Genomic DNA, 144,179 nt, shown 5'->3' on the forward strand with positions numbered 1-144,179 from the left:
GAAGGCAAACCCTCAAAAGTAATTGTGATCATACCACCTCTGACAGTACCGACCCACTCATGCCAAGGGTGGGTCTCACAAGAACCCACCAAGAAAATGGACCATGCTGTAACAACTAAGACCAACGCCAATGTGCCTTTGGCGTCCAAAGTAAAACACAAGCTGGACTCTTAGTCTATGTGGCTTTTAACACACTATGAAATAGCACAACATCCGCCCACACTGCATTCCTCATAATCATCAAGTCCAGGTCTAGGTGAGTCAGTACGGTAGGCATCTCACTCGACGCACCCGCAGCCCACAAGTCACTGCCAAACATGAACACACACACACACATCCACGGTTAGCACTAGGCGATTAGGGTCAGTACGTCCATTTTTATATTTGTTCACCATCTTGCACGATGGACCTTCACACCCCCCCCCCCTCTTTTACTTCTTTCCATAGTTAGTATCCCGCTGATCGTGGCTATAGCAGTATACCACTGATCGTCACCATCGACATATCCCACCAACCGTCACCATCTTGGATCACACCGACTGTCGCCATCGACAAATCACATGGATCGTCTCGCCATCCCAAATCTTGGTAGGTGGTGCCATGAAGTATCCCGCCGATTGTTGCCAAAGAAGGATCCCCCCAACCGTCGCAATTGCGGATCCTGTCAACCATTGCCATCGAAAGATATCCCGATCGTGGGGATGCAAAATCTATATAAACAGGTCCTATCCCATCGGGTCATCATCATAGCAGTTTACTTTAGAGTCTTGCAAAATTTGCCCAGAATTCTCACAGCGTCCTGCCCTCTTCCACTGCCATCCAGATCAGTATGTTTATGTCCTCTTGATCTTCCTCATCCACTGACTCCCTCATCACTCAACTGCCATCACTCTTTCCAATGGATCCTGAATTCAAGTTCTTTGAGTTCGAAACAGACTTGGTTCTCTGCCCCCACCCTATCTCGCAAGCCACTGGCCCCTCAGATTCTCAAAGCACTCCTTCTGTGACAATCTGCATGCCTTCCAAGATCCCCATAGAAGATCTGCAAGGGGAAGAAGAAGTGTCCAACAGTCAGGCTACCCACGAAGGTACAACAATAGTTGGTACACCCCCCTCAAGATCAAGCGCACCCCGGCTCCAATAGCAAGCGAATACAAGATCGTGTGCTCCCAATCACACCACTTGGAGAATCATGGCTCCAAGAATTGGATGCGTGCATTGTGCACTCACGCTTCGCTTATGAGGGTCATGACTATACCCTCCACTACCATACAGTGGCCGTCTATGCAGCACTGAAGTAGCCAGAGGTTGAGGAGGCGATTAGAGTTGTTGGACTGAGCAAAGTGATAGACGGCCTCCAATACCACCTGGACATGAAGCTGTTGGTGGAATTCCTCCAGGCTTACAACATCAACACCAACATTGGCATCCTACGAGATGCAATAGGCACCCCCCACCACTACCACATCAATCAAGATGTGGTATGGGCAGCCAGTTGTCGGTGAGAAGTAGTCCACAAAGAAGAAGCTGGATGCCCTCAGCAAGGTCTGCTATGATGACTGCCAAAATAGCAAGGGCAGAGTCCAGTTCACTGCCATTCACAAGCAAGAGGTGGAAAAACCGCTTGCAATGGCTCACCCAAGTCAAGCACACAGACCACCATCAGTCCGTCATGCCCAATATCCTACTGCGCTTGGTGGGGCCCCAGGATACAAATTGGGCAGACTACTTCTGCAGCCAAATGAGGGATGACCTCAAGACACACGGGGAAGTAATCAGCAACCCCATGTTGTACATGCTGGTCCTCTACTACTTGCGGCAGCAGCATCCACCAATCAGCTTTGGGTTGGCCGAAAAATCCACATAGGGCCAGCGTAGTCAGAGCCCGAAGAGATAAAGGTCAAGCCCAAGCGGGGAAGGACAACACCCACCACCACTCCGGCCGGTCATGTGCAACCGGACCCAAGCCAGCTGCTCGCACAATATGAAGACCGCCAGATGCAAGAATTCATGAGTTGACAACTGCAACTCCAACAGACGGATCCTCTGAACAAGGACAAACGGGTTTAGGAGGAGCCCATCCTCATCGAAGACCTCCAAGGTGATGAAACATTTGCCATTGGCCTCCATCCAGGAGCCAAAGCCACGCCAACCATTTCCGTTGCCCCCTATGTCTCAGTTTCCACAACCCCCTAGGAGACCACATCCTTCACCATCGGCACCTCTTCCTCTCCGCAGGCAGGCCTAGCAGAGGCCCTACAGTTTTGCAGCGCACCCCAATATAGGGCGCTAGGTGGCTATAGCCACATGTTGGCCGAGCAATTATCGAGTGCGGACCTGATGGAACAACACCTATTTAAAGCCATGGCGCAGCTCCCACAGGTCGCACGCACAATTTTGCAGAGGACGAAGGAACAAGCCTCACAGCTCTCAGCTAGTCTCCTTCAAGCACAGCTCTCTGCACACGACAGCCAATCCGTAATGGTTGCAACCCAAGCCACAGGTCAAGTAGCCGTACAAAGAGTAGAGGAGTACCGAGCCAAAGCTAAAGAGCTCGAGCTGGCCCTAACAAAGCTCAAAGATGACCTTGCCACAAGTGAATCCCTAGTCCAAACTCTCATGGACCAGGTTGACAAGGCAGAGTCTGGCCTACGAACAACGTTGGAGCAAAAGGCACAAGCACAGATGCAGTACACCTGAACACAAGAGCACTAGGAATGACAAATCCAAACTCTATAGGACCTCTTAGCACAAGAACGGGAACTTACGGTGTCCCTCCAAGTAGAGAACGAACGACAACGCGCCCCCGACCAATCAAAGGAATGAGGTTTGGAAGACTGGGAGCAATAGGAGTTTTGGATGTATAGGGAGGTCTCTGCATAGTTTGCCACATACACACTTGCACCACACACTATCCCCCAGACCCTCCAAATGCACTTTGATGCACTCCGCACATAAAACTCATCTTGCACTTAGACCTCACAGCACCACTTTCTCCTAACGCCCTCCAAACCATCCTCCGTCGTAGCCCCGACCACTGTTGCCCCATCCTAGCCATGTCCTATTTCTCGCTAGATCTCCAACCCACTTCTCTCTCTCTCTCCTCTGCCCCTCCGACCTCCAACCACCCCATCCTTCTCAATTTTCAAGCCTAGAGCCGCATCATCACGGAGTCCCTTAATTAGCAAATGGACGATGAAGTGATGCAAATCGCAAAGCCGAAGGAACTCACACCATGGGTCTGCACCCCCGAAAGTCAGCATGCAGACATTGATTGGATGCAGACCTACGGCCGAGCCTTTGCAATCCAATCTCAAGGGCAACACTGCCCAAGTATTCTTCTAATGCCTCCAACACCACCATCGCACAGCACGAGACCTCCCTGTCCATCTCCTCTACAACTCCGATCGACCTTCCGGATGCAGCCTTCAACATGCTGCTCAAGGCAGCAAATTTTGTATAGGCAGTCGAAGTGACAACGCCAATAGGCACAACAAAGCCGAAGCCCATGCCCATTGCAAATGATGACGCTCCGCCAACTCCTCCTACCTCCCTACCTAAAGATGTCCAGTGGTGCCCTGACTTGCAATCATTTCAGGAGCTGCTAGACAGTGTGCTGATGCAGCATTGGAAGCGCCAACTCAAGGGCTCCCACCTCCATCTATACAAAATCCTAGAGGTGCATCCCCTCAAACAATTCATCATGTAGTCCTTCGATGACTGGTGATGCGCGCATCCAAAGCGCACAAGAGTAGGATACAACCTCGCCCCCGATGCTCCAGTCCCAACAACTGATGCAGATGTAGGTACAGCTACACTGGTGACTCCCCTTCTTGAAGCTGGAGAATTTTTGGTGGTACTACCGTAGTGCCCACATTGATCGCCGCATCCACCCCCTATATATGCCCATGGAACGACGATGGACTTGGGTTGAATTCAGAGAACTCCAGAAGAAGGATCCCAACATGTTGTACAACTTTCCAAAGTACAACTTCCCTAAAGAGATGACTCAGGAGGGATTTCGCTACTGCCTCCAGTCATTCAACGACACGAACGGCTTAGTTCCAAATCCCACCATCGTCACAGCGGTCCACTCCAACCGCCTTCTCCTCTTACTCCTTTGTGATCTCCCTGCCCATAGCCGCTCCAGACGACCACCTCCACAATCTTAACAAGAAGATTGTCTTCAATCCCGATGTCGGTCCTACATAATTCCAGGACTCTGCCTCTACCTCCACGTCCGCAATCTCCACAAACATCACATCTGCACGTACGAGGATATGCACAATACCCATTTTTGGTGATATCACTCATACCTCACTCGCCTCACTCCACAACAGCTGGACTGCTATGCAGTCCTATAGACATCCTCTCCACACACCTCCTCCAACATGGTTGACTCGAGGGCGGATTAGCAACAGGAAGGGGGGCATGTTAACATCCACAGAGTACAGTCACCGAATGCAAGGTAATCAGTGATTAGAGGTGATTAGGCTTCATGATCTACTTCAACGGACAAGCTCAGGGAGTTTGATCCCCAAATACCCCAAGTCCAATGATCGCAAGCAACGTGCGCATGGAAGGAGTACAGCTCAAACTCAGGGATTTTGATCCCCAAATATCCCAAGGCCAAGGATTCCAAGCAATGTGCACAAATTGTAGGTTCCAGCTAACAACCCAAGGCCAAAGATTACAGGCAACGTGCACATTTCAAGTCTACATCAATGGAAATAGCCATGGAAGGAGTACGGCTCAAACTCAGGGAGTTTGATCCCCAAACATCTTGAGGCCAAAGCATCTAGGCAACGTGCACAGGTTGTATGTTCCAGCTGCAAGCTAATGTTAAGTGTCCGTGAAAGTTAAGCCTCGCCACTCCAGGTTTTGAGCCTAATGCATGGGATTTGAACCCCAAATGACTTACGGGGTGAGGGTGCTCAGGGAGTTTGAGCCCCAAATCACCTAAGCCTTAGAGGCGCGAGGCTAACACATGTGCTATTTGGGGGCCAGTTGGGAACACCTCCTAATGCTAGGCTTTATCCCAAGCACTCTAATATGGTTAACACAAGCGCTATTTCTACTAGTAGGGAGAGATGGAAAGAATAGCAATATGCCTTGGCACCCTATGGGCCCAAGAGCCTTTGGTTGTAAAGAGGAGAGTGCTAAAAGGAAAAGGGTTGGCCCTCCCTTCAAAAGGTGACATGTATAAAAGGCCAAAGTGTTGACTTTGGTCTTCATTGTTGTTTGCACAAGTTTGAATACAAGCTCCCTCTTCTTTTCCAAGAGAGTGTTTGGGTGTTCTCTTGTTTCCATTGTAGTGCCCTTGTGTTTGCCACTCCATCCCCCTTCACCCTCCTCTTCCCTTCTCCTTCTCCCTTCCTTCTCCCCTCTCTTCTCCCCTCTCCCCCTTCCCTCTTTCTCACATGGAAACACATTGCAACAATCCGGAGGCCGCTTGAGTGACACTTGTGGATGGCTCGTGCCTTGCATTTATCTCACAAGGAGTAGCTTGGAGTGGAGGCTCCATCGGCATCTCTTCAACATCCCCATGACACGTGAGTCACCATTGAGACCCACACAACAAGATATCAAGGCAAGATATAGCAAAGAAAAAGGATTTTTGAAAAAAAGCAAAAAGCCTAAAAGGAACATGCCACAGATGGGACATGAGTGTACAACGTTAATTTATTGGTGCAAGAGAAGTGAAATTTTGAATGCAAGTGCAGGAGATGTCAAATATTATGACAGCTTGGTGGCTAGATGTTTTTTCCCTCCAACTATACACATCACTAACTTGTGCACCCTAAACATGCAGAAAGAGGCCCAAAATGACTATAAAAGAAATGGCTTTCTAGCAGGTTTGATGCTGTGTATTAAGAAATGGAGGCACCTTTGGCATGCTTATGGGCCCCATTGCAAGAAACCAGTTTGAAAAAAGAGCCAATGAAATATGATAAATACTATTGGATTTATTCAAAGAGCATTGCACATGTACGGATTGAGTTTTTCCTATTGCATCCATTTACAAATGAATTAAGCTACAAATATCACTAAAGATCAATGTATTATGACCACCATCGGAAGCTCCATAAGTATGGGGCACTTTTTTTTGAAAAATTTACCTTTCCAACCAAACATAAAAGATTTATTGAGCTTGCCCTCAAATGTATGTGCACAATTGCAGTGCCAAATATTGGAAACCCCGTAAAGCATAGCAAATAGTCTCAATTTGTTGCCTCCTTTTGTACTTCGGAAGTTCAAGGAATGCACTTTTAAGTGAAAAATTGCTCCCATCTATGTGTATAATAATTATTTGATGTTCTTAAAATAAATTGGATATGCACTCTAGTCTATATACATCCATCACAGGCATAATATTATTTGCAATAGTTTTGAAGACACCAATCATGTAATGTTTTGATCTCACCTTCAATTTCAAAAATATGTAGATTAGTTTAAACACCAAGTTTGTCAAATTCCATTAAGTAATTCATAAGTTATGAATTGAGCAAGCTATCCATATGCAATATATCCCTTGAAAAATTCACAAAAATTGGCTACACCAAATCGTGCTTTGACCTCGTCCTTCTAAACAAATGGTCCATCTTTACACCATGTTTACATGTTCAATTAAAGGGACTTTTGAATTACTCTATTGAATTCATGATTAAAAATTCCATGCAATATGTATTCACTGTGAAAAACTTAAAAAAGGTGTGGAGATGATCTACATATGAGTTTAATAAATAACGATAGAGTGGAGGTTAGCAATTTATGGATTTTTTGAATTTTTAGATTTACTAGGCCATATTTTTGTGGAGTTGACACATGTGGTATAGAAAATATACCCAAATTTAGAGTTGTGTAGGTCATTATTGATTGGAGGATCAGAAGCAAGCCAGGAATAAGCTACTCTTCTCCTCTCCTCCCCTCTCAATGCTTTTTCCCCACTCTTGGCTGGGCTGAACTTTATGGCCCTGCCTAGGGGATTAGAATTTAGCTTGGAGTTCTATTCAAGTCAATCTCACTCAGTTTGATCTCTAGGAGGCTCCTCTCTGGTCGCCATTTTGCTCAAAGTCACTGCTTCAAACTTGTTTCTACATAGTCAAAGTATCAACAACAACTTTTGGAGGTTTGCTCAAATCACTTTAAAGTAAAAAGAAAGTTTATTCTTTGGAAGATAAGCTGCATTTTTTTCCTTTGGTTTGAAGTCAAAATTGGTGCCATTTGGTTGTGGTGGAAGTTGCAAGAAGAGGGGGTACTGGTATGCTTAAGGAGAGAATCAAGAGAAGCTCAAAGGACATGTAAAGAGCTCCTTCAATGCACAGATGTCTACTCAACTACAGAAGGAAGTTAAAGAGTAAGCTAATAGATTGTGCAACTCAAGAATGCTCAGGATCATCGGAGATTTACCTAACAACTGGTACATAGCATAAGACTCTTATGAAGAGACTCATGAGAAAATCAGCAAAGCTTTAGCAAGAGTTTAATAGGAAAACTTGGAGTTTAATATTGGCCAAGATGGAGCCTAAACTTTGAGTCAGAAGCTAAACAAACTCAGGTTATTAGACAATCTAATTTTTGAAAGGATTCTGAGTGCGGATGGTAGAGAAACTCAAAAAATCTCACCTACAGACTAAGACCTCAGAGCTTGCAAAAGTGAAGGTAGCCAAAAAAGAAGGCAAATGGGTTGTCTTTCAAGACGGCAAGGCTTTGATCAGAGACTTCAAAGCCAACTCCAAAGACTCTCTGTCTATAACTGATGTATGACCTGATTTTTGATAAAAACAATAAATAGATTGGAGGTGACTATTTAAGGAAACACTCCAAATGAAAATCAATGAATAGTGAAAATGTGAAGTACATCAAACACATTAGTCCTTCCAACATTTTGTTCCAAAAGTCTCCACTCCAAGAACCTTGGCTCATAAACAATAATCTAAGTAGTTAACATTGATTTGGAGGTGAAATTACTAACCCTGCTCTTCATGATTATCTTACCTTTTTTAATTGTCTTTAATTTACTTGATAATCGATTGAGTCTCTTCTTGCTAGATTCACTAAAATGCTCATCTTGACACACTTGATATCTCTAACAACAATCTCTCTGGGCAAATTCCTACTCCACTACCTACCAACTTCTTATTTTCTCACAATGCTGCACTTTGTGTTGGGTCTCTTCCAGCTTGTTCCCTTAGCATGGTGCAAATCACATAGGATTGCAATTACTCTTTACAAGCATACAAATTTGGCAAGAGGCAAAGGCTATAAGCTTGATTTGGGTGCACATCTATAGCAAATCCTCCCATGTAAAGTATCAGGGAAGTGTCAAAGGATATAAGAGATGGTGATTGTAGCAATATGAGGGGAAAACATGCATCTTTTTGCAAGCTGTAGCCATGATGGGTTTTGAGATTACCTTTGATGTAGTGATTAGTTTTTGGATTTGGATTGAAAATGGTGGCTATGAAAAAGTCATATTCTAGTTTTAAAACTTCCTTGATCCAACCTTCCACCTTGTGATGTTACGTTTTGACTCTTAAGTATGCTTGCAGGCTCAATGGTGCCACTAGGGCTATATTGCATTCCATGCTTCTAATTACTAAAAGTCCATTTATGGTGATGTCATAGATAAGTCAGCCCTAAAAGTTCCATATTTATTTTTCCTTTGTGGTTTGCCCCTTTGGATAATGTTTGAGAAGTAATAAAGTTTCCCTTTTGTACAAGATTGAAAGGATAATTTTTTGGGAACCCTTTCAATGCTTGCTTGAATATTTCAATGAAAAGGTGTGGATGTTAGTTGCTATTCCAAACTTATTTTATAAACATTATAAAACAAGTTGAGTTTGATTTTAGTATCAATTTTGTGTTATTGTGCATTCTTTCTTATTAAATGATTGAATATATCTTGCTTATTGATAAAATTTTCTTAAATGTACATGCCCATTCTCCATGCTTGAATTGACTCTGTAGCTACTTATGATAGTAAAGTATAGTAGAATATATTAAATTAGGTATGTAGTTTTCAATGAATGGAGTAAGACAACTAATACTTTGAAATAAAAATAGCGCTAAGGGAACCCTTATCAAAATAAATACAATTATTCATTTCATGATTATTGTACATAATTACATGGATAGCCTTGTAAGAAGAACCAAGTCCCAAGAGATATTTTATCCATTCATTTAGCCTAAAAGTTGTAGCTACTCATGGGTTTTAAGAACTCATGGGCCTACTATGGTTTTGTAAATTCCAAATTCTAAATCACTAAAGAGTTTATATAGGTGCATTACATATGTGCAAAGACCCATGAATAATGAATTGAAAATATCAAAGTTTGTTCCAAGAGGAAACAAAGGAGTACCACTAATCAATCTCAAACACTAGCCTCCACATTAGAAAAACAAATTGTCTAAATATAACCCTCTCAAGAAATGAAGAGATCCTTAGCTCGAGGTAAGGTCTTGTCTCTAATGAAGGTAACTTATTGTATAAAATGAAGAATTGATAGTCTTAAGGTTGGTTACATATTTATCTACTTATTCATGTCTATTGGCCAACTAGATGATGATTTGAAGCTCGTAATGTGTACACACATGCACATATATGTCTACATATGTCACATGCATCATATAACCTTTAGAGAGTATTTTGAAGATAACTTTGTAATCTAGCACAACTGTAGTAGCCATTTGAGATCATGCAAGGGTGTCATGTTGGATCTTGTAAGCTTCATTTCTAAACCAGTCGTGATGAAGAGAATAGATATGGGTGATTGCCAAGGTAGATAGGAAAATTTCACATAAGAAATGTAATATGAAAGTTAACCATATAAGAGGTGGACATGTATGTCCAAAGTCTTCTCAAAGAAAATCTATGTAACACTGCTTTATCTCTGGGTAGGTTTGATAGATCCTAAAACCTACGATGGTATGTCAAAAAGAAATTACAAGCTGGTAGTATCTAGTCAAAATGATTAGATCCAAAACGTAATCAAGAATGCGATGCTTTCTTATGTGTAGGATATCTAGGAGTTATTAAACATACGACCAACATTTTTTAATTTAGTTGTTTAAATTATACTAAAGTAAGAAGCGTCTTGTTTCTCTAGTTTGTATTGATGGTAAAGATTTTTCCTTCTTTACTATAAGATAATAGTGGTTTTTTGATGGAAATATTGACAGGATTTGTGGACAAAAGGCCCTTTTTCTAAGAGTAGAAACACTGATAAAATTGGTAGTTTTAGGGTCGGTCTCAATGTGCTGGTATAACCATGGCTATATAAAAAAATGGTAGGTTCCTTTTTCATTTGTATTAGCATCACAATATGCCATCGATCCTTCTATTCGTATATGCATTGGTATTCTATCGGTGTATATGCATATACTGATGGTAATTCTAATGAAAATATCCACAAAAATATACTTAAGGGCCATTCACTTCAAAAGAAAGGGTGAATAGTTGAGGCGTGTCGACATTGGCAAAATGGTGCTCTCTTGACCCTAGGAAATATGATCTTTAGGGCCATTCACTTTAAAAGAAAGTGAGTAGTTGAAACTTGAGGCGTGTTGACATTGGCAAAATGGTGCTCTCTTGACCACAGGACCCTTCACTTTAAAAGAATGGGTGAGTGGTTGAGGCATGTCAACATTGGCAAAATGGCACTGTCTTGACCCTAGGAAATATGATCTTTAGGGCTATTCACTTTAAAAGAAAGTGAGTGGTTGAAACTTGAGGCGTGTCGACATTGGCAAAATGGTACTCTCTTGACCATAGGACCAAATGACCCTTAGGGCCCTTCACTTTAAAAGAATGGGTGAGTGGTTGAGACATGTAAACATTGGCAAATTGGTACTATCTTGACCCTAAGAAATATGATCTTTAGGGCCATTCGCTTAAAAAAAAAGGTTGAAACTTGAGATGTGTTGACATTGGCAAAATGGTGCTTTCTTGACCATAGGACCATATGACCTTTAGGCCTATTCGCTTTAATAAAATGGTGTTTTCTTGACCATAGGACCATATGACCTTTAGGGCCATTCGTTTTAGAGCCATATGACCTTTAGGGCCATTTCCACAGATGCATAATCACTAAGGCCCTCATCACCTACCATACCTCATATAAGGAATCATTCAAGGCCCCCTAGTCACCTAATAGAGCCGTCTTCCACTTGATCTTCATATGAAACCAGAGAGTTCAATGCGCACGCCGAGGGACCCTAATCTCTCACCTACCATACCTCATATAAGCACTCACCTAATAGAGCCATCTTCCACTTGATCTTCATCTGAAACCAGAGACTTCAATGCGCACGCCGAGGGACCCTACCACCCAGCCATCTCTCAATGGTGTGATACTCTTAGAGTGTAGACTTAGCGGACATGGAGACTAGACGTGTGTGAAAGAGGCCTAAGAGTTATAAGAGGGGATATGAATGACCCTTAGGGGCATTAGAAAGGGTGAGTGGTTGAGATTGGCCTAATGGTGCTCTCTTCTGCGCTACCCTTCTTCTTGTTATTCCTCAACTGCATCACTTCCTTGCTCTTGCACACTTCTACGGTGGAAGCTCTATCGCAGGAGGGCCACGTCCTTCTTAGCAGGAAGCTCTATCGCAGGAGGGCATCATCGAGTAATGGCCATGTGCCTGGGTGGGAGTGCATTGCGACACAAATCTCAATGTCGACAAGCTCTCTCTCCCCGGCTGGGGTTTATATATGGACTCCACCAACCGCTCTTTTGTGCTGCTGTTGGCCTCTTTGAAAAGCCTCAAGTCGTTAGATCTCTCGTCGAACACTCTGCTCACTGAAATCCCTCCGGAGATAGGCAATTTGACTGGCCTCACCTTGCTAGATCTTTCAGGAGCCAATCTTTCCGGCAGCATTCCAAACACACTCCACAAGCTCACCAACCTCCAGTTCCTACATCTTTCGGGCAATCAACTGACTGGCCCGATTCCTCAGCTGCACAATTTGACCAACCTTGTGAGCTTACAACTCTCCAGCAATCGACTTCCCGGCCCCGTTCCCAGTCTGCAGGGTCTCAACAAGCTCATCTCCATCCGTCTTGGAAACAACAATCTTACTGGGTTTGCCGAGTCTCAATTTCCGAGTTTGGCGAGTCTCTACGAGCTTAGAATCAGAAACAATCAACTAGAAGGACGGATACCGTCCGGGTTTGGGCATCTGCCACAACTTCAATGGCTGGACCTGTCATCCAATCGCTTGGTGGGCGAGATCCCGTCGGAGATTTGGTCGAATACTACTTTTTCTTTTCTGTTTGTAGATTTCTCTGGAAATCGGCTCAGTGGCAGCATTCCTGCCACACTACTGCAGCCTGGGAGCAATTGGTATTCTGCGAATCTTTCGAATAATCTCCTAGACGGAAGGCTTCCAGAGGACAGCCTTAATTTCTCAGTTGGAAGCCTCGACCTGAGCCACAACCAGCTGGAAGGCCCCCTGCCTACCAGGTTTGCTGCAAATTCCTCCATCTTCAAGCTGTGGGTTCAAAACAACCGTCTCTCCGGCGATATCAGCCAGCTACTGGACATCTGCTTCGCAAGCGCAACAGACGTTCGACTCGCAGGCAATATGTTTAGTGGTGACATTGCCGGAATGCTTGATGTAACATGCCAATATAGTAATGGATATCCTTTCGAGCGCCTAGACCTTAGTTACAACCCTCTCAGCATGACAAGCACAGCGAAATACCCCAATCCTTTGCAACTTCTTCTCCAAAACATTACATTCGTGGATCTGCTCCTGGTGGGCAACAATCTGACGGGCCTCACCCTACCTCGTAGACTCAATCTAACATATTTTCGCTACCTGGAAGTCCTCGATCTGAGCGACACCAATCTGGAGGGAGAATTGCCGCCTGACCTCTTCACCTCCACGTCCCTGCCTTCCTTGTCCTTCTTAAATTTATCCCACAATCGACTGAGCGGGCACGTTCCTGCTGGCTTCAAGGGTCTACTAAACTTGACATATCTCAATGTCTCTTACAACAGTCTCTCTGGGCCTCTTCCTGCTTCGCTACCTCCCAATCTGTGGAATCCCGACTCCTTTTCTCACAATCCTGGACTTTGTGGTGGCCCTCTTCAGCCTTGTCCCCTCATTAGCAACAACGCAAGTCATATACGATTGGGGCTAGTTGTTGCTGCATCTCTCTTCATATCCGTTGGGAGCTGTTTACTCCTTGGATGGCGATGGAGCGTGTATTCGAGACAGCATCGGCAAGATGTGGATTTGATACAAACACTCATGAACAAAGACGCCGCCACATTGATGCGTCTTCGAGAGCTTCAAAAAGCCACGGCCAACTTCGCTGAGAGTTGCCAGATAGGAGTGGGAGGCTTTGGAACGGTCTACAGAGGTAAACTCAACGATGGAACGGCAGTGGCCGTTAAAAAGAGCAAGCGCGCAGGATCACCACAAGACAAACAACAGTTTCTAAACGAGGTAACGATCCTTTCGCAAGTTAATCATCGGCACCTTGTAAAGCTCTTGGGATGTTGCTTAGAGCACAAGGTTGCATTGCTTGTCTTCGAATTCATCTCGAATGGCACGCTTCTAGAGCATCTTCAAGTGAAGAAGGGGCAAGCCGCATTGAGTTGGAGGCAGCGCCTTCGCATCGCTCTTCAAACAGCAGATGCTTTGGCCTATCTTCATTCAGCAGCCAATCCTCCAATCTACCATAGGGACGTCAAATCTACAAACATTCTCCTGGATGAAGACCTAAATGTTAAGGTAGCAGATTTCGGAATCTCCAAGCTGGCTCCTCTCGGGGCTACTCACATCTCAACTGCGGCCATCCAGGGCACTATCGGATACATTGATCCTCAATATTACACTAGCTTCCAAATCAATGACAAAAGCGATGTTTATAGCTTTGGCATTGTGCTTTTAGAGCTCATCTCTGCCCAACCTGCCGTGGATTTTAGTAGAAGTTGCGAGGATGCTAGCCTCCGGAACATGGCAGTACCCCACATCAACAATGGGGATTTACAAGGGCTACTTGATCCAGTTCTTGTGGAGGCTTACAATTCTGAAATTGTGAAGGAATCAATTTTAAGTATGGGGAGGTTGGCAGTAAGGTGCTTAGCAACGCGGGCAAGGGAGAGACCCACTATGAAGGAGGTGTGGAGAGAGTTACAAAGATTGTGGCTAGAGGCAGAAGTCAACTCTAATGATGTGGGCTACATGCATTTAGAAATGTTACAAGGTGAGGATGAGAGTCTTCAAGACAATAGGTGTTTGCTTTGGGATACTTCCTTGAGTGATCCAAGCATAACAACAAGAGGACACTCGGGCATTCATGACATTGAGATGGCAGATCTTCGTGAACCGAGTATGGCTCCTGCAAGCTCTCACGGAGCTCCACAAGGGATGAGTTGCCCTTCATGCTTCAGATTATGTGAAACTACTTGATGAAACTCCTCAATATCTCACTCAAAAGTTGATCCCTGCAGCTTTTAAGTCTTCAAAGGAGAAGCTCATCGGCATCATGTTCATTGTCTCCTATGCTATAGCCTAGATCTCACATCCTCTTCATTTTGTGCAATGTACTGGGTGCGCCAATCATAACCCCTCAAGATTCATGTCTAATGTAAGGGCCCTTGTTACTTCAGATGAGAATATATATACATATATAGCTTTTAATTTATTATATTTATATGAATTTTCTCGATATCAAGAGAAGCCTCATTATATTTTGTAGAACCTTGTTGAAATCTAAGATTGCAGTAGGGGCATCTTTTTTAATTTTGTGTCTACCCCCCCTGATGCTTCATTACTAGCTTACCGTTACTTTGTATTTATGGATGTTCATAGTTGTTGTATTGTATTGTTTCTCTTAACTTGAATGAGTGCCTTGTGAGTTCACCATTGCCCATTGGCCATGGCTTGAAATGTTCACTAAAAGGGAGGGACGCTATTCTTTTCTCCACTCATCACGGTGTGCGTAAAACTCCACCTAATGTTTTGTATGTGCCAATTGTTGCAAAGAAGTTGCTTTCAATCTCTGCTAGGAACAACATAAAGGTGGAGTTTGATGATGAGTAGGTTTTATTGAGAAATAGACAAAGAAATGTCATTGTCGCTCGAGGGATCAAGGATAGTATTCTATCTCAGATAGTACATTCTTTTCTCTTATTGAAAATTCATTTAGTATGTTGTGGCACAAGCATTTTGGGAATGTACCACCCACCACATTAGTGGAGCTGCATCAAATGAATAAGGTGACAAGACTTTCCAAGCTTTCCCCACATTTTTCTATTGGCACAACTTACCTCGAGGGTAAGAAATGACAAGAGCCCTTCCATAAAGCTAGAAATAAAGACGACACCCTTAGAGCTAGTTCACTCTGACTTGTGTGGGCATATGTCCACAACATCCTTTGGTAGCTATCTATATTTTCTTACCTTTTTGTTGTGAAGAAGCTCTTGTATGGTTGAAGTAGGTCCCTAAGCTTGGTGTCATAGGATTTATCAGATATTCACCACTATTGGACTCACTTGAATTTCTTGTGATGTCAACCTCTACACGCTAGTACAAGATGATCTTATCATGCTCATTGTATTCTATGTTGATGACTTTATCATCTCTAGCAATCATCATCGTCTGATAAGAGATACACAAATCATGCTTCAAGGTGAATTTGAGATATTTTAAAAATGTTAAAATAACATGCACAAATATATTTAGACATAAGTAAGCCAAGTTACAATTTAAAAATAGATTTTTAAAAGATTAAAATGATAATATATACCAAAATCATACACCAATCAAAAGTATTAGTAAATGATGCGAAAGATTAATGCTCTTCTTCCAACCTCTTTTTGGTAAGTTATTAAAATAATATTATTTATATAAAAAATAAAAAATATAAATGAGTAAATATTTAAATAAGAATGAGGCATGCATTAGGCATGAATATAAGAGAATATATATATATATATCCAACATTCTTTAAACTTTCTATCCCTTGGCATAGGATTTAGTAATTTTATGCCATCTTTGGGAAAGGAAGAATCTTGAATCTTTCTTTATGATCATCAACGCATTTAAACTCTTCCAAAGCGCTTTTGCCACATCATTACATGCTTGGCTAATCCATGAGCCAATTTAATAATAGCATCTAATTGACATCTTCTATTTAATAATTCTTAATCTCCTATTTATATTATATTGATTGTCATGGTGAAGTTTGGAATATATAAAGCATGTGAAGAGTTCCCATCACCTTTACTACAAGGCATATCTATGAATTCATCTTATACAATATATTGATGTTTGGATTATCATGATAAACATCTTTATATTTTTTTCTAAGAATAAATATTATGGATTTTTTATCAATTGTCCATCATTTGGTTCTCATTTCTACCTTCCACCATGCACCACTAGGGGATTCATTCCTAAGTTCCATTTCAACCACATGCATGTAAGAAAATGAATTTTCTTGAATGGTCTTTAATGCATATATATGAGTTATAATTATGCAATGTTATGTTGATTTTATTGTGAAAATTGTTATTTCTTGTGTTGAATTTGAAGTTGACTTTATTTCTTCTCATCCTCATTGAGATTGTGAAATTCTTTAAAAAGTTTAGCACTAAATCCACCAAACCTTGATTTTTGGTACTAAATTGAGAAAAATTTTGAATTCTTACAATATGTTTTACACAATCCTAAATTTCATGCCATAATTTTTAAAAATTATAAGATTTGAACAAGAGGTTTTGTTGCACCCAAATTGGCTCTTCCCCCAAGTTGAACCTATTGTGAGAACAATACGTTGGGGTGCAACATAAACTCTTGCTCAAATCAAGAAATTTTTCTTCATTCAAGAAAGTGGTTTTATTGTTCCTCATCATAGGTTGGATCTAAGTTCTATTTCATGTAACCTATGGCTCAAGCAACACCTTGAACTGAAACACAGCCTATTTTGCTAAATAGAATGGGTGCCCCATCCATGCCCCATAGATTGACTTGAAGGGTTGTAAAGCTCCTCAAGCTACCTCTTGAGCTCTAAGTTCTGCTAGTAAGTACACCTCTACCTTGTGATTGATCTCATGCTTTAGTGTTAACATGCTCAGCAGTGCCTCTGACATGAATACATGAAAGCACCTCGAATTTTGGTAGGTTTAGAGGGTTAGGTTAAATATTTAACCACTCTTTCATCTTCAGTAGCTCCCACACAATGGCCATTAAGGTTTTTCCCACCTTCTAGGATGCACACTACAGCTATAGCATTATCAACAACAACTTAGTTGCAAGACTTAGGTGTTTGTTGTTCTTTAAACAATTTACCATTTATCATCTTCCATCGTTGATAAAGAGGAGCTACTCCACTTTTGGGTCCAAGTTTTCCCCACATTTCGTGGACGAAGGCTTGGAGTGGCTGCACAAGTACGGTTGAGAGGAAGCAGAAAGGATAAGAAACTATCTTTTGCAAAACAACAGCACTTAGTATTACCCCTCAAGTATTCTAATATTATATAATAAATTATTGGAGTCATTGAAAAAAAAGCTCGATGAAGGCTTTAGGCATTTTGAGACTGAGCATGTTGCCTACCCAATACAACTAATAGAGGAAGAGTTAGATATATCTCTTGCCATCTTTAACTCCACTGCACATCCTGATACATTGCACTTGCCCCACCCCTCCACCAGGGATGTTTTTATGGAACGTATACTTATATATTAATATAAAATCTTGGCAAAAGTTTATCGAGCTAGTTTTTTTTTTCATAATGATGATAGAATATATTATAATTTTTTATATTTTCTTTGGAAATTTGAACAATAAGTTGTAAATATTGGCAAAACTTTAAATTTTTTCTCATAAAAGTTTCAAATCTTGGCGAATGTTTCAAACCTTTATTTTTATTTAGGCATACAAACTTTCAACACGAATATAAAAGTTTCACCTCTTAACAAAACTAACATAAAAAATCATCCATGCCCTCCATCAAATATTAACCGCCCACCTGCTTCTCCCCTCAATACATATCTTAATTTTCCCAACCCCTCCACTCACTCCAGACCACCCACTTCTTCCACCCCCACATAGCCTTCTGCCTTCTAGCCCTCCACAAGCACACATCTAGGGTCAATGGAGACCCTTGTAGGACAAACAAATGATCAACCTACTAAGTTCACGCACGAGGAAGTCCAAAAGAGCTCGGTTCGTGGTAAGGAGCTCAAGAAAGGAAACCAAGTTCGTGGTGTCTTGGTAAGAGGATCAGTGTCACTTTCCTTTTTTGAGTTTGGGAGCAAATCTCTGCAGGTAGCACAGCTGAAAAGTGCAAGAGTGCACTGTCTCAGATTGGGATGCCCTTCGCGATGTGGCGAGAGGGCGGTATATGCTGTAGGAGTTTTCCAAGGCCATTTTGGGGCCTGTTTTGGTGGTGGAAGTTTTCTACAGGCACTCAAAAAAGCGCCTTGTTTTTGCTGGGCGACCATTATTCTGCAGGTCCATGAAAAGTTACCGCAGAAATTGCATCGTATGCCTATGCGCAAAGATATTGGGAGTGACAGAATCATTCTTATTGTCTGTTGATGCAAAATCGTCACTAGGAAGTGACTGTGTGGTCAAATACCACTTTCATCAATTTTGTAGATTTGCCCTTGTGAGGTAGAAAGTGGTGTTTTTTTGCAGTGACAATATATTTTGCAGTGTTCTAAAATGGCGTCTGATGCTCTTTCACAGATTGTCATCATTAAGGCATATCAGGAGGACACTTTGATTGGCATGATTTCATGCAGCATAACACATCTTCTGAGAATCTGGTCATTGCCCATCTTGTGTAACTAACCTGCAAAAATTAGTTGGTAGGGGGCAGCTTTAATAATTTCCTTACCTCCACTGGTCTCAGTTTAGGGGGTGGTCTTCCTATCATTAAATACCCAATGATGTTTGCACACCACTCAGGGACAACATCAATTTGAAACAAAGCAGCATTTAGCAAGTCGTTTTCTATTCCTTTTGGCTCTTCTCTTGTCATTAATCATGACATATGACGTGCAATGTAGTGCTGAGCTCCTTCCTTTACCACTATCTTGAAGTTGAATTCTTGGAGTAGTATAAGCCATCTGGTGATCCTATCGGTGGTACATGGTCAATTCACAAGATACAATAGGGTTTGATGATCCATATAAAATACAAAGTCAATGGCCAATAAATAATCTCAGAATTTCTTCACACTATAGACCATTGGTAGGGCTTCTCTTTTAGTGGTAGTGTAATTAACCTCCGTGTCATTTAACTACCTATTTGCAAAGTGGATTGGGAAGTCTTTATTGTACTTGTCAGGTTGACATAGCACACTCCCTATTGCATATTTGGAACCATCTATATGCACATGGAATTCAATGTCCTAATTTGCAGCCATCAATATGGGACTTGTGATCCTTCTATGATCACTCTCCACTTGAGGATTTCAAAATATTGTTTGCATTCTTCTACCCAGATTAAATTCACCAATAGCTTATAGAGGGGTCTTGAAATCATGGCATACCTAAGTATGAACCTTCTATAGTAACTAGCATGGCCCATTAATACTTGGACACCCTTAGCATTTTGTGGGGGGAAAAGCTCCATGATGATATTGATTTTGTCTATGTTGGTAGCAATCCCATGTTAAGAGCCTATGTGTCCCAAGACTACTCCATGTGTGACCAAGAATTGACATTTGAGAGGTTTAAGGAGATTCCCTACTCCTACATTTCTTTAGTACATCTTCATGGCATTTTAAGTTATCCTTTTTGCACGAGTGTATGCACAAGTCATTGAGGAATACTTGTAGGAACTTGTTGAATAATTCCTTGAAGGCGGTGTACATGACCCTTTTAAAAGTGGATAGAGCATTGCATAAGCCAAATGGTGTCTCTTTATGAAAAGATGCCCCATTCTATAGCAAAGGATGTCTTTGCCTAATCCTAAAGTGCAATTTGTACTTGATTGTACCAACTAAACCCATCCAAGAAGCTGTATAGTTCTGACCTTGCTACCCATTCCAAAAATGTCTGGCAATGGTAGGGGGTAGTGATCTCTAATTGTGGCTACATTAACGTTGTATGATTCACACATATTCTCATCTTCTTGTTTTTCTTTAGGACGATTACGATTGGTGCACCCAGTTGGTGTGCTCGATCTCATAAATGAAACCGACATCCAATAAATTTTGTAGTTCTTTATAGACATGGGTGCCATACTTTGGATTTTCCCTATAGGCTCCACATACTTGGGACATAACTTAGGCTTGGATCCTTCTCTAATTGGTATGGTGTGTACTTCAACTTGAGGGGAGATCCCTTTCATCCTTATAGGACCAAGCCATGCAATACCTATATTCCATGAGCAACACTTTTAGTTCTTTTTATTCCTCTTTAGTGAGTTGCTCGCCGATGTACACAAGCCTTTCCTCTTCTCCTTCCAAGGCAAGATCCAATTTTTTATTCTTGGTTGGTCCCTCATAAACTGACGTTTTCCCTAGTCCTTTTTTTTCCTTGAACTTTGATTCCTTGATTGGTCTAGGCATGGCTATTGTTGTGTTTCCCCTTGTATACTTTTTGAAATAGTCAGGTACTTACCTAAGGGTGGGTGGTTTGGAGTGAGTGGAGGGCTTGGGAAAATTAAGATATGTATTGAGGGGAGAAGCAGGTGGGCAGTTAATATTTGGTGGAGGGTATGGATGATTTTTCCATGTTAGTTTTGTTAAGAGGTGAAACTTTTATATTTGTGTTGAAAGTTTATATGCCCAAATAAAAATAAAGGTTTGAAACATTCGCCAGGATTTGAAACTTTTATGAGAAAAAATTTAAAGTTTTGCTAATATTTACAACTTATTGTTCAAAATTCCAAAGAAAATATAAAAAAGTATAATATATTCTATCATTATTATGAAACAAAAAAAACTAGCTTGATAAACTTTTGCCAAGATTTTATATTAATATATAAGTATACGTTTCATAAAAACATCATTGGTGGAGGGGTGGGGCAAGTTCGATGTATCAGGTTGTGCAGTGGAGTTAAAGATAGCAAGAGATATATCTAACTCTTCCTTTATTATTTGTGTTGGGTAGGCAACATGCTCAGTCTCAAAATGGCTAAAGCCTTCATTTAGCATTTTTTGCATTGACTCCAACAATTTATTATATAATATTAGAATACTTGAGGGGTAATACTAAGTGTTGTTAGTTTGCAAAAGATAGTTTCTTATCCTTTTTGCTTCCTCTCAACCGTACTTTTGCAGCCACTGGAGGCCTTCGTCCATGAAATGTGACTGCAAGCGCATGATGGAAGGCTATAGGGTTTAGTCAACTCAAGTAAATCTATGTCAGCAGGAGAAATAGAGGACTCTTGGATACATCGACACTAGCTCCTAAAATTGAAGATTATCGGGTGAAGAGGAACAATCTAGTGAATTCCAAGGTCTAGAATAGGAAGGTAGCATATCTCAATTGCTTGAGTCTATAGGTACTTAGGAAGAATGGGAAGGTAGTGAATTCCAAGGTCTAGAATAGGAAGGTAGCATATCTCAATTTCCTGAGTTTGTAGGTACTTAGGAAGTCTAGTGAATTCCAAGGTCGAGGATAGGACCATATCTCAATTGCCTGAGTCTGTAGGTACTTAAAGGGTGAGGCCAAGTTAGAACGAGATTTCTCCCTTAGTTTCTCGTTTCAATTCATCTTGTTTTATCGTGTTAGGATTTGTATAGACTAGAAGGAGTGGAGTCTTACTACTTTTAGAGAGTGTTGAGCCTCAATTGAGGTGAGCACTAGAAGGAGCATTTGTCTGTAGCTCTCACAGAGTGTTGAGCCTCAGCCAAGATGAGCAATAGAAGGAGTATGCATTATGAGTATGTAGCTATGACTATTGTATTCTATGTGGATTCTCTAATAACACAAGTGTGTGGATTTCCAATTATAAATTACATTCTATTTCTACATGTCTTGTATTTACTGATACACTCGATCACCCATCTCCATACGATTTCACCTATGCAATAGAAACCTCTATGTTCTAATTCTTGATGTCTTGATCTACAACCCGAGCACTCTGGAAATCTTGCACAGCTAGTAGCTAATGGATAGCAAGAGAGGACATCTTCCTACTAAGAATTATGCACACACCATATCGAGCATTGGGTCACTAGTCGAATGAGGGGTGGGAAGAAGATTTAGCATAAATGCCACTTTGATGATGGTTGGTCAACCTCTATGATGGTTTGACATCGGAGCCAGCCACAACTTCATGAGTTAGAAGAAGACCAAGAAGCTTGACTTTCATGTGGGAGGAAGTACAGGATGGACCATGAAAGTTGTGAATGCACTAGGCTAAGCTGTGACTCATTTGGCATGGCATATGTCCATCATGTCATGACCCTAGAGTGGGTCTAGGAGCTTGTCTTGAATGTTAAAGCAAGCATGGGGTGGACCATGAAACTCATGAATGCACTAGGCCAAGTAGTTCTCACAAGGCACAACATGTGTCATGGACTATGGGAGAGTGCAATAGCATAATGTAGTAGCATGGAGGTCAACATTGTATCCATGGATGACTTCGATGTCATGGGGAAATATTTACTAGCTTGGCCAAGTAGGAGCATATCCAAGAATTGGAATGCTAACTTGTAGCAGACGTCCAAGTTTCCAAAGAATCTTGAGAGAGGTCACAACTCTTCATGCCCCTCGCCCAAATATTCAAAAAAGAGCTTGAAGAAGTGCAGATGAACCAAGCTCTCAAAGCCAAGGACAAAGCAGTGCCTGACATGATTTCCAATCTCCAACAAAGACAAATACAGGTGTTAGCTGAAGTTCATGCTATGACAATCCTCCAATCCTCCAATGACCACTTGACTCGCAATCCATGCTTAGCAAATGGAGGAACTTGTGCAAGCTAGGCTCACACTAGTCCAAAAAGAAGAAGCCCTTAGGACTATTAGGACAAGCTTGTAGAGTTACAAAAGACTCTGTAGGCACATACTTTCCGTGTTGAGGAGCTCACAAGGAAATGCCTTCTACTCAAAGAAGAACTTGCCACCAATTTACAGGCAACCACTACTCAAGCCCAAGTCTAATCCATGGTCAAGTACCACTGGGGACATTCCCCAACAAGAAAGGAGTCCCACATCACTACTCTCAGGTAACTCTGTCTGCAACTGCGTCATCACTCCACTCGAACCAGTAGTTGTAGTCATCTCTAACTGCCTCTTTTGCATGAACATCTTCAATCTTCGATCCTGCTCCAGATCCATGAGCCATTCTAATGGATGAGGCTTGGATCTATCCACTACCTGCTGTTCAGACCACTGCTCTATGGGTAATACTTCATCTATCCATGCACCCGACGATAATTGCTGCTGCCATCGTTCCTGTGCCATCGCAGGTCTTGGAATCACCATCGGCTCATAGGATGGGGGATCTGGTAACCCCAGAAAAGGTGTGTGCTTATTATAATACCTCCCCATAAACTTATCTGCCTCTTTCCACCAAGGAGGATGAGGAGGTGATGACAGACAAAGAATGGGCACACAATTCCAACCATAGACAAAGTGAACACCTCTGCCGCTTCAACGCATCTATTCTTTTGCTATTGCGGAGAACGGATTCCACAATGCCTTGCGGACCCTGTTGCTGATCAGAACCCGCCGCACCAGCTCCTGCATCTCCGTTCGTCCTGGGTTGTTGTTCTTGTGGAACCAGCTCGACAGGTCTGCGGAACAACAGTCGCACTCCATCTTGCCACCTTCCTATCCCATTCCACCCGCACATCATCCTGAAGAGCTTCCAAGAGCGAGCCCATCTGCTCCATATTAACACTCACATTCCCTGAAAAAGCCTGCAAATACTCCACCAATGCATTGATAGTACATCGACGTAGCAACTCATGCTCAATGCTTGATACATACTCTGCATGTAGCTACTGCATGGCCTATGAATGTGCTTCTTGCACTTGAACTCTAGCTTCAAGGACTGTCATCCGGTCCTCCACTTGTCGCACCCACTCCTGCTGACCTTGCAGAGACTCATTTTCCATTCGCAACTGCGTGATTTCTGCCTCCAAACTGGTCACTCTAGCAGATTCTCCCCCTGCACCAATTTGTGAAGCTATCCGTGCAAGCAAATACGAACAAAACTGTAGCTGCACATGCATAGGCTGCATTTGAAAATTGAACCCGATAGAAGACACTGGAGACACACTCGCAAACTCCAAGATTGCCGTTAACACTTCTATTGCCGACACCGTCGCTGCATCAGAGACTGCCACTGATGTTGTAGTAGTCACCGCAGTCGTTGTTGCTGCACTCTGCTGAAGCTGCTCCATCTACCGCTGCATAAGGGAACCTCCCACCACTAGAGTATTGCCTGGGATCACTGCTGCAGTGGACACTGGAGTCACCATCACTCGCTCTGCCATGACTGGTAACGCCACAGGTGGACACCGTAATTTGTGTCGTTGCCACCCCACTGGTGGAAATGCCCTCCACACCACCAGTATGTGAAGGAGTTGAGGGTGCAAGGGGAGATACCACCCCCTGGCTAAGGCGAGGCTTCTTCCTTCACTGTTTCATAGCCACTCCACCAGAATATCCCTTAGCTTCATCCTGTTCATCCTGTGCAGGCCCCTCAGGTGCTAGAGTGAGCACCAAGGCAGTCGACCGTTGAGGCGCTGTGTAGACTCAAGATGTATGGGAAAAAAAATCTCCAAGACCTACCCAATCTTGGAATTCACTACCTGCTTCTTATCCATGAGTTGCCACCCGTAAAGCCTCTGCATGAATCTGCTCCTTCAGGATTGAGCCCATGGCACTGCCCTCTCCTCAGCAACATCATCCCTTGGGTTCGAGGAGTGATGGTGTACGTTTTGGCCTGCAAGAACAACGACTTGAGTATCCAATGATACACGTCCCTCATCTAAGCATCTGAACACCTACTCAACTTGTATTCACCCCTAGTAGGAGCTCCAAACTTCACCTCCATCACCGCCGGTGTACACGTTGGTTGCGCGATCATCCCTCCATTCATAAGCAAAAAGAGATGTTGATGAATGAATTGCATTGTCAGCTCTCGATGCTCATCCAAGAACTCCATAGCTGATCCTACCACCAAGTACTGGCAAAGCGCTGATGCTGATGGATGAATAACCACCAGCTTAGGGTTTGGGATCTGCATATCCACCTGGGGTCTCCAGCTTATGGGCAACCTACCAATGTCAAAAACTTTTCTAGATAAAAGTGGTCAGGATCCCAGACGTCCATCATGTCTATAGCCTTTAAATCAAAACTTTACATCTTGCCTTTCCATAGACTGAGATTGGTAATATCTTCAAAGGGTATGCATTTGTGCAGCACACAGTACCACTTGGGGTCTTTGATTGGAATGTCTCCAACTTGGTCCTCCCCTTCTATTGGAAAGTGGTGTGTCTCAATCAGAATTAGCTCCTGTTGGAGAGTCTCACCTGAGAAGGAGGCTAGCCATTTTATATTTTGGACTTCCTCGTGCAGGTTGATCATTTGTTTGTCCTACAAGGGTCTCCATTGACCCTAGATGTGTGCTTGTGGAGGGCTACGAGGTAGAAGGCTGTGTGGAGGTGGAAGAAGTGGGTGGTCTAGAGTGAGTGGAGGGGTTGGGAAAAGTAAGATATGTATTGAGGGGAGAAGCAAGTGGGCGGTCAATATTTGGTGGAGGCTCGAGGGGTGGGGCAAGTGCGATGTATCAAGATGTGCAATGGAGTTAAAGATGGAAAGAGATATATCTAACTCTTCCTCTATTAGTTGTGTTGGGTAGGCAACATGCTCAGTCTCAAAATGGCTAAAGCCTTCATTGAGAAATTTTGGCATTGACTCCAACAATTTATTATATAATATTAGAATACTTGAGGGGTAATACTAAGTGCTATTATTTTGCAAAAGATAGTTTCTTATCCTTTCTCCTTCCTCTCAACTATATTTTTGCAGCCACTCGAGGCCTTTGTCCATGAAATGTGACTGCAAGCCCATGATGGGAGGTTATGGGGTTTAGTCAACTCAAGTAAATGTATATTAGCAGGAGAAATAGAGGACTCTTGGATACATCGACACTAACTCCTAAAATTGAAGATTATGGGGTGAAGAGGAACAGTCTAGTGAATTCCAAGGTCTAGAATAGGAAGGCAGCATATCTCAATTGCTTGAGTCTATAGGTACTTAGGAAGAATAGGAAGGTAGTGAATTCCAAGGTCTAGAATAGGAAGGTAGCATATCTCAATTGCCTGAGTCTGTAGGTACTTAGGAAGTCTAGTGAATTCCAAGGTCGAGGATAGAAAGGTAGTATATCTCAATTGCCTGAGTCTGTAGGTACTTAGAGGGTGAGGCCAAGTTAGAATGAGATTTTTCCCTTAGTTTCTCATTTCAAGTCATCTTGTTTTATCGTGTTAGGATCTATATAGGCTAGAAGGAGTCGAGTCTTACTACTTTTAGAGAGTGTTGAGCCTCAACTGAGGTGAGCACTAGAAGGAGTATGTATCTGTAGCTCTCAGAGAGTGTTGAGCCTCAGCCGAGATGAGCAATAGAAGGAGTATGCATTATGAGTCTATAGCTATGACTATTGTATTATTTGTGGATTCTCTAATAACACAAGTGTGTGGATTTCTAATTATAAATTACATTCTATTTCTACATCTCTTGTATTTACTGATACACTCGATCACCCATCTCCATATGATTTCACCTGTGCAGTAGAAACCTCTATGTTCTAATTGTTGACGTCTTGATCTACAACCCAAGCACTCTAGAAATCTTGTGCAGCTAGTAGCTAATGGATAGCAAGAGAGGACATCTTCCTACTAAGCATTATGCACACACCATATCGAGCATTGGGTCACTAGTCGAATGAGGGGTGAGAAGAAGATTCAACATAAATGCCATTTTGATTTAGCATAAGTGCAACTTTGATTGCTTATAGCAATGATTGAGATACAAATGGCACCAAGAATCTTGTATGGTTTTGCGATGATAAATGGTTGGTCAACGTCTATGATGGTTTGACCTCAAAGCCAGCCACAACTTCATGAGCTAGAAGAAGATCAAGGAGCTTGACTTTCATGTGGGAGGAAGCATAGGCTGGACCATGAAAGTTGTGAATGTACTAGGCCAAGTTGCGACTCATTTGGCATGGCATATGTACATCATGTCATGACCCTAGAGCGGGCCCAAGAGCTTGGCTTGAATGTGAAAGAAAGCATGGGGTGGACCATGAAACTCATGAATGTACTAGGCCAAGTAGTTCTCACAAGATACAACATGTGTCCATCACTGTGGGAGAGTGCAATAGCATAATGTAGTAGCATGGAGTTCAACATTGTATCCATGGATGACTTTGATGTCATGTGGGGAAAACTTGGCTATAGGGTAACAATGCCCTTGTTGACCCAAAAGTGAAGTAGCTCCTCTTTGTCAACGATGGAAGACAATAAATGGTAAATTGTTTACAGAACAACAAACGCATACATCTTGCAACTAAGTTGTTGCTGATATTGCTATAGCTATAGTGTGCATCCTAAAAGGTGGGAAAAACCTTGATGGCCACTGTGTGGGAGCTACTGAAGATGAAGGAGTGGTTAAATATTTAACCTAACCCTCTACACCTACCAAAATTCGAGGTGCTTTCATGTATTCATGTCAGAGGCACTGCTGAGCATGTTGACTCTGAAGCATGAGATCAATCACAAGGTAGAGGTGTACTTACTAGCAAAGACACCCTATAGGTAAACATAGGAGGAGAACTTGGAGCTCAAGAGGTAGCTTGAGGAGCTTTACAACCCTTCAAGTCAATATATGGGGCACAGATGGGGCACCCATTCTATTTAGCAAAATAGGGTGTGTTTCACTTCAAGGTGTTGCTTGAGCCATAGGTTACATGAAATAGAACTTAGATCCAACCTATGATGAGGAGCAATAAAACCACTTTCTCGAATGAAGAAAAATTTCTTGATTTGAGCAAGGGTTTACGTTGCACCCCAACGTATTGTTCTCACAATAGGTTCAACTTGGGGGAAGAGCCAATTTGGGTGCAACAAAATCTCTTGTTCAAATCTTATAATTTTTAAAAATTATGGCATGAAATTCAGGATTGTGTAAAATATATTGTAAGAATTCAAAGTTTTTCTCAATTTAGTACCAAAAATCAAGGTTTGGTGAATTTAGTGCTAAATTTTTTAAAGAATTTTATAATTTCAATGAGGATGAGATGAAATAAAGTCAACTTCAAATTCAACACAAGAAATAACAATTTTCACAATAAAAACAACACAATATTGCATCATTATAACTCATATATATGCATTAAAGACCATTCAAGAAAATTCATTTCCTTACATGCATGTGGTTGAAATGGAACTTAGGAATGAATCCCCTAGTGGTGCATGGTGGAAGGTAGAAATGAGAACCAAATGATGGACAATTGATAAAAAAGCCATAATATTTATTCTTAGAAAAAAATTTAAAGATGTTTATCATGATCATCCAAACATCAATATATTGTATAAGATGAATTCATAGATATGCCTTGTAGTAAAGGTGATGGCATGCTTCACATGCTTCATATATTCCAAACGTATTAAATAGAAGATGATACCTAAATGCTATTATTAAATTGGATCGTGGATTAGCCAAGCATGATGTGGCAAAAGTGCTTTGGAAGAGTTGAAATGTGTTGATGATCATAAAGAAAGATTCAATATTCTTCCTTTCCTAAAGATGGCATAAAAGTACTAAATCCTATGCCAAGGGATAGAAAGTCCAAAGAATGTTGGATATATATATATATATATATATATATATATATCGCTTCTCTTATATTCATGCCTAATGCATGCCTCATTCTTATTTAAATATTTATTCATTTATATATATTTTTTATTTTTATATAAATAATATTATTTTAATAATTTACGAAAAAGAGGTTGGAAGAAGAGTATTAATTATTCGCATCATTTACTAATACTTTTAATTGGTGTATGATTTTGGTATATATTATCATTTTAATCTTTTAAAGATGTATATTAAATTGTTACTTGGCTCACTTATGTCTGAATATATTTGTGCATGTTATTATATTAACATTTTTAAAATATCTCAAATTCACCTTGAAGCATGATTTGTGTATCTCTTATCAGACGATGATGATTGCTAGAGATGATAAAGTTATCAACATAGAATACAATGAGCATGATAAGATCATCTTGTACTAGTGTGTAGAGGTTGACATCACAAGAAATTCAAGTGAGTCCAATAGTGGTAAATATCTGATAAATCCTATGACACCAAGCTTAGGGACCTACTTCAACCATACAAGAGCTTCTTCACAACAAAAAGGTAAGAAAATATAGATAGCAACCAAAGGATGTTGTGGACATATGCCCACACAAGTCACAGTGAACTAGCTCTAAGGGTGTCGTCTTTATTTCTAACTTTATGGAAAGGGCTCTTGTCATTTCTTACCCTCGAGGTAAGTTGTGCCAATAGAAGAATGTGGGGAAAGCTTGGAAAGTCTTGTCACCTTATTCTTTTGATGCAGCTCCACTAATGTGGTGGGTGGTACATTCCCAAAATGCTTGTGCCACAACATACTCAATGAATTTTCAATAAGAGAAAAGAATGCACTATTTGAGATAGAATACTATCCCTGATCCCTCGAGTGACAATGACATTTCTTTATCTATTTCTCAATAAAACCTACTCATCATCAAACTCCACCTTTATGTTGTTCCTAGTAGAGAGTAAAAGCAACTTCTTTGCAACAATTGGCACATATAAAACATTAGGTGGAGTTTTATGCTCACCGTGATGAGTAGAGAAAAGAATAGCGTCCCTCCCTTTTAGTGAACATTTCAAGCCATGGCTAATGGGCAATAGCGAACTCACAAGGCACTCGTTCAAGTTAAGAGAAACAATATAATACAACAACTATGAACATCCATAAATACAAAGTAACGGTAAGCTGGTAATGAAGCATCAAGGGGGGTAGACACAAAATTAAAAAAGATGCCCCTACTACAATCTTAGATTTCAACAAGGGTGTACAAAATATAATGAGGTTAAAATTCATATAAATATAATATATTAAAAGTTATATATGTATATATATTGTCATCTGAAGTAACAAGGGCCCTTAAATTAGACATGAATTTTGAGGGGTTATGCTTGGCACACCCACTAGTCTACATTGCACAAAATGAAGAGGATGTGAGATCTAGACTATAGCATAGGAGACGATGAACATGATGCCGATGAGCTTCTCCCTTGAAGACTTGAAAGCTGCAGGAATCAACTTTTGAGTGAGATGCTAAGGAGTTTCATCAAGTAGTTTCACATAATCTGAAGCATGAAGGGCAACTTAGCCCTCGTGGAGCTCCGTGAGAGCTTGCATGAGCCATACTCAATTCACGAAGGTCTACCATCTCAATGTCATGAATGCCCGAGTGTCCTCTTGTTGTTATGCTTGGATCGCTCAAGGAAGTATCCTAAAGAAAACACCTACTGTCTTGAAGACTCTCATCCTCACCTTGTGACATTTCTAAATGCATGTAGCCCACATCATCAGAGTTGCCATCTGCCTCCAACCACAATCGTTGTAACTCTCTCCAGCCCTCCTTCATAGTCGGTCTGTCCCTTGCCCGCGTTGCTAAGCACCTTACTGCTAGCCTCCCCATACTCAAAATTGATTCCTTCACAACTTCAGAATTGTAAGCCTCCACAAGAACTAGATCAAGTAGCCCCTGTAGATCCCCACTGTTGATGTGGGATACTCCCATGTTCCGGAGGCTAGCATCCTCACAACTTCTACTAAAATCGACGGTAGGTTGGGCAGAGATGAGCTCTAAAAGCACAATGCCAAAGCTGTAAACATCACTTTTGTCATTGATTTGGAAGGTAGTGTAATATTCAGGGTCAATGTATCCGATAGTGCCCTGGATGGCAGTAGTTGAGACATGAGTAGCCCCTAGAGGAGCTAGCTTGGAGATTCTGAAATCTGCTACCTTAACATTTAGGTCTTCATCCAAGAGAATGTTTTTAGATTTGACATCCCTATGGTAGATTAGAGGATTGGCTGCTGAATGAAGATAGACCAGAGCATTTGCTGCTTGAAGAGCGATGCAAAGGCGCTGCCTCCAACTCAATGCGGCTTGCCCCTTCTTCACTTGAAGATGCTCTAGAAGCGTGCCATTCGAGATGAATTCGAAGACAAGCAATGCAACCTTGTTCTCTAAGCAACATCCCGAGAGCTTTACAAGGTGCCGATGATTCACTTGCGAAAGGATCCTTAGCTCGTTTAGAAACTGTTGTTTGTCTTGTGGTGATCTTGCGGGCTTGCTCTTTTGAACGGCCACTGCCGTTCCATCGCTGAGTTTACCTTGTAGACCGTTCCAAAGCCTCCCACTCTTATCTGGCAACTCTCAGCGAAGTTGGTCGTGGCTTTTTGAAGCTCTCGAAGAGCCATCAATGTGGCGGCGTTTTTGTCCATGAGTGTTTGTATCAAATCCACATCTTGCCGATGCTTTCTCGAATACACGCTCCATCGCCATCCAAGGAGTAAACAGCTCCCAACAGATACGAAGAGAGATGCAGCAACAACTGACAAGAGCAGCCCCAATCGTATATGACTTGCGTTGTTGCTAATGAGGGGACAAGGCTGAAGAGGGCCACCACAAAGTTCAGGATTGTGAGAAAAGGAGTCGGGATTCCAAAGATTGGGAGGAAGTTGCCCTGAGAGATTGTTATAAGAGACATCGAGATATGTCAAGTTTAGTAGACCCTTGAAGCCAGCAGGAACCTGCCAGATTCAAGTAAGGCAGGGACAAATTTAAGAAGGATAAGTAAGACAGGGACATGGAGGTGAAGAGGTTAGGCGGCAATTCTCCCTCCAGATTGGTGTCGCTCAAATCCAGGACTTCCAGGTAGCGAAAATATGTCAGGTTGAGTCTACGAGGTAGGCTGAGGCCTATCAGATTGTTGCCCACCAGGAGCAGATCCATGAATGTAATGTTTTGGAGAAGAAGTTGCAAAGGATTGGGGTATTTCGCTGTGCTTGTCATGCTGAGAGGTTGCCTGCGAGTCGAACGTCTGTTGCGCCTGTGAAGCAGATGTCCAGTAGCTGGTGGATATCGCCGGAGAGACGGTTGTTCTGAACCCACAGCTGCCAGATGGAGGAATTTGCAGCAAACCTGGTAGGCAGGGGGCCTTCCAGCTGGTTGTGGCTCAGGTCGAGGCTTCCAACTGAGAAATTAAGGCTGTCCTCTGGAAGCCTTCCGTCTAGGAGATTGATTATTCGAAAGATTCGCAGAATTCCAAATGCTCCCAGGCTGCAGTAGTGTGGCAGGAATGCTGCCACTGAGCCGATTTCCAGACAAATCTACAAGCAGATAAGCAGAAGTAGTATTCGACCAAATCTCCGACGGGATCTCGCCCACCAAGCGATTGGATGACAGGTCCAGCCATTGAAGTTTTAGCAGACACCCAAACCCGAACGGTATCCATCCCTCTAGTTGATTGTTTTTTATTCTAAGGTCAGAGAGACTCGCCAAACTCGGAAATTGAGACTCGGCAAACTGAGTAAGATTGTTGTTTCCAAGACGGATGGAGATGAGCTTGTTGAGACCCTGCAGACTGGGAACGGGGCCGGAAAGTGGATAGCTGGAGAGTTGTAAGCTCACAAGGTTGGTCAAATTGTGAAGCTGAGGAAACGGGCCAGTCAGTTGATTGCCCGAAAGATGTAGGAACTGCAGGTTGGTGAGCTTGTGGAGTGTGGATGGAATGGTGGCTCCTGAAAGATCTAGCAAGGTGAGGCCGATCTGTCTCCGGAGGGATTTCAGTGGGTTCAACGAGAGATCTAATGCTTATAACTCTTAGGCCTCAATCACACACGTCTAGGGACAAAATAAATATTAGTCTCCACGTCCGCTGAGTCTTTTCTCTAAGAGTATCACACCATATATGGCGATGAGATACGGCAGGTGATGAGGGCCTTAGTGATTATGCATATGTGGAAATGGCCCTAAAGGTCATATGGTCCTATGGTCAAGAAAACACCATTTTATTAAAGCGAATGGCCCTAAAGGTCATATGGACCTATGGTCAAGAAAGCACCATTTTGCCATGTCAACACATCTCAAGTTTCAACCACTTTCCCTCCTTTCTTTTAAAGCAAATGGCTCTAAAGATCATATTTCTTAGGTCAAGACAAGATCATATTTCTTAGGTCAAGACAGTACCATTTTGCCAATGTTGACATGCCTCAACCACTCACCCATTTTTTTAAAGTGAAGGGCCCTAAGGGTCATATGGTCCTATGGTCAAGAGAGCACCATTTTGCCAATGTCGACACGCCTCAACTATTCACCCTTTCTTTTAAAGTGAATGGCCCTTAAGTAGATTTTTGTGGATATTTTCATTAGAATTACCATCAGTATATGCATATACACCGATAGAATACCAATGCATATACGAATAGAAGGATCGATGGCATATTGTGATGCTAATACAAATGAAAAAAGAACCTACCATTTTTCATATAGCCATGGTTATACCATCACATTAAGATAGGCCCTAAAACTACCAAATTTATTAGTGTTTCCACTCTTAGAAAAAGGGCCTTTTGTCCACAAATGTTGTCAATATTTCCATCAAAAAACCACTCTTTTCTTATAGTAAAGAAGGAAAAATCTTTAATATCAATACAAACTAGAGAAACAAGATGCTTCTTACTTTAGTATAATTTAAACAACTAAAATAAAAAATGTTGATCGTAGGTTTAATAACTCCTAGATATCCTACACATAAGAAAGCATCGCATCTTGATTACGTTTTAGATCTAATCATTTTGACTAGATACTACTAGCAATTTCTTTTTGACATATCATCGTAGGTTTTAGGATCTATCAAACCTACCCAGAGATAAAGCAGTGTTACATAGATTTTCTTTGAGAAGACTTTGGACATACATGTCCACCTCTTAAATGGTTAACTTTCATATTACATTTCTTATGTGAAATTTTCCTATCTACCTTGGCAATCACCCATATCTATTCTCTTCAACACTACTGGTTTAGAAATGAAGCTTACAGGATCCAACACGACACCCTTGCATGATCTCAAATGGCTACTACAGTTGTCCTAGATTACAAAGTTACCTTCAAATGACTCTCTAAATGTTGTGTGATGCATGTGACATATGTAGACATATATGTGCATGTGTGTACACATTACGAGCTTCAAATCATCATCTAGTTGGCCAATAGAGATGAATAAGTAGATAAATATGTAACCAACTTTAAGACTATCAATTCTTCATTTGATATAATAAGTTACCTTCACTAGAGACAAGACCTTACCTCTAGCTAAGGATCTCTTCATTTCTTGAGAGGGTTATATTTAGACAATTTGTTTTTCTAATGTGGAGGCTAGTGTTTGAGATTGATTAGTGATCCTCCTTTGTTTCCACTTGGAACAAACTTTGATATTTTCAATTCATTATTCATGGGTCTTTGCACATATGGAATGCACCTATATAAACTCTTTAGTGATTTAGAATTTGGAATTTGCAAAACCATAGTAGGCCCATGAGTTCTTAAAACCCATGAGTAGCTACAACTTTTAGGCTAAATGAATGGATAAAATATCTCTTGGGACTTGGTTCTTCTTATAAGGCTATCCATGTAATTATGTACAATAATCATGAAATGAATAATTGTATTTATTTTGATAAGGGTTCCCTTAGCGCTATTTTTATTTCAATGTATTGGTTGTTGGTCATAATTATGAATTTCTTACTCCATTCTTTGAAAACTACATACCTAATTTAATATATTCTACTATACTTTACCATCATAAGTAGCTATAGAGTCAATTCAAGCATGGAGAATGGGCATGCACATTTAAGAAAATTTTCTCAATAAGCAAGATATATTCAATCATTTACTAGAAAGAATACACAATAACACAAAATTGATACTAAAATCAAACTCAACTTGTTTTCTAATGTCTATAAAATAAGTTTGGAACAACAACTATCTTACATGGAGCATCCACACCTTTTCATTGAAATATTCAAGCAAGCATTGAAAGGGTTCCCAAAAAATTATCCTTTCAATCTTGTACAAAAAAGAAACTTTTTCTCAAACATTATCCAAAGGGGTAGACCACAAAGGAAAAATAAATATGGAACTTTAAGGAAGACTTATCTATGACATCACCATAAATGGACTTTTAGTAATTAGAAGCATGGAATGCAATACAGCCCTAGTGGCACCACTGAGCGTGCAAGCATACTCAACGTAACATCACAAGGTGGAAGGTTGGATCAAGGAAGTTTTAAAATGACTTTTTCATAGCCACCATTTTCAATCCAAATCCAAAAACTAATCACTACATCAAAGGTAATCCCAAAACCCATCATGGCTAGAGCTAGCAAAAGGATGCATGTTTTCCCCTCATATTGCTACAATCACCATCTCTTATATCCTTTGACACTTCCCCGACACTTCACATGGGAGGATTCGCTATAGATGTGGACCCAAATCAAGCTTATATCCTTTGCCTCTTGCCAAATTTGTATGCTTGTAAAGAGTAATTGCAATCCTATGTAATTTGCACCATGCTAAGGGAACAAGGTGGAAGAGACCCAACACAAAGTGTAGCATTGTGAGAAAATAAGGAGTTGGTAGGTAGTGGAGTCAGAATTTGCCCAAAGAGATTGTTGTTAGAGATATCAAGTGTGTCAAGATGAGCATTTTAGTGAATCTAGCAAGAAGAGACTCAATCGATTATCAAGTAAAGTAAAGACAGAAAAAAGGTAAGATAATCATGAAGAGCAGGGTCAGCAATTTCACCTCCAAATCAATGTTAACTACTTAGATTATTGTCTATGAGCCAAGGTTCTTGGAGTGGAGACTTTTGGAACAAAATGTTGGAAGGACTAATGTGTTTGATGTACTTCACATTTTAACTATTCATTGATTTTCATTTGGAGTGTTTCCTTAAATAGTCACCTCCAATCTATTTATTATCTTTCAAAGAAAGAAGGTTGAATTCATATACAACTAGTTCAACTAATAAAGATGAACAAAAGAACTGAGAGCAGAATAAAAATCAGATCATACATCAATTATAGACAAAGAGTCTTTGGAGTTGGCTTTGAAGTCTCTGATCAAACCCTTGCCGTCTTGTAAGACAACCCATTTGCCTTCTTTTTAGGCTACCTTCACTTTTGCAAGCTCCAAGGTCTTAGTCTATAGTTGAGATTTTTTGAGTTTCTCTACCATCCACACTCAGAATCCTTTCAAAACTTAGATTATGTGACAACCAGAGTTTGTTCAGCTTCTGACTCAAAGGTTAGGCTCCAGCTTATTTTCCCATTAAACTCTTGGTAAAGCTTTGCTGATTTTCTCATGAGTCTCTTCATAAGAGTCTTCTGCTATGTACCAGTTGTTAGGTAAACCTCCGATGATCCTAAGCATTCTTGAGTTGCACAATCTATTAGCTTGCTCTTTAACTTCCTTCTGTAGTTGATTAGACATCTGTGCATTGAAGGAGCTCTTTACCTGTCCTTTGAGCTTCTCTTGATTCTCTCCTTGAGCATGTCATGCATCTCATCCATTTGACTAAAAACAGCTTAATCATTTAAAGCTGCCATGGGACTTGCCTTTTCCAATTTTCTCTCAACCACTTTTACTCTCTCTTCTAGCTCCTAGGACTTTTGCTTCATCTCATTGTTCTCCTTGTGCTTCATCTCTCTTCTAGCTCCTAGAACTTGTGCTTCATCTCATTGTTCTCCTTTTTTAGAAGGATAACTTGCTATTCTAGAAGAAGAATTACCTCATTTTTCCTAATGCTAGGAAAAGGTGAAGCTAGTATTGGTAGCATAAGAAGCCTGCTTCTCTCGTTTCATGTCTCCCATAAACAGTACCCCCTCTTCTTGTAACTTCCACCACAACCAAATGTTGATACTTTGACTATGTAGAAACAAGTTTGAAGCAGTGACTTTGAGCAGAATGGTGACCCAAAAGGAGCCTCCTAGAGATCAAACTGAGTGAGATTGACTTGAATAGAACTCCAAGCTGAATTCTAATCCCCTAGGTTGGGCCATAAAGTTCAGCAGTGGGGAAAAAGCATTGAGAGGGGAGGAGAGGAGAAGAGTAGCTTATTCTTGGCTTGCTTCTGCTCCTCCAACCAATAATGACCCACACAACTCTAAATTTGGGTATATTTGCTATACCACATGTGTCAACTCCACACAAATATGGCCTAGTAAATCTAAAAAGTCAAAAAATCCATAAATTGCTAACCTCCACTCTATCGTTATTTATTAAACTCCTATTTAGATCATCTCCGCACCTTTTTTAAGTTTTTCACACTGAATAAAAATTGCATGGAATTTTTAATCATGAATTCAATAGAGTAATTCAAAAGTCCCTTTGATTTAACATGTAAACATGGTGTAAAGATGGACCATTTTTTTAGAAGGATGAGGTCAAAGCACGATTTGGTGTAGCCAATTTTTGTGAAATTTTCAAGGGATATATGCATATGGATAACTTGCTCAATTCATAACTTATGAATTGCTTAATGGAATTTGACAAACGTGGTGTTTAAACTAATCTACATATTTTGAAATTGAAGGTGAGATCAAAACATTACATGATTAGTGTCTTCAAAACTATTGCAAATAATATTGCCTGTGATGGATGTATATAGACTAGAGTGCATATCCAATTTATTTTAAGAACATCGAATAATTATTATACACATATATGGAACCAAATTTTGACTTAAAAGTGCATTCCTTGAGCTTCTGAAGTACGAAAGGAGGCAACAAATTGAGACTATTTGCTATGCTTTATGGGGTTTCCAATATTTGGCACTGTAATTGTGCACATACATTTCAAGGCAAGCTTGATAAATCTTTTATATTTGGTTGGAAAGGTAAATATTTCAAAAAAAAGTGCCCCATACTTATGGATCTCTGATGGTGGTTGTAATACATTGATCTTTGGTGATATGTGTAGCTTAATTCACCTATAAATGGATGCAATAAGAAAAACATGTGCAAAGCTCTTTGAATAAATCCAATAGTATTTATCATATTTCATTGGTTCTTTTTTCAAATTGGTTTCTTGCAATGGGGCCCATAAGCATGCCAAAGGTGCCTCCATTTCTTAATACACAGCATCAAACCTGCTAGAAAGCCATTTCTTTTATAGTCATTTTGGGCCTCTATGTGCATGTTTAGGGTGCACAAGTTAGTGATGTGTATAGTTGGAGGGAAAAAAACACCTAGCCACCAAGCTGTCATAATATTTGACATCTTCTGCACTTGCATTCGAAATTTCACTTCTCTTGCACTTATAAATTACACGTTGCACACTCCTGTCCCATCTGTGGCATGTCCCTTTCAGGCTTTTTGCTTTTTTTCAAAAAATCATTTTTGTTTGTCGTATCTTGCCTCGATATCTTGTTGTGTGGGTCTCGGTGGTGACTCACATGTTGTGGGGATGTTGAAGAGATGTCAATGGAGCCTCCACTCCACGCTACTCCTTATGAGAGAAATGCAAGGCACGAGCCATCCACAACTGTCACCACTCAAGCGGCCTCCAGATTTTTGCAATGTGTTTCCACGCCAGAAAGAGGGAAGGGGGAGAGGGGAGAAGGGAGGGAGAAGGAGAAGGGAAGAGGAGGGTGAAGGGGGATGGAGTGGCAAACACAAGGGCACTACAATGGAAACAAGAGAACATCCAAAACACTCTCTTGGAAGAGAAGAGGGAGCTTGTATTCAAACTTGTGCAAACAACAATGAAGACCAAAGTCAACACTTTAGCCTTTTATACATGTCATGTTTCGAAGGGAGGGCCAACCCTTTTCCTTTTAGCACTCTCCTTCTCTTTACAACCGAAGGCTCTTGGGCCCGTAGGGTGCCAAGGCATATTGCTATTCTTTCCATCTCTCCCTACTATCCAAAATAGCGCTTGTGTTAACCATATTAGAGCGCTTGGGAGAAGCCTGGCATTAGGAGGTGTTCCTAACCGGCCCCCAAATAGCACTTGTGTTAGCCTCATGCCTCCAAGCCTTAGGTGATTTGTGGCTCAAACTCCCTGAGCGCCCTCACGCCCTAAGTCATTTGGGGTTCAAAGCCTATGCATTAGGCTCAAAACCTGGAGTGGTGAGGCTTAACTTCCGCGAGATACTTAACAGCAGCTTGTAGCTGGAACATACAACCTGTGCACGTTGCCTGGATGATTTGGCCTCAGGATATTTGGGGATCAAACTCCCTGAGTTTGAGCTGTACTCCTTCCATGGCTATTTCCATTGACGTAGACCTGAAATGTGCATGTTGCCTGCAGTCTTTGGCCTTGGGTTGTTAGCTGGAACCTTCAATTTGTGTACGTTGCTTGGAATCCTTGGCCTTGGGATATTTGGGGATCAAACTCCTTGAGTTTGAGCTATACTCCTTCCATGTGCACGTTGCTTGCAATCATTGGCCTTGGGGTATTTGAGGATCAAACTCCCTGAGCTTGTCCGTTGAAGTAGATCATGAAACCTAATCACCTCTAATCACTCTTGCATTCTCGACGAGTGTACTGTGTGGATGTTAACATGCCTCCCTTCCTTTTGCTAATCCGCCCTTGAGTCAGCCGCGCTGGAGGAGGTGTGTGGAGAGGATGTTTGTAGGACTGCATAGCGGTCCAGCTGTTGTGGAGTGAGGTGAGTGAGGTATGACTGATATCGCCAAAAATGGGTATCGTGCATATCCTCGTACGTGTGGATGTGATGTTCGTGGAGATTGCAGATGCACAGGTAGAGGCAAAGGTCCTAGAATTGCGTAGGACTGATGTCGGGATTGGAGACAATTTGGTTGTTAAAATTGTGGAGGCGGTCGTCTGGAGCGGCTATGGGCGGGGAGATCATGGAGGAGTAAGAGGAGAAGGTGGTTGAACTGGATCGCTACGACAACAGCGGGATCTGGAACTAAGCCGTACGTGTCGTTGAATGACTGGAGGTAGTAGAAAAATCCCTCCTGAGTCATCTCTTTTAGGAAGTTGTACTTTGGAAAGTTGTACAACATGTTGGGATCCTTCTTCTGGAGTTCTTTGAATTCGGCCCAAGTCCATAGTTGTTCCATGGGCATATACAGGGGGTGGATGCGGCGATCAATGTGGGCACTATGGTAGTACCACAAAAAATTCTCCAACTTCATCCATGGCTTTCTCCCATTTTTCTTTTCCCAATGCTTACTCAAAAGAAGTGGGTTCTGGTTCATGTATCACTTTGACCATATAGGCATAGTGAATGGCTGTAAATCCATCATATTTCAGCCTATCCACAGGATACCTAGCTCTGGTAGACCTGCGCAAAATATGCTCACTACTAGGTGCTCTCAAAACATCCCTTGTCTTCCTTACTCTAGGTGTAACAACAGAAGGAATACCCAACTCATCATCAAGGCTCTATTCTGAGCCACTGGATTCACCATCCACATAAGAGTGACCTGCATTCACATCAACCATGGGCTGATCTACTTTCTCTTTTCCTTTTCATGATACTTCCATACCACTATCTGCATTGCTTTGAGGAGATCCTCCTGATCTCAATCTGCCTGTCCATGGCGAAGTATTGAACCACTGCTAGAGGACACTACAAGTCCACTAATATTTTGTGATTACTGCTGTGAATTCTGTGTAGCATTACCACTTTGTGCATCTACATCATCAATCACATTTATTGGTTTATACTAGTTGCTCATCTCATCAAAAACAACATCTCTGCTCACTGTAAACTTACGAGTAGAAGGGTTATAGCATCTATACCCTTTCTACTACAGAGAATAACCAATAAAGATGCACTTCTAAGCTTTTGGATCCCAACTCGGATCTCAACTCATCTGGCACATGAACATAGGCAATGCAACCAAAAACGTTCAAATGAGAAATATCTGGTTTCCTACGAATATACCTCTCCTCTGGCATCATGCCATGCATTGCTGTAGTGGGAGTCCTATTCATTATGTAGACTACTGTAGCAACTCCTTTGGCCCAATAATAATCTGGCAGGTCTTTTTCATTGAGCATGGCACGAGATACCTCTCCAATATTCCTATTTTTCCTTTTGCAAGTCCATTTTGCTGTGGGGTTTGACTGCATGAATATTGCTGCTTTATGCCATGCTACTGCAGGAAACTTGCAAACTCATTTGAGAGGTACTCTCCCCCTCCATTTGACCTTAGGCATTTTATTTGCAGGCCTGTTTCTTTTTCAATCATAGCTTCAAAAGATTTGAAATGCCCAAACACTTCACTTTTCTTTTTCATAAAATACACCCAAACTTCTCTGTTGTAGTCATCAATAAAAGTTACAAAATAATGACAGCCTCCAATAGATGTAGCTTTGGTAGTCCACACATCAGAGTGGATTAATTCCAATGGCCTCTTACTCTCTTGAACATGTCTAGGAAATGGTTTCCTTGCCTGTTTTTTAAATTGACAGGCTTCACATACCTTATGCATTTCCGCAACCTTGAACTTAGGCAATCCTACAATAATATTTTGGGCCTGCATTAATTTAAGTCACTGTACATTAACATGACCAATGCGTTTATGCCAGATATCAATATTTGCAACTACACCAGTCCCATGTGCAAACATTGTTGCACTCAATTCAGGCATGTCCACATCCAACGTAAACATCCTGCCCTTCTTCTTCCCTTTTGCTATCAAGCGACCTTTATTTTTCATATCCTCAACAAAGCATCCATGAGGATTAAATCTGACGTGCAAGCCCTGCTCAACCATTTGACCAATAGAAACCAGGTTCTTGGTGATATTTGGGACATGAAATACATGAGATAGGTATTTCTTTTTTCCATCCTGCATAAACAAAGGAATTTTACCAATCTGCACAATAGGATGTGTAGTATCATCACCAGTCTCCACAAATCCTAGTCGTTCCATTTTCCTTGCATCCTGCATCCATTCTGCATGACTATCATGTGGTTTGACGCACCTGAGTCAACATACCACACATCATTGCTTTCTTTTGCACTTGTCAGAGAATTGGTCATGTGCTGCACCATAAACAGATGCTCATTTCTGTCATCACCCTGTCTACTAGAGGATGCATAATTGCCTTGATGCAATTTTCTAGTAATGATGTTATTTTGCTTTTTATAGCAGTCCTTAACCATATGACCCATTTTACCATAGTAGTGGCATTCAATATTGCTGTTTGCATTTTGGCCTCTCTGCCATCCACCATGACCTCTTTGGCTCCCCCTACCTCTAAAGTTGCCACGTCCTCCTCCACAGGATTGGTTTTCTTGAATTTGCTGCATATTTTGATTTCTGCCACCGCCTCCAAATCGGCCTGCTCCTACCTCTACCTCTACCTCTTCCAGCATTTGAGTAGAAGACAACTTCTTTTGAAATTCCTCCTGAAGAAGATGCACCACCATTTCTCTGCTCTTTATAAATTAGAAGAGCAATCAACTCCTCAAAATCAGGAAAATTCTCACGGACAGCAATGGATGCCAGGAATTGTGCATAATCCTTTCCTAGACCATTCAAGGTCACAGAAACTAAATCATTTGCATTCTTCTTCACCTTCATGTGGTAGTCATCGATGCTCATATTTTCTCTCTGCACATTATGCAACTCTTGCTTGAGCTGCATTTTCCTGGCTTGTGTATTTGTGCTATACATTTTTGTCAAAGTATCCCACGCCTCCTTCGACATGCTTGCATCCTGAATATGCACAATCATAGAATCTGAAATACTGATAGACAGCCAGTACATAACTTTTCTGGCTCTCTCATGCCAGTCTTTACATGCCTACAACTCTTGTTCATTGGGAACATTACGAATAACTGGTTCTTGTTCAGCTCCAGTAATGAACTCCCAATAGCCTTTTCCCTTAAGGAAATTCGTCATTCTAAACTTCCATTCTTGGAAGTTGTTCTTGTCAAGCTTTTCAGTGACAATCTGTGAAAGAGCATCAAACGCCATTACAGAACACTGCAAAATATTCTATCACTGCAAAAAAAACACAATTTTGCCTCACAAGGGCAAATCTGCAAAACTGATGAAAGTGGTATTTGACCACACAGTCACTTCCTAGTGACAATTATGCATCAACAGGCAATAAGAATGATTCTGTCACTCCCAATATCTTTGCGCACAGGCATACTATGTAATTTCTGCGATAACTTTTCACCGACATGTAGAACAGTAGTCGCACAGCAAAAACAAGGCACTTTGTTGAGTGCTTGCAGAAAACTTCGACCACCAAAACGGGCCCAAAAATGGCCTCGAATCAAAAAAATAATGCATATACTGCCCTCTCACCATACCAAGAAGGGTGTCCCAATCTGAGACAGTGCACTCTTGCACTTGCCGGCTGTGATACCTGTAAAGATTTGCTCTCAAACTCGAAAAAAAAAGGAAACCAACACTAATCCTCTTACTAGGACACCACAAACTTGGTTTGCTTTCTTGAGCTCCTTACCACAAACCGAGCTCTAATACCATGTGAAGAGAGTGGGAGAGAAGGAAGGAGTCTCACTTGTAGCTTTCTCACATACACAATGGGGGAATATACACAAAGGTGGAGGCTGAAAACAGTTTTCCTCTTCTTAGTTGTGAGAGCGAAAAGAACTCTAAGTACAAAAGAATAGGTGAACCCTATATGTGGGTCTCAAACCAAACTCAACTAACTAAGGTGGCATACTAACTGAGCCACTAACTAGAGTACATAAAGATAGCTATCATCTAGCTATTATTCATGGGCTGTGTACCAACCGCATATGTAGCTAACAAGTCGATGACATAAATGCACATCGGTCACCCTAGCATATCAGGAGTGGAGCTTGATATCTCAACAAAACTTGCATCTTCTCTAGCCCTAGGTTATTTGTAGGATTTTTCTCCATTCTTGACATGCCATCCACGTCCTTTTTCCATGAAAAGAAAATGGACAAACAACTACCATGATAGAAAATTCCCACCATTAAACTTTACAACAGATGTGTTTAGCAAATTAGACTTTGATGGGGACTTCAATAAATTCTTGATGATAGCTACTAGTGATAGTATATGACATACTCGAGGATAGAATACTTTGATACCAACCTTTGGTATTCAAGACATTAAACAACTTGCTCACAATTTTAGAAGGATGCACACACATGAAGAGAATTGAGAGAAATAATTTACATCAAAATCCCACTGAATTGCAAAGGACTAGTATCCTCCATGCATCCCAATGGGGCTTGTTGTTGAGGTTTACAAAGCACGTGATATATAAGCTATGATGCCACAAAGGCTCTCTACAAATACTCAATAGCCAAGTTGCATAAAATTCTCAATGATAGCTAGTGATAGTAGATCACATGCTCGAGGAAAGACTGCTTTGATACCAACTGTTGGTATTCAAAAGACATAAAATAACTTGCTCACAACTTTAAAAGGATGCACACATGAAGAGAACTAAGAGAAATAATTGACACGAAAATCCCACTATATTGCAAAGGACTAGTAACCTCCATGCATCCCTCTGGGGCTTGATGTGGAGGTTTACAAAGAACATGATATATAAGCTATGAAGCCACAAAGGCTCTCTACAAAGACTCAATAGCCTGAGAGTACTCTCAATGGAAGCAGAATGGAAGAGGGTGTGAGAGAGAGAGGGAGAGCCAAAAGAGAGCTACACAAGTTTTGGTGACAATGAAGGCAATCACGATGTCGAAGCCACATAATTTGCAGACATTCTACCCGCAAGGCAATGGACAATCAGAACGAATGAATCGAATGAATCGAATCTTAAAACATCTCTTGAGCAAATCAGTTGAGTCAAAACAATCCACGCCTGCAAACAATCCAACCCTGCAAACAATCCAACCCTACAAAGCAATTAGGCACTTGGATTGTGAAAATGAAACGAAAGAGCATATGGCTCCTCCGTATGAATGCTGTGAAAACAGAGCGCATGTGGTAGAATGCACACACATAGCATCCAGTCTAAGGAATGAGAACGTTCAATACCTGCAAGGAGGAATTTAGATTCTCTACCATGCTCTCCAGGTGCTAAGGAACCTCCATCACGCAATTGTGAGTGGTGGGAATTGTGAAGTACTTCAAGTGATCATTGAGAATGTGCGGGAACTAATCCGAGATTTGCAGCAGAGGAGGCAAGGAATCATTGAGGGAGAAATCATGGATGGAAATGTTGGGGAGCATTGAGGCTGGCGCAGACAATTCAATCTATAGATTGAAAGGAGAAGGATTCGAGCAATCTCACAGAATGTTTATGGAGATAGGGGTAGCGGATGTCAGACACAGAGGAAACGGAGTCATCTCCTCAATGTATCAGTCGTTTGTATTTTACAAGGGCCTGTGGAAGGGGTTGTATTGATACAAATGAAGAAGGTCTTGACGAGATGGTTGAAATGGCTGAAGAGGTAGGAGAACCATCCAAAATCCAGCTAGAGGTGGATGAAACTGCCCCGACTTCGGAGGATGAAGATTGGATTCTCGATAACAGAGTGTCGGCCCCTCCACTAGTTCCGACGGAAGTTTAGAATACCAGGATGCAGTTAATGCAAAAAATCTTACGTGGTCTCCATCAACCTTCATTTGGGCAACTTATGGATACCATGCAGCATTTGGGTTGTATGTAGGGGCACAGAGGCAGTTGTTTGACCCACTCCTAAGCAAACCCTGCCCAAGGAGAGTAAAACCAGCGGTTCTAATCAACCCAACAATCAACATCCAAAACCCTAGAGTCTGTTTTGTTAAATTCAGTGGCAAGACAAAACAAGACCCTGATAGTCACATTGGGCAATTTGAGACCCGATGGGTAGCAAGTGGTTTCGAAGGTCAGCTTGATGATGCAGTCAAGAAGGAACAATTGGCAGCCACCTTGGTGGGCAAGGCCATGAGTTGGTTCGTTCAATATGGTATGAATCACTTTCAGGATTATGATGCTTTAAAGCAAGCTTTTCTATCAAGGTTCAGACAGGAGAAAATGCCAGAAGCAATACTCAAGAAGCTCCAACAATTGAAACAGAAGGATCTGTTGGTAGAAGACTATGCCAAGAAGTTCCAAAATTTGAACCAGAGGCTAGCCACCGCCGCTCAGAGACCGATATGAAGTTCCAAGGACGATTCGGATGCTTCGGATGATGAGGACATGAAGTCCAAGAGAAAAAGAAAGGAATCCAAGAAGGGAAAGTCCAAGGGGAGTTCCAAGTCAAAGAAAAAGGCAAAAGCTTCCTCAGGGGATGAGAAGTTAGAGAAAAAGATCAAAAAGCATTTGAAAAGTATGGGGCTATCAAAGCCGGTTCATCTAAGAAAGCTCAATGTGAGTTTTGTTTCAAACAAAATCACGACAGTGCCAATTGCTAGTACAATCCGAATTATAGGGGGCAGTTGCCTCCACATATGCAAGCTGCTGGAGCAGCAACACAACCACTTGTAGCCAATCAAGTAGGGGTGAAAGATAATGCTAACTAGACGAGGAGACCACCATATCAGAATTGGGGAAATAATCCTCGACAAGCCAATACAAGTAATGATGCACAAAACTACACATATTGTGGAAAAGCTGGACGGAAAAGCTGGACACGAGCAAGTTCCAGGATGTGAACTCTAGTGTAAACACCACAATGAGAGGGGCATCCCGATTGTTCAGTACCAAACTCGATCACAAATGCAAAATCTGCCTCGTCCAGCCCAAGCCAATGTTGTGATCATATAACTTGAGCAAAATGGGGTAGAGGAAGGACCTGTGATGGTGAAGTAGACAATAGCACAAGAGAAGAATGTTATTGAGCCGGTATTGGCCGTTTTATGTGATTGTTCAGGGTGCAAACAGGAGAGTGACATGTCTGAGGGACAAAATGATCCTACAGGACCGGCTGTAACAAGGTCTAAGGGACCAATATCGAAGGAAGAGAAAGTGCCAATGGTAGACAAATGCAAGCACCCAATTGATTGGGATGAGCAAAAGAAAGTTTGACATGAGGTTCTTCAAGCTATGGATAAGGTAAATGCAAACAAAAAGGTTAAGTGGGCATTGAAAGACACCACACAACCTATACCTGTCGAAGTAAAGATTGATGAAGCATTACAACCAGCAGAGAAAAGAGTCCAGCCTTAACGTGCAAAGCTAGCAATGATTGAGGAGGAACCAAAGGAAGATCAGGGTGACAGCAAAGGGAGCATAATACAACTTGAGGAATCCGATATGCAAGATGAAGGCCAGATTGTAAGCATTCCAAAAAAGAAAGGGGCTTGCAAAGAGGCCCAGTCGGGGACCAACGTACTTAAAGAACTAGAAAATGCGGTTACAGGGGAACAAGAAGAATTGTTTCATAGCTTGCTCAAGGCTAAGATCAATATCACATTGGACCAGCTTATTAATCTGGTACCAAAATTCAAAACACAATTGTTGACCTAAGTTGTCCATGCGGAGCCTAATGGATCAGGCAAAAATGGAAGAGGGAGAGTCTTTGAAAGTTGACCCAGCTGTTAATGCAGCACAAATTGAGGATGTGGACTATACTATACCACTTATTTAGGTGGAATATAAGGCACAGATGATACCAGAGGTCCTATTAGATGGAGGGTTGGGTGTGAACATTTTGTCCGAAGACCTTTACAGGAAATTCTGTCTCAATGAATTAGAACCAGCCCCTTTTCAGGTGAAGATGGTAGACCAAAGGAGGGTCCAACCTCTAGGAATTCTGAGGAATCAGTAGATTAGAGTTTGTGGATTGATGTTTATGGTCAGCTTTGTTGTCCTCAGATTGGAGGGAGATGAGCAATCTTATTCTATGCTCCTTGGTAGGCCGTGGTTTCAGGTAGACAAGATAAAACAAGATTGGGGGGCTGATAGGGTGACCATCAGGAAGGGAAAAAAGAAATTTAAAATGGCAATGGTTCCAACAAGGAGCGTACTGAAAAGGGTTCAGCCCTTGGCAGCTGAAGCCATTAACATGGTGGCCGAAGTGGAAGATGATGAGGAGGAATGGTTCCTCAAAAGAAATCCATATCTTGTGCCAATTTTTAAAGTGGATGTGCTGAGTATTCTCGATCAATACAAGAGTCTTGAAGTACGCAGTTTTCTAGCAATGGAGATGTCTGTAGTTCCAATTTTGGACAGTTCGAGTCCGAAGGAAGCCCAAGAAGAAGGTAAAGAAAAGAAGTCAGATGGAGTTTATGCAAACCAATGGGATGTTGATGATGAGGAGGAAGTATACATTAAAACAGATATTCAAGCAATCATTGAAGCTAAAACAACATTTGAGGATCACTTGAGGAAGTGTGCAAGAGTATAGGAGGATGATTTAACTGAGATGAACCTTGGAACAGAAATAAGATCCAAAGCTAGTGCATGTTAGTACTTTGTTACATAAGTTGTAGCACCTATTCTTAAACCACCTGATTGGAAGCTTCCATTTCACATTTTTGTAGATGCTTCAGATGTGGCTATTGGAGCCATGTTGATGCAATAATTTGTTAAAGGCTAGTTTCAGCCCATATACTATGCCAGCAAGAGATTGACAAAAGCAGAGAAAAATTATAGTGCGACTCAAAGAGAAGCATTGGGAATGGTATATGCTCTCCAAAAATTTCGACATTATATGTTGGGAAATAAAGTGGTGCTACATGTGGATCATCAGGCTAGTGAACAAACCACAATTGTCTGGCTGACTAGCTAGATGGATATTACTGCTTCAAGAATATGATTATGACATTGTTCATACACCGGGTAAATAGCATGTTGTTGCAGATTATTTAAGTTGATTACTGAATGGTGAAGAACCTTTGGGAGTTCAAGATGATTTACCTGATGCGCATTTATTTTCTGTCAACACGGAGGAAGGGCAAGATTCGTATGATAGAATGCTATTGTTTTTTACAGATGGGGTGGTACCTCAATCATTGTCCCAAGACCAGAGAAAAAAATTTGTGCTACAGAGTAAACCATTGTTGGTGATAGCTAGAGTGTTGTACAGAAGAGGCATTGATCAAGTGATCCGGAGGTGTGTCCCAGATTATGAAAGAAAATCTGTTCTGATGGAAGCACATGTTGGAAGTTTGGGAGGTCACTATTTGGGTGACATTACTGGGAAAAAGATACTTGGCAGGTTTGTGGTGGCCTAAAGTCTTGAAGGACGCTCATGAATTTGCCAAGACTTGTTTACCTTGTCAGTGAGATGGAAGACCAACAGATGTAGATAGAATTCCACATCAACCTGTACTACCTTTAGGTCCTTTCCAGAAATGGGGACTTGATTTTATGGGTCCTATTAAACCTCCTGCCAGGTATACTAGAAACAAGTATATTCTAGTGGCTACTGATTACTATACAAAGTGGGTGGAGGCAATTACTTTGAGGGATAATACCGTTGCAAGCACAGCTAAGTTCCTCTATTATAATATTATGACTAGATTTGGCTGTCCAATTGAGATATTATCTGATAAAGGAGTTCATTTTATGAAATAAAGTGATGAAGAAGCTAACAAGCTTACATATGATTGTGCATAAGAAATCAACTACATATTATCCACAAGCTAATGGTCAAGCTGAAAATTCAAATAAGACATTCAAGAAAATTCTTAGTAGAACAGTTTCAAAGAATAGAACCGATTGGGACTAGAAGTTACATTTGGCGTTGTGGGCATTCCGAACAGCATACAAGGTAACTACTAGAATGACATCGTTTTGTTTGGTGTATGGGTGTGAAGCTATAGTCCCAATGGAGTTCATTGTACCAAGTCTTCGAATAGTGACTGAATGTAGATTATCTCTTGAGGAGTCAGTTAATCATAGGATTCAACAATTGTTGAAGTTGGAAGAAGATCAGGTTGTTAGTTCATACATATCAGATGTGATCTAGAGGCAAAGGCAAGCATGGAATATCAAATTTAAGGTGTTCCAAAAGGGAGATCTGGTGTTGATGTTCAATTCTAAATTGGGCCCTCGTCTTGGCAAATTGAAGTTAAGATATGATGGTCCCTACAAGATTGTTGAGGTCTTGGGAGAGGGAACATTCAAATTAGAGGATATGTATGGGAATACAATTCCAAAACCAGTCAATGGGTATCGGTTAAAACCATATCATGCTCCAACACTTTCTTTGGAGGTTGTGGTAGAGGTCTCAGTGGAACAGAGTATGGTGGCAAGGTTGTATGCAGTGACTGTTTATAGGTCCAAAGATCCGAAGTTCCAAAGTGACGCGGGATCTGAATATGGAGTTCTGATGCATGTTTCGAAGTTTCAAAGTTCTAAGTGCATTAGTAGTATTGTCCGTACTATTGGCAATGTTTCAAGCATGCCGGTGGTGATTTTGCATGCCCAAGGCTGGAGACTGATGCGACGGTTTGATGATCTGTTACTATTTTATGTATTCAGTAAGCTAATTCGTTTATCGATTATCAACTGCGCTCTAATGATTAATATTGTGATCACACATAATACTAACTCGTTTGGAAGTCACCGATGGTGAGCGGTTGACGTCTGCATGAGCTGGGTCACCTGGTTGTAAAACAATAAGATTGGTGAGCAGAAGTCAAAATGTTTACATGCACTTCATTTCCACAATGATAGATCAGTCTGATGTGTATGTGTGTGTGTGTGTGTGTGTGTGTGTGTGTGTGAGAGAGAGAGAGAGAGAGAGAGAGAGAGAGAGAGAGAGAGAAAGATAGAGAGAGAGATGGTCAGTTCGTCGACTCAATTACTATTGGTAACATCTTGTCACTATAAGAATTCACTTCAGTTCGAGTTGACATGTAGGGAGTTGAGCTATTTTTGTCCCTTACAGTATCAGCGTGTTGTGACTTCTGTTCAAAATATTTTTCAAGCTAATATCTATTGGAGAATGTCCATTGTGGGTGCTGATCTTCACAATGAAGGGGAGCTACCAAGATCTTGTCCTGAGCTTGATTTGTTGTCGGCAGTAGCGAGTGACCAGATGACTCCAAAGTCGAAGGTGGCACTGGTGTGATGTAGTAAGCAGACGAAGACAGAGGTGAAGGTGCTGAAAGTTGACCTGCAAGATGTTTCAGAAGATTCAGAGACAGAATCTGATGAGTCACCGAAGAAGCAGCAAATGGTAGATAATCCGCCGGTGTTTCAACAGTCTAAGGTATTTCTGAATCTGACATTGAACAAGGCATGGCTAAACTATACGAGTTTGCATGTTTACCATGGGAATTGTAAAAGGATAACCCCCAAGTGTTAAGTCAGTTTCAAATTTTAAAGCGTACAGCACGGGAAATTTCTATGGGGGTCAGAATCACGCTGGAGGCAGCAATTAAAGGATATTTCATATAAAACAGAGGTGGAAGGAGTGTTTATGTTAGCAGATACAGTGGAGAGTCTAAAGACTGAATTGGTGGTGATATCTCAAGGTGCTTGGGATAACTTAAAAGAAAGATTGTTTATTTTAGCTCAGCGGCCTTATGAAGCTTTTGCTTCAGAGGAGTATACAACATATATATTGAAAGATAAAGTTCGGGAACAAGAAAATCTGATTCAAGAGTTACAACAACTATTGCACTTTTAGGAGAAGTCTTAGACACCATCAGCAACAATTTAGAATCCTAAAATTTTTGCCTGTGTAAGTACCCGAAGACATGGCACCAGAAACAAGTGATCAACGAAGCAGTCAAGTGGAGCTGAAAGGAGAGTTTCAAGAGGATTTGGTGCAACCAAAAGAGATGCTTCAAGACTTTAAGGTTGTCTGGAGGAAATGAGGGTGCATTGTTGTTCACTGGTCGTTCTGAGGAGATGTTCAATACGATAAAAAAGAAAGATGATGATGCAACAAGTATTGTTCCAAAGAAACCTGTGCAGAATATACAGGAGCAGTTTGAAGAACAAGTCGAAGACTAGTTCGAAGAGTAGTTCATAAGAGTTCAACATGAAGATCATAATGCTAATCATGAAGTGATTCCAACCAGTTCAATTTCATTAGATGATCATACTGGATCTACTATAGTAGATAAATAATTGGATTCGAGTCTCAATAGTTTTTGTGGGATAAAAATGATTGTTTCACCAGGTGTGCCAGTGTGGGCGGATATAGCCCGAACAAAATTATAAACTCTTTATCTTCAACAATAATATAGGATATACAAAAAACCTTAATAGGAGGTGGTTGTGCAATGATTGATGAGGCGAATATGCAAGTTAGTAAGAAACTGCCATATGTAGAAATTTAGATGTTCAGCTCATATATGTGTGGTGAAGGATTCCAAATGTGGATATGCTACTTCTTATCAAACTGTGTTTTGTCCAGTTCTATGTCTATTTTCTATATGTTGTAGTGAAAGAAACATTTATAATACAAGGAATATGCAGTTGCTTGACTTGATCAGATATCTATGTTGTAATGAATTATGAGTTGATATATCCTCTTTTGGAAGTTCTGACTGTATTCTCAATGATGCTATATTTCTACTAACAAGTAGAATTATGGATTTAATCTCTACCTGTTACATTAACGTTAGACAGAAACTTGCATGTTCGGTGGAGGAGTTTGTTGATGAAGGCATCGTAATGTACATCACAAAAAATATTTCATATATGAGCGCAAGGCATTCACTGGGAGTATTTGATTTCACCATCTTGGGGAGCAGTACCTGAGGGAAATCTTCGAGCCACATTGCATGACGCATTCACACGGCAAGTCTCTCAATTAGGCTATGGGAAGAAGGCACATCATGCCTACCTAGTGACGGACTTCTTCACTCTAACCACCCAATAATATAACAATCATCTCTCCTTTCCTTGTGGGTACATGGCATCCTACACTTCATATGCTTGGCCTTGTAAATGCAATGTATAGCCCAAACCAACCCCATGAGGGTACTTCGTAAGGATCTATCCCTCTCTTCTCTCCTCTTCTCTGTCCTCTCCTCTCTCTCTCTCTCTCTCTCTCTCTCTCTCCTGTGCAATCATACCTGTTGCAGTTGCAGTGGTATCCAAAGTAGTTCTCAAGTGCCTCCTCCAAAAGGTTATGTTGTCTTGCGTGATGCCACCCAAGTTGCTGTACAAGTTCGTGTCCCCCATGTAGATAAGATTCTTAGCCATCATTTTCCAATCTTAGAATTTCACTATCAAAGCATTCTCTCGATATGATCCATGATGCTTGGGAAGAGGCCCACAGGAAAGTTCACTATTAATAGTTTGCAGTTTGTGATCCCATTTGCAAATACTACCTAGTTGGGAGGTTCTTCTCGTGCAGCTACTCATTGTGAATAGCTTGCCGGTTGCACATGTTATTTTGTTTCCTTTTAGTATTATTGTGGTTGTGCTCTATTGTTCAATTTCTTGTTCTTATACATATGCTCACCTTGTAAATGCAATGTACAGTCCAAACCAACCCCATGAGGTTACTTCGATTGTAAACATTCTGATCTATGAAAATGTACATACAAAAGTTATGTGATACATTGCATCCCTATTTGTTGTGCATTCACACATATTCCCAATCTAAATATTAACAAAATCAATTTCTGTACTTAAGGACTTCAAGCTCGCATATGCAAGCAATTTTTTCAGCCAACACATATAGCATCCAAAAGCAATGCATTGTCAATACACACAAAAACAATTGTAAGGACATAACCTTGTCACTCTTCATGACATAAGACATAAAATCTTTGTCCTTCTCAATGGATTCCACAATTGATTGACTCATACAATGTCAAATGGAATAAAGAATTCAACAATAAAAAACCAAACAAAACCACCTTGCTCTCTTGTTTGATCTCTCTCTACCCAGCATACACCTACAACATAATGTTTGAGATGCTTCGAAGTAATGCCATTGACAATGGTTATGAACACATCGTTTCAAGAAAAACAAAAGTGCCGCACCAACATGAACTTCAAAATGTTACATTAGACAACAATACACTATCTGCGCTCCACTTGCTACCCTCCCTTCTCAAGCAATGGAATTGAACAGCTTGAATTATGAACAAAAAAGGGTATTGTTAATAAATGAGTCAACTAATCCCACCACAATTATGCCACTCACATCGAAACCTGGAAAAAGACCATACAACATTTGGATAAGAGATGAAGAGTCGCATTCAATACATTTTCTGCAACAAAATGTGGATATAACGGCAAAAAGTATTGCTAACCTTTACAAAGAAAACAGCCACGCCACACTATCGAGGCAACATGTAATGAAATTTACAAACTAAAAGCCCCAACCTACCACTTCAGCAATGCAAATGGAACAGAATGCAACCTCGAAACCGAACAAGAATTGGGACTTCATGTCGCGACGAGCCTAATCAAATCACCTTGTGATGAGAGAGAGAGAGAGAGAGAGAGAGAGAGAGAGAGAGAGAGAGAGAGAGAGAGAGAGAGATTCTAGGGCATTTGTTGGGCTTATCAAAAATAGAAAGAAGAGAAAAACACAGAGAAAATGGTGGAGATGACATGGTCCCAACCAATCACAAAAAAAGGAATGAAAAATTAAGGAACAAGTTGAACCACGTTCTAGTGGCATGCCGTGAAGGGATTCTCAATAGGAAAGAGGAAAAGAAGGAGAAAAAGCTAGAATGACATTAGGTGGCTAAGAAAAAGGGGGGCCAAAATAGAAACAAGAGGGAAAGGGGGAAAAAAAGGTGGAGTCTCAATGAATCACAAAAAAGCTAGAAATATTTTTAAAATCAGTGAATTTTAGCTTCATATGGCCAAAAACGTCTTACCTTCAGGCAGGCCAAAAATGAATTTTCCCTTTACCAAGGCCTTCCATAGAGGGCAGGCCAAAAAGTTGTGAGCAAGCTTGTTCAGCTCGGTCCACGGGGACCGGCTTTAAAGGTTAAACATACTAGTTCTATACATGTGCTTTGCACGGGCATTAAATGTGTGAGGGAATTCAGGCTGGTGATTTTGAAATCAGAGGGGGGCATGCCACTTGGAGGGCCTCATCTTGCAAGGAAGATGGTGCCATTGCATGCCACATGGCACCCTAGATATAGAGATAGAGAAGAGAAGACCTTGTTTGGCTTCTAACTGGCGATCGAGGACATGTGTCCCAGTGTTGGAATTATGCTGTCACCGCACAATACTCGAGGTTGACACGTGTCCCAGTGTTGGAATTATGCTCCTGACCAGCTGCATTCCCAGGTACCTCTGCCTTCCACAGCATCATTATGACACCTAGTTCCCCTTTAGTGTAGAAAAAAAGGCTTAATCATTTCATGCCAAGAATCTCTATTTGTTTTTTATTTGCTGCCACAAGCAATCAGGAAGGAGGAAAGATTTCCACACAAAGAAACAAGAACTTCTATGCAACTAGATGAGCTAGATGAAGTAGAGAGGTTTTAATGCTGCAACTGTATTGCTCATAGTATCTCTGAAAATTAAAAAATCTATCATGGAAATGAGCAGCTTTAATGGAACAAGCAATATTGTCCGTAATCTATGCTTTCCAATGAAAAGTTCATTTTGCAAGCACATAGACCTAATGAAACATGCAAATGCAATAAAAGGTGGTCCATATGAGTGAAAAAGGCCTCTGGTGTTGGCTTAAACTCGTTTACTCCGGTCTACATACACAAAGGACTCCAGCTAAAGGGGGATGCTCTTCTCTCGGTTTCCATTCCCTGGGTCCCACGGCAAGGACCTAATGAGGGAACCACCATAAAACCAGAGTCTCCAAGACCCGAGTGCCAGAAGAACAGGATCAGGATCAAGATACCATTGTGAATCGTTCCCCCACTCCATGTTACATGCAATCATGACCGGCTGAAAGGCAACCCAAAAAAATATCCTCTGAAGATTTGTGGAAGTCTTCCTCTCGACCAAATCTCAAAGACAAGGGCATCCTCCTGTGCATTCCGCAAGGCTATAATCTATAGAGAAATACTCGTCCTCATGAAAGCACCCAACCAAGTAGACTCTGTGATCGGCATGTCATCTCTATCCATCCACTCCCCTGCTATAGCTGCATCTATCTGTTGAATCCTGACTGCACTCTCTCTGAGGTGGCTGACTAATAAGAGTACATGATCCTTTGGAAACTTTTTGAAGGCTTTCCAGGCCCCCTCTCCCATCTAGACCACTAGATATAATGTGATGCTCCTAGTGATCTGCCATGCTCATCCAATATATGATGATTCCACATGATAGGCTGCATGTCTATCTCTTCGCGAGAGGAGGATGGAACTCTCTAAAGAGTGCCTTTGAAGTTGTCCAAGCTTTCAAAATGGTAGCCATGAGAGGAAAAGGGGGAGATTTGAGATGGACTGAAGTAAAGATCCATCTCAAATGATTCCCCTATAGCTTTAAGGTTCTAGCTAATAATGTACATCTTCAGCGTCTACAATCTTTGAGCACTTTGTATCTCTCAAATATGTCTAAAACCTTTGAATCAAGATTTCATTCTTACAACTTAAATCTTTGCAAAGATGTCGTTTTGGTGTAGAACGCATAAGCTTCAAGCTGCTTTGAGGTGAGTTAAGCCTTTATGACCAGTTTGCTCATAAATACCATAAATACTTGTGCTTTTGAGAGCTAATGGCATGTGTGGAACGTGAATGTTTGTACCTATGAATCAAGCCGTACTTGGCACCATTCTTAACACAACCTACCATGTCTCTTCTTGGATTTGAGAGCATGATCGAAGAGCTTTCATCACCTTTTCCAATCTTAAACTCCAAACATTACACAAAGAAAATGCTTTAAACATATTGCTATGATCAAACCCATATTCCATGAAGAATAGACTATTAGCAAGAATCATAATGTGTAAAATTTCTATCAATATTACCAATCTCAACAATTTAGTTTGCCCCCATTACTAAAAAATGCTCATACCCCATCTTTACATGCACCTTGAGCCATTGTTTGGAGGGCAAGTTAGACAAATCCTTGATTGAGTTTTAGAGGATTGCAAGTTTGAGGAATTTTGACTAAGCTTTAGAGGATTTGAATGACAAATACACCACGATGATGAATAAACTAATAAATTCATGAGTTAATAATTTTGAGTTTGGCATTAAATGAATTGTTACATTTAAGGATTGAGTTTGAGGATTGCAAGTTCGAGGAATAATTTTGAGTTTGGCATTAAATGAATTGTTAAATTTAAGGATTGATTTTAGAGGATTGCAAGTTTGAGGAATTCCGACTAAGATTTAGAACACCATGATGATGAATAAATTAATAAATTCATGAGTTAATAATTTTGAGTTTGGCATTAAATGAATTGTTAAATTTAAGAATTAGCTTGAAAATCTAAATTAGAAAAATATTGGAATTAAGTGAAATTGTTAACTTTAAGAATTAACTTGAGAAATGAAAAACAAATTCACGAAATAACACATGATGCCACACATCATCGCTTGACTTTTAACATGAACTAAGCAAAGAACTTTCCAATTTACAAGAATTCATGACACATGAGACTCAAGAACATTCCAATTTACAAGAATACATGAAACATGAGACTCAACTAAGTAGACTATTTACATCACATTCTACAATACATGGGTCAGCAATAGACCAAATGTGGACAAATACTCATTTGCAAGCGAGGTTTACCGGACAAATTTTGTTTACTAGAGTGACCATTCCCAAGCGTCTCTTGCCAATTAGAGAGGTCGTATTAACAAGTGTAACGACAAAACATAGAACAGAGTCATTTGCTAACTTTTTCACGCATAGAAAGTTCTCATGACTTTTAACACTTAAAACACTCGATGGGAAGCTTGGCAACCGCGAGTGAAAATCCACTAAAAGTTGTGCTTCTTGATTCATACTCTTTTACAATGGAAAGCTTAGCACCCGCGAGTGAAAATCTACTGAAAGTTGTGCTTCTTTATTCATACTATTTTACAATCTGCTCTCTCCCACCCATTACCGTTGGACTAAAGACACGCACTCATGAGATTGGTAATATTGATAGAAATTTTACACATTATGATTCTTGCTAATAGTCTATTCTTCATGGAATATGGGTTTGATCAGAGCAATATGTTTAAAGCATTTTCTTTGTGTAATGTTTGGAGTTTAAGATTGGAAAAGGTGATGAAAGCTCTTCGATCATGCTCTCAAATCCAAGAAGAGACATGGTAGGTTGTGTTAAGAATGGTGCCAAGTACGGCTTGATTCATAGGTACAAACATTCACGTTCCACACATGCCATTAGCTCTCAAAAGCACAAGTATTTATGGTATTTATGAGCAAACTGGTCATAAAGGCTTAACTCACCTCAAAGCAGCTTGAAGCTTATGCGTTCTACACCAAAACGACATCTTTGCAAAGATTTAAGTTGTAAGAATGAAATCTTGATTCAAAGGTTTTAGACATATTTGAGAGATACAAAGTGCTCAAAGATTGTAGACGCTGAAGATGTACATTATTAGCTAGAACCTTAAAGCTATAGGGGAATCGTTCGACATGGATCTTTACTTCAGTCCATCTCAAATATCTCCCTTTTCCTCTCATGGCTACCATTTTGAAAGCTTGGACAGCTTCAAAGGCACTCTTTAGAGAGTTCCATCCTCCTCTCACGAAGAGAAAGACATGCAGCCTATCATGTGGAATCATCATATATTGGATGAGCATGGCAGATCACTAGGAGCGTCACATTATATCTAGTGGTCTAGATGGGAGAGGGGGCCTGGAAAGCCTTTAGAAAGTTTCCAGAGGATCATGTACTCTTATTAGTCAGCCACCTCAGAGAGAGTGCAGTCAGGATTCAATAGATAGATGCAGCTATAGCAGGGGAGTGGATGGATAGAGATGACATGCTGATCACAGAGTCTACTTGGTTGGGTGCTTTCATGAGGACGGGTATTTCTCTATAGATTATAGCCTTGCGGGATGCACAGGAGGATGCCCTTGTCTTTGAGATTTGGTCGAGAGGAAGACTTCCACAGATCTTCAGAGGATGTTTTTTTGGGTTGCCTTTCAGCCGGTCATGATTGCATGTTATATGGAGTGGGGGAAGGATTCACAATGGTATCTTGATCCTGATCCCGTTCTTCTGGCACTCGGGTCTTGGAGACTTTGGTTATATGGTGTTTCCCTCATTAGGTCCTTGCCGTGGGACCCTGGGAATGGAAAGGGCACCGAGAGAAGAGCACATCCCTTCCACAGACTGCCAACTGCAGTCTGTAAGTCTGCTCATGGCTGACCAAGGCAGCTTCTGTTGCCTATAAACAGGCCCTGCATACAGGCGCCTTTGCTGGCTCCTCTGCCCATGTGTAGCCAACCAATTCCAGGCTGTTTCCAACCTGTCACTTCATTCCAGGACCTGTAAGGGCCCTGCCAAGTAGATGCCCCTTGCTGGCTCCGCACCAGCTCCTCTGCCCTCTTGATGGGCCCACGGCTGGGCACCTTTCAGCTCCACAGCCAGCCCTAATGATGGGCATATTCACCGCCCTAATGCAGGACTGTAGGACAGCCAGCTGTGGTGGGTTGTGGCCCATGTGGCTGTCCTAGGAGGACGTACCCTTGCTGTCCATGTGGCAACCTCTCACTCCCCCTACATGTGCCCACGTGGCGCAGTCTACATGCAACATCCTATAGGTGTTAAGCCCCATTGCACTCCTCATTTGGGGCTCACAAGTGGGGCATTGACCCTAGATTTCCAACACTAGAGACCCAACTACTTGCTACAAGGCCCCCCTAATGCAGGGACGAGGTCAGCATATATGGGGCCGGCCTAGCAAGGGTCATCCCCTTCAAAATTTGGTTGGCCAGGTTTGCTGGTTAGCCAACGCAAAAGGTAGTCCCTCTTGTGTGTGTGGGGGGATAGAGGTCCCCTAAGAATTTTGTATAACAGAGCATCATTGACTCACTTTCCTCATCCATCTACAGAAGTCTCAAATAGGCACACGGATGAGACGGCATACCAGCCACCATACACCTTGCGTAATTTGTGCAGCCATCTAGGGTTGCAGGTAAGTTCTATAGTTGGCTAGCATGTTTTGTACTTGAACATTCCACAAGTTTTTTTTTTTGTCCCAAGAAACATTCCACAAGTTGTGAAGCATGTTGTACATTTTGGTTTGTATAACTTGCTAAGTATTGTTCCAGATATGAGCATGTTCTATTATCTTTACTTTTGCACACCTGTGGAGTGAGCTCCAACTTCCGAGAGTAGCATGGACCTGGAAACCCGAAAATACTGCTCTGAGGGTAGTGAGTAAATGCTCAGATAATGCTAATTGTCCATTGGTGTTTGAAATGGCACACTTCAATAAGAGCACTTGAGCTGCAGACGTTGCATGGCTATTCATATCTCACATTTTTGTACTCCATGGTTTGCCAAAGAACATCATCTCAAATAGGTATCCCTCGTGTGCTAGTCAGTTTTTTGGCTGTCTCTTTGAATATTTGGGCATAGCACGACTGTTCAAGAACCTAAAACAGAAACCATGTTCATGAAGACTAAACAAGTAACCAAGTTTTGAAAGAAATATCGTCTCTGTACATCCAGCCATGACTATCATCAACGGAAGATGCATACAACTACTCTTTCCACATTGCTATTGATGAAGATGACACTTCGATATGCTCAAACTACATAGTCTATGTGATGAAGATGATCCTCCTTTTTACAGTGAAGCTTCACCAGACTGTGTAAATAGACGCTACGTTCTGCAACATGAAGGTTGTAAAAGCTTCAGAAGTAGGAACAATACATAGCCTGTAGAAAGGATAAGGAGACCTGGAGGCTGTAATTGGAATATTTTGCACCATGTACTGGTTGCAAAAATTTGGCAACTTCTATATGGAATCACAGTGAGTCAAGAACCTGAAACAGAAACTTAATGCAATGAGTATATACTATTAGGAATGTGTGCGCTTTATTTACATAGATTGTGTTCAAGACTACGACCTTCATTGGCTTTGTACCTTTATACAGTTTAGGCTTGCAACTGCTATTATGTAATGTCTTATTTGTTTTGACAGGGCAAATGAATAGGAATAGTACTAGTTTGACATTTGAAAGTTTACTTGTTGCATGATTTGTCTGTCTCAGGTCATTCCAGCTCATTGACATCCCAGAAGAGGGTTAAGGAAGACGGAAGTCATGGGTGATGATGTTAGGTTTGGCATCCTGGGATGTGCTAATATTTCTAGGAAATTGTCAAGGGCGATTCTAATGACACCAGGTGTTTGTTTGTCTGCTATTGGGAGTCGATCTTTAGGAAAGGCACAAGGTTTTGCCAGGGCCAATGATTTCCCTCCTGAAGCAAAGGTTTATGGAAGTTGCCAAAGTGTGCTGGACGATGAAGCTGTCGATGCAGTTTACATTCCTCTTCCTACAGCTCTTCATCTAGAGTGGGTGCTAAAAGCTGCAGAAAGAAAGAAACATGTGCTACTAGAGAAGGCTCCTGCAATAACAACAGAGGATCTTGAGAAAATGATTTTGGCTTGCAAAAAGCATGGTGTACAATTGATGGATGGTACAATGTGGATACATCATCCCCGAGCTGCCAGAATGAAAGAAAATTTGAACAATCATTATTTGTTTGGAGAGCTTGTAGCGGTAGGTTTTTCCAAAATTGGTATCGCAGGATTATGCATTGAAACACTTATGTTGCTGAATCTTTACATTGTTAATTGAATTCGAATTTCTATTGCAAGCACACCCTTTTGCCTTTTGGGCAACCTATGTATGCACGAGGCATATATTTGTTTATGTGCAGCGACATGTGGCATTTCATTGACACCTTCAATTATGTGCATTTGTATTTTCAATTGAGATTACAATTGTCTGCACAACTGCAGCAACCTTGAAGGCTTAATTGAATAGTGTTCTGCAGTAATTACTTTTCAATGTCTGACCTATTGTCTATTCAAATAGTGAGTGTAATTTCTCATATGGTGTTTTTTTTTTTGTATAACCCCCGTTTTGCAATGTCAAATGACATCCTCAATGAAACCCCTTTCCCTAAGTTTAGCAGAGGCCAATGTGGTATTGTATCAGCCTATTTCCAAACACTATAGCTTCTATCATGTGAGAATGGAGATTTGAGCTTTCCTCATATGTTTTATGAGACTTTATTGGGATCATGGTTGACACATACGATCACGTTCGATGCGTACCATTCGATATTAGTGCGGTACTAAACGAACTAAAAAATCTCAGGTGTACGTCCGATGGAACGGTCGATACAAAAAAAAAAGAGAGATATTTTAGAGTTTTAGAGTAAGTTGAAACACAAACAGGTCCATGACTTGATTCTTGAAAGTTGAAACACAAACATTCTACATGTTGCATAGGTGCAATTTGCAAAACTTAAAAGGACTGAAGATATATCATGATTCATGATTCATGATTCATGTTAAAAGGACTGAAGATATATCATTACAAATAGCAGCGAGTCGTGACTCATGACATAAAATAGTGAGTACAAAAAGGGGGACCAAGGTCTAATATAGATGCAAAAAGTTTTACAAAAAGCTTTACTACTACATGCAAGAGCCTAGGGCCTAGGCCCTAGGTCCTAGCCTGATGGAGAGGAGCTTGATGGAGAGGGCGAGAGAGAGAGATGCAGAGGGAGCTTGATGGAGAGGCCCAAGGGAGATGGAGAGAAGCTTGATGGAGAGGGAGATGGAGATGGAGATGGAGGGGGAGCTTGATGGAAAGGGAGAGGGAGATGGAGATGGAGGGAGAGCTTGATGGAGAGGCCCGAGGGAGATGGAGAGAGAGCTTGATGGAGAGAGAGAGCTTGAAGAAGAGGGAGCTTGATGGAGGTGGAGAAGTGATGGGGAAGTGATGGAGGAGGGGGATGAAGAGGGAGCTTGATGGAGAGGGAGGGGGAGGGGGAGATGGAGAGGGAGAGGAAGAGGGAGATCGAGATGGAGAGGAGAGAGGGAGAGGGAGATGGAGAGGGGGAGGGAGAGGGAGGGAGAGGAAGATGGAGAGGTGGGCAGCAGGCTGCTTGATGGCTAGGGAGATGGAGAGGGAAGAGTGCTTGGTGGAGAGGGGGAGGGGTGAGAGGGGTATATATGCAGGTTTGGAGGAGAGGCTGACCCCAAACGGGCAGAAAACGGAAACCCTAATCGGCCAAAATCCTAAAAAAGCAGTCGACCATACGGGGCCGTAGGGAACAGAACGGAACGTACATAATGTTCTGTACGTCGAACGTAGGCAACCCTGATTGGGATATCAATAGTTGTAATTAGATCCATGTGGAAGTGGAAGCCCAAATTGTGGTCGCCAAGAGGAAGGTTGAAACCTTTGAGTGCTCTGTTAAAAGGGGCAGGTTGCGGAATATTGCTTGGACCTGAAAAGATAGAAGCTGAAATATACAATATTGCTTGAGAAAAGATGAACACATGATAGGGGGCCAAGAAGGGGCCCACCCCGTTATCCAGGCTCTTTATTAGAATGAGATAGAAGACCAAAGTTTGAAGTGAATCTTATTAACACCTTCCAAACTTGAGATCAAACTAGAAAGGACTTAGACAGTAGCGGAGCTATGTTCAAGGTTTGAAATTGAAGTTCAAGGTTGAGCAGTAAGCCTATATACATAGCAATACGTTGCATAGCGAGGCTGCTCAAGGCTCCGAGGCCTCTCCGATTGTGAGGGAAGATGCTTGCATTATTACCACTGTTTCCACACATCAGGAACATTTAGCCAATGCTTTGAAAACAAGGCTCTGATTTAGCATAACTCTGTGCTTCTAGTTCTCTGATGCAATATCAAAAGCTATGTACAATTCAAGAAACAATGTAAATCTGCTACAGATTTGCCTCAAATTTTGTGTATAGCTGATGCTAGAGAGTAGGATTGCATAGGGAGTGTTCTGCTGCAGCACTGTGTGAGAAAACAGCTTGAAGGAGTGCTAGTGCAGGAGAGCTTCTGTAGGAGAAGGGCTACTGTAGGAGGAGTTTCTGCAAAGAAAGGGGCTGTAGCAGGAGGAGCTGATGTAGAAGGAGATGCTGCTGCAAGAAGAGAAGTTGCTGCTGCAGGGGCTGTTGCTGCTGCAGAACTTTGTGGAGAAAGAGCTGCTCCAAGAAGGTGCCGCTGCAGGACTGCATGGGAAAAAGGGATTCTTCAAGGAGGTACTACTGTAGGACTGCATGGGGAAAGGCCTGCTCTAAGGAGGGACTCTGCAGAGCTGCGTGGAGAATGGGCTATAGAGAAGCTCTGCTGTAGAGCATGGCTGTTGCTCAGCTGCGTGGAGTAGAGCTGTTGCTTGGCAGAATTGCATGGAGAAGCACTGTTATAGGAGGCTGGAGGAGAGTGAGGGGTGAGAAAAATGTATGCAAATGAAGGGGGAGAGAGTATTACCATTTTGGCATGGTGGGCTGGCTCCCCTTGGAATTTGGTGGGTTGCATGTGCTGCATGGGGGCTGGAGTTCTTGTAGTGACGAGTGGGGCCATAGTACAAGCATGGTCTTGCCAGATGTCCCCACAGGCTGCGATATGCCCGATGCCCCTTCATGGGCTGCCATGTGTCCCATGCCACATGTCATGGCTGCAACCTTAGGATGCCGGCTCAGCTTGCCACGTGTCATGCTGAAATTGTGGAGGAAGTTTATTTTTAACTACTTTTTATTTGCTTGACTTAAAATTGGGGGATCAATACACTGTGATTTTACTTCTAATTTCACCCTGAGATTTGTGGCAGTCAGCTCTATTGAAAGGGCTAGTTCGAGTTTGGTTGGCCTTCTCATGTAACCTATTAGGCCTATTAGTTTGTCGTCTTGTCTTGTATATTTTTGACTCTTTCATGAACATAGGACCACACCCAAGGCTACTGTAAACATCCTCTTTGATAGTTGCTCGGTCGATATGCATTCTGTGCATTTGATTGGTCCCAGGCTACTGTAAACATCCTCTTTAATAGTTGCTCGGTCGATATGCATTATGTGCATTTGATTGGTCCCATGTTTAGGTACTTGAGTGGGGTTGTTGGGAATTAGGTGGTCACCTCCCCAGTTGTGAGCCCCCATATGAGTAGCGCATGGGGGAGGTGGACCAGGGTAGGATGGGGCTGCCACACGGACATCACATTGGCTGTCATGTGGGCCAGCAAACTTACCTAGAACAAACAAGAAAGAGGGCTGCCACATGGGAAGCACATAGGCTGTCATGTGGGCAGTGTACTCACACAGAATAAACATGAAAAGGGCTGCCACATGGGCTGCCATATCGACAGTAAATCAAGAGCTTACCTGGCAGTTTGGAACTCCCTTGGAGGACAGAAGTGGTACAGAATAGCCACGTGTCTATGAGGAATACGTTGGAGCAGATCTGTGCAGGATTGTCAGCATGGAACAGATCACAATCAGCCCTGGACCTTGCAAGAACTGCTGGAACACGTGGTGCGTGTGTACGGGTTGGTGCATGCAGTTGTACGGAACATTTGGAGGCTGGTACGGATGCAAGAAAGCAGGAGCAAGTCCAGATCCAAGTCTGATTACATAGGGCAGTCTGGCGACTAAATGGCAGGTAGATCTGATAAGCAAACAGGGTCGAGAGCAGTCCTGGGACAAGGCAAAGGAGCCTGGGCCATTGGTAGACTGCCACGTGGTCAGGCAGGACCAACAGGGCAGCCAATTGGCTACAGGTGGGTTTGAACCCACAGACCAACAGGGTCGGTCCCATAGACGAGGTGTCGGCTTGTTTGGGTCGGTTATTTCAGGTCCCGCTGGGCTCTATAAAAGGGAGCCCTCTTAGTCTTATTCACCATCCATTCTATGAGCAGATTGGTGCTGCACAAAGCCTGTCTCAAGGTCTTTCATAGGAGCATTTTATTGCAGCAAGGGAGGTGGCTGTTGGCAGAGATCAAAGAGCTCAATGGTGTCTTCATCCTTGGCTGTCCATAGAGCTTTAAGAAGGTGGATCGAAGGGGAAGCTTGTGCCTTATCAGTGGCTGTGTTTCAGAGCAGCAAGGAGGTCAAAGTTCCAAGTCAAACACTGCCTTGTGTTTGTCTGGGAGGAGCAGCCTGAAGGTGTGTTTGTAGGGCACGATGATGAGGCCCACATAACCTCATAGGGAGCACGAACGCCAAGTGTTTTGGAAGTGCCACAGAGGTAGGAGAACAGTGTTTTGTGTCTTCAGGGGTCCACATCTAGCCTGCACTCTACTGGTAGAGGGTAGTACATCTATTTTGTATTGTGTCCTTCTTGGACAGAAATATATATTTTTTGTTCTACATCTCTTTTGTACATTTTGTCCACTTACTTGTTGCACATCTATCTAAGTACACATTAAGGGAAGAAGTTTTGGATTCCAAATGTGCCACTGTACATAACCTTTACCCTATGGGATTTGTTGCATTGTTATACTCATGGTATTAGAGCTCTGACAAAAGTTCACAAGTGGTGGGAGCTTGAAGGCAAGGACCCGTGGGAAGGACAACATTGATTCAAAGCTTGAGAGAATCATCTTCTATGTTTGAAGGACCAATTCCCTTGCGAGGAGTCACATACCAGATGATCCCCTTGTTGGAATGGTCACCTCCCCATCTATAAGCCCCCATATGAGGAGAGCATGGGGGAGGGAGACCTAGGGCAACAAGACACGCCCAGAGGAAAAAGCTTGGAGAGGGGGTGGCCACATGGGCAACATCTCACAGCAAGGAAAAGACACATAGAGGGGCTGCCACATGGGCAGCAAACAGGCTGCCATGTGGGCAGCATATTCATAGACTTACCTGGAAGAGAAGGCACCTTCTGGAGGGCAGAACAAAGGTGGAATTGCCATATGACTGTCCACGACTGGAGCAGGCCAGATTGCGCAGGGTTTCCAGAAGCTATGTGCTGCAAAGAGGTGGAGCTGATGTCAGCAGCAGAATGGCTCAGTACGGCGCTGCATACGTGGCTGGAGAGAGCCTGGCAGAGGGCAGGAGCACATGGCGCAGCATGGCAGGGCGAGGGCACCTGCAAGAAGGGCCTGTTGATGGCGGAACAGTTGCAGCCATCCAGCCCTAGAAGGACCCAAGGGTAGGCCCCTATATGGGCTTCCCTTAGGGCCTTGCAGCAGCCCAAGAGAGCCGCCCCAGGTCGGCCAATCAAGGGCTGCCTGGAGGTCGGTTTACAGACTACAAAGTCGGGTAGTAGGGGCAGTCTGGTCGGCCCATATTCCCCTACCAGGTCAGTTTTTGCCAGCCCCCTTGGGGCCTATATAAAGAGGCCATTGGGCCTCATTCATTCATCACTTGGAGCAGCCCTCAGGACAGCAGACAGGAGCAGCAAAGGGGGAGCCTTAGGCCTACATGCAGGAGTACAAGGTGACCTAGGAGAAGCTGCAGACTAAGCTAGAGTGGCAGCCCACCTAGGCTGGCTTCCGGACAGCAAGGTGGAAGGGATCTAGACAGAGAGTCTACATATGCTCGAAGTGGAGCACGCAGGCTCAGAGATCTAGAAGTGCTTGACATCTAGTAGGAGAACCTTTTGGTATTGTATCCTGTCCTACGTTGTGGATGGACGGAAATATAAAGTGTTGCTTGTATATTTGTTTATGAGCATTGTCTCTAATTACTGGCTTGCACATCTATGCACATAAGTTAAGAAGTTTGTGATTCCACACCCCGCACACACCCTGTGTGAGCTCCTGGGCATTACTATCAGTCTTCCGCTATGTGTACCCTCTGTTGGGTCATTTCTAACATGGTATCAGAGCCCAAGTAGGAGGCTCACAGGTGTGGGAGCCTAAAGGCAAGGACCTTACTAAAGGACGACCTTGATTCAGAAGCTCTTGGGACTCGACTTCCACGACTGGAGGACAGTGCCCTTGCGAGAAGGAGGGTGACTCAGGTTCAGTCAGGTGCGTTTAGAGTTCAGGTCTACTGAAAAATTGAGTTTGGTTGACTTTGCTGTGTGGTATAAACAGCAGAGATGTCGACCGCCACAGCCTCTTCAGCCCCTGCTCTCCCTTCCTCCTCTCCCAGTTTTCTCTCATTCACTATCCCTAACTTCGGAGAGTCTGGGAAACTGGACAGGACCAACTACCCCATCTAGAAAGTAAAGATCAGGAGTCATTTAGTGGCTCGGAAGTTGTGGAGGCTGACAATGGGAGTAGAGGCAAACTCGGAGGACATGGTGGATAAGAAAGGGAAGATACTCATGGCAGTAGATAGAGAGGAGCTCGAAGCTTGGGAAGACAGAGATGCCCATGCGATAGGGACTACGGTAGACTCTGTTCTTCCACATATCCAAATGGCCGAGACGTCAGTAGAGGCGTGGGTCACTCTGAAGGATCTATATGAGATGAACAACACCTCCCGGATTTTGCTTCTTCAGCATTAACTCCACAATCTTGATATGGAAGAAGGAGATACAGTACATAGCCACTTGACGAAGGTCAAGGTGTTGAGGGATTAACTTGCGGCAGTTGGTCAGAAGACAGACTCATGCCATTTGGCCTTGATGGTACTGAGGAGACTACCTCGGAGTTTCAAGAGCTTTGTTACAATTGTGACAGCAGGACAGAGGACCAAACCTCTAACGTTTGAGGAGTTGGGGCCATTACTGCTACATGAGGAAGCTAGGGAGAAGCTCTACAACGACGACAAAGACGACAAGGCGCTGCTGGTGAAGGATTACGTTGGCAAAGGTAAGGGCAAGCCTAACAGTGGCAAGTCCAAGAAAGACGACTCTGATGACAAAGACACTTCCAAGAGGAAGCAGAAGAAGTGCTTCTACTGTGATACACCATGACATTTTGCAAAGGACTGCAAAAAGAAAAAGGCGGATCAGAAAAACAAAAGAAAGGAGCCCGACTCAGATTCAGAGGGAGAGGCCAAAGCAAATGTGATAATCGAAGAGTTGTTCCTGGTGACATCACCGAGTGTTACCGAGGTCAGATATGTTGACCAAGAAACCACAGTAAGGATGTCTGACATAGAGATGTGGGTCGACGAGGAGTCAGATGCCTTTGTGAAGGTGAAGGACAGCATGGAGCGCTTGGTACCTTCCATGTGTGTGGCTGTCGACACTGACACGAGGGTGGATTCCATGGACGGCCCTGGGGTCTCATGGTCAGATGGATGTTGTACTTCAGAAGGGGACAGTAAAGGATTACACACGCTTTTGGTGGGTACCTCGATGAGGTACATGGTTTGCTTTCAGATCAAGCAGGCAAGCAGTACAACAGTCTGGTATGTACTTGATATTCTACATTTGAGCCTTTATAGCATGTTGTGGAGAGACTCTTCTCTTCATGTGTCTTAGGTGATACGAGATTGGAAGGAATTGGCTTTCTTTGAAGGCAGAAGGGGAAGTATTGGTGCTTCTTCAAATCTCGGATGCAGACTGCTAGAAGGTGATGAACAAAGAGTACTTACGACCAGGGAGTTACTGGAGCATCGTCATCAACGTGTTGGCATTGGGCCTGGATGTGTCGGTGAGAGGGGGTGTTGGAATGGTCACCTCCCCACCTATAAGCCCCCATATGAGGAGAGCATGGGGGAGGGAGACCTAGGGCAACAAGACATGCCTAGAGGGAAAAGCTTGGAGAGGGGGTTGCCACATGGGCAACACCTCACAGCAAGGAAAAGACACATAGAGGGGCTGCCACATGGGCAGCAAACAGGCTGCCATGTGGGCAGCATATTCATGGACTTACCTGGAAGAGAAGGCACCTTTTGGAGGGCAGAACAAAGGTGGAATTGCCATATGACTGGAGCAGGCCAGATTGCGCAGGGTTTCCAGAAGCTATGTGCTGCGAAGAGATGGTGCTGATGTCAGCAGCAGTACGGCTCAGTACGGCGCTGCACACGTGTCTGGAGAGAGCCTAGCAGAGGGCAGGAGCACATGGCGCAGCATGGCAGGGCAAGGGCGCCTACAAGAAGGGCCTGTTTGTGGCGGAACAGTTGCAGCCATCCAGCTCTAGAAGGACCCAAGGGTAGGGACCTATATGGGCTGCCCTTAGGGTATCACACAGCCCAAGAGAGCCGCCCCAGGTCGGCCAATCAAGGGCTGCCTGGAGGCTGGTTTACAGACTACAAAGTCGGGTAGGGAGGGGCAGTCTGGTTGGCCCATATTCCCCTACCAGGTCGGTTTTTGCCAGCCCCCTTGGGGCCTATATGAAGAGGCCATTGGGCCTCACTCATTCATCACTTAGAGCAGCCCTCAGGACAGCAGACAGGAGCAGAAAAGGGGGAGCCTTAGGCCTACATTCAGGAGGACAAGGTGACCTAGGAGAAGCTGCAGACTGAGCTAGAGTATCAGCCCACCTAGGCTGGCTTCTGGACAGCAAGGTGGAAGGGATCTAGACAGAGAGTCTACATATGCTCGAGGTGGAGCACGCGGGCTCAGAGATCTAGAAGTGCTTGACATCTAGCAGGAGAACCTTTTGGTATTGTATCCTGTCCTAGTTTTTGGACGGACGGAAATATAAAGTGTTGCTTCTATATTTGTTTCTTAGCATTGTATATTTACTGGCTTGCACATCTATGCACATAAGTTAAGAAGTATGTGATTCCACACCCCACACGCACACTATGTGAGCTCCTGGGCATTACTATCAGTCTTCCGCTATGGGTCATTTCTAACACCCCTTGCTTGCTCTAAAAGCAAACCATGCACCTCATCATGGAGGAACAATTACCCACAGTGTGTAACTCTATAATGCCTCCTTCAATCTCACAGCTCTTATCTTACTCTAAATTCATAGATCCTTTTAAAGAATCCTCGCTCATGTCAATGCTATTAGCCAAGCAGCTGAAGCAATCCAAGCACTCAACGTTGTCCTTCAGCTTCGCAAAGGTTTAGGACTCTTCTTTTGACCACATCTCGATATCAAACATCTTGACTGTTACATCAGGGTTTTCAAGCCTTACATTAGGAACATATGGAAATGTCACCAAGAAAAGCTCTCCTATTACCACATGTGCTGACATACTCTTTGTCTTTCTGAATTCTGATCAAAGTCTTTCTTCTTCTTCTGATCTACCTTCTTTCTACAATCCTTTGCAAAATGTTCTAGCGTATCACAGTAGAAGCACTTCTTTTGATGTTTTCTTTTCTTCTTACTCTCATCATCGAAATATTCTCGTCCTTCTCAAGTTTGACATCCTTCTTCTTGGGCTTGCCATCGCCAAGTTTGCCCTCGTCTTTATGTTTGTCCTTGGAATAAAAGGCCTTGTCATGACTGGATCCTTCGTACTTCAACTCTCGAGCTTTCTCCTCCAGAAGCAATGGCACAAGTTCCTTAAATGTCACTGGTGCTGCGCTCTGCCATGCAATCATTGTCATGAAGAAGCTTTTGTTGCTCCTGGGAAGCATGGCAACTAGAAGCCTAGCCATCCTCGCTGAATCCGTCGTTGTTGAGAGTTTGTTCCTGACTACCTTCATTTTAGTGATGTGGTCTTGTACCATATCCCGTTCCTCCATCCTCATGCCGTACAGCTTCATCTCAAGGTCGAGAATTCTTGCGTCGTTATCTCGGACATATTGTTTAATATGATCCACGACAAAGGAAGAGTCTGTCGTTTGATTATGAGGAAGAGCCAAATCTTTTTTTTGGGCAGATTTTTTACTTTGCATTTCTCACGTGATGAGAGATTGGAAGACATGAACACTTACAAGAGGTCAGAGTGTGCTGAAGCTATAGAGGTACTTATTTGAGAGATCATTGGGAGCTGATGATCTAGGTATTCTGAAGTTTATTTGGATTAGGCCTGTTTTCCTGGATGGTTCATTTGTGGAGAGATGGAGGAGCAAGAACCATGGGTTGAAAAGACCAACGGAGGACAACCACTCCGAGTTGTTCCATAGGGCTTTGTCATGGGAGCTGATGGAGTATCTATCTACATCGACGGGTTGGTATTGGCCCACAATGTATCGGTGAAAAGGGGTTGGAAACTAGGTGGTCCCCTCCCCGGTTGAGAGCCCCCATATGAGGAGAGCATGGGGGAGGGGGACCAGGGTAGCATGGGGTTGCCACATGGACAACACATTGGCTTGGGCAACAAATGTGCCAAAATAAACAAGAAAGAGAGATGGCACATAGGCTGTCATGTGGGCAGCATACTCACACAACAAACATGAAAAGGGGCTGCCACATGGGTTGCCATGTGGGCAGCACAATCAAGAGCTTACTTGGCAGTTTGGAGCTGCATTGGAGGACGGAATTTGTATGGAATAGCCACGTGTCTACCAAGAATAGGTTGGAGCCGATCTGCACAGGATTGACAACATGGAACAGGTTGCAATCAGCCCAAGATCTTGCAGGAACTGTTGGAACATGTTGCGCTTGTGTACGGGACGCTATAGGCAGCTGCACGAAATGTTTGGAGGCTGGTACGGATGCATGAAAGCAGGAGCAGGCCTAGATCCAAGGTGGGTTACATGAAAGCAGGAGCACGAAATGTTTGGAGGCTAGTACGGATCCATGAAAGCAAGAGCAAGCCTAGATCCAAGGCGTGTTACATGGGGCAGACTAGCGACTACATGGCGGGGAGATTTGGCCAACAAATAGGCTGGAGAGTGGCGATAGACATGGCAAAGGTGTTAGCACTTAGCCCTTGTATGGCCTTATAGGCCGGTTGGGACATTTAGTCTTAGTACACCTAGTTCACTTAGGACATTTTTAGTCGTTAGTTGACTAATTGACTCTGGGGCCATATATTGGCCACTCTTGTACTTTCTTCATTATCCATTTGCAAGTATACTTGAGTTTTCTCAGCTTGTTGTTTGCTTCCTTGCATCCCATCTCCATGCCATTGCTCCCTTCACCCAACAGTGGTATCAAAGTAGGATTGCATAATCCAACTTGCCTCCCATGTGCATCAGTTACCCATTGCTCTTGGCTCTGACCAGCTCTGTGCTCCATCCGTACAAAGTGCTGCCAAATACCGCAATCATCGCACATCATTGTCCATACAGATCTCGGCCGCTATTCGGATTTGTTTGTACATCGTCGTCGTCCATATAGGCTTGTGTTGTTGGTGCTTGTCAATCATCTACATGTTTACGCTGCCTGACACGAGCTGTGCTGATACGTCCGTATGGTAGCATGTTGTTGATTCATTTGTATAGTCACGCTTTCAGTTCGTCAATCGTAAACGGGCAGCTTCAATCATATAGCATCAACTAGCCCCATCGTCCGTACAGGGTACACTCCTCTGTCAGTCCAGCTGTCTGATTGAGGAGTGTACACTGTACGGATTAGAGATGTCTCTCAAGCAATGTAGTTGTAGACAGTTGTGTTGGGGGTCGACACTTTTTGGGGTATTGTATCTGGATCAAAGACTAGAGCTGTCTCTTAGGCAATGCACTTGCTGCCACAACATCCACTGCAAGTTGTGCTACTGCTACTACAGTCACTTCTGGCTGTACTACTATTGCTGCACCAAATCCTCCTACAACAGATTAGGCCCACTGGGTCTTAGGGATGCCCAACACATGCCTTAATTGCATTTGCATGGAAGAGATTTATTATCTCTCACATCAGATCTTGCAAGATAGCCAAGGATGCATGAGATACTTTGGCCCGTTTGTATTACGTTCGTAATGAGGCCAGAGTTTCCTTTTTGAGGAAACAACTTGATGGTGTACACATGCAGGAAAGGGCATCATAGATGCCTACCTCACCAAAGTCAAGGACTTTCGTGAGCAACTTATTTATATGGGTGAGATTGTCTTAGATGCACAGTAGTTTCCATGACACTTGATGGGCTCCCTGACTCATACCAAGGATTTGCTACAACATTGAGGTTATTGGCCATGGATAACCCCAACCACTAGTTGTTTTCCTACCCCTGTAGGAGGAGCAGAGTCGTCAAAACCGGGCTGCTTCTATTCATGCAGTTCAGGCCTTTGCCCAAATCACTGGGGCAAAGGCAAATGGGGGGGAAATTACAGCAAGCCCAAACCTTCATCTGGCACCTCACCCTCTTTTTCCTTGCTGATGGATAGAAGTGCTGTAATTACCGCAAGAAACCAGGCCATGACGCGGAAGTGCATTGCTTTCGAGAAGAAGATGTCATGACAAGAGAAATGATTATTTAGTTAATTAATAGTCATTAGAACTTTATTATTGTTAGGCGCCAATTTGATGGTGCGGTTATATGTTTGTATTTATGATCGATCAAACGGTGTAAATAGTACCGCCAAAACTATGTCACATTGGCCAATGATTAGTAATAAAGATGTGCACACACATGTCTAGGTCCTAGGGGCAATAGGAAAGGGAAAGGGTGCATTAGAGTGCATTGAATGGTAGGTGCATGGGTCATAGGCTAAGGGTAGGTGTAAATGGGAAGATGGAACTTGAGTGATCTCAAGGGACATTAATGAAAGGGTATCACCCTTTCATTGTAAATCTCACGTAGCATTCTCTCTACCACATTGCATTCATCCGTCATCTCTCTCCCACCTTGCATGTAGGTCGGAAAAGAAACAAGTACTCTCACGAGGGCGCTCTTCCCCATTGGAGGGCCAATCGGCATTCAAATTCTGCATGCATTTCACACATTTGCATTTTCGAAAAGTGTGGATCTTCACAGAAGAAGCAATAGTAGAGACTTGCAGTCATAAGCCCATGTGCACAGCTTTTGCTCATGATGAGTGGGCCCTTGTTGTGACATGCCATTATAATCCGTCATTGGATGCTTCAGCCTTATCACTTTCAGATTTTGACTCTGACTGTTACTTTGATAGTGGTGCTTCCAAGCACATTACATGCTGCAGGAATTTATTTTAGACCTTGAGTGATGCTCCCAAAAGGGGCATTGTCACTTGTGGAAACAATGCCTCTTATCCTATCAAAGGAATTGGCCAGGTTGAGGTTACTTCTGTGTCAAGGGATACGGTCACTCTTCTAGTAGTGTTGTTTGTTTCAGGCACCAAGAAAAATCTGATTTCCATTTCAAGCATCTCTATCAATGGCTTCAAGGTTGTCTTTAATGCTATTCATTGTGCCGCTTATGACTACTGGCATGGCAAGTGCATTGTACTTAAATGATACTATTTCTAGAGGGCATCATCCAGATGCATATGAAAAATAGCTAGTTATTGAAGCCGATGCACTCAACTATGCTGCGGAATCTGTAATTCCAGACACACACTTATGGCATGAGAGCTTGGGGCACCTCAATTATAAAAGTCTAGTTAAAATGCATTTACAAGACATGGTTTTGGATCTTCCAAAGATGCATGCACTAAGCAATACATTTGTGAGGGCTGCTTGTTGGGTAAAATGCATCGGTTCTCATTCCCAAAAGATGAGACCCTTGGTGCATCCAAGAAGTCACGCTATTGCACAGTGATGTTTGTGGTCCGATGCGAACAACTTCTCTTGGGGGTTTCTATTATTTTGTCACTTTTGTGGATGACTATACCAGCCACACATGGGTCTATCCTCTCAAGGCCAAGTCTGTTGTCTTTGCATGCTTCAAGAATTTTTTAGCCATGGATGAAAACAAGAGTGGATGTAAACTCTTGACCCTCCATACAAATGGGGGGGTGAGTATATGCCTCAAGAGTTTGTTGATTTTTTGGCAGACCAGGGCATCATCCATTAATGCACTCCTCGTGACACCCCGCAACAGAATGGTGTCGCAGAGCGGAAGCACCAGTCCTTAATGGAAATGGCCAATTGTATGCTTAAGGGCAAGTCTATGCCTAATAGATTTTGGGTAGATGCTCTCATGTGCGCAAACTATGGTGCTGAATAGGGCACCTACTCCTTGCATTGGAAGGCAATTACACCTAATGAGGCATGGACAGGTCGTAAGCCAGTGCTTTCTCACATGAGGGTATTTGGATCTTTGGCATTTGTTCATATGCCCTCTCAGCTGAGGCATAAATTATAGACTAAATCTAAGAGCAAAGGTTACAAGTTGTTTCAGCCCACTACAAGGAAGATTATTGTCAGCATGGATGTTATTTTTGCGGGTTGTGCAGCCTTACCTTGGTTGGACTGCAAAAGACAGCCTAATGTGGATGCCAAAGATGTGTTTGATACCTTGCTCCCCCTCCTTAAGTCTAGTGCAGAATCAGGTCAGATTTTGTAGGGTCAAACCCCACTTGGTTCTAGCAGCTCTCAGCCTTCTCAAATTCCACATGCTCAGCCACATGATCATATCATGCAATTGATCAGGCAATTCAAGAGGAGAGGCCTATCATTAGACAGCGTAAGACAGTGCCAAGGTGGCTCAATGGGGCTTGGTTGGGCTGTCAAGCAAGCCAACCAGGATCATATACACCTGGAAAGGGGCCGACACCTGATCAGTTGAAACAGAGCCCTGGGTCGGCCAATAGAAAGATTGTTTGTTCTATTCATTTGAGAGGAAAGCCTCTCATTTCATAGAAAGAGAGAGGGTGGCCTAAATCATAGGCATCTCTCCTACATCAAAGGAAATCAATCCCTATATCATAGGGACTCCTAAATAAAAGGCACCTCCCCATGTGGGGGCCTTTGCATTACATCATCACTTATGTCATACACTATGACACATCATAGCACTTAGTGTATACACATACATGATCATAGGACAAGCCCTTGATCATACAATTCCCAACATACCCCCCCTCAAGGGTTTCCCTCTTGCTATGTCAAGGATACATCTAGTCACATAGTTTCACAAGCCATCTCATGGTGGTCAAGGATAAATCTATGGCTAGGATTCTCATGCTAGCAAAGGTGCACAAGGGTCAAGGTTTACAAAAATGGGATAGACCCCCCCAAATGGTTATCTCCCTTGCATGTACAAGGATTAATCTTAGGCCTTTCTGTGGACCTAGTTTCTCATGTCTGCAAGAGGTACCATATCACATGGCCTACATCAAATGGTGACCGGAGGTGATTTACAAAAGACAAAAGACAAAACACATAACATTCTTTTTGGAGTACTACTCCAGGGAGAGAACCTCAAAATTGATCAAGTGATGATAACATTTCAAAGATGTTGGACCTTAAAAGACCCAATCTTTTTCTACCACAAGATTTGTTTCTTCATTTGCTGATGGAGTTCTTTCTTCAACTAGATTTGCCTTGCCTTTCTTCTTCAGCCATAAAGTGACATACTATGCAAATAGCTTTACCCTGACAAAATAGTGAATGCACAAAACAAAGTTGGTGTAAAAGCCCAAAAGAGTATGAGTTCTCACAAAAGAGATCTCCCTCACAAACACAAAGAGAGGGGATTCTCACAAAGAGACTTTAACTCCAAACGACAGTTTGTCTGTCACATGCACCCCTGAACTTGGGTGCAAAGTGACACACTGGCTACATCGACAAGTGCGTAATAGTTCCTTAATAGGAGATTTTGTCGTATGCTGTGACCCCTTGTCCAGGGAGAGTCAGGCACAAGCTACGTAAGTCAGTCTCTCAGTCTTAGGTCAAGTCAGAATATGAGTCCTTGTTTTTTTTCCCCCCCCCAAAAAAGAGACTTCGATTAAGTAAGAAAGAAACCCGCTAGAGCAAGCTCTGTGTGGAAATACACCATGCTAAGCATGTAATAAAAAACACCTCAGAGGATTGAGGTAGAAAGAAACCAAGGCTGAGGCTGAAAATGCCATCTCAACCCTATAGAAGTCTCAGTGAAGAAGGGAGAGTCTCTCCAATCTCTGAGAAAAGTAACTCTCCTGGAGGCGGCTGCTCGAAATGATTCCTGCATGGTCGCCCAAATGGCCATCAGAGTGTGTATCGTATCTGTCCAAGTACTGGCCAAGATCTGAGAAGGGTGAACCTGAGAACCCTCCAAAGCCTCAGTGCCTCTGGCTCTCCAAATGTGCCATGCTGCAATGCTAGCTAGGATCTCCCATGGAGAGTCGACCGAGGAGTGAGCAGCCCTGAAAAGAGTGGCTGGAACATCCTCTAGAGAGCACGACTCCACAAGGTGTCGTCGGATGTGAAGAGCCCAAGAGGAATCAAGTCTCTCAAAAAATACCTGGGGCCCTGAAAGAGTAAGCCAAGCCACTGATCCCCAGGTCATATAGAAAGGTAGGCGTACAAAAGTGCTGAAAAGTCTTGCAATCGCCTTCCATATGATTCTCGCCTGTCTGCAATCCCAAGGCAGTGCTTTATTGTCTCCAAAGTAGAAAGGCAGCGAGGGCAAGAAGGATCAGCTCCGAACCTGGATCTCCAATGGTTTACTGCTATCCCACCATGAATAGAAAGCCAAAAGAAGAGAGTGATTTTTCTGTTCCGGTGGGATTTCCAGAGTCTCTGCAAAAAAAAATTCTGCAAGTCAGCAGGAATGTGAAAGTTTCCCCAATGATGAGCTCTGGTGGGCCTCCAACCCCTATAGCTAAGCTGGAATTTCTTGGCATTACTGACTGTGTAACGAAAGAAGGGGATGCCCTTCTCTCGGTGCTCTTCATCTACCCATTCCCATTCCCTAGGGTCCCACTGCAAAAACTTAATTGGGACACCTCCATAGAGCCACAGCCTCCATGAGCCAAGGGCGAGGAGAAGCGGGTCAGGATCCAAGTACCACTGTGTAGAGAGCCATGCTCCATGAAGCCCACTATCCTGACTGGCTGAAACAGTACCTCCAACAAGATATCGTTTGTGGATCTGGACAGCCTGCCCCCGGAAGAAACATAAAAAACTAAGGCATCCTCATGTGTGTCAAGAAAAGCAATCACCTGTAAAGGAACTCCCAATCTGGAAAATGCCCCCATCTGGTGGATGTCATCTGTGTCCACCCAATCCAAGGGCAAGGCTGCATCAATCTGTTGGACTCTCCCTGCACTCCCTTTGAGGATAAGATCCATCTGGGCCTGTTGGTCTGCAGGAAGCTTCCTGAAGGCTTTCCATGCTCCCATTGTAGATGCAGGGCCCCTCTCCCATCTTGGCCACTGCATGTAAGGAGAAGCTCCAAGTGGTCTGCCAAGCTCATCCAAAATCCTGTCATTCCACATGATAGGCTGCCTTTCAATCTCTTCACGGGTGGATGGGGGAATCCTGCGAAGAGTACTCCTGAAGCTGGCCCATGCTTTCAAGATAGCAACCATAAGAGGGGAAGAGAGAGACCTGAGGTGGCTGTGGTGAAAACCCATCTAGTACCGTGTGTCCAATCCTCTCCTAAAGTGGGCATGCGAGACTGTATGCATGTGATAAAAAAATCCTTCCAAGGCTCTTGCCCTGGCATAAGCCCTCTCACAATGAACTTGCAGAGTAAAGCTTTGCGTTGTAGATCTGGGTCGATGATATTCAAACCCCCTTCTCTTGTAGGAAGAATCAAGGTCTCCCAAGCCACCCTGGCTATAACATCGGTTGTGCCATCTAGACCACTCCATAAAAAGTTTCGTACAAGCCTCTTAAGCTGAGTGATACAATCCCTAGAGTGGCACCAACAAGAGCATACAAACCATGCTGTGGCTAGAAGAACCTGGTTAACCACCACCACCCTGGAGGCCAAGTCAAGTTTGGCTGAGCTCCAGAAAAGGAGCTTTCTTCTGATGCTTTCCAACACCGGAGCAAACTGTTGTGAAGGAGAGATGCCCAACCCAACCTGGCAGCCCAAATATCTGACGGAGAGGCCCCTCTGTACACAAGTGAAGCCAATATCATTACCCCAATCCGGGGTGTCATCCTCGCAAATCCAAAAACCACTGGATTTATGCCAATTAATGTGTGCACCTGCAGCCATGCAAAACAAATCCAAGGCTGTCTGGAAGGAAGTGAGTGTCCTGGGGGAGGCATCCAAATAAACAGCCGTGTCATCTGCCAACTCACTATCCAGGAGCTCTTCTTCCCGGTGGGTAGGAAGCCTCAGCCCATAAATATCAGCTTGAGATCTAATGTAGATACTCATAGCTTCCACCACAAACAGAAAAAGAAACGGGGCAAGAGGACATCCCTGGCGGACTGATCTAGAAATCTGAAACCTGTCCCCTCTTACCCCCCCAATGAGCAACTAGCTATGGGCTGATTTGTAGAGAGAGGATACTTCTCTAATCCATGCATCTGAAAAACCAAAGCGAGATAGAGTACCCTCTAAAAAATCCTAGTCTACTCTGTTGTAAGCTTTTTCAAAGTCTAAGAGTAGAATGGCCAATCTCTGGCAGCTCTGCATGGCCCATTCTGAGGCCTCCCAAAATGAGAAAATATTATAAAAAATACTTTTGCCATGCACAAACCCTGTCTGCGTGTCATGAATCAAATCTGGAAGAAAAACCTGTAGCCGCAGACTGATGGCTTTCGCCAGAATCTTGTAAAAAGTGCCCAATAGAGTGATGGGTCTCCATTGAGACACAAGATTCCTATTACCCCCCTTTGGGATGAGATGAATGAGACCATCTGTAAGTGAGTCTGGCATCTCACCAGAGTCCCACACGCCCTGCAGGGCTGATGTAATGTGATCACCAATCTGCTCCCAAAAAGTAATAAAAAAGGAGGGGGTAAGGCCATCTGAACCTGGGCACTTGCCCTTGTGAAGGGCAAGTAAGGCAGTCTTGAATTCTTCATTGGTGAAAGGTGCATCGAGAGAAACATACATCTCATCCTTCACCAATACAAGGATACACTGCCAAATAACCTCTCTAGCATCATCAATGGTCTGTGTGCCTGGATCTGCAGTAAGAAGGGATGCAAAAAAATCTAAAGCTACACGCATGACAGCATCAGGATCTGGCTGTAACACCCCGTTTGAGTCAACAAGCTGCGAAACACTATCTCTACTATGTCTGGGCCCATGAGTAGAGAAAAAGTGTTTGTTGTCCCTGCCACCCATCTGAATCCAAAAGGATTCCCGTGCATGAAAGGCATGTTCTGCTCTCTGATCCAACAATGTTTGCAAATGAGCCCTTGCTACAGCAAGGCGCTCCTGAATCCAAGCATCTGTGGGCCTCTTCTGCTCTTCCCTCTGAAGGGACGCTAACTGTTGGCGTATACCAATCTCACATCTGAGAATCTCACGTCTCCTAGAATCAGCGACTGTATGATAATAGTCACTAATTTCGGATAAGGCTACAGCTACCTGAGATGGGTGGACAGCTCCACCCTGTATGTGAGAAACCCAAATCTGTAAAATATCCTCCGTGAGGCTCTCCTCTGCATAAAAAGCATCCGGAATCCTGACACTAGCAGAGTGTCCTCTCCGATGAGGCTCAAGAATCTGCAACACCACTGGAAAATGATCTGAGGTGGAAACCCCAGTAGAAATGCATACAGATCCTCCTCTGTCAAGTGCCCAATCGTCTACATAAAATCTGTCAATCCGTGCATGAATGGGCATGTGTATTCTCCCGTTCGACCAAGAGTACAGGAGTGACTGTGGCATAATATGAAAGGCATCATCCAACCAAGTGTCCTCGCCACTGAACTGAAAGAGGAAGGCATCCCAAACTGCCCTCTCCAAAGAATGAATTCCACCCTGTCTGCCTCCCTTTTTGTCTGAAGGCAACTCAACCATGTTGAAGTCGCCACCAATGATCCAAGAATCTACAATGGGGGCCCAAGAGAGTAACTCCTTCCAAAAGGAGATCCGCTCCCCTCTGTTGTTGGGAGCATAAAGATTGAGAAGACCAATCTTACGCCCTCCAATCAAAATAATGATCCATTGAGCTCTAGAAGGGGAGATAATACCATGACCAGCAATCAAGGGGAGAATAGAAAGAGAGACCGAAATGCAAGTACCTCCCCTTGTGCCCATAGTAGGCGACCAGAAGGTATGTCCTGAAAGCAGTTTGCCAGACTTAGAGCAATCACTGGCACCTAGCTTGTGTTCCTGGATAAAAAGGATATCAATAGCACCTCCAGTGACACCTGGATGAAGCTGGTTCCGGTTCAGTTGCCTACGGTGATAGTGTGGAACTCCACCTAGGCCTGTATGTTTCAGCTGACTATCCTCATCGACAGGAGGATGTTGGACGGAAAGTCTTACCTGACCTAGTCGAGGAGACCAGCCTCCCCTAGGGCTGAAACACTCTTGCTGAGGACAGGAAACTCAAGAGGTGAAAGGATCCCCACACCTGCTGAAAGGGAGGCCCTGTCAGAAGGAATCCCAATGACCGGGACCCCTAAGGTGGAGGGCACAAACTCCTCATCATCCATGAAAGTCGCCGAATCTGCCAGTGCCGAAAAAGAATTCCTGATAAGCAAGTTTGGCCGAGGAGTGCGAAGAAGACCTGCACTCATGGAAGATGGAGGAGAAGGACTTGCTAGGCCTCTATCAGCAGAACTGGAGCTGGGGGTTGAGGAGGCCTGTGGCTGGGGTAAAGAGGAATCAGGAGCCCTCATCTGCGCCTACACTTTCTCGGTTGTCCTGACTGTGGCAGGAATAGTCTGCGGGAAAGAAGTACCTGTAGCCCCCTCGTGGTCAGAAACCAAGGGGTCAGAAACCAAAGTGACTGGGGCTGGTGGATCTAAAGGCCCCTCCTGATGTAGAACTGTAGTGTCTGGGGCTGCCGCAACATCCACCTCTGGAGTCTGGAAAGCGTTTGTCTGAACAAGATCAAAAGTCTCCTCCTGAGGTAAGGGAGCCGCTCTGATAGCTCTCCATCGTGGTACTGGGTGTGGTGCGGGCATTGGGTGCCCTGCTGCCCCTGGTGGTCCTGGGGTGCGCGAAGCAGGGTGTCCTGTTGCTCTTGGTGGTCCTGGAGTGCATGGTACAGGGTGCTGGGGAGGTGCAGTCATGGTAGTACGTGAAGGAGCCGCACCAGAAGACCTCTTGGGTCTTTTCCTCTTCCTTGGGCAGTCTCTAGCAAAGTGCCCAAGGGTCCTGCAAATCCTGCACTGGTCTTGTCTACCTGAAATCTCGACTCTCTGTCAAAAGAGAGAGCCATCTGGACGTTGAAGCATAATGTGGTCATCTGAGATGTTAGGGTCAGAGACAATGACCCTAACACGAGGCACCCCGTCTGCACTGACTGCCTCTGCCGAGGAAGAAGGCATGCCAGGAAGGGAGGGGATCTCAGTGACCACTCCGAATGTGGCTCCGATAGTGGCAAGCAGCCGATGGTAGACCTGAGGAAGACCAGGAAATCTAATGAACAGTGATGTGACTTGCCTGTCCTCCTCGACTGGATCGAAGCCCAAGGTGTAGGGTAAAAGAAAGATCCTCCTCGAACCCAAAGCCAGGGGAGTAGCTTTGACAACAAGGGCTGTGGACTCGTGGGAGTCGAAAACCACTTGGAAGAATCCACGTCCCAAAAGTTGAATATCCCTGAGGTGTGGGGCGAGGTCTCCTAGTAACGCCGCCAGCATCCAGTCTCTAGCCTGTGATCTGGAAGGGTGTGACCCAAAGATGCAGGCAAAAAGTGATGTGGAGCCCTCTAATTCCACATCTTTCTTGAGCTGCTGCAACTCATCTTCTGAAAAAATGACGGTTCTCGCGGCCGGTGGAGGTGGACGGAGATTGGCTGAATGGGGATCCATTCGCCAATCGATGTGAAATGGCCGATTCCAACACTAAAAAAGCTCCATCCATGAAACTACTGCCCAGGATGCCCTGAACGCGGGCGTAGGAAGAAGGAGAAAGAGAAGGTAGGAGAGAGGGGAAGGGAAGGAGAGGATAGACTGAAGGAGGAGACGGAGGTAGGCTGAGGGGGAGGCGTGGGGAGCTCAGTTAGGAAGGAAGGGGGCGGGGAGGGAGAGGGAGGAGGTTTTTTTTTTTTTTTTTGGGGGGGGGTCTCCTTGGGGGGGGGATAGGAGGGAGGGAAAGGGAGGGCGGTTGATAGGAAGGAGGGGGAGGGGGAGAGGAAAGGAGGGCGGGTTAGGAGGGAGGGACAGGGAGGGCGGGGGAGAGGAAAGGATGGGGGAGGGGGAGAGCAGCGGGGGGGGGAGAAGGAGGGCGAGGGAGGGGGGCGGGGGAGGAGAAGGGGGCAGGGGTGCTGACGGGTGGGGGAGAGGTAGGGAGGGGAGGGAGAGGTAGGGGCAGCAAGGAGGGAGAGGTAAGGGGCAGCGGGGGGGGGAGAGGGATGACGGGGGAGGGGGCGGGGGAGGAGAAGGGGGGCGGGGGGGCTGACGGGTGGGGGAGAGGTAGGGAGGGGAGGGAGAGGTAGGGGCAGCAGGGAGGGAGAGGTAGGGGGCAGCGGGGGGAGGGAGGGCGGGGAGGAGGAAGGGGAGAGGGAGGGTGAGGGAGGAGGGAGAGGGGGCTGGCGAGAGGGGAGGGAGAGGAGGAGCAGCGAAGGGGGGAGAGGGGGGGCAGCGAGGGAGAGGGAGAGGGAGAGGGGGCTGGCTGAGAGAGGGAGAGGGGGGGCAGTAGCTCACGGGGAGGAGCAGCAGCTCAGGCTCATGAGTCCTTGTTCACTAGTACCCACTGGAGAACCGTAGGGCAGTGTTTTCATCTTAGGTTTAGGGATAGGTTTAGGTCCAGCCTAGGATAGGAGCCCTTCTGGGCCCCCTCAGGGCTAGAACAAGGGAAGAGAATGGCAAGGGAAGGGCTGCCTTTATAGGCTACCTTGCACCCCTCTCTAGGCTGCCATTTATGGGGCCTAGGGCTGGCATTTATGGGGCCTAGGGCTGCCTTTGTGGGGCCAAAGGACCAGCCAACCAGCCCCAAAAGCCCTACAAATAGGGGGCCTCCAGGCCCTCTTTCCTCATTCAGTTCTCCCAGCACTTCAGCCTCCTACAGCTCCTCCTCAGCCCCCTCCGAACAGCCTGACACTCACCCCCAGTGGCCCTCTGACCAGCCTCAGCCTTTGGCATCAGTTCACCCCTTTGGGAAGGTGTTCACGCAGCGCATCAGACAGGGAGTCGGGATAGTGAATTGAGTAAGGTTTGGGGTCTGTTTCAGCAGCTCTTTTCAGTTATCTTTTACAGTTTTACACAGCTCATTCTCAGCTTTTTATTTCAGTCATCTCTCAGCTCTCTTATAGGATCTATCACTCCTAGCTTTCACTTTGTCACTCACGCAGTAACCTTGCATTCCGGTGGACAGCACAAGCCTCTCCCTTGCCTTGCAAAAGCATCCTACATCGTCAGTGTGGACAGCATCAAGGTCTCGGTATTGGTCGGCATTGCCTCTCAGGTCTTTGGGTCTGCTATACGTGTGCATAGTGAGCTCTTTAGAAGTGTGTTTCCGTGCTCTCTCGAAGAGTGTTCTTTGTATTTCTCAGTTCTCCAAGTATAAAGCAAATTCTCCCCTGGTTGGCGGAGGGGGCCCTCAGAAGGTACAGGGACCCAATCGGTTGTCGACTCTACTCTCTCTCTACCCTCATGTCCTTTCTCTCTCTATGGTAAACAACGCTAATTCCTCGCTAAAGGTTTAAAGAAGGTCTTGCTGTGAATTACGCGATCAGATTACCGTTGCATGTTACATTGTCTGCACAAAAATGAAAGACTAACCTAAAACAACCCCCCCTTCGCTCAAGGCGTCACAATCATTTAAGGGAAACCGGCAGAGAACCCGACTCAAGCACATAAAACATAAACATAATTATGGGAGACTTCTCTTCAAAGAGTGTCGATGGCCACTTTTGCAATAGAAAGAGAGAGAGGGTGGCCTAAATCATAGGCACCTCTTCTACATCAAAGGAAACCAATCCCTATATCATAGAGACTCCTAAATCAAAGGCACCTCCCCATGTGGAGACCTTTGCATTACATCATCATTTACGTCATAGACTATGACACATCATAGCACTTAGTGTGCTACACATACATGATCATAGGACAAGCCCTTGATCACACACTTTCCAACAGGCTGGCTTTCCAGAGAACAAGGTGGAAGGGATCCTTTGGACAGAGAGTCTACGTAAGCTCAGTGGAGCATGCAGGCTTAGAGATCTAGAGGTTCTAGGCATCTAGTAGGAGAACATTTTGGTATTGTATTGTGTCCAATTCGAGGATGGACGAAAATATTTAAGTGTTGCTTCTATATTTGTCTCAAGGCCCTCATATTGGTCTTCCACTACGGGATATTCTGTGTAGGGATTCCATTTTCTAACACTCCTATGTGTACCCACTATCAGCAAAGGGTAGACTCTGGTGTACCTTTGTGTAAAAAGATATATCTCTACATGTGCAAGACTTTGAGAAATTCCTGGGATTTGACCACAAAGTAGGGTTACAGTTCGAAACACTGCAATTCAGGGTCTTGGTGCTCTAAATCTCGTAGACCCCACCCCCCTATATAGGGGGGCCACCAAACGTCTATCGGGGACTCTATGTGTGTGTGTGTGTGTGTGTGTGTGTGTGTAGGTGTGAGAGGTGGCGCCATGGAGAGCCCTGCTGCTCCTCCCCCCCCGCCCGTACCCTTGTGTGCATTTGTTCCCTTCCTGTCTACCTCCGTACACCTCAGCCTTCCCTCGTCCCTCCTCCGTTCATCCCTCTGCAGTCCCCTCCTCCTTTTGTAGATCCTTTGTCTCAATCCGTGCAGGTTTGGTTGTCCGTACAAGTTTCTTCACCATCCGTACCTACTGCTTGCACCCCTTGTTTTGCCTCAGCCACCCCCTGCACTCCCTTCGCTGCTGTCCGTACCTGCTGTCCGTACCTGCTCTGTAGCAGCCGCTTCACTTACGTGCACCTTCTGCCTCTGTCGTACGGCCGTCCGTACATGCTGTACGGCCGACCATACAGCGTGTACGGATGGATGTGCAGCTTTCGTCTGCTGCAGCTGCTGTTACATTTTTGACTGTACCCTCTTCTTTTGTGCCCCCTTTGTTGTCAGTACAGCATGTACCTGCTCAGCCTTTCAAGTCTGTATAATTCCAGCAGCAGCCCCCTTTATCTTCGCTTTTTCCTGATGTATCCTCTTCCTTTCTCCCTGCTGCGTCGACATACGGGTCCTTTGTGTTCTCTGCTTCTACTCCTTTCGTGCCTGATCCTCCTGCCCATGTTTTTATTCACCGAAAACGTGGTGGTCTGCTTGCTTCGCGTTTATTCAAATCTGCAAAACTCGATGTAGCGGATGGTCCTTCTTCCTCCCTCCAGTTGGATCTTCTTCGACAATTGTGTGGTGCCTCCGTCACATATGTTCCCTCGTTGGGTTCTCCTATGGTTTGCTCTTTGGATTCTGCCCTCTTAGTCTATGGTCTTCAACAGGCTCAGCAATTTGGGATCTGTCTCTATTTTATGGGTAGGATTCTTTCTGCAACTCAGCTCCGTCGTTGGGCTGAAGTTGCAATAGGCCCAGATCTTGTTTCTTCCTTTCTTTTTCTTGGCAAAGGTTTTTATTATGCTTGGTGTTCTTCGACTGAGGTGGTGGAGAGCCTTGTCAGCCATGCTGGTGTTCCTGGGGCTGGTTTCTTTGCTTATGTGATGCCTTGGGATCCACTTTTTGATCCGGCTTCTTCTCTTCTCACTCACTGTCCAGTTTGGATTACTCTAAAAGCGCTGCCCGTTCCTCTTCTTCCGCATCTTCCTACCCTTGGAGTGCTTTTGGGGAGGCCTCTACATGTTCCAAGACAGAAGTTTCTGCAGGTCACTTGGGATGTTCGCATCTGTATTTTATGGGATATGATGCAGCCGGTGCTTTCTTCTCTAGATCTTGATTATGGATTTGTTCATCCTTTGCGCATCCGGCTGCAGTTTACATCTTTTCCTACAGCTTGTTATCGGTGCTGTCAGGTTGATCATTTTGCACGGGCTTGCCCTTCTGCTTCCAGGACCACTCCTCCTGCTCCTTCATCAGCTGTCAAGATTCCTCTACCTTCTCCTCCGGTCTCTGCTATGGCTTCACTGGATAAGCCTTCTCTTACTGCTCCGAAGCACTATTGGAGGAAGGTAGATAAATCCAAGGATGATCTTTTTGTTCCTAAAGCAGTTCAGGATCCCTCTCCTATTGAGCACCATCAGCCTCTTTCTCCTCAGGATATGGATGTGCCTCTTGAAGCAGGGCTTATACAAGATGTTGTTCCTGCTATCTCTCAGGGTGATACCCTAACTGAAGCTGACATGATGAGTCATGATTTATCCGATGCAGCTCTTTCATTAGACGCTTCTTCTTCAAAGAGTACAGATGTTGATCCAGTTCATATGCTTGTGAAGAATGTGCCAGAGTCTCTTTCTGTTCAGGATGCAGCTGTTTCTTTTTCTCTGGAGTCTTTTCATCCTATGTTGCAACAGGTTTTTGACCCTGTGATTCAAAAATTCAAGCTCCCAGCTTATATTAAGAAGAATCACAAGAGCAAAACACAGGTGGTTTTTATTGATGGTGTAGTTTCTTCACTGCATCAATTTTTACAAAGCAACAATCTGCAAGTGGAGGATGTTGTGTTTGATCCTCCTCCAGTTTGATATTGTAACTTTTTACTTGGTTGCCTCATGAGTTTTCCTCTGAGGCTTTACTTGTAAATTTTTTTCTTTGTACTTATTGGTGGGTTTTTATCTCTTTTTGGGGTTTCCCACACAGAAATAAAAGATTTCACTAAAAAAAAAATGTGTGTGTGTGTGTATGTGTGAGAGAGAGAGAGAGAGAGAGAGAGAGAGAGAGAGAGAGGGAGAGAATGTCTGGTTAAGCGGAAAGATAGACCTGAAAAAAGTTCAACATGGGAAAGAGTAAGCAATCTCCAGAGGAGGTCCCCAATTTTTTTTTCAAGGACGTAAACCATTCTTAAGGGGAAGGGAATGTTACGTTAGGCATAATCATGGAAGCCAGAGGCTCGGTTATGGTGAAGCGGGGAATCAAAGGCTTTGACAACACTTGCGGTTACTTGAGGGCTCCATTGTTTGGGTCTAGGTTTATGTTAAGCCTAGGCATTAGTGAGACATGTGTGTGTGTGTGTGTGTGTGTGTGAGAGAGAGAGAGAGAGAGAGAGAGAGAGAGAGAGAGAGCACTTGATGCAAAGCGTCACATCATCGTTGCACGGATAGTTATGCCAACTACTATCTGTATTACTAAGGTTAGGCCTGCAGAGGTTATAGAAGACTGCACATGATTCAGGCTGTTTGGAGAGGCTAGAGGGAAACTTACCCCATGATAGGATGGGACATGAAGGGGCTAGAGGGACTGTTAGGGCTGTTGTAGAGGGCTGATCCTGTTGCTACTGCTGGACTGTAAGCTTCACTAGGCGTTTCTGCTACTGATGTCATTGAGGCTGATGGTACTGTCGCATTGGCTGCTAGGGAGTTTGCTGCTACTGCTGGAGCTGATGGATTTGAATGAGGGGAAAGGCCTCCTTTCATAGGCCTGAAGGCGTTTGTAATTGCCATCTCACAGACCAGTCTGTAACTGCCATTCATAGACTGATCTATAACTTCCATTCATAGAGATTGGTCTTTTTCAGCCACTTTCACAGATTGGTCTATTAATTTACTGGATTTGAGGCTATTGCGGATCCCTAATACTGTTCCAGGCATGACCTATTTTGGTCCTATACATGGCCTAGACTGGCTATTACTGGGTGGGTGCATTATACTCTATTTGTTTGTGGCACTTGCTGGTCTATTTTCAGGCTCGAATCCTGGACTATTGGTTGAACCATACAGCCAAAATCCACTCCCACCCTTCATTGCGCATCGGGTCGACTCCCATCTTCACCCATCACGTGTTTACATCCTTGAGAGGACATTGGGCTTTGTGATTTGTTGTTTGGTTCGGAACAGGGGTGTCTGTCAGAGGGTTTATACCTTGTTGAGCCAAGCATTGCATGATTTTTGAGAGAGAATTCCGAGATTGCAGTACATAACCCAGCATGGGACTTCTCTTGCAGGTTTGAGGTGCATCCTTTGCCAAGCATTGGCTTTGGAAGTGATGTCTATTGCTTGAGCAGAGCATTCACAACACGTGAACTTTGCTGAAATGGCATATAGTAGAATTTGAATGATGTCTTTTAGATGCTTGCACAAGAGAATAGTTTGGATGGCACCAACTATTCTCTCTGGGGTTTTATGATGCGGAATGTCTTGGTTGCAAAAAAATTATGGGTTTATGTCACGGGTGATGAAGCCCATTCCGAGGGATTTTCACTTGGCTAAGAAGCTTGCCATTACCATCTCGCCGGATCAGTTTGTGTTAGCCAAACCTCTAGAGTGGGTTCAGGGTTGCAGTGGTGGTGCGGAGGGGGGGGGGGGGGGGGGAGAGCAAGGGCAACAACACCTTGCTCTAGTTGGTCAAGTGCAAGCACCTGCAAGTCTTACTCTTGAGCAAAAGAGGTGAAATACACATGATGCCCAAGCATTATCTTTGATTTCATAAATGTGGAGAGGTTTATTATCCCTCATGTTAGGTCCTGCTGGACTTCTAAAGCTGCCAAGGATATTTTGGAAAATATGTATTAAGCTCGTACTGAGGCGGGAGTCTCATATTTGAGCAGAGAGCTTGATATTGTGCGCATGCATGAGAGTGACTCTATGTAGGACCATGTCACCAGGATCAAGATTTGCGCAAGCAACTCTTGAATATTGATAAGGTCATTCTAGACTCACAGCTTGTTACCACTACTTTGAACTGTTGCTGGAGTCTTAACTTTTTTTTTCAGACATCTCTCAACCTTTTGACGCGAGGGAATCAAAAGTGTCTCACTTCTGAAGAGTTGGTAGCACTCTTGTTTGTAGGAGCAGCAGAGGCGAAAGAATATGGCTTCATGTTCTCGTAGTGGGGAGCATGCTTTTTCAGCCAAGAATAAGGGCAAAAGGAAAGTTCAGCCAAGGCATGCCTCTAGCAGTGGTTTTGGACATGCGATTGGGAAAGATAAAAAGGATGCCACAATGCCTTTCAAGAAAGGGAAGTGCCATTATTGCAAAAAGCCTGGTCATCACATCATTGAATGCCCCAAGAGGCTTGCAATTACTACAATTCTCGCTGACGGCCATAGTGCCATTGCATTGTGCAGAATCTTGTATTTCATGCTCACACAAAACACATTGAAATTCATAATCATTATGTCAGGGAGCAGCTACATGCATGGGACATCAGCTTGGTCTCTTGCCCTACACATCAAAATGTGGCACCACACCAAAGCATTACTTGTCCAAAGTTTGAGGCTTTTCACAAAGCTTTCAACTTATATTTATTTGGTGATTGATGTTTACCTTTTACATTGTGACACTGTCACTGCGGGGGGGTGTTAGAAATATTTATGTTTCCGAAGGCAGTCGCCAATGTTATGTAATAAGGGCTGGGGACACTTCGTTTTATTAAGGTTTTTTAACCGTAACCTCAGTTAGAGGTTGAGTTTGTGAGTGAGTTAGTCACCACACATCTTTTGACTCTAGTTAGGGTCCATCCTAGGGTTTTGTCTGTATGACTACCCTAGCCTTGTTGTCACATGCACCGTCAAGCCCAAGTGGCAGTGACAACTGGCTCTCTAGCCTGCTTGAAATGGCCCAAAAGGCCCTGGTTTTATAGGCAAGGGCCAGGAGCCTGGTCGGCCAAAACCGACCAGCCAGTTGGTTGTGCTGGCCCAAGGTTGGCTGGTTTCCCAGCCTAAATAAGGGGCCTTTCAGCCACCCCTTTTTACTCACTCAGCTTCCTCAGTTCAGGACTCAGCTCCCAGCCTCTAGTAGCGCTTCCAGCCAGCATAGGAGGTGGCAATGACAACTGGCTGTCTAGCCTGGTTGAATTGGTCCAAAAGGGCCTGGTTTTATAGGCAAGGGCCAGCAGCCTGGTCAGCCAAAACCAACCAGCCAGTCAGTTGTGCTGGCCCAAGGTTGGCTGGTTCCCATCCCTATATAAGGGGTCTTCTGCCCCCGTTTTCACTCACTCAGCTTCCTCAGTTCAGGAATCAGCTCCCAGCCTCCAACAGCGCTTCCAGCCAGCATAGGTGCGAGCTTTGGGCGTCCTATTTCCACAGCATAGTTCCATCTCCTGCATGTCGTAGTTAGGGGAGTGGTCTCAGCACAGTTTTGTATGCCGATTTGGCAACCATGTACAAATAAAGCAGTGTACTATTAGGTAAATGTCTCATGTCTCTCATGCTTGAGTTTGCCTTTTATATTCATCTATCTTTCTGCACAGCAAGTCTTCGCTTGTTACAATTGTAATTCTTTTCCAGCTTGCTTCGGCTCCATTCTCTTGCCTTGTCTCGCTTCCATGTCCAACACAATGTGTCGAAATTACATAGGAAGAATCGTGATGATGAAGCTCTGAGATGCAGGGTCATTGACTGAAACGAGAAAATCAAGGTTCTAGGCTTGAAGAACTTGAGATGACTCTGAGGTGTAACATGCATGGAACCCAAGACTTAACAATCCACACATGTTTTTCATTTATAAGGGTTGATTGCCTTCTTTCTTTTGCTTGAGTGCTTATTAACAGACAGGTGATCTAGTTCTCAAGTGTCTACATCTCAGCCCATATCTGCTATAGCTACATCCTCCTTGCTACCTGTCGTCCTTTCTTTGGGATTGTTTGGAATTATCCAAGTCCTTGACTTGCTGGACTGCAATAAACGAGGCAACTTTCCATACAGTATTACAAACTATCCACACAAGAAGAGTTAATCTCTTTTTCCTCTTTTTGTCTAAACTGCAATGCATATAGAAGATAAGGTCCCTGTAGGTGGACATCGTCAATGTTGATTTTTTGCCACGAGAGCCAATAAATTTGACTAGTACTTACTGTTAATGGATGCTAATGTTTGACTGCTCATACCTTTATGATGGCATCTCATACAATGTAAATGGCTACCCATACCACAAACAAATTTAATTGCTCGTATTGATGTTAACCACTGTTCATATCAACCTGGGGCTTTCTTTCTCCAAAGTTAGGCTAGCTGGGTACTTCCAGGCCTTAGCAGAAATTGCTTGTAGGTCAAACAGATTGTCTGACATAACATACCTAAACAGAATGATTCATGGAGAATGATTTGCACTGGCGTACGTGTTTCTGGGGTGGAAAAGGAAGGGGTGTGTGGGCGGTGTGGGGCGGGGGGGGGGGGTGTCAAGAATGCCTAATGATTCAAAACTTTTCCTTCCTTGTGAAGGGAATCAAGGATGGCACTAAAACCACAGATTCTTCATACTTCATGATTGCCAAGAAAACACAGCATTTGCTCAACGCTGTTAAATTATCCATCGAGACAGGATATACAGCTGTCAAACTGGAAGGGTAAGAAAATGTCAACACTGCAGTGTGTATTGGATCAGTTTATGACTTTAACAAGCAAACAATGAGCAATAAATGCATACGCATCTGGTGTTGCATTTAAGTATGGACACTTCGTCACTTCTGTACATTATCAAGAGCTTCACTTGTACTTATCTATTTATAGATGTGTACATGCATGAGTGCCCTCCTACCCAAGTTGATCCCAAAAGAAGTGGAAATTATTCAGTCAAAGAGAGAGAGAGAGAGAGAGAGAGAGACTATCATGGATTTCCTGAAGCATAAACATTGTATCTACATACATGCATACATGTATACACACATATATAGACTAAAAATAATCATATGTGAGTGCCAAAAAAGTCAATCAGTAGTTACAGGATTCTAGGAAAGAATTTGCTTCTCTAATTGATTAGCTTGTTTACCAGCCTTTGGTACACTAAGTTAAACTAAAGTTACAAAAGGACAAAACATTATCTCATATAATTCAGTCCATGTATCCAGGTCAATCCCTACCATAATCGACTCTCGATTTGAGGCCATAGATTTATGTAACACCTCGTAAATACCAATCACTCGTCTTAAGCCTATTTGGCTTCTTTGGAACCAATTTTACCCTGACTAGCATTTGCCTCATCCGCCATCTCACCTTAATAACATGCCTACTTTGACCATAGCACATGAATCGTCCTTGAGTAACCAAAGTGTTTATAAAATTCATCTAACAGGCCACCTGGGCTGTAGTGCATGCTACAATTCTCTCACAATGAAAGATCACTCTGCCCATCTTTCCACGTTTTATGAATCCCACACACAATTTGTCATTCTTTGGTAGGCTAGCATCAAGTTTAATGGAGGTCTTGTGATTAACCATCTCAAACAAGGCAAACAAGCGAACAACCGCACACTATGAAAGTGATTAGAAACAAAAGTGATCATGATTGTCTCATCCTTGAACAATGCCCTCATCCACCATCCACCCACCACCCTTAACCTGAAATCTGTCAATTCTGGATAAATGAAAATGCTCATGTCTATCTGTTATTGCATGCAAACTTCTTCAACCTAGATTCTTCCTTAAAGCCTATACATTCAATCAACAATTTAACCAAGCATCTTGCCGGACTTACAGTTGGTCCTTTCTTCTATCGAATTTGTCCTCATTCCAGTCACCCCCAATATGGCAGTGCAATCCTTGAAGGCATCCTTACAGGAAAAATTGCAATGTGGCCCTTTCCCTAGAAGCATTCGGTGCATACATAGAAATACAAATGCATTTCCGATCCTTCACAACCACCTCTAATGAATAACATATGCCTTCCTAATCTCTGTAAAGTTCATTGCTGCTCCATGTTCTGTTCATCCTTAAGGGCAACCCAACATGAACCTCGTAGAGTTCAGAAAGACCTAGTAATTTCGAGAATCCGTTCTAAAATAAAAGGTGTCTCCTACCCACAATTTGATCTGCTGTAACATGATAATATCTGGCCTTTTCTTGCCCAAACTCTTCTATATCCCACCTACTTGGTCTCATCACAACCCCCCTTCAAGTTTCCACAAGATCAATGTAAAACTTTTGTCTTTTTATAATACGCATGTGCTGTGTTGCATGGGTCCTTTAATCACCTTTGTTTGATAGTCTATAATCGTTACTATGTACTGTTAGTGTGGTTTGCACCCCATGTACCTATGATTTCCTGGAAGTTAAGGATATAAAGTGGGTGAACAAATCGAGTTGGGCCATGGCAAGTTTTATTAGTTTCTACATTGAAAAGTATATGCAAGGCTCCATCACCATCAAGACTATTTTTGAATTATTATCCTATGGTTGCATGTAACATTTCCGACTTTAAATCAACAAGTTCTCTATAGGGTAAACATATAGAAAGGACTAAGAAGTTCAAGATGGGCCACTTGTCGCCATAGATAAATGCCAGACATAAACTGTGTCCATCTTTTTTTCTACGATACAACTGGGCATGCCACATGTCCTTCCTCTTCATGAGGTTAGTGGCTTCATTAATCTCTAGTTTACCACCAAGCACCAGTGTGCTTGCCTTGAGCATATATGCTCTTGCATCAAACTCTCCTTGTTTGAAAGATTCCAATCTCCTGATTGGAGATGGATTGTTGCAAACAAGCTATCTAGTTTTTTTCAACCTAGCTCCGTTCTTTCTCCTTTGATGCTTTATCCATAGGAAAGGTTATTTTTTATCCTTCAACTCCTCTTTGAACATCCAAGTGCCTTCATTGATGTCTTTATCCATCCTTTTGATTAAGTACTTTATGTAATTACGTGTGTGCGCCTATTCGTGCATGTGCAAGCACGTACGTGCATGTGTGTAATCTTTTCTCATCTTCTTCATCCTCTTCAAGCACATTCATTGATGTTGAGGGCTATTTATCTTTGCTCGTTTAAGGACTGCCATGTTGGTTTCTCTTCTTCATGCCCTTGACCAACTTGCAGGTCATTACTAAGTTCTTTCTCCCCATGGTAGTGAAACACGTCTGCTACATTGAATATGGGACGAATTTTCCAGCTTACTCGCATTTGGGCATATCGTTTTCAATACTCTACATGGTGTAGTTTTCACTTGTACTCCCCATCGAGATACTTTTCCTTGCTGATATACACCCATATGAGATCACCTTGCTCAAATTGTTTGCCCCACTTTTTCTTTTATCAGCATGCTTTTGATGGTTGAGATTTTTCTCCTCAAGATTCTGTTGTACCTCTTTAAAAAGATCATACATGCAAAAGTAGTCACAGCCAACCATCCTAAATAAGACCATCCGTGACTTTGTCAATTATATCTGACAGAAGTGTATTTTGTACGGTCCACAGTACTCAAACATGATTCTCTCTAAGAGTTCCTCCTCGAATATCATCGGTGATTCTCTTGAAGACTTCCTCCATGAAAGTCACTCAAGAACATCATTGTCCACATTGTCCCTCACAAAAGTCCCATTCTCCTTTTCCATTGTGGACGTGAAATTGCTTGATTAACCATCGTGCTTGTTCAAACAACTATGCTGGTTTGACCACCGTACTTCTTTGAATACTGTGCTTGTTAGTTTTGGTCAACGATCAATCACATCACTGATGGATCTGCATAAACTGTTTATCATTTGCATGGATGCTTCAACCAATGGATTAGGGGCAGTATTGCTTCAATACGACACTCAGGGTGAATGGCAGCCCATAATTTATCTTAGCCGCTCCTTGTCGAATGCTCAGCAATGGTATACAGCAACTAATTTGGAGTGCTTAGCAGTTGTGTGGGCGATTTTCACACAGGACATACGTGTGCAACCTGAGCTCGATGCACTTGGAGTGCTTGATGATCTGGGTTGGTATTGTGCTCGAGCTTTTCTCTGGGCAACTGCTTATGAGCTTCCAGTGAGTGTCACTGCCCTTCCTGGGGAAGATTTAATGGAGGAGTAATAATGGCCTGTGGTGCTTGTTTCTTGTGGAATGATCGACGTACAGTGACTTTTCATTGCTCGTTCTTGGAAAATATGGCAATGTCATTAGTATTACAGGGGACTAAAGGTACCCTTGAGGTGGAAGACTTTGTTGTACCCTTTGAAGAAGATGTAGCACAGTTCAAGATATGTATGAATGCACAGTTTGGACCTTTAGACACGAGCTGGAATGTTAACATTATTACTCATCAAGCCCACACAAGCCTACCTCAAGAATGCCTAATGATTCAAAAGTTTTCCTTCCTTGTGAAGGGAATCAATGGCACTAAAACCATAGATTCTTCATACTTCATCATTGCCAAGAAAACACAGCAGTTGCTCAACGCTGTTAAATTATCCATCGAGACAGGATATACAGCTGTCAAACTGGAAGGGTAAGAAATTGTCAACACGCAGTGTGTATTGGATCAGTTAATGACTTTAACAAGCAAACAATGAGCAATAAATGCATACGCATCTGGTGTTGCAGTATGGACACTTCGTCACTTCTGTACATTATCAAGAGCTTCACTTGTACTTATCTATTTATAGATGTGTAACATGCATGAGCTCCCTCCTACCCAAGTTGATCCCAAAACAATTGGAAATTACTCAGTCAAAGAGAGAGAGAGAGAGAGAGAGAGAGACTATCATGGATTTCCTGAAGCATAAACATTGTATCTACATACATGCATACATGTATACACACATATATAGACTAAAAATAATCATATGTGAGTGACCAAAAAGTCAATCAGTAGTTACAGGATTCTAGGAAAGAATTTGCTTCTCTAATTGATTAGCTTGTTTACCAGCCTTTGGTGCAATAAGTTAAACTAAAGTTACAAAAGGACAAAACATTACCCTAAATTATTTTCTGCTCTATAACATTCATGTTTCTTTCAAATCCTCCTAATCACCTTAATAACTGGGCTGTAACCCAACGGATACCAGTACCTAGTTGACCTTAGCAAAAATCTCCTTCCACATAGCTATGGAAGATGCAGTGACAAAATGAAGCTCTCACTATTCCCAAGGAGTTCCCCAAGCCAAATGCCATATAATACCTTGAGAATGTAATCTCATATAATTCAGTCCATGTATCCAGGTCAATCCCTACCATAATCGACTCTCGATTTGAGGCCATAGATTTATGTAACACCTCGTAAATACCAATCACTCCTCTTAAGCCTGTTTGGCTTCTTTGGAACCAATTTTACCCCGACTAGCATTTGCCTCATCCGCAATCTCACCTTAATAACATGCCTACTTTGACCATATCACATGAATCATCCTTGAGTAACCAAAGTGTTTATAAAATTCATCTAACAGGCCACCTGGGCTGTAGTGCATGCTACAATTCTCTCACAATGAAAGATCACTCTGCCCATTTTTCCACGTTTTATGAATCCCCCACACAATTTGTCATTCTTTGGTAGGCTAGCATTAAGTTTAATGGAGGTCTTGTGATTAACCATCTCAAACAAGACAAACAACCGAACAAACGCACACTATGAAAGTGATTAGAAACAGAAGTGTTCATGGTTGTCTCATCCTTGAACAATGCCCTCATCCACCATCCACCAACCACCCTTAACCTGAAATCTGTCAATTCTGGATAAATGAAAATGCTCATGTCTATCTGTTGTTGCATGCAAACTTCTTCAACCTAGCTTCTTCCTCAAAGCCCATTCAATCAACAATTCAACTAAGCATCTTGCCGTGCTTACAGTCGGTCCTTTCTTCTATCGAATTTGTCCTCATTCCAGTCACCCCCAATACGGCAGTGCAATCCTTGAAGGCATCCTTACAGAAAAAATTGCAATGTGGCCCTTTCCCTAGAAGCATTCGGTGCATATATAGAAATACAAATGCATTTCCAATCCTTCACAACCACCTCTAATGAAAAACATATGCCTTCCTAATCTCTATAAAGTTCATCGCTGCTCCATGTTCTGTTCATCCTTAAGGGCAACCCAACATGAACCTCGTAGAGTTCAGAAAGGCCTAGTAATTTCGAGAATCGGTTCTAAAATAAAAAGTGTCTCCTACCCACAATTTGATCTGCTGTAACATGATAATATCTGGCCTTTTCTTGCCCAAACTCTTCTATATCCCACCTACTTAGTCTCATCACAACCCCCCTTCAAGTTTCCACAAGATCAATGTAAAACTTTTGTCTTTTTGTAATACGCATCTGCTGTGTTACATGGGTCCTTTAATCACCTTTGTTTGATAGTCTATAATCGTTACTATGTACTGTTAGTGTGGTTTGCACCCCATGTACCTATGATTTCCTGGAAGTTAAGGATATAAAGTGGGTGAACAAATCGAGTTGGGCCATGGCAAGTTTTATTAGTTTCTACATTGAAAAGTATATGCAAGGCTCCATCACCATCAAGACTATTTTTGAATTATTATCCTATGGTTGCATGTAACATTTCCGACTTTAAATCAACAAGTTCTCTATAGGGTAAACATATAGAAAGGACTAAGAAGTTCAAGATGGGCCACTTGTCGCCATAGATAAATGCCAGACATAAACTGTGTCCATCTTTTTTTCTACGATACAACTGGGCATGCCACATGTCCTTCCTCTTCATGAGGTTAGTGGCTTCATTAATCTCTAGTTTACCACCAAGCACCAGTGTGCTTGCCTTGAGCATATATGCTCTTGCATCAAACTCTCCTTGTTTGAAAGATTCCTATCTCCTGATTGGAGATGGATTGTTGCAAACAAGCTATCTGGTTTTTCTCAACCTAGCTCCGTTCTTTCTCCCTTGATGCTTTATCCATAGGAAAGGCTATTTTTTATCCTTCAACTCCTTTTTGAACATCCAAGTGCCTTCATTGATGTCTTTATCCATCCTTTTGATTAAGTACTTTATGTAATTACGTGTGTGCACCTATTCATGCATGTGCAAGCACGTGCGTGCATGTGTGTAATCTTTTCTCCTCATCTTCTTCATCCTCTTCAAGCACATTCATTGATGTTGAGGGTTATTTATCTTTGCTCGTTGAAGGACTGCCATGTTGGTTCTCTTCTTCATGTGCTTGACCAACTTGCAGGTCATTACTAAGTTCTCTCCCCATGGTAGTGAAACACGTCTGCTACATTGAATATGGGACGAATTTTCCAGCTTACTCGCGTTTGGGCATATCATTTTCAATACTCTACATGGTGTAGTTTTGACTTGTTGTACTCCCCATCGAGATACTTTTCCTTGCTGATATACACCCGTATGAGATCACCTTGCATAAATTGTTTGCCCCACTTTTTCTTTTATCAGCATGCTTTTGATGGTTGAGATTTTTCTCCTCAAGATTCTGTTGTAGCTCTTTAAAAAGATCATACATGCAAAAGTAGTCACAGCCAACCATCCTAGATAGGACCATCCGTAACTTTGTCAATTACATCTGAGAGAGTGTATTCTGTATGGTCCACAGTAGTCAAATGACATGATTCTCTCTAAGAGTTCCTCCTCAAATATCATTGGTGATTCTCTTGAAGACTTCCTCCATGAAAGTTGCTCAAGAACATCATTGTCCACATTGTCCCTCACAAAAGCCCCATTCTCCTTTTGCATTGTGGACCTGAAATTGCGTGATTAACCATCGTGCTTGTTCAAACAACTATGCTGGTTTGACCACCGTGCTTCTTTGAATACTGTGCTTGTTAGTTTTGGTCAACGATCAATCACATCACTGATGGATCTGCATCAACCGTTTATCATTCGCACGGATGCTTCAACCAATGGTTTAGGGGCAGTACTCCTTCAATACGCCCCTCAGGGTGAATTGCGGCCCATAATTTATCTTAGCCGCTCCTTGTCGAATGCTCAGCAACGGTAGACAGCAACTAATTTGGAGTGCTTAGCAGTTGTGTGGGCGATTTCCAAGTTGCACCCATATGTACATGGTACAACTTTTGAAGTACAGACTGACCATGCAGCTTTGACGGGTCTGCTCAAGAAGAAGCATGCATAGGGCCGACTCGCTCGATGGATCCTATTTCTCCAAGACTCTTCTTTCAATATCTCCTACAGGCCTGGGAAACAAAATCAAGTAGCTCAATTCCTCGACTCCGCCTCTACGTTTCCGCCTTATAAATGATCTCATCTATTATCACAAACCGCCCTTCCAACCTCTCTCTACATTCCAGAAATATACAGAGAGAGATATTTCCATGCTTTTCACGATGGCATGTTTGGCGGTCATCTTGGCTTTCGGAAGGTACTCCATAAGCTCTAGACAAAATTTCTGGCCTAAAATGAGGCATTCTCTTCACCTCTATCTCCGCTCATGTCTCTCGTGCCAAGCTTCAATGAAATGGAAGAAGGAATAGCTTCAACCTTGATTTGGACAATTTCTCTCTCTTAAAGGAGAGGCTCTCGAATCAATTTGGAAATGATTCCTATCTGTGCAGTTAATCCCTCACTTTATAACTCTGAAATGCCATTTTAGTTGCTTCATTAATCAACTAAGCACCGCCATGATTGCCTTAAGCATATATACTCTTGCATAAAACTCCCCTTGTTTGAAAGATTTAAATCTCCTCAGTGGCTCGCTTGTTTTAGTCTTTGATGCTTTTCCCATAGGAAAGGGTATTTATCCTTTAGCTCATGCAGGTGCTTTCACTCATGTCTTTACCTATCCATTTGATTATGTACTTTATGTAGTTGATTAGTATAGAATAAAGTTTGGATCTTGATCCTCTTCAATGCCAATTGTTGGCGGTGCATGTCCCGAAGTGTTGTAAAATAATAAGCTATGACAATCGGTGAATAGACATATGCATGCACGTTTCGTGAGACTATCTAGGATAAAAGAAGACAAGCACAACGTGGAAGCTCATGTATGCTTTAACCTAGGTGCCATAGAACAACATAAAAGTGGAAAGTTGTTACCTAAAAAAGAAAAGAGGTATGTGCGATATGAAAGGAAGGCCTTATAAGCATGTTTAGCCTTGAGCATAATTTGAAAAGAGGTATCTGGAATTAAAGAATACAAGCACAATGTGCAAGCTCAAGTATACTTTAACCTAGGTGCTATGGAACAACATGAAAGCAGAAAGTTGCTACCTAAAAAAGAAAAGAGGTATGTGTGATAGGAAAGGAAGGCCTTGTAAGCATGTTTAGCCTTGAGCATGTCTATATCCGAATCAAAGAGATTAATAACGCTTTTCCCATCCATAAGAGAAAGGTAGAGCTTTAGGAATCCAAAGCAAAGGTTGAGGAATAATCTTGGTAGAGTATATGGGAGCATTTTATAGCAAACGAGAGTAGCAACTAAGGGATAAAGTATGCCAATAGGATGGATATATTTGCTTCCTATTTTAATAGCTCTTTTTTTTTGCATTAAATAAAACATATTTGAAGACCAAATTGAAAATCACATATGAAGATGGGGAAGACATAGAAAACATTCCTAGAACTCATTCTAGCTAGTATAGAGCTTAGCATGTGACAAGGAAAGAGGTAAAAGTATGAGTTTTACAATTGTCAATTGTAGCGAGAGCTTGTATCCAATTATTTATCTCATTGAATTTTTCACTAGCTAATGCTATAGGTTCTATGGGCTTTGGTAAGAAAATTTTGTTGGAGATGGTGTTTAGAATGTGTTTTGGGGATCTATTGGATTGATCTCCCAATTCTCGAGGTTTACTCAAAGTATTTCTTCTCTATTTTTATGATGGTACTCAAAGCAAACCTTAAAGTGCTGTTTGATCCTTATGAAACTTTGGCATAAGAGACCACTTACATGATTAGGTACACAGAGGCATGATATAAGCATACAAATTCACAAATTTCATGGCAATTGCACTGTGCATGATAAAAAGTGAGGAAATATTTTTTGGGCCCATTTTTTAGGCCTTACTTTCATGCACAACATGTTGTATTTCTGCTTTGAGCTTGCTCTCACGGGTTTTGTTTATAGTTAATAGAAGTCTTTTTCATGAAAAAAAGAGAAAATATGCATGTTTCACCATATAAGTGATGTTTGATCGTTATTAAAATTTGTGACTATAAGTACTATCTAGTTTGAAGGTTTTCGCATAGTAGAAATATGGTATAAGCATAATGATGCACGTGATTTTTTGGCAATTATGCACCATGGATGTTTGAAAATGAGAAACTTTGTGTGTCCCAGCATTAAAGTCATGTCCAATCCATTCGGAACTTTTTTATTTAGTTATGTGCTATGCATTGTCAAGAATGAGGAAATATGCATGTCCCACCATACAAGCCATGTCTAATGCTTATGAAACTTTGTAGGTATGAAGATTTACATCATGTGAACGTCTATGCATAATTTTGGCAATTATGTACCATGCATGGTCAAAAGTGAGAAAATGTGCATGGTCCCGCCATGCAATCGATGTTTGAATTTTATGACTCTTTGTGGTGAGTATATGGGCCTATTTGGAATATGACATTGGACACATAGAGGTATGGTATAAGCATATTATTGGACGATAATTATGCACCACTCCTAGTAACAAAATGAGGTAATGTGCATGTACCAATGTACAAGTGTTGACTCTGTGCCAACATGAACTTATGAAGAAAGAGAAGGTGTTACAACTTTGTGATACAACTTTGTGTTACAACTTCTAGACACAACTTTGTGTTACGACTTTGTGTAACAACTTTGTGCTACAACTTTGTGTAACAACTTTGTGTTACCACTTGTGTTACAACTTCTAGAGAGAGAATGTGTTACGACTTTGTGTCACAACTTTGTGTTACAACTTTGTGTAACAACTTTGTGCTACAACTTTGTGTAACAACTTTGTGTTACCTGCAGGGAGAGAAGCTCCCCAACTTGTATAAATACCCCATAATGGAATGAAGCCCACACTCTTGGGGCATTGTGTTGAGTCTACATTGGTATTCCAAGCATTTGTCTCAAGTGTCCATGCTTCCTTGCACTGCACGTCCAAAAGCATGTCCTAACCTTGCAACCCTTCTCCCCTCTCCTCCAACCCTGCAACCCATCCTCTACCTCTCCTCCTCCCTTCTCCCTCCTCCTCCCCCCCTCCTCCCTCCTCCCTCCTCCTCCTCCTCCTCCTCCTCCTCCCTCCTCCTCCTCCTCCTCCCTCCTCCCCTCCTCTCCTCCTCCTCCTCCCTCCTCCCTCCTCCTCTTCCCTCCTCCTCCTTCCTCCTCTCTCTCTTACCTCACCCATGCCTCTTACACCTGCTTCCTCTCCCACTCCTATGCTTTCCTAAACCCTTAAACTCAATGATCTACGAGGGAGACGAGTTCTCCACCATTGTACTTTACTCTGAACCTTGGATCCTCCTCCTAACCTGAACTCCTTCTAAACCTTGGAACCTCCTTCTGAACCCTGGAACTCTTTCTAACCCTGAACTCTTTCTAAACCCTGGAACCTCCTTCTGAACCCTTAAACTCCTCCTAAACCCTACAACCCCCAATGAAGGCGGAAGCCTTCATTACCCCAACAACAATGGTTTACGCGCCTTTTACACATGCTTGCATTATGTTTACTCACCACACTTAAGCCTACGTCTCTCACCGGAACACGACTCGAGGTCCTAAGCTACAAATATACTACAACGACAATTCCAATATATCTGTAAGTGACAAAAAGCCTCGGAACCCTGGCAACATAGAATACCCAGCTCTTCCTACGGAAGCGGTAGGAAAGAGCCAACATTTGGCGCCGCTGCCGGGGAGGACTAGCGTCTCAAGTAGCGAGTAAACATGCGTAGGTAGGTGTAAAACAAGTCACTACTTCAAACTTTCACGCACATACCACTCAAGGGCAAGGAGAGTAAAATTTTTTCCAAATCTAGCCATACATATCAACCCCAAACATCCACTTTGGGTTACTACCTTAAGAGATTTTCTTAATTTCTTAAATAAAAGCCACATGATGTACAATTAGGCTAGGTAGTGGACACGATTGCGTAGAGCTTTCAATTACGATCATTTTACCTTTTTACAGAAAGGCAAACCGAGCTCTCCATAAAGAGTTATGGCTCGGGAAGAGTTTAGGGTTAAACCCTAAACCTAAACCCTAAACCTAAACTCCAAACCTATAAAAACCTACTCCACCCCCCCTCATTCTTCATCTTTCACTTTTGCCTCCATTCTCTTCCTCCTTCCGAGCCCCACGCAAGACACTCCTCCCTCTCCATCGACCGCCCCCTTACTCCTATCCTCGCCATGTAAGTGACATCGTGCCCTTCTCGCAGCAATGACCTAGCCTTGGACCCACCGTCCATTGTTCCGCGACAATCCCGTTCCATCGAGAAAGACTTGGAGAGCGTCAGGTAACCACTCCGCCTTGCTTTTAAGTTCCGTCTTTCGGTTTTTTGTTGCTCTTTTACCCCCTCCCCCTTTCACCACCACCTCCCCCCTCCCCCTCCCCCTCTTCATCTCCACCTCCCCCTCTCCTCCCTCTCTCTTCTCTCCCCCACCCTCTCCCCCTATTCATCTCCACCCCTCTTCATCTGCCACCTCCCCTCTTCCCCTCCCCCTCCACCACCTCCCCCTCCCCCTCCCCCTCTCCCCCCCTCTTCATCTCCACCTCCCCCCCTCCCCTCCCCCCTCCACCATCCACCTCCTCTCACTCTCTCCTCTCTACCCCCTCGTTTTCTCTCTCTTTTCCACCTCCCCCTCTCCCCCTTTTCCCCTCCCCCTCCACCACCCCCCTTCCCCCTCCCCCTCCCTCTTCATCATCCTCCTCCCCCTCTCCCGCCCTCCCCCTCCACCACCTCCCCCCTCCCCCTCCCCCTCCCCCTCCCTCCCCCTTCATCTCCACCTCCCCCCCTCCCCCTCCCCCCTCCCCCTCCACCTCCCCCCTCCCCCCTCCCCCTCCCCCCTCTTCATCTCCACCTCCCCCCTCCCCCTCCCCCTCACCCACCACCTCCCCCTCCCCCTCCCCCTCTCATCTCCACCTCCCCCTCTCCCCCTCCCCCTCCACCACTTCCCCCCTCCCCCTCCCCTCCACCACCCCCTTCCCCCTCCCCCCTCCCTCTTCATCTCCACCTCCCCCTCTCCCCCTCCCCCTCCACCACCTCCCCCCTCCCCCTCCCCCTCCCCCTCTCCCCCTCCCTCTCTTCATCTCCACCTCCCCCCTCCCCCTCCCCCTCCACCACCTCCCCCCACCCCCTCTCTCTCTCACTCTCTCCTCTCTCCCCCTCATTCCCTCGCCCACCCCCCTCGTTCTCTCTCCCACCTTCTCTCTCTCCCCTATCTCCTCTCTCTCTCTTATCCCCTACCCCCATCCCCCTCTCTCCTCTGTCCACCCCCCTGCGACCCCCACCCCCCTGCGACCCCCCACCCCCCGGCGGCGCACGCAGCGCCGCCCCCGCCCGCACCCGGTGGCGCACAGCGCCGCCACCGCGCCCCCCGCCCGCCGCCCCCCGCTCGCCGCTCCCCGCGCCGCGGCGGCGCCCCCCGCCCGCCGCTCCCCGCGCGGCGGCGGCGCCCCCCGCTCGCCGCTCCCGCTCCCCGCGCCGCCCTCGCCGCGGCGGCGCCCCCGCCCGCCGCCCTCCTCGCTCGCCGCCCCCCGCGCGGCGGCGGCGCCCCCGCCCGCCGCCCCCGCTCCCCACCCGCCGCCCTGCGGCGGCGACCCCGCGGCGACCCCGCTCCCCCGCCCCGCGGCGACGCACGCAGCGCCGCCGCCCCGCGCACCCCGCCCAACCCCAACCCGCCCCGCCCCGCGCTCCCCCCGCCCGCCACCCCGCGCCCCCCGCCCGCGCAAGCCCCCCTCGCCCTCCCCTTCACAACCCCCTCGCACCCCCCTCGCCCTCCCCCGTTTCCCCCACCGTGTCAAACCCCCCCCCCCCCCCCCCTGCGGGCGCGCCGTCGGGCAGCCCCCCTCCACCAAAAAAAAAAAAAAAAAAAAATAAATTTAACTACACCTAACCTAAACTAACCTCCAGTTAGTCGAGGCTTTTTGTCACCTACAGATATATTGGAATTGTCGTTGTAGTATATTTGTAGCTTAGGACCTCGAGTCGTGTTCCGGTGAGAGACGTAGGCTTAAGTGTGGTGAGTAAACATAATGCAAGCATGTGTAAAAGGCGCGTAAACCATTGTTGTTGGGGTAATGAAGGCTTCCGCCTTCATTGGGGGTTGTAGGGTTTAGGAGGAGTTTAAGGGTTCAGAAGGAGGTTCCAGGGTTTAGAAAGAGTTCAGGGTTAGAAAGAGTTCCAGGGTTCAGAAGGAGGTTCCAAGGTTTAGAAGGAGTTCAGGGTTAGGAGGAGGATCCAAGGTTCAGAGTAAAGTACATGGTGAGAACTCGTCTCCCTCGTAGATCATTGAGTTTAAGGGTTTAGGAAAGCATAGGAGTGGGAGAGGAAGCAGGTGTAAGAGCATGGGTGAGGTAAGAGAGAGAGGAGAAGGAGGAGGAGGGAAGAGGAGGAGGGAGAGGGAGGAGAGAGGAGGAGGAGGAGGAGGGAGGAGGAGGAGGAGGAGGAGGAGGAGGGAGGAGGAGGGAGGAGGAGGAGGGGGAGGAGGAGGGAGAAGGGAGGAGGAGAGGTAGAGGATGGGTTGCAGGGTTGGAGGAGAGGGAGAAGGGTTGCAAGGTTAGGACATGCTTTTGGACGTGCAGTGCAAGGAAGCATGGACACTTGAGACAAATGCTTGGAATACCAATGTAGACTCAACACAATGCATAGGAGTGGAAGGGAGCGTTCCTTGCCGTTCCTTACCCTTAAACTTTGTGTTACCACTTTGTGTTACAACTTCTCCAAATGTTGGCTCTTTCCTACCGCTTCCGTAGGAAGAGCTGGGTATTCTATGTTGCATATTCTATGTTGCAGGGTTCCGAGGCTTTTTGTCACCTACAGATATATTGGAATTGTCGTTGTAGTATATTTGTAGCTTAGGACCTCGAGTCGTGTTCCGGTGAGAGACGTAGGCTTAAGTGTGGTGAGTAAACATAATGCAAGCATGTGTAAAAGGCGCGTAAACCATTGTTGTTGGGGTAATGAAGGCTTCCGCCTTCATTGGGGTTGTAGGGTTTAGGAGGAGTTTAAGGGTTCAGAAGGAGGTTCCAGGGTTTAGAAAGAGTTCAGGGTTAGAAAGAGTCCAGGTTCCAAGGTTTAGAAGGAGTTCAGGGTTAGGAGGAGGATCCAAGGTTCAGAGTAAAGTACATGGTGGAGAACTCGTCTCCCTCGTAGATCATTGAGTTTAAGGGTTTAGGAAAGCATAGGAGTGGGAGAGGAAGCAGGTGTAAGAGCATGGGTGAGGTAAGAGAGAGAGGAGGAAGGAGGAGGAGGGAAGAGGAGGAGGGAGAGGGAGGAGAGAGGAGGAGGAGGAGGAGGGAGGAGGAGGAGGAGGAGGGAGGAGGAGGAGGAGGAGGAGGAGGGAGGAGGAGGGAGGAGGAGGAGGGGGAGGAGGAGGGAGAAGGGAGGAGGAGAGGTAGAGGATGGGTTGCAGGGTTGGAGGAGAGGGGAGAAGGGTTGCAAGGTTAGGACATGCTTTTGGACGTGCAGTGCAAGGAAGCATGGACACTTGAGACAAATGCTTGGAATACCAATGTAGACTCAACACAATGCCCCAAGAGTGTGGGCTTCATTCCATTATGGGGTATTTATACAAGTTGGGGAGCTTCTCTCCCTGCATGTAACACAAAGTCGTATCACAAAGTTGTTACACAAAGTTGTGTCACAAAGTCGTAACACATTCTCTCTCTAGAAGTTGTAACACAAAGTGGTAACACAAAGTTGTTACACAAAGTTGTAGCACAAAGTTGTTACACAAAGTTGTAACACAAAGTTGTGACACAAAGTCGTAACACATTCTCTCTCTAGAAGTTGTAACACAAAGTGGTAACACAAAGTTGTTACACAAAGTTGTAGCACAAAGTTGTTACACAAAGTCGTAACACAAAGTTGTGTCTAGAAGTTGTAACACAAAGTTGTATCACAAAGTTGTAACACCTTCTCTTTCTTCATAAGTTCATGTTGGCACAGAGTCAACATACTCCCGGATCCATTTGATTACCCGTCCTCGGGTTATGGCTTATTGCGATCACGTACCTGGGTTGCCATGTTTTTAGTCCAGTGGCTGTGGAACTTGTGACGTGCCAGTCGATCCTGCTGTAGAGCCTTAGCACCATACAATTTTTGCGCAGTTTCCAGGTAGCCTGTATCTACCATTTGCTCGAACAGAGATATGTGGCGTGCCTCGAAGAAGATCACTCTTTGATAGAGTCGGCTTGTAATCTGAGTAGGAACGGCAAGTCAACATAAAGAACGGCAAGGAACGCTCCCTTCCACTCCGCACATTTGTTTTGCTGAGTAGGAAGCTCAAACAAGACTGGGTCCAACACTTTGTCATTTTCTTTACAAAAAACTCGATGGTTCTTCGGGCCAGAAATGTAAAATTCCGCACTTATTGGCTATCATCATCAAAAAGGAACTACAACAAAGAGAAATGACTCTGCCCCAGTCTCCAAAGCCAATTGAGAAGTTGGACATACCCTTCTCACCAGTATGGGAGCCATCATCAACTGCTCCAGCTATCACATTGATAAGTACAGATGCCTTAACAGAAGTACCTATTTTTGTTACGACTTTGTGTAACAACTTTGTGCTACAACTTTGTGTAACAACTTTGTGTTACCACTTTGTGTTACAACTTCTAGAGAGAGAATGTGTTACGACTTTGTGTCTAGAAGTTGTAGCACAAAGTTGTATCACAAAGTTGTAACACCTTCTCTTTCTTCATAAGTTCATGTTGGCACAGAGTCAACAACAAGTCATGTCCAATTCTTATGAGACTCTAAGAGTATAGGGAAAAACTTCATTTGAAGGTCTTTATATGATGTTTGATGCTCTTGAAACTTTGCATGTATAATAACCTATTTTATTTTAAGGTCTTTGCATGTCTCTTGACCATTGGACACATAGACATATGGTATAAGATAGAATCGACATAGTGTTTCCCACCACCTGAAGAGGAAGAAAAGGCTATCATAGTGAAATTTGGAGCTAGGGATGACATCAAAAGTGTAATTATCCCATTGGAGCATAAAGCCTTTGGCCAATACCTTGTAACAATGGACGGTGGGGCAGGTGTCAACATTCTCGCAAAGGACCTCTATGAAGAATGGGGCCTCCCAGCAATGGGAAATGCCACATTCAACATACGCCTAACCTACCACACTTAAATGAAGCCACTGGGAATTGTTGACAATGTACCAACAAAAATTGTGGGAGTCAAGTTCATAATACAATTCACAATCTAGAATCAAGATAATCCTATGAAAAGTAACTTGGTAATTGGGGAAATGAAGCCCACTATAGCCAAGAATATTGATGACACTTCTTCCACCACATCCACAGTCATGCATCACTTAAACTCAAACCCATAGAAGATGATAGCAAAAGTGACATCAACAATTTGGATACAAGCAGCATTGGCCACAATCGACAACTACAAAACAACACATCCAGTGTTGCCAGATGTGGATGCACAAATGATACAGGTAGAACCACCAATTTGGAATGAAGAATTAGAGGAAATGGATGTACCTATCTTCATGGCGGATATAGAGTGGGATAGTGATCTCAGAGAGGCCATCATTGAAGGCTATTGTGAAGATTTTTATTGGGATCTAAAATAGAAGCAGATAATGCTACATTAGAAGGTCAACTTTGATAACGACTTCGCAATCCTTCATGCATTAATGGCAATAGAATATCCCAAGTTAGACCCTCAAGCAAAAACAAATAGCAAACGGTCAAGGAAGAAGAAAGAGGGTGTGGAACACCAAAAGGCTAAGGTGGAACACGTCAATGAGTTTGAAAGGATGCAAGATAGAGTGGTGGAATTATACTTAATTACAATGGGACCCAAAAGGCCTTGAGGGTGTATGCATGACACAAGAACCACTCTTTGAAAACAAAATGCCCATTGAGAATCTAGAGCCCATCTCCCAAACTAGAAGTTCCATAAGTTCAAACCTAACATGGGATCAAGACTGAGCTAGATAGTACACACAAAATGGAAAAGCAAGTGGGTATCGATTCAATAGATCACGACTCCTCCACAGCAAGGAGTGGCACAAATAGTCAGGCTAGCACCTCACAATGCAATGAAAGGCTTAGGTAAGTACCTCACTATTTCAAAAATTATACAAGGGGAAACACAACAATAGCCATGCCTAGACCAATCAGGGAATCAAAGATCAAAGAAACAAAAGGACTAGGGGAAACATCAGTTTATGAGGGACCAACCAAGACCAAAAAATTGGATCTTGCCTTGGAAGGAGAAGAGGAAAGGCTTGTGTACATCAGTGAGCAACTCACTAAAGAGGAATAAAAAGAACTAAAAGTGTTGCTCATGGAATATAGGTATTGCATGGCTTGGTCCTATAAGGACATGAAAGGGATCTCCCCTCAAGTTGAAGTACACACCATACCAATTAGAGAAGGATCCAAGCCTAAGTTATGTCCTAGGTATGTGGAACCTATAGGAAAAATCCAAAGTATGGCACCCATATCTATGAAGAACTACAAAATTTATTGGATGCCAGTTTCATTTATGAGATCGAGCACACCAACTGGGTGCACCAATTGTAATTGTCCCAAAGAAAAACAAGAAGATGAGAATACGTGTGAATCATACAAAGTTAATGTAGCCACAATCAGAGATCACTGCCCCCTACCATTGCCAGAGACATTTTTGGAATGGGTAGCAAGGTAAGAACTATACAGCTTCTTGGATGGGTTTAGCTGGTACAATCAAGTACAAATTGCACTTCAGGATCAGGCAAATACATACTTTTCTACAAAATGGGGCATCTTTTCATAAACAATCACACCATTTGGCTTATGCAATGCTCTATCCACTTTTAAAAGGGTCATGTACACCGCCTTCAAGGAATTTTGCAACAAGTTCCTACAAGTATTCCTCAATGACTTATGCATACACTCATGCAAAAAGGATCACTTAAAATGCCATGAAGATGTACTAAAGAAATGCAGGAGTAGGGAATCTCGTTAAACCTCTCAAATGTCAATTCTTGGTCACACATGGAGTAGTCTTGGGACACATAGTCTCTTGACATGGGATTGCTACCGACATAGACAAAATCAAGATCATCATGGAGCTTTTCCCCCCACAAAATGCTAAGGGTGTCCAAGTATTAATGGGACATGCTAGGTACTATAGAATGTTCATACTTAGGTATGCCATGATTTCAAGACCCCTCTGTAAGCTACTAATGAATTTAATCTGGGTAGAAGAATGCAAACAATAATTTGAAACCCTCAAGTGGAGAGTGATCACAGAAGGATCACAAGTCCCATATTGATGGCTGCAAATTGGGACATTGAATTCCATGTGCATATGGATGGCTCCAAATATGCAATAGGGAGTGTGCTATGTCAACCTGGCAAGTATAATAAAGACTTCCCAATCTACTTTGCAAACAGGTAGTTAAATGACACAGAGGTCAATTACACTACCACTGAAAGAGAAGCCCTACCAATGGTCTATAGTGTGAAGAAATTCTGAGATTATTTATTGCCCATTGACTTTGTATTTTATATGGATCATCAAGCCCTATTGTATCTTGTGAATTGACCATGTACCACCGATAGGATCACTTGTCAATAACCAGATTCTCAAAAGACGTGTTATGCCGCATGAAATCATGCCAATGAAAGTGTCCTCCTGATTTGCCTTCATGAAATCATGAAGGCATATCAGGAGGAAACTTTGAAGGGGAAGCAATAGCAACAAACATCCTCTTAGTAGAATATTGATGGCTAACCCTTTGGGCAAATGCTTCCGACTATGTCAAACAATGTAATGTATGCCAAAGAACAATCAAACCCCAACACAAGGATTTCAACCCCCTATCAACAATTATACTGCTCAGCAACCATTTGAAAAATGGGGGATTGATTTCATGGGACCCATACATCTAGCCGCAAAGGGAACACAAGCATGCTACATCATTCCGGCCATGGACTACTTTACAAACTGGGCTAAAGCTAAACCAATGAGAGGGGTAGATGCCAAAAGCACAGCAAAGTTCCTGTATGAAAATATTATTACACAATCTGTATGCCCCATTGAAATTGTGTCGGATAGAGGCATGTATTTTGTCAATGAGGTAATCCAAGAACGTTTGTTCAACTTTATGGTTATCCATAGAAAAAGCACACCATACTATCCCCAAGGCAATGGACAAGTCGAGTCCACCACCAAGGTACTATGCATTATCCTCACCAAAATAGTGGAGCTCAAGAGATCTGACTGGGTAGAAAATCTTAATGCACCCTTATAGGCATATTGAACCACACTAAAGGTCAATATAGGATTTTTGCCTTTTCAATTTGCTAACAGCCTTGAAGTAGTGTTCCCACTAGAATTTGTGATACCAAGCCTATGCATAGCAGTGCAAGAATGCATAGGAGACCATGAGTCACTCAAGATCTGACTGGGTAGAAAATCTTAATGCAGCCTTATAGGCATATTGAACCACACTAAATGTCAATATAGGATTTTTGCCATTTCAATTTGGTAACAGCCTTGAAGCAGTGTTCCCACTAGAATTGTGATACTAAGCCTATGCATAGCAGTGCAAGAATGCATAGGAGACCATGAGTCACTCAAGGAAAGACTCTATCAATTGGAAAAGTATATAGAGACAAGTTTAGTTTCCTACCATGCCATGATAGTAGAAAAATGAAGAAGGAAGGCATGGTTTGATAGAAACCTTAAAAATAAGGAGATCAAGGAAGGTGGCCTAGTTCTTCTATACAATGCCAAATTCCACAAGGGCAAACTCAAATATCTAGGTCAAGGACCTTATAGAGTTAAGAAGATGAGAATCCCATTGGACCTGTGCTACTAGAAACACTAGTATCCCTTCTCATATCCCTTCTTCACTCCAGTAACATCCTCTATTCCTTTCCTCAAATCCATGCTAACTCATATTCCTTGCCATGCCTCCTCACCCATGCCTCTTAACACTATCTCCTAATCCAAGAACCTAACTCCTACCATCCAATAACACCTAACCTTTTCCCACCACTTGAAAACCCTTCCCTTGAGGACTATCAAGTTGCTAAATCCATCTGCCCTGCTCTTCCTCCACTTTTCATCAACATCCCTACTTCCCCCTTCTCTACTTCACTACTTGCTTCCACCTCATGTTTTCCCCTATTACTTCTTCCTCTCCCCCAACACCACATATTCCTCTCCCCGAAGACCACATATTCCTCAGATCTTGATTGAATTTCCAATGGAAGGCACCATCAATGATTCCATCAATGAGCTTCATGATTTGGATAATCCAAATTTCACACCCACATGGGAGTTGAATAAGGATACAAATAGGATTCCAATTCCTGGGAATCCCATAGGTGATTTTTGGAAGAAATAACCAGATATGCAGTCAAGAGGAGGACTAGGTCTCTCTAGGATTTTCATGCACATTTGCCAAGTGCAAATCACTCTAGACATAAGCGGAAATTGGAGTCACAACCTGCTTGGCATAGATCCAAACTGCTCAAAGAAAAGTATCTCCTTGAAAAGTACCTTCTTGAAAATTTACAAGCTCCATCTTCCTTTCGAATGCATCCCACATTTGATGTGGTACCGTGTTGCTACCGATGGGATGGCGATCAACATCATTTAGATAAGGAAGATGCAATTGGCTGCTAATCAATAGATACTTCAAAGTCAAATAGACCAGCCAAGAAGCACCCATCAGAGCCTTGGACAAAGATGCATCATAGATACGAGGTAGTTATGACAAAAAAACTCACGGGGAGCACCAAATAGTAGGTAGATGCTCAAACAACCAGTCACCTCTATCAAAGAGCCATATCTCTTCAAGGAGGATATGTGCATTTGTTTGAAGAAGTGGTTGACACTAGTTTCTTAAAAACTAATCAAATAAGCTATGGTGTTCATGGATTCCAAGGAAAAGATAAAAAACTAGCTCAATCCATCTATCACCAATGTCGTTTTTACCATTCTCATTGGGTAAAAACTATCACAGCACAAGATTTTCTACAGACTCAACCATAACCTGAGACAGGTAATTAAATCAGTCTATGAGAGTTGTTAACCCTATGGCAACAAGGACTGGAAGTGTAGTCTAGAGCAATGACAATGAAATCATTGTGTGTGTAGAGTAGTGACAAAGCTCCACATAATATCTTGAGCTTGAAATATGATATGATGAATCTTAAAGGATGAGGATAGCTGAAGTCCTCCCTAGAAAAGATCCAATCAAACTTGCAAAATCAGGAATTAGAGAGAGAATGACTAAAGGTAGAGAGAGAAATACTAAAAGCCTACGCTTTTTGAGGTCCCTCCACAAAGGCTTTTTGAGGTTCCTCCACTTTGTGGAGGGACTCAAAAGGTCCCCCCACTTTGTGTAGGGATACAAGAGATTCCCCCACTTTGTGTAGGGACTCATGAGGTTCCCCGACTTGTGTAGAGACCCAAGAGGTCCCCCCAAAATGTGGAGGGACTCTTATCCAAGAGGTCCCCTACAAAATAGGTCCCACCTTGAGGTACCTACGGATTTGGTAGAGACCAACATGGATAAATCTCTCTCAATCGAATGAAGCTCCCACTCTTTGGGGCTCAGTGTTCAAGCTCACTATTGTGCTCATGTGATTGATATCCATTGCATCCATGCTCTCTTACACTATCATGTTCTAGCATCGCCTTACCCTTGCACCCCCCTACCCTTGTAGTCCCTCCTCCTCCTCCTCCTCCTCCTTCCCTCCTCCTCCCTCCTCCCTCCTCCCTCCTTCCTCCTCCTCTTCCTTCCCTCGTCCTCTTCCTTCCCTCCCTCCTCCCTCCCCCCTCTCCCTCCTTCCTCCTCCTCCTCCCTCTCTCCTCCTTCCTCTCTCCTCCTTCCTCTCTCCTCCTCCTTCCTCCTCCTTCCTCTCTTATCCTTCCTCCTCCTCCTCCTCCTTTCTCCTCCCTTCCTCAACCTTACCCCTTGAAATTGCAAAGGAGACTGCCTCTCCACTCCTCAACCCGACTCCTCCTAAATCTTACAACCCTCTCTGGACCTTGGAACTCCTAGATAGCTCTCTCAACCCCTTCCCCTTCTGAACCTTGTATCCTCGTTCTTAACCCTTAAATTCCCATGGAGGTGGGAGCCTCCATCCATCATTGTGATCAAGCCGTCTTTCTTGCCCATGCATGCTTGAGATCTACTTTCCATGCTTTAGCCTACACCTCTCATTGGAATATGACCTGAGGACCTATGCTATTCTTGTGAACAACTGTGCTACAATAGGAAACGATATGATTATAGGTGACCAACACCCGTGGAACCTGGACTTGGGAGAGACTGCTACAAAAGAAGAAATTCAAAAATTTTCTATTGGCCATCTACTGTGTATTCTACATTGATCATCAAGCCCTATTGTTTCTTGTTAATCGACCATGTACCACTTGTTGGATAACTACGTGGCTTCTACTTCTACAAGAATTAAACTTCAAAATAGTGGTGATCCCAACATTACATCATAGATCACATGTCATGTTTAATGACAAGAGAAGAGTCAAATCAAGTAGATGATAACTTGCCAGATGTAGCACTATTTCAAATTAATGGTGTCCTTGACTAGTGCACATACATAATTGGAAATTTAATGACGGGAAGACTACACCCTGAAATGAAACCCTTTGGATGCTAGAAAGTTGGTCCTAAAACCTGCACCTACCAGCTTATAGTAGCAGGTCAACTATACAAGATGGGTAGAGATCAAATACTAAAAGATGTGTTATGCCCCATGAAACCATGCCAACCATTAGAGAAGCCCATCAAGGCATAGAAAAGGCCATTTTGCAGGTGAAGCAATAGCAAGGAAAATCCTCTTGGTGGGATATTTGTGGCCAACATTGTGGGTAGACACCTACGACTATGTAAGAGGTGATATATGCCAAAGAATAATAAAACCCCAACACAAAGACTTCAACCCCCTGACAATAGTTGTTGCACAACCATTTGAAAAATGGGAGATTGACTTTCTGGGACCCATATATCCAGATGAAAAGGGAAAATAGGCATGCTACATCATGGTGGCCATAGACTTCTTTACCAAGTGGTCTGAAGCTATAGCAGTAAGGAAAGTAGATGCCAAAAGCATAGCAAAGTTCTTGTATGAGAACGTGATTACATGATATGGATGTCGCTTTGAAATTGTGCCAGATATGATGGTGACCTGGTTCTACTCTATAATGCCAAAATCCATAAGGGGAATCCATAAGGCACCACATGTATCAACAATTTTGACAAACCTCATCACCATCTGCCATCCTCCAATATCAAGGCAAACAGATGGAACAAATGTCAGAAATATTTACTAGCTTGGCCAAGGAGGAGCATATCCAAGAATTGGAATGCCAACTTGTAGCAGAAGTCCAAGTCCAATCCCAAGGAATCTTGAGAGAGGTCACAAATCTTCATCCCAAATATCCCCAACAAGAAAAGGTCACCTTACAAACGAATAATCACAAAGTTACAATAGAAAAGCTAGAACTCCAATGGATACCTCTGTAGTCTCGGTGGTGACTCACTTGTTGTGGGATCTTGGAGGTGTGCCAATGGAACCTCCTACTCCAAGCTACTCCTTGAGCTATGCAAGCATACATGGTCCATAAATGTCACTCAAATGGCTTTCCGAGTTGTTGTAAGTGTGAAACTTCATAAGAAGAAGGGGGAGAAGAGAGGGGAGAAGAGAGAGGAAGAGATAGAGGAGATGGGAAGTAAGAGGCAATAGGGTGGAGGGGGGTGAGAGGCATTCACAAAATGCAAGAAGCAAGAGAAACACAAGACATGACTCTTGGAAAGAGAGAGAGCTTCTATTTCTCAAACTTGCATCCAACAATTGAAGAACAAAGTCAAACTTTTGGCCTTTTATACATGCCACCTTTCGAGGTGAGGGGAAACCCTATGCTTTCCTACCTTTCCATCTTTTCTACTCCTTTGTTCCTAGTATTTATGATTCTCATGGGCCGGTACGATTCCAAAGTGACTTTTAACAACATTCACGAGTGCATTGCACTTATTTACAAGAGTTCATAAGAGGGCACAAAATGTGACAATGTTAAGCCAAGTAGGTAACATGCCCCCCTTCCTACTGTTGATCCATTCCTAGATTAAGAGTGTGTGAGGAATCCAAAATACGCTTTGACAATTGAATGGCGGTAGAGGAGTCATTGCAAGATCTAGCAAAATATAAAATGGGGCTCCCAGAAATGTGTGTTATCATTTCCTCAAATATTCTGATGTGATGGGCAGGTAGGCAGAGGTACAGACGTGCCATTTTCCTATAGGAGGTACCCTTATCTAGATCAAAGACTAGTTCATGACATATATTTAAATGTTGCTTTTTTACTGTCGGAGCTCTTTCGAGCATATCTCAGAGTAGACTAATCAACAACCTGAAAAAGTGTATGGAAGCCACGACTGTAGGAACTAGAACTTTGGCATATGTATCTATAAAATTCTATATGGGGTATGTGAGGGCATATGCAGTAGAAGCCACCTTCAAAATTGAACGCAAGGAAATTTCTAAATGACATTTGGATCGCTTGCTTACATCTTTTGGAAGAGGCTCCACTTCCATCTTCGACAGGAGAGGCGTATAGGTGGCATGCATTTAGAGGTCACAAAATGCATTGCATTACATTTTCCAATACTTGTGATGAATCAAAAAGGGAATCCTCCAATATGGTTGAACTCTTGCATTGTTGTTATTAAGGAGCACAGCTTACGGTTTGGGATCTACATATCCACCTGGGGTCTCCAGCTTATTGGCAACCTACAAATGTCAAAAACTTTTCTAGATGAAAGTGGTTAGGATCCTAGACCTCCATCATGTCTATAGCCTTTCAATCAAAATTTTGCATCTTGCCTTTCCATAGACTGAGATTTGTAATATCTTCAAAGGGTATGCATTTGGGTAGCACACAGTACCACTTGGGGTCTTTGATTGGAATGTCTTCAACCTGGTCCTCCCCTTCTATTGGAAAGTGGTCTATCTCAATTAGAAGTGGCTCCTGTTGAAGAGGCTCACTAGAGAAGGAGGCTAGCCATTTTATCTTTTGGACTTCTCATGCATGAACTTAGTAGGTTGATCATTTGTTTGTCCTACAAGGGTCTACATTGACCCTAGATGTGTGCTTGTGGAGGGCTATAAGGCAGACTATGTGGAGGTGGAAGAAGTGGGTGGTCTGGAGTGAGTGGAGGGGTTGGGAAAATTAAGATATGTATTGAGGGGAGAAGCAGGTGGGCGGTTAATATTTGGTGGAGGGCATGGATGATTTTTCCATGTTAGTTTTGTTAAGAGGTGAAACTTTTATATTTGTGTTGAAAGTTTGTATGCCCAAATAAAAATAAAGGTTTGAAACATTCGCAGGATTTGAAACTTGTATGAGGAAAATTTTAAAGTTTTGCCAATATTTACAACTTATTGTTCAAAATTCCAAAGAAAATATTAAAAGGTATAAAATATTCTATCATTATTATGAAACAAAAAAAACTATCTCGATAAACTTTTGCCAAGATTTTATAATAATATATAAGTATACCTTCCATAAAAACATCCCTGGTGGAGGGGTGGGGCAAGTGTGATTTATCAAGATGTGCAGTGGATTTGAAGATGGCAAGAGATATATCTAACTCTTCCTCTATTAGTTGTGTTGGGTAGGCAACATGCTTAGTCTCAAAACGGTAAAGCCTTCATTGAGCATTTTTTTCATTGACTCCAACAATTTATTATATAATATTAGAATACTTGAGGGGTAATAGTGTTGTTATTTTGCAAAAGATAGTTTCTTATCCTTTCTGCTTCGTCTCAACCGTATTTTTGCGGCCACTCAAGGCCTTCGTGCACGAAATGTGACTGCAAGCCCATGATGGGAGGCTATGGGGTTTAGTCAACTCAAGTAAATTTATGTTAGCAGGAGAAATAGAGGACTCTTGGATACATCGGCACCAGCTCCTAAAATTGAAGATTATGGGGTGAAGAGGAATAGTCTAGTGAATTCCAAGGTCTAGAATAAGGAGGTAGCATATCTCAATTGCTTGAGTCTGTAGGTACTTAGGAAGAATAGGAAGGTAGTGAATTCCAAGGTCTAGAATAGGAAGGTAGCATATCTCAATTTCCCGAGTCTGTAGGTACTTAGGAAGTCTAGTGAATTCCAGTCAACTATAGGAAGGTAGCACATCTCAATTGCCTGAGTCTGTAGGTACTTCGACGGTGAGGCCAAGTTAGAACGAGATTTCTCCCTTAGTTTCTCATTTCAAGTCGTCTTGTTTTATCGTGTTAGGATCTGTATAAACTAGAAGGAGTCGTCTTACTACTTTTAGAAAGTGTTGAGCCTCAACTGAGGTGAGCACCAGAAGGAGTATGTGTCTGTAGCTCTCACAGAGTGTTGAGCCTCAACCAAGATGAGCAATAGAAGGAGTATGCATTATGAGTATGTAGCTATGACTATTGTATTGCTGAGAGTTCACGCTCAACATCATGTGATCATGTGTGCATATCACCATCACGTGATCATATGTGCATAGCACTAACCTTATAGAGTGCTATAAAGGAAAGGGTTAGATCCCCTAACCCTAACCCTAAATGGGTTTGTATATATTCTATTTTTTCAACTAAATCTAGTGTACAGTTAGTCATTTGTGGTGTGCTCTCTAGCTATGCCCTCTCTCCTCATCTCCACTCTTCTCCTCTCTTCATATTTTGTCATGGTATTAGAGCTCCCTTGCTTCCGATGAGGCATTGCGATTCTTGAGAGTGCAAGAGAGATTGTGAGATTGAGAGTTCTCTTGAGTGATTGTGAGATCCTTCCCTTCACTTTCGTTGAGAGAAATTTCCATCCATTGAGAATAAATTTCCGTCCATTATTCTTTCTGAGTTCTTCAAAGATTTCATTCTTGAGAAAGAGAGTATTTCTTGTTTATGATAGAGAGAGAGATCTAGATCTTAGTCTTTGAGAGAGAGGTTTTGAGAGATCTGTGAGAAAGAGAAAGAAAGGTTGATTCCAAAGCTAAGATGCTCCAACAAGTCTCCTTCGACGGCCGTCCCTATCAAAAGCTCCTGAGGTGAGCTCCAACTCCATACTACAAGCACCTGTAACAAGGTGGCTCAACTGACTAAGGTAGCATGCACCATGAGAACCAGCTACAACCTTGCCTCCATAACGAGTTCTTGGACTCATTGTCAACACACATCTAGTACTCCTCCAAAGCCATGATCTCAAGAGCTTCAATGAGTTTCAATGAGCTACACAACTTCTGGCAGCAGCGAGTGACCAACAACAAAGGCAGCATAGGTAACCATAGCAAGCTTCTTCAGCTACAACATTGAGCAAGAGCAAACAAGGCACAAGCAGCCTCTTCATCTAGCTAGCCGACGGTTTACCTCCAAGGAAGCTCAAGAGACTGCTTCGTTGGAGTGGGACAAAGCTAAGAGTGAGAAGGCTGCCATCCTTCGCAAGTTGAAGAAAGAGCATATGAGACGAGCCTACGCTCGACTACCATAGCCTAAACGACTGCTCTCCTATGCATCACGCATTGCTTCAAGCCTCAAAGGCTTCACCACCCTCGAACAACCGCTCCAATAAAGGCGGCCTATTTCCTAACTTCTACCTCAACGCTCAACTAAAGCTCCAGTAGCTACAATGACCCTTGGTCGACTCCCACGATCTCTGCAGCATGAGCGCCATAGATCTAGATGCTACGGAGCTCTAAGGCTCTCTACCATAGCACAACTAAGCTCTACAGTCAGCCGCCAAGCAACGCCCATGCTCCAGCTCGCTCGTCTTCTTTGTACAATGCTCCAAAATGCTCCAACACAAGGCCACCGAGCAGCATCACTGGCACAACGTTTCAGCTACAACAAACTCCAAATGGCGGCTCTTCTATCAAACTCTCGCTCTTTAGCAATGACCCTCCTACAAGCTCATCCATGGGCTGTTCCCTCTAGGTCACGAGCTCCAACCGTCGAGCTCCATCAGCGCCATCAACGTCTTGTAGCAACAGCTCTTAGTCTTCACAGCCTTGACGGACATGAAGATGGACTCTTCATAGATTCCGTTGAAATCTTCCAAAGATTATGTCAAGCGACATAGCAACACGTGGTAGATAGCCTTAGCCACAACTGCCACATCATTTGTTGTAAAGTGACACGTGGCCCGTGCACCACGTCATCTTATCTGCCATGTGGCAGATAAGCCTCATAATTCTTGACACGTGGTATGACTGCCACATCAACTCATCAGGCCACGTCAGTAGCCTCGTGAGGCTACCACATCACCCTTCCAGCTCAGCAAGCCACATCATCATCCACGTCACCTATGTCACATCAGTAGGCCACATCATCACTGCCACATCAGCATAGCCTTGTCAGCATAGCCATGTCATCTACCACATCATCAGGGACACATCAACAGTACACATCATCAACCATGTCATCATTGCCATGTCACCTTGTTGACATCATCATTTGTGCCACCTCAGCAGTGCCACCTCAGCTGTCCAGTTAGCACTGACCTCTGCAGGCACACACAGTGCTTCACAGTCACTTCATGTGACCACTTCTACCACCTCAGCACAGGGCTTCACAAGCACATCTCTTGCTAGGCATAGTGCCACATCATCACTGCATGTGACTCATAGTGACACATCATCATTGAGCACATTTGCACTCCTTTTGCCCCTCCACCTAGATCAAGTCATATCTCTTGATCCAGGAAGAGTTTGAGGGCGCTCCAAAAAGGAAATTCGCTCATTTTTTTGTGCTCTACATGCTCATCACATCAAATGCACATTTCACTGCAAGTTACACTCACATTTGAGCCTTGTCGACAAAACCACTTCCTTCTGTTGACTTTGTGCCAACATGAACTTATGAAGAAAGAGAAGGTGATACAACTTTGTGTTGCAACTTTGTGACAACTTCTAGACACAACTTTGTGTTACGACTTTGTGTAACAACTTTGTGTTACAAGTTTGTGTTACAACTTCTACATGAAGAGAGAGAATGCGTTACGACTTTGTGACACAACTTTGTGTTACAACTTTGTGTAACAACTTTGTGCTACAACTTTGTGTAACAACTTTGTGTTACAACTTTGTGTTACAACTTCTACATGTAGAGAGAGAATGTGTTACAACTTTGTGACACAACTTTGTGTTACAACTTTGTGTAACAACTTTGTGTTACATGCAGGGAGAGAAGCTCTCCAACTTGTATAAATACCCCATAATGGAATGAAGCCCACACTCTTGGGGCATTGTGTTGAGTCTACATTGGTATTCCAAGCATTTGTCTCAAGTGTCCATGCTTCCTTGCACTGCACGTCCAAAAGCATGTCCTAACCCTGCAACCCTTCTCCCCTCTCCTCCAACCCTGCAACCCACCCTCCCCCTCTCCTCCTCCCTCCTCCTCCTACCTCCTTCTCCTCCTCCTCCCTCCTCCTCCTCCTCCTCCTCCTCCCTCCTCCTCCTCCTCCTCTCTCTTCCTCTTCCCTCCTCCTCCTTTCTCCTCTCTCTTCTTTCACCCATGCTCTTACACCTTCTTCCTCTCCCACTCCTATGCTTTCCTAAACCCTTAAACTCCATGATCTATGAGGGAGACGAGTTCTCCACCATGTACTCTACTCTGAACCTTGGAATCCTCCTTCTAACCCTGGACTCTTTCTAAACCCTGGAACCTCCTTCTGAACCCTGGAACTCTTTCTGAACCCTGGAACCTCCTTCTGGACCCTGGAACTCTTTCTGAACCCTGGAACCTCCTTCTGAACCCTGGAACTCCTCCTGAACCCTGGAACCTCTTTCTGAACCCTTAAACTCCTCCTAAACCCTACAGCCCCCAATGAAGGCGAAAGCCTTCATTACCTCAACAAAGATGGTTTACGTGCCTTTTACACATACTTGCACTTTGTTTGCTTACCACACTTAAGCCTACGTCTCTCACCGGATCACGACTCGAGGTCCTAAGCTACACATATACTACAACCGACATTCCCAATATATCTGTAGGTGACAAAAAGCCTCGGAACCCTGCAACATAGAATACCCAGCTCTTCCTACAAAAGCAGTAGGAAAGAGCCAACATTTGGCGCCGTTGCTGGGGAAACTAGCGTCTCAAGTAGTGAGTAAAACATACGTAGGTATGTGTAAAACAAGACACTACTTTGAACTTTCACGAAGATAACACTCAAGGGCAAGGAGAGTAAATTTTTTTTCCAATTCTAGCCAAACATATCAACCCCAAACATCCACTTTGGGTTACTACCTTAAGAAATTTTCTTAATTTCTTAAATAGAAGCCACATGATATACAAACAGGCTAGGTAGTGGACACGGATGCGTAGAGCTTTCAATTTTGATCATTTTACCTTTTTACAGAAAAGCAAACCGAGCTCTCCATAAAGAGTTATGGCTCGGGAAGAGTTTAGGGTTATACCCTAAACCTAAACCCTAAACCAAAAATCCAATCATATAAAAACCTACTCCACCCCCTCATTCTTCATCTTTCACTTTTTGCCTCCATTCTCTTCTTCATTCCGAGCCCCATGCAAGACACTCCTCCCTCTCCATCGACCACCCCCTTACTCCTATCCTCGCCATGTAAGTGACATCGAGCCCTTCTCGTAGCGATGACCTAGCCTTCCACCCACCGTCCATTGTTCCACAACAATCCCGATACATCGAGAAAGACTTGGAGAGCGTTCAAGTGACCACTTCTCCCTGCTTTTCGATTTCCGTCTTTCAGTTTTTTTGCTCTTTTTTACACCTCCTCCCCCCCTCCATCTCCACCACCACCTTCCCCCTCCCCCTCCATCTCCACCACCACCTCCCCCTTCCACCTCCCCCTCTCCCCTTTCCCCCCACCACCACCTCCCCCTCTCCCCCTCCCCCTCCACCACCATCTCCCCCTTCCCCCTTCCACCACCCCCCTCCCCCTCCCCTTCATCTCCACCTCCCCCTTCATCTCCCCCTCCCCCTCCCCCTTCATCTCCACCTCCCCCTCTCCCCCTCCCCCTCCACCACCACCTCCCCTCTCCCCCTCCCCCTCCACCACCATCTCCCCCTTCCCCCTTCCACCACCCCCCTCCCCCTCCCCCTTCATCTCCACCTCCCCCTCCCTCTCCCCCTCCACCACCACCACCACCTCCCCCTTCATCTCCCCCTCCCCCTCCCCCTTCATCTCCACCTCCCCCTCTCCCCCTCCCCCTCCACCACCACCTCCCCCCTCCCCCTCCCCCTCCATCTCCACCTCCCCCTCTCCCCCTCCCCCTTCACCACCACCTCCCCTCTCCCCCTCCCCCTCCACCACCATCTCCCCCTTCCCCCTTCCACCACCCCCCTCCCCCTCCCCCTTCATCTCTCTCTCCTCTCTCCCCCTTCCCCCCCTCTCTCTCCTTTCTCTCTCCTCTCTCCCCCTTTTCCCCTCTCTCTCTCTTCTCTCTCTCCTCTTTTTTCCCCCCCTCTTTCTCTCACTCTCTCCTCTCTCCCCCTCGTTCTCTCTCCCACCCCCTCTCTCTCTCACTCTCTCCTCTCTCCCCCTCATTACCTCCCCCACCCCTTCTCTCTCTCTCGGTCGCCCCCCCATCCCCCTCTCTCTCCCCCTCCCCCTTACCCCTGTCAACCCAACCCCCCCCACCCCCGCCGGCCGCCCCGCAGCGGCTCTGCGACCCACCCCGCCCGCCACCCCGCCGCTCTCCGGCCCCCCTCTCTCTCACCCGCCGCCCCGCCCCCTCGCCGCTCCCCGCCCCGCCCCGCGGCGCTGCTTTGCAGCGCCGCCCCTCTCCCCTCCACGCCCTCCCCCACTGCCCCCCGCGCACCCCCTAACCCCCCCGCCCCCTCTGTCTAACCCCCCCCCCCGCGCACCCCCAAACCCCCCCGCGCTACCCCCCGCCCCCCCCCGCTCCCTCTGTCTAACCCCCCGCCCCCGCGCACCCCCCTCGCCCCCCCGCGCCACCCCCCGCCCCCCTCCCCTCCGCTCGCGCCCTCTCCCCCGCACCCCCGAACCCCCTCCGCCCGCCCCCCCCTGCGCAACCCCCCTTGCAAAACCCCGCCACCCCCCCCCTGATGCCTCCGTCGGGGAACCCCCCCACAGGAACCCCCCCCCAAAAAAAAAAGAAAAAAGAAACCCTAACCTAAACTAACCTACGGCTAGTTACTAACTACGGTTAGGTTAGTTGGTTAACCTCGGCTAGGTTAGGTTAGTTGGTTAACCCTAGGCTAGTTAGTCTAACTCAGCTAGGTTCGGTTAGTATTAACCTATGTTAGGTTAGTTTTAACCTTAGCTCAGTTAGTATAACTGAGAGTTAGTTACCCTAACTAGGTTAGTTGAACTAACTGTGGGCAGTTTAACCCTAACTAATTAGGCATCTAACTTACCTTCACCTAACTAGATCAACTTGGTTTCAACCCCTCGGTTGGACTTAAAGTCCATTCACACCACCATTAGGACCCCCCCACCGCCAAATTTACCCCTCCTTTAACCCCTCGAAACTCATTCGTTTGGGACCCAAATTGAACCCCGTTTGAACCTAGATTTCACACACGGAAATATCACATTACGGGGTATTTTTCCAGCCCTTTGCACACCCTTTCGGCATCCCTAGCACACGTTCATTCGCGCCCCCGTGTGGGCCTCATTTTGCACAAATTCACTCGTATTTTCACGCCGTGACCTCCGATTAACGATCCGTCTGCACCGACACATTTCCCTACACACGTAGGACAATCTTAGGCACATTATTAACACGACGGTCCCTACATAACCTAACACCACTCTAACTCTCCTAACAACACCACCTCCACAAACGCCCTTGGGGTAGTGACACCCTTGGCCAATCACGCACAATCTGCATGCAGTTACATTCCGGCCAACGACTTTGACTCCAACGCTCGCCCCATCCGCAACTAACTCCACTGCAACCACCGCCCCCGCCAATCCTCTACCCCGAATTCCCCCCTGAGATTCAACAACTCCCTTTAACTCCTCCACGCCCCAACATGGCTGGACGCCGTCATGACCATGATGGGGATATCGAGCTCGAGGCAGAGGCTGAAAACTTCTTCAATCGACGAAATCACAACAATCACGGCCGACGCCCCTTGGGAAAACTGGAACTTCCCAAATATAATGGTCGGGGAGACCCAGCTCGCTTCCTCCAGCATTTTGATGCCGCATGTCGAGCAGGTGGTGATCAATCCCATGAAACCAAGGTGGCTTGGTTTCCAATGGCATTAACTGATGAGGCGTCAGAATGGTACCTTGACCTTCTCGTGGAAGAACGTGCCACATGGGACCTACTTCAAACCGAATTCAAACGTCGCTTTCAAACGGAACGGCTACAAGATGATCCCACTCTCCAACTCAGCAAGATCGAACAAGGCGGGAGGGAAGATGTACGCACATACCTGGGAAAGATGAAGAGATTGATTGCCAAATGTGACCCACGCCCAGATGAAAAGTACCTCACGGCATGGTTCATAGCAGGACTCAGAAAGAAAATTCGCAAGGATATGAAAAAGATAAGTAGCTATGAAACATTCAGTGCTGCTCATGCGGCAGCCATTGACATCGAAGATGGCATGACAGATTCAGACACTAGCAGTGATGATGCCAGATCAAATACACGAGATAAGCGCTCGAAAAAAGGTAAATCAAAGGACACTGTCGAAACATCCAATGAAGATCGCCTAGAGGCCATGACCTTGAAGTTGAAAAAAGATATGATGCAGGCCATGGAACAAAAACTCCACTTGTCTCAGCCGCCAACTCAAACATATCCACGGCGAGAAAATGTCTGGTGCCCACATTGCTTGGCAAATCATACAGCAAATGAATGCCCAGTCCTAAGAGCAAGGATCACTGCACAAGCAAATCCACCGCCACGGTTGTGGTGCCATATCTGCGTCGTCGGCGGGCATGATGAGAACAGTTGCATCTTCAACATGCGCAACAATCCGCCTCGACCACCACAATACCAAGCGGCACCCATGCCAGTATATAGGCAACCGGCACTTGCACAAGCGCCCCCAGCTCCAAGACTAAATCCTGTTCCCGTTCGGACACAAGTCCCACAACTACTCAGGAATCCGAATCCACGACCGTATCCCCCAAGAGCACCAAATCCAGCTCCTCAGGCAGTTCCCATACATCAATTACAAGTCGAGGAAGTAGACTCGCTATTTGAGTATGAAGCAGAGTACCCAGTGTACTATGTAGAAGGTGTAGAGGGTCTAATACCAGTCTATGCAAATCAAGTGCGACCCAACACATTTCGAGCACCAATCAAGTGTTACGGTTGTGGAGAAAATCATAGGATCGCAGAGTGCCCTCATCGTGGTAGCCTCGCTACTTTCCAACCACTTTGCAGAGATTGTGGCATAGGACATGCCTGTATGGATTGTCCCATGAAAAATAAGGTCCCAGAACAAACAGAGGTTAAGCCTGACGTCCCCATCGGCATCATTGGGGTGGACCATCAAAGTCTGGGTCCGGCAAGTTTAAGGTCACAACCTATCAATGTAATTACATGCCAACAGAAGGAGGCCACGAAGGACCCTATCATTCCCATCCAACCAAAGCGACTTCTGAGAAAGAAAGCACAAGTGCCTCCACCTCCGCCAAGCAATGAGCAGCCGAGCTCATCCACATCAACTACTGAGCCTCGAATAAAAGAAGCTCCATTCCCGAATGCAGAGGTGGAGAAGGCTCGTTTTCAGGTACTTCAGCAATGGGTCCAGAATGAACAAGCTCAATTTGAGGCTCAGAAACAAGCTCAAGACCCAATCCATGACTTGGCCCCACAAAGTATTGATACTGTACTCGAGCCTTTGTTCCAACAACAGACTCCACAACAGAATGTACCACCACGTCAACTTGAAGGAGCTGCACTCTCTAGCATCCTGAGTTGCCCTGTGTCAATTCCCATCGGAATCCTCTTACGGAATTGTCCCAATCTCTGGGAGAGTTTCAAAGGATGGATTGAACTCGCAAATCCCCCTCCACCTATGAACGACATTGAAGATATCCCTGTGCGGATGGGTGAGAGAGATGACATACGCAACATCACTGTGCCTTTGATCCACAAAGCATATAATGAAGTCCAAGCCATAGTGGATGGTGGAGCAGGTGTCAATGTCCTATCAAAGGAGCTCTACGAAGAATGGGGTCTCCCACCAATGCAAAAGGCTAATTTCAATATACGCCTTGCCGATGATTCACGGGCTAAACCCTTGGGAATAGTGAATGGTGTGTCCACAAAGATCGCAGGAGTCCGCTTTTCCCTTCAATTCACAATCTTGGATCTCCCCAAAAAATCCTATCAAATCTTACTGGGACGTCCTTGGTTACGGGAAGCATCAGTCCTCCATGACTGGGAAACGGATAGATTGACAATCCAGAATCGAGACACTGCAGTCAGGGTGAATGTGGGGACAGGAGCTATTAAATCAATTGTGCCTAGAGCATTGGATGACACATCTTCCACGACAATCTCGAGCAAATCAGCTCCCTTGCACCAGCATGCCATAGCAGGTGACTCACAAAGCAATGTCAATAACTGGATACAAACATTGGCAACCATCGACAACTGCCATTCATTAGACCCCATCTTCTCACAGATAGATGTTAACACACTACAGGTCGATCCTCCACCGACACATGAAGAACAAATCGATCTAGAGATGCCATTCTTTATGGCAGACCTCGAATGGGATAATGAACCTGAAGAAGGTACCCATACCAATGATGACTCAGATTTTCCTTGGGACCTTGAAACAGAGGCTGCGAATGCTGAAATTGAAGATCACATCTTTGATAATGACCTAGCCATTCTGCATGCCCTAATGGCAGTTGAGCTCCCAAAAGTTGAACCTCCACAGTTGAATAACAGCAGAAGATCCCGCAAGAAAGTTGCAGGAGGAAATCGCAGAAGAGCCAAGGCCGAGCACTTCAATGAATTCGAACGAGTCCAAACAAGGATTGTCGAATTGTACCTTGCAAAGTCAGTTCCCTCCAAATCAATACCACCACCTCTTGAATGGTCCCCTGAGGGACTGGAAGGAGTATGTGCAGCACATGAACCCTTACTTGGAAACACCTTACCAGTGGAAAAGTTACCCCACAGTTCCCAACGTAAGAAGTTTCGGAAATATAAGCCACATGTGCGGATGAAGCTTGATCAAGAGACTTCAGAAAAGAAAGAAAAGAAGAGCCTAACAAATTTATCAATGCAACTATGCCACCCAGTACACATGACACATGTCAGGCTAGTTCAAACCCCTTAGAGGCCAATCTTTGAGAAGTGCCGGAATACTTTAAGAATTATACAAGTGGCAGTGCACCCATAGCAATGCCAAGACCACCAATCAGAGAATCTGAAGTTCAAGAAACCGATAGCATTGGAGAAACTCCAATCTATGAGGGACCGGCAAAAACACGCACAATAAACCTCGCCCTTGAAGGGGAGGAAGAAAAAATGGTTTTCATTGGGAAACAGCTCCGTCAAGAAGATGAAATCAAACTCAAAGACCTCCTAATGGAATACCGTGACTGCCTAGCATGGTCATACAAAGAGATGAAAGGAATTTCACTAGAAGTGGCAGTGCACACGATACCTATAAGGGAAGGTGCTCGCCCTAAGGTATGTGGACCTTATCGCACAAATCCTAAATATGGCACCATGGTTTATGATGAGCTGGAAAAACTCCTAGATGCCGGATTCATCTACGAGATCGAGCACACTGATTGGGTTTCCCCCATTGTCATTGTACCTAAACGCAACAAGAAGCTCAGAATATGCGTGAACTTGAAAAATGTGAATGCCGCCACAATAAGGGATCACTACCCCCTACCCTTAACAGAAACAGTGTTGGAAAAGGTGGCAGGATCCGAAATATATAGCTTCTTGGATGGCTTCAGTGGCTATAACCAAGTGCAAATTGCTCCTCAAGACCAATCAAAAACAGCATTTGCTACAGAATGGGGTATTTTTGCATATAGAGTCATGCCATTCGGCCTTTGTAATGCCCCAGCCACATTCCAGCGAGTCATGTTCACAGCTTTCAAGTCATTTTTGAATAAGTTTTTACATGTATTCTTGGATGATTTGTGCATCCATTCAACCAAACAGGACCACTTCAAATGTCTGGAAGAAGTATTAATCAAATGCAGGGAGTATGGCATCTCCCTAAATCCAACAAAATGCCAGTTCATGGTCACCCACGGAGTTGTTTTGGGACACATCGTCTCTCAACATGGGATTGCAACTGACATGGACAAAATCAAAATCATCATGGAATTGCCTCCTCCTACAAATTCCAAAGGTGTACAGGTCTTTATGGGACATGCCGGCTATTATAGAAGATTTATATTGCGGTATGCCATGATAGCTAGACCACTTTACAAATTATTAGTGGAGTTCTTATGGACCGAAGAGTGCGACCAAGCCTTTGAGCTTTTAAAGTGGCGCCTAATCACAGCACCCATCCTTATATCTCCCAATTGGGATATTGATTTTCATGTTCATACTGATGGATCCCAGTATGCAATTGGGAGTGTGCTTTGTCAACCTGGTGAACATAAGAAAGACTACCCCGTCTACTTCGCCAGTCGACAACTCAATGATGCAGAGATCAACTATACAACCACAGAAAGAGAAGCCCTAGCAATGGTGTATAGTGTAAAGACATTTCGGCACTATCTACTCGCAAATGATTTTGTCTTCTACACTGACCATCAAGCATTGCTTTATCTTGTGAACCGTCCGTGTACCACAGGAAGAATAACCAGATGGCTCCTCTTGCTGCAAGAATTCAACTTCAAAATCGTGGTCCGCAAAGGTGCCCAACACTACATTGCCGATCACATGTCTCAAGTCAAGACAGGAGAAGAAGCCACTGGAGTAGAAGACGATTTACCAGATGCCACACTATTTCAAATAGATGCTGTTCCAGAATGGTGTGGAGATATCATTGGGTACTTGATGGCAGGAAGACCACCCCCTGACATGAAAGCAGTAGATGCCAGAAAATTGATTCTAAAGGCTGCACCCTATCAACTCATTGCAGGACAACTGTACAAGATGCAAGGACCAGATATTAAGAAGATGTGTAATGCCTCATGAGATCCTGCCAATCCTGAGTGAAGTCCATGAAGGCATTGCAGGAGGACACTTCCAAGGGGAAGCCACAGCAAGAAAAGTTCTCCTCTCAGGCTACTGGTGGCCAACACTGTGGGCAGATGCCTATGAATATGTAAAAGGTTGTGATGTATGCCAACAACAGACTATTAAACCACAACACAAAGACTTCAATCCCCTAACAACAGTTGTTGCACAACAACCATTTGAAAAATGGGGGATTGACTATGTGGGTCCCATACATCCAGCAGCAAAAGGAACACAGGCACGCTACATCATTGTGGCCACTGATTACTTTACAAAATGGGCTGAAGCTAAAGCAGTCAGAAAGGCAGATGCCAAAAGCACAGCAAGATTCTTGTACGAACATGTGATCACCTGATTCGGATGCCCCCTTGAAATTGTGTCGGATAGAGGCACACATTTTGTCAATGAGGTAATCCAAGAACTCTTGTCTGGCTTCATGGTCATTCATAGAAAAAGCACACCCTACTACCCCCAAGGGAATGGACTAGCAGAATCCACAAACAAAATCATATGCAATATCCTCACCAAGGTAGTAGAACCACAGCGTTCTGATTGGGCAGAGAAACTGAATGCAGCCTTATGGGCATACAGAACCACATTCAAGGTCAGTACAGGGAACACACCTTTTCAATTGGTGTACGGCCTTGAAGCTGTGGTCCCACTCGAATTTGTAATACCAAGTCTACGCATCGCAGTATAGGAACGCATCGGTGATCATGAGTCCTTGAAAGAAAGGCTCTGTCAGTTGGAAAAGCATACAGAGACAAGACTAGTCGCTTATCATGCCATGACAACAGAAAAACGTCGAAGAAAGGCATGGTTTGACAGGAATCTGAAAGCTAAAGACATCAAGGAAGGCGACTTAGTCCTGTTATACAATGCCAAGGTACATAAGGGAAAACTGAAGTATCTAGGTCAAGGACCCTACCGAGTACGAAAGATGAATCCCATCGGAGCTGTGCTACTTGAAACACTAGATGGAGTCCAATTCAACACAACAATAAACGGGAGCCGACTGAAGCGCTACTACATCAACACGCGAGCCATCCCCGACAAAAACGAAGATTTGGAAAACCAAGTCTTCCTTAGTTAGGATTAGATTGTATCACAAGCACTCACTCGCATATGCACGTTTTTGCACATATAGTTTGCACTAGATTGTTACACGCACATTCACTGCATATGCACGTTTTTTGCACATTAGGGATGTTTGAGTCTTAGTTTCCCTATCAAATCCCACAAATAAGCATATAGTTAGACACATCACATGCACTCACATGATTTTGCATAGGTTGCATAAAAAATAGTATCACACACTTTCATTCCATACTCTCAAAGCATGCAATGAATTCACAAGCAGTACACGAAGCTATGCCAAAACTCAAGATGAATTGGCAAAAGAGTCAGTAGCCTCCGCAACGAGACCTCCGCCAAACATCACAGCCATCTCCTATATGCAAAAATATCAAACTTGCATACTAATTATCTACAAGCTCAATGCTACGGGTGCAATTGCATCCAACATGTATGCAAGGTAGCAAGAAATGCCAGCCTCAACAACGAGACCCCCCGCCAAACCTCTTCCCAAGAAGATTCGAGGACAGAGTCCGCAACCTCAGCAACGAGATCCCCTCTGAAATTCACAGCCATCTATCCCTTCTTAAGAGAAGATAAGCTTCTTAACTATAGACTACGCAGATATGGTGCAAAAGCATTACAGCAGGACCGACTCCATAACACAAGCTAAACAGCCACTGGATTACACACATGGCATTCCAACTCTGAAATCAAAATAAGCCATAACCCGAGGACGGGTAATAAAATGGATCCAGGAGTATGTTGACTCTGTGCCAACATGAACTTATGAAGAAAGAGAAGGTGATACAACTTTCTGTTGCAACTTTGTGTTACAACTTCTAGACACAACTTTGTGTTACGACTTTGTGTAACAACTTTGTGTTACAAGTTTGTGTTACAACTTCTACATGAAGAGAGAGAATGGGTTACGACTTTGTGACACAACTTTGTGTTACAACTTTGTGTAACAACTTTGTGCTACAACTTTGTGTAACAACTTTGTGTTACAACTTTGTGTTACAACTTCTACATGTAGAGAGAGAATGTGTTACAACTTTGTGACACAACTTTGTGTTACAACTTTGTGTAACAACTTTGTGTTACATGCAAGGAGAGAAGCTCTCCAACTTGTATAAATACCCCATAATGGAATGAAGCCCACACTCTTGGGGCATTGTGTTGAGTCTACATTGGTATTCCAAGCATTTGTCTCAAGTGTCCATGCTTCCTTGCACTGCACGTCCAAAAGCATGTCCTAACCCTGCAACCCTTCTCCCCTCTCCTCCAACCCTGCAACCCACCCTCTCCCTCTCCTCCTCCCTCCTCCTCCTACCTCCTTCTCCTCCTCCTCCCTCCTCCTCCTCCTCCTCCTCCTCCCTCCTCCTCCTCCTCCTCTCTCCTCCTCTTCCCTCCTCCTCCTTTCTCCTCTCTCTTCTTTCACCCATGCTCTTACACCTTCTTCCTCTCCCACTCCTATGCTTTCCTAAACCCTTAAACTCCATGATCTATGAGGGAGACGAGTTCTCCACCATGTACTCTACTCTGAACCTTGGAATCCTCCTTCTAACCCTGGACTCTTTCTAAACCCTGGAACCTCCTTCTGAACCCTGGAACTCTTTCTGAACCCTGGAACCTCCTTCTGGACCCTGGAACTCTTTCTGAACCCTGGAACCTCCTTCTGAACCTTGGAACTCCTCCTGAACCCTGGAACCTCTTTCTGAACCCTTAAACTCCTCCTAAACCCTACAACCCCCAATGAAGGCGAAAGCCTTCATTACCTCAACAAAGATGGTTTACGTGCCTTTTACACATACTTGCACTTTGTTTGCTTACCACACTTAAGCCTACGTCTCTCACCGAATCACGACTCGAGGTCCTAAGCTACACATATACTACAACCGACATTCCCAATATATCTGTAGGTGACAAAAAGCCTCGGAACCCTGCAACATAGAATACCCAGCTCTTCCTACGAAAGCAGTAGGAAAGAGCCAACACCTTCACGCACATTTGCCTCTACATCGGTGCATCTGACCCAGACTTAAAAAGAAAAAAAGAAAAGGAATTTTTTGCTATTCTTTCATTGATCGATGGTTGGTTTAGCTCTAGATCAGAGTGGACTAGATCGCCATAGAGGGGACGCTTTGAATTTCCCCAAGTTGCCAATCTAAGCCATGCCCGAAATTCCCGACTACTAGTACCTATACTCGGGGTCAGTCCATACGCTCACATATGGTTTCACATCATTACATTACCTGAAACCTTACGTTCATTAGTTCAATGAGCAGACTTTAGAGTTTAGAGGCATTGCAGATTGTTTCAATGGGTAGATAGCATTTGATTTCACACACACATGCCACCATTATAAAGCATATTTGGCTATCTCATGGCATCGTGCACATCATTTCAGCCTTGTAAAGCCTCTTGGCTATTCCCGGCATCATTGCCATAAGCCTTGTAATATAGATCAGATTTTATAGATTGTAGTTCTATCTTCACCGACGGTTCAAAGATTTCACTTGGCATAGATAGTGTATTTGCAGTTGATTCATACAAAGATTTTCACGACACTTTTTCAGTACATTTCTTGCACCATGTCAACTAGCAACCTCAATCTAGAGGCATTTGCTAAGTTAGACAACTCTAATTACGGTACATGGAAATATCGAATGGAGACCATTCTTGTGCTTCAAGACAAATGGGAGTATGTAGATGGGTCTACACCTAGACCATTGGACAATCCAGCCACCAGTAGCTCTACTCCATCTGTTTTCATAGCACCAGCATCGGGATCTACATCTACAAAAATAATTTTCACACCAGTAGCAGATCCTGCGATTGCCCGAGCTAAAGAAGAATGGGATAAGATAGACAAGTATGCCTATCACTTGATCAAGCAGAATGTGCAAGATGTCATGCTAGGACAGCTCAACACAATCAAGACATCAAAAGAAGCATGGGATATGTTTGCAGCTCTCTATGAGTCCAAGAACACATCCAGGACTCTCACCCTGAGAAACCAGATCAACCAGAATTTCCGCAACAGTGAAACTGGTCATGCTTATGTACTCCACATAAAAGACTACAGCAGGAGAGGGATACGAGAATCTAGTCTAGAGTATTGCCATCCAACGGCAAATTCTGACACTGGAAGAACTTCAGTCAGTTCTACTTGGTGAAGAACTCAGGACTCAGGCCATTCAAGCACGCAAAGGTCATTCTAATGATCAGGCATTCATAGCTTCAGATAGAAGCAGAGGCAGAGGTAGAGGCAGAGGTAGAGGCAGAGGTAGAGGCAGAGGTAGATCATACCAGAAAAGTGGTCATCATCATCAACAACAAAATCAAAGTCAGCATCAACATCATCCTCAGCAACATCATAATCAACAAAGAGGAAATCATTCCAACCGAGAAGATTCCAAGGACGAGGGAATGCATCCACCAATGTGTTAAACATTCAGTGCAACTACTGTCACAAGTTTGGACACTATGAAAGAGATTGCCGCAAGAAGCAATATACGACCAAGGTGGTCAATCCAGTTTGTTGCAAGTGAGGAATTGCATCAGACTAATACAATGTACCTAGACTGATTTCAATCCCAAAGAGGATTTTAGCTATCAAGTCGACCAAGTGGAATAGGATCCTTAGTATATCGACATTGGTGCATCATCTCACATGACAAATCATCAGGAATGGTTCTCAGAGATGAAACCATTAGAAGGACAGAAAAATGTCATCTACACAACAGACAATACACCAAATATGGTACAAGGGACAGGTGTTATCCCTATGAACAATTTCACTAGTACAAAAGGATTAGTGAAAGATGTGCTCTATGTTCCGAAGCTCAGCAAGAACCTTTTGTCAGTAGGTCAAATGACGGAACACAATTACAAAGTCATCTTCGATGGTGATGATGCACTATCAGAGACAAATCCAAAAGATGTTAGCTAGTAGCAAAAGGTGTCAAGGAAGGACGCTTATACAAAATGCTACCTATAGTACCAGATAAGCATGCCATGTTAGCTCAACGCAACAGATGCCACTATCTGTAAAATGGCACAAGAGATATGGTCATGTCAACTTCAAGTACTTGTTAGATCTCAGAAATTAGAATATGGCAATTGGGATTCCAAAGCTACAGTTTCTTGGAAAAGTTTGTGAAGCATGTTGCTTTGCCAAACAAAAGCGAACCAACTTTTCAGAAGTACCTCTCGTGCACGAGGTATTCTTGATTTGATACATATAGATGTGTGGGATTATGCCCAAACCCACAACATCAATGGTTCACTTTACTACTTGACTTTCATTGACGACTACAATAGATATTGTTGGGTCTACTTTCTGAAAGAGAAATCTGAAGTGTTTTCTATATTTCAAGAATTCAAAGCCATGGTAGAAAACCAGACAGACAGAAAGATCAAACTCATGAGATCAGATAGAGGAGGTGAATACATGTCTTCAACATTCATGATTTTTTGCAAAAATCACAGCATTCGAAGACAATTCACATGTGCAGATACTCCTTAGTAAAATGCAAGAGCTAAAAGGAAGAATGGGACTTTAGAAGACAATGCTAGAGCAATGCTTAGTGAAAAGCATCTTCCGAATCAATATTGGGTAGAAGAAATAGCTACAACAAACTATTTGCTTAATCGGCTTCCTACCGAACCGATACAGGGTATGACTCCTTATGAAGCATTCACTGGACACAAGCCACACATTGGGCATCTCCACATATTTGGTTGCAGAGCATACGCTCACATACATGATGATCATTGCATGAAATTGGATGCAAAGTCATGCAAATGCATCATGGTTGGCTACATTGAAGAAAGCAAAGCATACAAATTGTATGATCCCATCAACCGCAAAGTCATTATCTCCAGAGATGTCATCTTTGATGAGGAATCAGAATGGAAAACCTCACCTACACAGGAGATAGAAGCATCGACTTCACAGTCATCTACAAAACAGGTTGATGAAGAAGAGCAAGAATTGCCAGCAACACCCCAAGCAGAGCCACAACAGCTCAGACGGTCTACTAGGGAAAGCAGACCTCCAGCTAGATTGACATATGCTCAGAAAGGGAAAGCAATTCAGGTAGAAACCACCAACTATGCTCTTATGACTACCATCATGGCTACAAAAGAGCCAGTGTACTTCGAAGACGCAGTAGACAAGCTAGAATGGCAAACTGCTATAAATGAAGAAATGGATACTTTGTATAAAAATAACACTTGGGAATTATGCGACCTTCCACCGGGAAAGAAGGCCATAGCAAACAAATGGGTATACAAAGTGAAGTACAATCTAGATGGTAGTGTTCAGAGATATAAAGCCAGATTAGTTGCAAAAGGATTTGCACAACAATATGGTCAAGACTATGATGAGACTTATGCTCCAGTAGCAAAGATGGATTCCATACGGTTCTTGATATCACTAGCAACAGGGGTCTCACCTAAGTGTTAAGCACTGTTACCAATCCATCAAAGCACTGCCAAGCTAGCTCTTCGCTAGTCTTTTGTATCCCAGCATCAGCCATCAGGTCACACAGATTTTTGATTCGGGTTATGAATGCCTTCACTGTCTCTCCTTCATTAAACTTCTCAACTGCGAGTTGATTGTCCATGTTCTGGATCCTTGTTTAATTCCACATCTCATACTGACTCTTCAATATGTTCCAGGCCATAGTTGCCTTATATGCTGACAAAACACTATCAGTAGTACTTGTAACCAGGGCACACAGAGCATCTACATTCTTGCATTTCCAAGCTCGTAGAAGGTTGGCATTAGGAGGTATCATACTCCCCATATTTGCTAGGTCGCAGGTTCCTTGTGGTTCTTGGTTAGTCCCCAGTACTGTCTCCAGAAGCTCATATGAATCCAAAATAGCAACAATTTAAAACTTCCACAGAGTGTAGTTCGTACCATCTAGCTTGCCTTCAGTGAAGGTTGGTGGGCGAATCCTCAACGCCTGGATTTTTGGTGTAGCTGGTGCAGCTGCAGCTGCTGAACTTGAGCCGCTTCCTATTGCCAGCACTCCATATGCTGTTGAAGCCCTCACCTCTCTTCTACTCTTCGATCCTTAGAGCCACCTAGGCTTTGATACCATGTTAAATTACACGACACAGTGGAACAAAAACTGAACAAAGAATAGAGAGTACACATCAAACAGGAGACGAACAAACTTCTCCTTCAATCCTGATGTAGTACAAATGATGGCTCCGTCCACCCGCGCACTCCCACAGTGGAGCTTGGATGGGGATCTAGACAGATACTAAGTGAAGAGCTACTAGCTGGAAGATCCGATTTGATCTAATCTAATACAATGGACTGGGGAGGTCGCCTCTTTATACCTATGAGGGCGGTAGTCAGATCAATGTAGTCAATGGAACCGACCAGTCAACCTAATCGGTGAAGCCGACCAGTCAACCTAGTCGGTGGAGCTGACTAGTCGTCCATAGAAGATTCAGGGAATATTTCCTATACCATTGCCTCGGGGGCCCTCAGCAAGAGTAAGGGGCTCCCACACAGTGCCTCGTTGTGCTACCAGCTTACCTACCCTACCTAGCCCATAGGTTAGACTCACATAGATCACCTTTCTACCATCAATGGTCTCATTGATAGACCTCATCTGACATAAGTCAAGATCCATCCAGTGTCCTGGGCTCACACATGGCTTCTCCTCATATGGGAGCCTTATAACTTGAGCACCTTGGACCAATCGTGGTTACCAAGAGGGTGGGGCATTGAGCATATCTAACAGGTAAGGCTCCATCTTGGCCAATATTAAACTCCAAGTCTTCCCATTCAACTCTTGTGGTAAAGCTTTGCTGATTTTCTCATGAGTCTCTTCATATGAGTCTTCTGCGGTGGACCAGTTGTTAGGTAAACCTCCAATGATTGTGAGCATTCTTGAGTTGCACAATCTATTAGCTTGCTCTTTAACTTCCTTTTGTAGTTGAGTAGACATCTGTGCATCAAAGGAGCTCTTTACCTCTCCTTTGAGCTTCTCTTGATTCTCTCCTTAAGCATGTCATGCATCTCATCCATTTGAGTAAAGATAGCTTCATCATTTAAAGCTGCAATGGGACTTGCCTTTTCTAATTTGCTCTTAGCCACTTTTAATCTCTCTTCTAGCTCTTAGAACTTTTGCTTCATCTCATTGTTCTCCTTGTGCTTCATCTCTCTTCTAGCTCCTAGAACTTGTGCTTCATCTCATTGTTCTCATTTTTTAGAAGGATAACTTGCTATTGTAGAAGAAGAATTACCTCATTTTTCCTAGTGCTAGGAAAAGGTGACCCTACTATTGGTAGCACCTGCTTCTCTAGTTTCATATCTCCCATAAAAGAAAACAATCTATCAGTACCCCCTCTACTTGCAACTTCCACCACAACCAAATGGCACCAATTTTGACTTCGACCCGAAGGAAAAAAATGTAGCTTATCTTCCAAAGAATAAACTTTATTTTTACTTTAAAGTGATTTGAGCAAACCTCAAAAAGTTGTCGATACTTTGACTATGTAGAAACAAGTTTGAAGCAGTGACTTTGAGTAGAATGGCGACCAGAGAGGAGCCTCCTAGAGATCAACTGAGTGAGATTGACTTGAATATAACTCCAAGCTGAATTCTAATTCCCTAGGCTGGGCCATAAAGTTTAGCCCAGCCAGGATTGGGGAAAAAGCATTGAGAGAGGGATGAGAGGAGCAGAGGAGCCTCTATTCCTGGCTTGCTTCTGCACCACCAAGGTTGGGGTGCCTTATCTGCATCGTCGACGGCCATGATGAGAATAGTTGCATCTTCAACATGCACAACAACCCGCCTCGACCTCAACAATACCAAGCAGCACCCATGCTAGTATACAGGCAACCAGCACTTGCACAAGCGCCCCCAGCTCCAAGGGTAAATCATGTTCCCGTTCGGACACAAGTCCCACAACTACTCAGGAATGCGAATCCACGACCATATCCAAGAGCACCAAATCCAGCTCCTCAGGCAGTTCCAATACATCAATTACAAGCCGAGGAAGTGGACTCGCCATTTGAGTATGAAGCAGAGTACCCAGTGTACTATGTAGAAGGTGCAGAGGGTCTAATACTAGTTTATGTAAATCAAGTACGTCCCAACACATATCACACACCAATCAAGTGCTACGGTTGTGGAGAAAATCACCGGATCGCAGAGTGCCCTCATCATGGTAGCCCATCTACTTTCCAACCACTCTACAAAGATTGTGGCATAGGACATGCCTGTATGGATTGTCCCATGAAAAATAAGGTCCCAGAACAAACAGAACTTAAGCCTGACATCCCCATCAACATCATTGGGGTGGACCATCAAAGTCTGGGTTCGGCAAGTGTAAAATCACAACCTGTCAATGTAATTACACGCCAACAGAAAGAGGCCACCAAGGACCCTAACATTCCAAATTCCAATCCAACCAAAGCAACTTCTAAAAAAGAAAGCACAAGTGCCTCCACCTCCGCCAAGCAATAAGTAGCCGAGCTCATCCACATCAAATCCCGAGCCTCAAATAAAAGAAGCTCCATATCCGAATGCAACGGTGGAGAAGGCTCGTTTTCAGGCACTTCAACAATGGGTCCAAAATGAACAAGCTCAATTTGAGGCTGAGAAACAAGCTCAAGACCAATCCATGACTTGGACCCACAAAGTATTGATATTGTACTCGAGCCTTTGTTCCAACAACCAGACTCCACAACAGAATGTACCGCCACATCAACTTGAAGGAGCCACACTCTCTAGCATCTTGAGTTGCCCTGTGTCAATTCCCATTGGAATCCTCTTACGCAATTGTCCCAATCTCTGGGAGAGTTTCAAAGGATGGGTTGAACTCGCAAATCCCTCTCCACCTATGAACGACATTGGAGATATCCCTATGCGGATGGGTGAGAGAGATGACATATGCAACTTTACTATGCCTTTGATCCACAAGGCATATAATGAAGTCCAAGCCATAGTGTATGGTGGAGCAGGTGTAAATGTCCTATCAAAGGAGCTATATGAAGAATGGGGTCTCCCACCAATGCAAAAGGCTAATTTCAACATATGCCTTGCCGATGATTCATGGGCTAAACCCTTGGGAATAGTGAATGGCATGTACACAAAGATTGCAGGAGTCCACTTTTCCCTTCAATTCACAATCTTGGATCTCCCCAAAAAATCCTATCAAATATTATTTGGACGTTCTTGGTTACGGGAAGCATCAGTCCTCCATGACCAGGGAACTGATAGACTAACAAATCGAGACACTGCAGTCAGGGTGAATGTGGGGACAGGAGCTATTAAACCAATTGTGCCTAGAGCGTTGGATGACACATCTTCAACAACAATCTCAAGCAAATCAACTCCCTTGTAATAGCATGCCATAGCAGGTGACTCACAAAGCAATGTCAATAACTAGATACAAACATTGGCAACCATCGACAACTGCCATTCATTAGACCCCATCTTCTCACAGATCGATGCTAAGACGCTATAGGTAGATCCTCCACTCCAACATGAAGAACCAATTGATCTAGAGATGCCATTCTTTATGGCTGACCTCGAGTGGGATAATGAACCTGAAGAAGGTACCCATACCAATGATGACTCAGATTTTCCTTGAGACCTTGAGACAGAGGCTGCAAATGCTAAAATTGAAGGTCAAATCTTTGATAATGACTTTTAATGGCAGTCGAGCTCCCAAAAGTTGAACCTTCAGAGTTGAATAACAGCAGACGATCCTGCAAGAAAGCTACTGGAGGAAATAGCAGAAAACCAAGGCCGAGCACTTCAATGAATTCGAACGAGTCCAATCAAGGATCATCAAATTGTACCTTGTAAAGTCAACTCCCTCAAAATCAGAACAACCACCTCTTGAATGGTCCCCTAAGGGACTGTACGGAGTATCACAGCAAATGAACCCTTACTTGGAAACACCTTACCAGTGGAAAAGTTACCCCATAGTTCCCAACGTAAGAAGCTTCGGAAATATAAGCCACATGTGCGAATGAAGCTCGATCAAGAGACTTTAGAAAAGGAAAGTCAAGAAGAGCCTAACAAATTAGTAAATGCAACTATGCCACCCAGTACACATGACACATATCAAGCTAGTTCAACCCCATCAGAGGCTGATCTTCGAGAAGTGCCGGAATACTTCAAGAATTATACAAGTGGCAGTGCACCAATAGCAATGCCAAGACCACTCAGAGAATTTGAAGTTCAAGAAACCGATAGCATTGGAGAAACTCCAATCTATGAGGGATCGGCAAAAACATGCACAATAAACCTCATCCTTGAAGGGGAGGAAGAAAAATTGGTTTTCATTGGGAGACAGCTTCGTCAAGAAGATGAAACCAAACTCAAAGAACTCCTAATGGAATACCGTGACTTCCTAGCATGGTCATACAAAAAGATGCAAGGAATTTCACAAGAAGTGGCAGTACACACGATACCTATAAGGGAAGGTGCTCACCCTAAGGTATGTGGACCTTATCGCACAAATCCTAAATATGGCACCATGGTTTATGACGAGCTGGAAAAACTACTAGATGCCAGGTTCATCAACGAGATAGAGCACACTGATTGGGTTTCACCCATTGTCATTGTACCTAAACACAACATGAAGCTCAGAATATGCGTAAACTTAAAAAATGTGAATGTCGCCACAATTAGGGATCACTATCCCCTACCCTTAATAGAAACAGTGTTGGAAAAGGTGGCAGGATCCGAAATATATAGCTTCTTGGATGGCTTCAGTGGCTATAACCAAGTGCAAATTGCTCCTCAAGACCAATCAAAAACAACATTTGCTACAGAATGGGGTATTTTTGCATATAGAGTCATGCCATTTGGCTTTGTAATGCCCCGGCCACATTCCAGCGAGTCATGTTCACCGCTTTCAGGTCATTTCTGAATAAGTTTTTACAGGTGTTCTTGGATGATTTATGCATCCATTCAAACAAACAAGACCACTTCAAATGTCTTGAAGAAGTACTAATCAAATGCAGGGAGTATGGCATCTCCCCAAATCCAACAAATTGCCAATTCATGATCACCCACAGAGTTGTTTTAGGACACATCGTCTCTCAACATGGGATTGCAACTGACATGGACAATCAAAATCATCATGGAATTGCCTCCTCCTACAAATTCCAAAGGTGTACATGTCTTTATGGGACATGCCGGCTATTATAGAAGATTTATGTTGTGGTATGCCATGATAGCTAGACCACTTTACAATTATTAGTGGAATTCTTATGGACAGAAGAGTGCGACCAAGCCTTTGAGCTTTTAAAGTGGCACCTAATCACAGCACCCATCCTTATATCTCCCAATTGGGATATTGATTTTCATGTACATACTGATGGATCCAAGTATGCAATTGGGAGTGTGCTTTGTCAACCTGGTGAACATAAGAAAGACTACCCCTTCTACTTCGCCAGTCGACAACTCAATGATGCAGAGATCAACTATACAACCACAGAAAGAGAAGCCCTAGCAATGGTGTATAGTGTAAAGAAATTTTGGCACTATTTACTAGCAAATGATTTTGTCTTCTACACTGACCATTAAGCATTGCTTTATCTTGTGAA

The 144,179-nt window shown here is 43.8% G+C and overlaps 1 protein-coding gene and 1 pseudogene across 1 annotated transcript; both read left to right on the forward strand.

The window, feature by feature from the left end:
* The first annotated feature begins 12,538 nt into the window (after window positions 1-12,538).
* Window positions 12,539-14,604, forward strand: LOC147890366 (wall-associated receptor kinase-like 15). Its single transcript, XM_087390830.1, has one exon. The coding sequence runs from the start codon at window positions 12,587-12,589 to the stop codon at window positions 14,423-14,425; it is 1,839 nt and encodes a 612-aa protein (XP_087246956.1). The 5' UTR covers window positions 12,539-12,586; the 3' UTR covers window positions 14,426-14,604.
* A 45,655-nt stretch (window positions 14,605-60,259) lies between these two features.
* On the forward strand, window positions 60,260-96,726 carry LOC147890367 (putative oxidoreductase At4g09670 pseudogene; annotated as a pseudogene).
* Window positions 96,727-144,179: the final 47,453 nt, after the last annotated feature.

This window comes from Dipteris shenzhenensis, chromosome 19, assembly GCF_047967505.1.
Source record: "Dipteris shenzhenensis isolate YYH24624 ecotype China chromosome 19, Dip_SZ_1.0, whole genome shotgun sequence".
NCBI lineage: Eukaryota > Viridiplantae > Streptophyta > Polypodiopsida > Gleicheniales > Dipteridaceae > Dipteris > Dipteris shenzhenensis.

Bases quoted from the DNA above. Each gene is read 5' to 3' on its own strand.
- LOC147890366 (XM_087390830.1), top strand. From the start codon at position 12,587: ATGTTTAGTGGTGACATTGCCGGAATGCTTGATGTAACATGCCAATAT.